Below are 132,929 nucleotides of genomic sequence, written 5' to 3'. Positions count from 1 at the left end.
ATATGTAAATGTGACCGAAGAGGAAGTCATTCCAATGGACACTGGGGCAAAGCAGAGTATCTGGACCTTCGGGGGTCTTCAAAGAATCACAGCAAGTCACTGTACAAAACCAGAGGCAGAAACTAAGCAGCTACAAACTCTGTGGGGAGCTCAGGCACCTAAACCTGCCTGCTCAGTTGGCTGCCAGACACCCACTGCTCTGAGAAACAAGAACTCCTCAAATACCGGTATAAGGAGCCTCTTATGAGTAATATACTCCTTTCACCTACTGCCAATCTAGGGAAGGGGAGAGAAAGAGGCTGAGGTCTTTTCAAATCAATTCCAGTGTTCTTATCATGTTCTTTGATTATTATTTTTTGGTAAGTTCTCTTTTTGGGTGCCCCCCTTTTGACTTCTCTCTTTTTTTAAAAAAAACAATTTTATTAAATTTTCAAATAAACAACATTCAACAACAACTAAACAATAAACAACAAACACAACAAAAAACAACATTATCTCATTTTATCATCTATTCAACTATTCTACTTCTCTTGCCCTGCCGAGCTTTGACTTCCCTCCCTCCTATCATTCGGTTTTCTTTCCCACTTCTATCTCGCAGTTCCTTTTAGTCCACCTACTTAAAGTAAATTCGTAGGATTTATTTCAGTCCTGCAAGTGTTTTCAGTTTTCTACAGTTTTTCTCCATATAGTCCACAAATTTACTCCATTCCTTTTGGAACCTTGTCTCTCCCTGGTTTCGGATCCCGCAGGTCAACTAAGCTAATTCTGCATAGTCAATCATTTTCATCTGCCACTCCTCGATCATCAGTATCTCCTGTACTTACCATTTTGGGGCTAATAAAGTCCTAGTCGTGGTTGTAGCATACATAAATAATTTTTGATCTCCCTTTGCAATTTCCTCTCCTATGAGTCCTAATAGAAAAGCCTCCGGTTTTTTGGGAAAGGTATACTTAAAAATCTTTTTCAGTTCATTATATAACATTTCCCCTTTGACTTCTCTGTAAAGTAGGGATGGGGTAAAATGGGTCCCAAGGATGTGGCTGAACTGCAATTCTCATCAATCCCAACAAACATAGCTGATAGCCAAGGGTAGTTGGCTTTTTAGTTTCAAAACCTCTGGAGGTCTGAAGGCTCTCCAACATTGCTGGAGAGGCTGCAAAGAGGAATGAAACATAGCTGGTCTCCCTTCCCCTCCCAATTCATACCTGGGGCATTTTGTAGATTCCCAACATGCCGGAAATTTGGCTGGAGATTGCAGAAGTGGTTTCTTCAAAAACACCCAACACGTTACCCTGTCTTCCACATCTGTAGCTTGGAATATTATCTAGCATGGCATCGGTAGTCGTTCTGGCATCATAAGCAGCCTCATAGATGCTGTAGCCCAGGGTGACATTGGGTAAGTGTGTGGGATGCTGGTTAATCTCCTGGATGGCAAACAAGAAGGACAGGATCCTTGTGGTGTCCATCGATGACAAGCTGAAAATAAATTAATAAAAAACCCGTCATTTCAGCCCCTCATCTTCCTGTCAATAAAAACAATACACCATGTTCTATAGGAACGTCGGTTCATACAAATGGTTCATACCAGTGGCCCTTTCAATCTAATGGGTCAAACTCAGCATGCAAGAAAGAACAGAATTTTCTCCAGGTGCCTCCTGGAAAATGGGAGGCACGTTCACAACCTGCAGAGAGGCAAATTAAAGACACTATTAGAAATGTATTGAATACCTGGAAGTGAGAAATGAGAAGAAAGCAGTGCTGATGTTTATAGATGCAGATAAAGCACTTGACGATGTTTCTTGGGACTTCATGGAGAGGGTGATGGAGCAAATGGGTTTTGGAGTAAACTTTAGCAGGGGGATGCAATCTGTCAACTCAGAGCAGCATGCAAAAATAATCATAAATTCGGTAATAACAAATAAATGTAATATACAAAAAGGAACCAGACAAGGTTGCCCATTATCAGCATTGTTGTTTATTCTGGTCCTGGAAGTGCTGGAAAGAAACATAAGAGAAGACAAGGAAATAGTAGGAATAAGAGTAAAGAAGAGTGAAGATAAACTGAAGGCCTTTGCAGATGATTTGGGAATTACTGTAGAGGACCCCAAAAGCTCTCTCCCTATAGTAATGGACAAAATCCAAGAGTTTGGTGAGGTGGCAGGATGTAAATTAAAAGTAAGACCAAGTTGCTATTAAAAAATCTTAAAGAATTGGAAAAGAAAGAAATAACAGAAAGGATAGGAATAGAAGTACATAAAAAAGTAAAGTATCTGGGTATATGGTTAACGGCAAAAAATAGAACATATATAAAGGATCACAGCAATAAAAATGAATGTACTCCCAAGAATGTTACTTCTTTTTCAGACAATACCAATAATAGTAAGGAATGCTTGCTTCCAAGAATGGCAAAGAGAAATTTGAAGATTTATCTGGAATGGGGGAAAACCGAGGATAAAAAATGAGATACAGATGTGAACGAAAGAGGTGGTTTCTTACTTCCAGATTTAAAATTGTATTATGAAGCTGCATCCCTAATATGGATCCGGGATTGGATCAAACTTGACGAAGAAGAGACTCGGAAGGAGATGATAATAAGCATGCCATCCTATTATCATCTCAGAGTTTGGTCAAACTCATGTTCGTAGCTTCGAGAACACTGTCCAACCATCTCATCCTCTGTCGTCCCCTTCTCCTTGTGCCCTCCATCTTTCCCAACATCAGGGTCTTTTCCAGGGAGTCGTCTCTTCTCATGAGGTGGCCAAAGTATCGGAGCCTCAGCTTCACGATCTGTCCTTCCAGTGAGCACTCAGGGCTGATTTCCTTCAGAATGGAGAGGTTTGATCTTCTCGCAGTCCATGGGACTCTCAAGAGTCTCCTCCAACACCAGAATTCAAAAGCATCAATTCTTCGGCGAACAGCCTTCTTTATGGTCCAGCTCTCCATACGGACCTTTGTCGGCAAGGTGATGTCTCTGCTTTTTAAGATGCTGTCTAGGTTTGTCATTGCTTTTCTCTCAAGAAGCAGGCATCTTTTAATTTCATGACTGCTGTCACCATCTGCAGTGATCAAGGAGCCCAAGAAAGTAAAATCTCTCACTGCCTCCATTTCTTCCCCTTCTATTTGCCAAGAGGTGATGGGACCAGTGGCCATGATCTTGGTGTGTTTTTTTTATGTTGAGCTTCAGACCAACATCAAATAGCTCAACAAATAGCTTGGCTAAATATGGAAAACCCAAATGAACAGAATTCGATAAGAGGGGTCCTATTTTGGCAACTTAATATTTTTTTTTTTTACTGAGATAGAAAAGCCCTTTTTATTATCTAAACTAAAAGTTTATAAGAAATGGTTCCCACGGATGGCCTCTCAGCCTTCCCCCGTAATACCATTGGCATTTCACCCTACTTTCTATAATAGAGACAGAACATTCCCCTTTGAAAAATGGGAAAATGTGGGCCTGTTTTGGCTTAAAGACTTTTACAAAGAAAACAACCCTTTGTCTGGATTAATACTACAAGAAAAGGTTCAAAACTTTTCCCACAATTGGATGGTAATCCATCAAGTCATCCATTTTATAAGTAGCACAAAAATCCACAAACAAGGGACAAAGTCACTAACTGCATTTGAAAATATTTTATATACCACAGACCCTAGAGGTAAAGGTCTAATTGCTTTAATCTATAAAGCGATTGCAAATTTATCAACCTCAAAGCCCTCCAGGTTGAAGACTAGATGGGAAAGAGACTTGGGAGAAGGGATTGATGATGGTTTGTGGGAAGGAATGTGGCAAAAAGCCCCCTTTCGAGCTATTTCTGCCCGAATAAGAGAAAACACCTTAAAGCTAACCCACAGATGGTACCCGCACCCCACATTGCTAAGCAAAATAGACAAAAATATTTCTCCACAATGTTGGAGAAATTGTGGGAATGAAGGAACGTTTATACACATGTGGTGGAAATGCCCATTGATTAAAAACTTCTGGTTAAAAATATTTCAGGAAATGGAACAAATTACATCTCAATCGATCAATTTAGATCCCAAAATAGCACTGCTTTCTATATTTGAGATGAAGCACAAAGTCTTAGAGACAAAGACTTAATTGTACATCTTATAACTGCAGCACGTCTTGCTGTTGCTAGACACTGGAGAACATTAAACGTGAACCTATATGAAGTTTGGTATGCTTTGTCTGGGAATTAATTTTGATGGAAAAGTTAACAGAAAGAAAACAATGTGAGAAACTATATAACTTTTACAAAATATGGTCCTCCTTTATTACATATGCATCAAAGAAAGAACATGCATTTAAACCACCTAAAACACGTGGGAGCATGTGGAATGATATTTTTTAAACCAGCAACTGTAGAATTTTTTTTTAAAAGTCGATTATATGACTAATGTAATTACCTGGATGTAGTTGGGGCTGTTTTTGGGGAGGGGTAGGGTGAAACTGTATTTGTTTGCTAGTATTTGATGATATGTTGCTCTTATGTTCAATAAATAAAAAATATTTTTTTAAAAAAAAATCAAAGGGCAGGGTAAGTAAGTGTGTCTTCTGAGTGCACGGAAAACTGTGCGGTGAAGATGGCAGTGACACGTCTGTGAGGAGGGAATTCCACAATTTAGGAACTGCCACAGAGAACGCCCTCAGTTGGGCCACCCTCCCTTAACTTCTTAGGGTGGTGGAACTACCTAGTAGGGCCCCTATCCTGATTTTAACATTCAATAGAGTTTGCAGGGAAGGAAGTTGTCCCCTTACATCAGGCATCCTCAAACTTCGGCCCTCCAGATGTTTTGGACTACAATTCCCATCATCCCTGACCACTGGTCCTGTTAGCTAGGGATCGTGGGAGTTGTAGGCCAAAACATCTGGAGGGCCGCAGTTTGGGGGCATAGCTGCCAAGTTATCCCTTTTTTACAGGGATTTTCCCTTATGCTGAATAGGCTTCCTCGCGAGAAAAGCGAAAACTTGGCAGCTATGTTTGGGGGTGCCTGCCTTACATGCTGAGTTTCACACTGCCATCAATCCCTGAATGTTAGCACTTATTTAAGAAACCATGTAACCCAAAAACATTCAACAGCACTTGGAACATTTAGGTTAGGCAGTCCTGCCGGGAATAGGTGGGGGAAGCTGTGCAATGGCATTTAATTGTAGACCAGGAGGAAAAACCTTTTTTTGCATAAAACTATGTTTAAAAAACCTAGTATATAATCATCATCATATTGAGCTGTTCAGAATGAATCTACCTCAGATTAGTACATGTGCTCTAGATGCTGCCTTTGTACTAATTAAACTCAGGCTCAAAACAAGGAAAGTGCTCAGAATCAACCTCCCTGTTTGCAGGATACCAAGGGGCTAGTATGCTCTTGGATGCTGACTCCAGATCACCAAATATTCCTCCGGGGTTGAATTTGGTATTAAGGCACCCTGAGCAAGGATAAAATTTGACCCATCCCCAAGATTCCTTATTTCCACAACAATACCTTTTTGGTACAGTTTTTAAATTTAATCTTCTCAGTAGATAACTGTACAAATACAGGATTCAGAATTGCTGCTTGGCACCCTCAGTGGGGGAACCCTCCTGCACAACTTTTAATATGGCAATGCCTCCTCCAAAGGCAATAGGGGAAGAAAGGAGGGAGAAGGTTTTATCAGGGATGACCAGAAATTAGGGGATGTCCCTGATAAACAGAAATTCTTCGGAATGCAGGTTGGGTAGCATAAAGTCACTTACTGCAGGATTGTGTTTCTGGGGGGTTGGGAAAAGTCGTATGGAAAATCCTTCCAAGCTTGTGGACAGATGACCCCACTAATGAGGTGGTCTCCTGGTCGGTAATAATTTAGCGGATCATTTTCCTGTTCCAGATTCAAGGGGCATTTTGCTTTCAGCATCCCACTAGTCCCATGGAACCTTAGCAGTAGACGTAGTAGCAGCAATATCACCCTGGCTATGCTTGCAAGAGTCTTCCTGTATTGTGACAGCAGTGACATTAGTAGCACAGCTGGACTCCTACAGTAGCTTCAGAAAAAAAAAGTAACAAAATGAAGACTCCAACAAAAAGGAGTCCTCTGCCCCCAATGTCTGAGACCAGGATCTCAGTAGTATTGGGGATATTTATGTCCCAGTTCTTCTTTCAGGCTTATTACATAGAATCATAGAATCATAGAGTTGGAAGAGACCACAAGGGCCATCCAGTCCAACCCCCTGCCAAGCAGGAAACACCATCAAAGCATTCCTGACAGATGGCTGTCAAGCCTCTGCTTAAAGACCTCCAAAGAAGGAGACTCCACCACACTCCTTGGCAGCAAATTCCACTGCCGAACAGCTCTTACTGTCAGGAAGTTCTTCCTAATGTTTAGGTGGAATCTTCTTTCTTGAAGTTTGAATCCATTGCTCCGTGTCCGCTTCTCTGGAGCAGCAGAAAACAACCTTTCTCCCTCCTCTATATGACATCCTTTTATATATTTGAACATGGTTATCATATCACCCCTTAACCTTCTCTTCTCCAGGCTAAACATACCCAGCTCCCTAAGCCGTTCCTCATAAGGCATCATTTCCAGGGAGAGAGGGAGAGGGAGGGGAGGGAGAAGGGAGGAAGGAGGGAAAGAGGGGAGAGAAAGAAGAGTAGGAAATAAGGAAGGGAATAAAGAAGGAAAGAAAAAGAAAGAGGGAGAGAAGACGGAAAGGGAGAAAGAAGGAAGGAAGTAGAGAGGGAAAGAAAAAATAAGAATGAGGAAGAGGAAGAAAGATGGGAAGGAAGGAAGGAAGGAAGGAAGGAAGGAAGGAAGGAAGGAAGGAAGGAAGGAAGAAAGGAAGGAAGGAAGGAAGGAAGGAAGAAAGAAAGAAAGAAAGAAAGAAAGAAAGAAAGAAAGAAAGAAAGAAAGAAAGAAAGAAAGAAAAGAGGGAGCAGGAGGGGAGAGAAAGAAGAGTAGGAAAGAAGGAAGGGAATAAAGAAGGAAAGAAAAAGAAAGAGGGATAGAAGACAGAGATAAAGAAGGAAGGAAGGAGAGGCTGAGCTGCGGCAGGAGGAGGAGGAGGTGAGGCAAGAGGAGGAGGAGGAGGCGGCTTGCCGGGTCGGTGCCCGGCAGCGCCATACGGAGAGTCCCGAGCCTCTGGGACGCAGCAGTGCTCTGTAGCACTTTGAATCATCCTCCTCCTCCACGCGGCGCAGCTGGGTGCTTTGTCTGTGCTGCTGCAGCAGCAGCAACAGCCGTTTCCAGGCGCCGAGCCGTGGCAGGAGGAGGAGGAGGATTCAAAGTGCTACAGAGCACTGCTGCGTCGCAGAGGCTCGGGACTCTCCGTGCGGCGCTGCTGGGCGCTGACCCGGCAAGCTGCCTCCTCCTTCTCCTGCTGTGGCTCGGGGCGCTCCACGCTCCACGCGCTACCCCCCCAGGCCCCAGCTGTTTGTCGGCGCTTTGTCGGCGCGGCGCTTCAGCAGCAAGGTCCCGTTGCTGGGTCCCGCTGACTGGGGCGCTCGGCGGGCCACATGACGAGGTCTGGCGGGCCGGATTTGGCCCCCGGGCCTTGTGTTTGACACCCGTGATCTAGATGCTATACTCCTATTGATGCAGCCCAGAATTGCATTGGCTTTTTTAGCTGCTGCATCACACTGCTGACTCATGTCAAGTTTGTGGTCTACCAAGACTCCTAGATCCTTTTCACATGTACTGCTCTCAAGCCAGGTGTCTCCCATCCTGTATTTGTGCCTTTCATTTTTTTTGCCCAAGTGTAGTACTTTACATTTCTCCTTGTTAAAATTCATCTTGTTTGCTTTGGCCCAGTTGTCTAATCTGTTAAGGTCATTCTGAAGTGTGATCCTGTCCTCTGGGGTGTTAGCCACCCCTCCCAATTTGGTGTCATCTGCAAACTTGCTCAGGATGCCCTCAAGCCCATCATCCACGTCATTGATAAAGATGTTGAACAAGACTGGGCCCAAGACAGAACCCTGTGGCACCCCACTAGTCACTACTCTCCAGGATGAGGACGAGCCATTGATGAGCACCCTTTGGGTTCGGTCAGTAAGCCAGTTACAAATCCACTGAATGGTAGCATTGTCTAGCCCACATTTTACCAGCTTCTTTACAAGAATATCATGGGGCACCTTGTCAAAGGCCTTGCTGAAATCAAGATAGGCTACATCCACAGCGTTCCCTTCATCTACCAGGCTTGTAATTCTGTCAAAAAATGAAATCAGATTAGTCTGACATGACTTATTTTTCAGGAACCCATGCTGACTTTTAGTGATCACAGAGTTTCTTTCTAGGTGCTCACAGACTGTTTGCTTAATGATCTGCTCTAGAATCTTTCCTGGTATTGATGTCAGGCTGACTGGGCGGTAATTGTTTGGGTCCTCTCTTTTCCCCTTTTTGAAAATAGGGACAACATTTGCCCTCCTCCAGTCTGCTGGAACTTCGCCTGTTCTCCAGGAATTTTCAAAGATTATTGCCAGTGGTTCTGAAATCACCTCTGCCAGTTCTTTTAATACTCTTGGATGTAGTTCATCTGGCCCTGGAGACTTGAATACATCTAAACTAGCCAAGTATTCTTGTACTACCTCCTTACTTATTCTGGGCTGTGTTTCCCCTGCTGAATCATCTGCTCCATATTCTTCAGGTTGGGCGTTGTTTTCTTTCTTGGAGAAGACTGAGGCAAAGAAGGCATTGAGGAGTTCTGCCCTTTCTCTGTCCCCTGTTTGCATTTCACCATCTTCTCCTCTGAGTGACCCCACTGTTTCCTTGTTCTTCCTTTTGCTACGGACATACCCATAAAAGCCCTTTTTGTTGCTTTTAACCTCTCTAGCGAGCCTGAGTTCATTCTGTGCTTTAGCTTTTCTGACTTTGTCTCTACACGTGCTGGCTATATGTTTGAATTCCTCTCTGGAGATTTCCCCCCTTTTCCATTTTTTGTACATATCCCTTTTAAATCTTAACTCAGTCAAAAGTTCTTTAGATAGCCAGCCTGGCTTCTTTAGGCACCTTCCATGTTTCCGTCTCATTGGTATTGCCTGAAGTTGTGCTTTTAATATCTCCCTTTTAACAAACTCCCAACCATCATGAACTCCCTTCCCTTTTAGTATTACTGTCCATGGGATTTCACCCAGCGTTTCCCTAAGTTTTCTGAAGTTGGCTTTCTTAAAGTCTAGAATTTGGACCTTAGTATGCTTGGTTGCTCCTTTCCGCTGGATAATAAACTCCAGAAGAGCATGGTCACTCCCACCTAATGATCCTGCCACTTCTACCCCACTAACCAAGTCATCACTATTGGTTAGGACCAGATCTAAAATGGCTGATCCTCTTGTTGCTTCTCCCACTTTCTGGACAATGAAGTTGTCTGCAAGGCCAGTGAGGAATCTGTTCGACCTTATGCTCTTGGCTGAGTTTGACATCCAACAAATATCAGGATAGTTGAAATCCCCCATTACTACTATCTCACTTCCTTTGGAATGCTTGGCCATCTGTTCCAGGAAGGCATCATCTGTGTCCTCAGTTTGGCTTGGGGATCTATAGTAAACTCCCACAATGAGATCACTGTTGTTTTTCTCTCCCTTAATTTTGACCCAGATACTCTCAATTTGGCTTTGAAGTTTTAAATCCTGGATCTCTTCACAGGTATACATATCCCTAACATATAAAGCTACTCCTCCTCCTTTCCTGTTTGGTCTATTTCTCTTAAATAGATTGTATCCCTCTATTACTACATTCCAGTCATGAGACTCATCCCACCAGGTTTCAGTGATGCCTATTATGTCATATTTAGTTTGCTGTACCAAGAGCTCAAGTTCATCTTGTTTATTTCCCATGCTCTGTGCATTAGTATACAGACATTGAAGACCGTTGATCATTCCCCCATGTCTCTTATTTAAGGATATTTTCGTCCCACCACTAGGTCTGCATGCTGCTTGCTCCATTTGGTCCTTGACATTTGGATGATCATCTTCAGCATTTGATAGACTCCTACCTTCAGGACCACTGTCTCCCTCCCCCACATAAGTCAGTTTAAAGCCCTCCTGATGAGGTTTTTGAGTTTTGTGGCAAAAACATTCCTCCCAACTTTTGTGAGGTGCAGTCCATCACTTGCCAGAAGTCCATCTTCAAGAAACTGCAGACCGTGATCTAGGAATCCAAACCGTTCCTGTTTGCACCATTTGCGAAGCCAGTTGTTCACTTCCCCTATTTTTCCCTCTCTCCCTGGGCCATGTCGTTCAACTGGGAGGACAGAAGAGATGACAATTTGTGCATCTAATTGCTTCAACTTCCTGCCCAGAGCCTCATAATCATTTTTGATCTTCTGTAAGCTATGGCTTGCAGTGTCATTGGTTCCCACATGCACCAAAAGGAAGGGGTATTTGTCGGTGGGTTTTATGATTCCTTGCAGCCGTTCTGTTACATCTTTGATCTTGGCCCCAGGTAGACAGCACACCTCTCGAGACATCTTGTCAGGCCCACAGATCACTGCTTCTGTACCCCTCAGTAGGGAATCCCCTATCACCACTACACGCCTCTTCATAGGCTTGGTTGGGATTCTTCCATGTGCTGTCCCTTCCAAGGTTACCTGCATATTCCCGGAGGACTGACTTTGCTGCTCGTCTTCATATTCCTCATCAACTGTGATGAGGGAGAGATCCTCAGGTGGAGTCTGTTCCTCGTCTTCCATCAGCACTTCAAAACGGTTGTGTAATTCTAAGCACTCAGAGCGATCCCTGGGCCTTCTACTTCTATGAGTCACGTTCCTCCATACATCTGGCTGCTGTGTTGGGGAACTGACCTCCTCCTCAGGGAGATCCCCTGTCTCCTCCTTGGTGCAGACAGTGTTTTCTGCTGCATCCAAGAAAAGCTCCAGCTCCTTAATTCTCTGGAGCGTAGATACACGCCCCTGAAGCTGCTGCACCTTCTCTTCCAGAAGTGCAACCTTGTTTTCTAGTAGGGCAACCAACTTGCAATTGTTGCACGTGTAGCTACCCAGATCCTTTGGCAAGAAAACAAACATTGCACAGGAATTGCAGGTGACAACGGTTGTTCCCTCCACCTCCATATTGAAAACCTTGAAGTCAAGGGGGAAAGAGGAAGAGGCCTAGGTCCCCCCTAACAAACGTGTCAGACTTGCTGCCCTAGATCAAAAAGATGGGTCAAACTGCGGCGCGCGCCGCTGCACTCCAAGCTCTGACTAGCTCCGCCCACAGCTAATCACCTGAACTTCCTGACTCACACTTCTAGGTGAAAGGTCACAGCCAGAAACAAACAAGGTCACAGCCAGAAACAAACACCCACACAAGCCTGAACAGTCACCCAAATCCAAGAGGCAGCAACCCTTCTGCTCCTTCCTCAGTCGCTGCACTCCAAGCTCAGACTTTGAACTCATACTGCCTTCGAGTCTGATGTTTATGACTCAAAGGCCACCTTTGGGGAAATCCCTGGACTAGAGGGGGGGGGAATCAGCATGATTTTGTTAATGAGAAGGTTGAGAAGGTCCCACCTCCTCTGCAACCAGAGTTGTAGCCAGAGAAAAACAGCTTTGAGAGAACTCACAGATGGGGCTGCCAATCTGGGACCTGCTAGGTCTGATGAAACCAGCAAAGTTCAACTATCAGTAGAGAAGCCATGATGGATAAAGGCTAGTAAGGCAGGAGAGGATAGTGTTTTATAATCTGAATTATATTATCCTTACAACAAACCTCTGAGGTAGGTTAGGCTGAGAGACTTGCCCAAGTGAGCCTAATAAGTGAGCAGGGATTTGAACCTTGGTCTCCCAGGTCCAAGGCATAAAACGAAGCTGGATGTTGCATAATTTAGGACAGTCACAAGGAAGTACCATACCTTCCAATATTTCTCTGATGAAAATAGGGACACCCTATTCCATCATAATTTTATTATTTATATTCCCCCCCCCAATATGACTGGGTTACCCCAGCCACTCTGGGTGGCTTCCAGTATATATAAAACCATAATAAAACATGAAACATTAAAAAAAAAACTTCCCAAACAGGTTTGTCTTCTAAAGGTTGTATCCACTTGGCTCAGGGGTCACATAACTCCATACCCTCTAACATTTCTCTGATGAAAATAGGGACATCCTACTGCCTAACAGCAACCACAGCATCCAGGAGACCACGGCTTCAGAGATTAGAAAAGATGAGTCGTTCCATTGTCTGAAGAGGTCACTTCCTGGTTCGCATAGAGAAGCCATTTTAAACAGATCCCAGTGATGGAAGCACCCACCTGTATTGAGGCAGCACCGGGTGCTGGCATTTTGCACCCCTAGCAATTGTGTACCAGGGGCAGCCACCAGGGCCGGCTCTAAAGCAAGGTTGGGTGGCGCAAGGCGCCAGACAGCCGGGCCGCCAGGGGGGTGCTGCGCTGCTGTGCCTGCAGCAGCCGCGCTGCACCCGCCAGACAGCCGCGCTGTGCAATGGGGCGGGGGGAGGGCGCCGGAGGGATCTTCGCACCACTGTGCCAGGACGCCAGATACGCTTAAGACGGCCCTGGCAGCCACCCCTGTGACCCACCCACCCCCGCCATGCTAAGGCACTGCCAGTTGAAGTGGGGAAAGAACATGACCAGATAAAGTACCTGCTAGTTCCTGCTAGTGGGCTTCCCTTGTTTGTTTGCTTATTATCCAGCTTTCTGGCAGCTAACAACAATACAATATACCAGGAAATGATACATAATGAATTGAAAAGGATGTTTAAAATAACTTTTGTAAAAACAAACAAACCCAGAAGCTTTTCTTTTGAGATTTATAGGGACAGAACTACCTAAATTGTATAGACATTTATTTATGTATGCTACTACAGCAGCAAGAATGTTACTTGCCCCAAAATGGAATGAAGCAGAAGTTCCAGCAAAGCAAGAATGGATACAAAAACTTATGGAATATGCAGAAATGGCAAACCTTGCTGGAAGAATAAGAAATCAAGGGAACAAACTTTTTATTTAAAAAAATGGAAATGGTTTATTGAATATTTACAGATGAATTGCAAACAGATAAAAACATTGGGAGGGTTATTGTAATAACCTGCAATTTCATACGAGTATATATTTAAAGTAGATAAATAAATGAGCAAATTAAATGAATTTGGATACGCAGAAGATATTAAAAAATAAATTTAAGGAACCGCAGAAAGAGAGAGAAGGAAGTCAAGTTTTGAAATGTATAAACCTGAAAAGTATAAATTTTTTTTTTAAAAAACCACAGTGCAATATACCATTATAAAAACAGGTGACTCTATTACAATTATTAAACAGGCCAAACTATTCCAAATGGAACAGAACAGTACCTTACAAGCAAAAGTGGTGGGTCTCAGAAAACAGAACAGCTCAACTGTTAGAGGCCAAGGTAAAGAGATGCAGGATAACTTTAAAAGGAGTTCAGAAAATTTCATATAAGATAAGGCTATCAGTAGCTACTAGCCGTAATGTCTATGTAATCACTCCATTATCGAAAACATCTGCCTCTGAAGACCAGCTACTGGGCATCAGAGGAGGGGAGACAGCTGTTGTGCTCAGGCCCTGTTTGTCGGCTTCTAGTTTGCCCTGATTCTGCAGCTCTTCCAACATTCTTCTGACTGCACTGTTAATACAAAAAAAAAAAAAAAACCACAACATCGACTAAGAGATTTCTCCCCTGGGTGCAAGTCTTAGCAGGGCCGGCTCTAGGTAGACTTCCGGTGGCGAGGAAACCATGCTGCGCCCTGCGAGGGCGGGGGCACTGGAGCGATCTCCGCCCCTCAGCGCCAGGGCGCCCGACCTGCTCAAGACTGCCCTGAGTCTTAGAATTATTTCTCCAGGCGCAAGTATGTCTTAGGGCTATCCAGAAGCACTTCATCTCAAGCCAAGGCCTGCATCATTAAAAAAGAGAAAGATCCAAAGTATATCTGGGTCCCATCAAAGCTCAAGGAATCCCCGGAGGACAAAATTGAGTTCAGAGCATGGATGAGCTCATTCTCCCTCTCTCTCTCGTTGTCCCAGAATCACATCCCCATTGTTGGTCATACTACAAGGAGAGAGATAAAACAGGGAGTGTTTTCTGTGCATGGAGCCAAACAGATGAAACCAAAATATTTCTCTTGGCAGAGAAGAAGAAGAAGAAGAAGAAGAAGAAGAAGAAGAAGAAGAAGAAGAAGAAGAAGAAGAAGAAGAAGAAGAAGAAGAAGAAGAAGAGGAGGAGGAGGAGAAGAGTTTAAATTTGATATCCTGCTTTATCACTACCCGAAGGAGTCTCAAAGCGGCTAACAATCTCCTTTCCTTTCCTCCCCCACAACAAACACTGTGAGATGAGTGTGGCTGAGAGACTTCAGAGAAGTGTGACTAGCCCAAGGTCACCCAGCAGCTGCATGTGGAAGAGTGGGGACACGAAATCCGGTTCACCAGATTACGAGTCTACCACTCTTAACCACTACACCACACTGGCTCTCAGGTGAGAGGTGGGGGATTTATCCTCAAATGACAGAGAATCCTACAGAATCTGCAATGTGGTCCTGCTTGAGGGCTCTCCGTTAAGACACCCAGTTGGCCACTTTGAGGACAGGATGGGGGCAGGATAGATGTGGCTGTTTCTTGCTACAAGTGCCATATTTTTCTGATGTAAAACTTTTTTAAAAAAATTAATACACAATCTTTTAAGATTGGCTCATTAAGTCCTTGCATGGGCCAGACTCAAGGGGAGACTTCCTGCTCATATTCTGTGGTTCTGTGGGCCTAGATAATTTGGTTTCAAAATGGTGGGGGTAGAGGCGGATTTAGGGGAGCACGTCCCCTTCTACATCATAGTTGCAGAACCTCGGGGGCACTGCAGGGGGTGCCACAATTATGGAAGGTGAGAGGTGGGGTGTGTGCCAAACTTTGGCATTGCACAGGGAGCCACTGAAGTTTGAGACCCCAAGGTCCATCACGTGGGGACGGACGGACGTGAATTTGATTGAGGAAACATGTAGCTGTGGCATAGCACCTCATCAAATTCTGGGGTGTGCTCCATTCATTCATTGTTTGGCAGCTGCGGCAGCACCACCAAAACCACAACCCAGCAGGAGGAAGTAGTGAAAGCCAAAGACTGGATGTGCTGATATTCTTCTCTCCCACTGGGACTTCCCTGAGTTCCTATTTTTAAACAGTTTTGGGTCAACCTTAGTTCCAAACTAAACATCTGTACCTTAGCTGCCAAGTACCCCGTTTTTCGCAGGAAACCCTCCGGATTTTAATCCGTTTCCCGCTCTTCTCCCGAATGGAGAAAAATCCCGGAAATCCCCCGGGTTTCCTACCTGCCAGGGAGCCTCCATTTTGGGTGCTTCTCTGACCATGTGTGGGCACCGGAAATAGGGCAGAGCGGCACCGGAAGTCGCTTCTACGCATGCCCGGTGGCCATCTTGGTGGGGGCCGCATGGCGGTAGCCATCACCAAGATGGCCTCCGCCATGTGGCCACCACCACGATGGCCGCCAGGCATGTGTAGAAGCAACTTCCGGCGCTGCTCTGCCCTATTTCCGGTGCCCACACATGGTCACAGTGGCCCCGGAAGTTGATGATCCAGGCCGGCCGGAGGGCGAGCGCCGCATGCTTTCTCCTGCTTCCCCCCCCCCGCACTGCGCTCGCCCTCGAGCTGACCCAGGAGCGGCTGTTTCAGCGCCGCCACCGCTGAGGTGAGTGGGAGAAAGCACATGGTGCTCGCCCTTGGGCCGGCCCGGATCAGCCTCCTCAGCACCGCCTCCTCCTATCGGGAAAGCGCCCTCTCTCCCTGCCTCCCTCTACCCACCGTACCTGCTGCCCGCCGTATATCGCCTGCTTGGAGTCGTTGGCGATCCGGCAGTAGCAGCAGTGGGGCTCGCCAGGCAGCCCTTGGCGGCAACAGCGCCGCCGCCACAGCCTTAAAAACTCCCTGAGCAGTCGTGGCAGGTGAGTAGGCGCCTTTTTGTGCTTTTTTGACCATAGGAACGCATTAATTAAGTTTCAATGCATTCCTATGGGAAACCGCGATTCGCAGGACAAATTTTTCGTAAAACAAATTGACCCGTGGAACGAATTAAATTCGCCTTGCGAAGTACCACTGTATTAATATGTGAGTAACAGAACCCTTAGAGGGTTTTGCAAAGATAATTTCACTTGAGCAGCCTCAGTGAAAGACAGAATTGCTCTTCCTCACACACTTGCCCCCACTTATCCACACACACTTACCCCCACTGGAGCTGCCAGACCCTTGTTTCTTAGCTGCAAAAGAGGGAAAGGAGAAGGGGGTTAGTGTCTTTGGCTAGGTGAGCAAGGATGGGGGACGCTTACACACCTCTCTCTCTCTCTCTCTCTCTCTGACACATGCATGTCCTTCTCTGATCAGCTGTCTAACTGTTTTAAGTAAAGGACCCCTGACAGTTAAGTCCAGTCGCGAACGACTCTGGGGTTACGGTACTCATCTCACTTTACTGGCCGACGGAGCCAACATTTGTCCGCAGACAGTTTTTCCGGGTCATGTGGCTAATATGACTAAGTCACTTCTGGCTAAACCAGAGCAGCGCACGGAAATGCCGTTTACCTTCCCGCCGCAGCAGTACCTATTTATCTACTTGCACTTGTCTTACTGTTTTAGCCAGAGACAAAACCCATGAGAAATACACATACCATATATACTTGAGTATAAGCCTACTTTTTCAGCACATTTTTTGTGTTGAAAACCCCCCCCCCCCGGCTTATGTGTGAGGCGGGCAGCAGCTGCACCGCGCCTCTCCGAACCGTGGCTCCTATGCCTGCTCTTGTGAGCGGCAGTGGGGGCGGGGGAGGAACGAGCAGCCTGAAAGGGCTGCTTTCGGGCTGCTCCTTCCTCCTCTTGTGGTTTGTGGTGTGGTGAACCGGCTTATACTCAAGTCAAAAAAAGTTTCCCCCGTTTTTTGGGGTAAAATTAGGTCCCTCAACTTATTTTCGGGTCGGCTTATACTCGAGTATATACAGTATATGCTAAGAGAGAGAAACCTTTAAATTAATGCATCAGTGGCGGGGGAGATAAGCTGGGGAGGGTCAGCAAAGGGGAACAGCAAAACTGCCCCCCCCCAACTGTAAACCAAACGGATGCATCCTTCTCAGAATGGAGAGCCTCAGTAGGAAAGGGAATCAGAACTGGGCTGCCACTCGGTAGCAAATGCAGCCACAAACATACTTACTGATGTACACATAGATCCCAGCACTCACAGCCGCCAGGAAGAAGATTCCGCCCAGGATGCAGCCAATAATGATCCCCATGTGGGAGCCTAAAGTTGAATGATTGGGAGGGGAGGAAGAGGAGAATAATTGAAGGGAAACCAAGAAGAGTCTTTCCCTTTCATGGGGGAAACCAAAGATGGCCACAGGACTCAGGAGCTCATGAAATTCAGAGAGGTTCAAAGGTACAAAGGGGGAATAGTGGAGAGTGGGCCACCCCATCCCTCATCACTTGCCCAGTTTTGCAAGAGTCTAGCTTTGCAGAGCTGGAGTGAAAGGTCATTCTCTCCCTATAGAGGGGATGCATTAATAAGGTTTTACTCATCAACATCTGGCTGACACGTTCACCTTCAATATACTTCAATATACATAAAATATTTGTGAACATTCCAGGACATCGCAACCACTCAGGCTTACCAGGGGAAAGATGGCAGCAGTTGGAGTAATAGTTTAGTTTTATTACAGCAAAAGCCAGTAATACAAAATACCATAATTCCAAACAAAGAATCTGCAATAACATCACCAGAAGCAAAACAATTACACAGAAGGAATTTGCCATACAGTGGTACCTCGACTTACGAATGACTCGACCTACGAATGTTTCGAGTTACGAACAGAGTTCCGTTCGCCATTTTGGATGCGGTTTAGATAGGATTTTTTCGACTTACGAATTTTTTAATCCCCCCCCGATTGGCTTCGACTTACGAAGGTCCGTTTGGAACGGATTAAATACGTAAGTCGAGATACGACTGTAAATTATTCAATAGGAGAGATTTATGTTTCTTAATAGCTAAAGTGCAGAATTTGGCCACATCATATGATACTGGACGTGAGGAATCTTCCAGAAGGAATTTTTGTAAAATTTCGGGGGAGAATTCCAAATAATAATTTAAGGGTTTAAATTTTGACAAAAGGGGTAAAATAAGTCGAGCTCGTTCTTCACTGTAAAATTCTCAAAATAAAAGAATGTTAGTGACAGATTCTACCTTATTGGACATGCAAGGGCAAAGGTGTTCATGGATTGGTACCCGCATAAATTTGCCGTACAGCACAGCTGAGGGCATTGCCTCAAATCGGGCTCTAGAAAAGGCCCATCTATAGGCTTCATTAGTGATGTTAGATAAGTAAGGGGCAGCTGCAAAGTTAGGCCAAGATTTTAGACATCTGTAATTCTCCGGGAGTAAGGCATCTTCTTGCTGTAATTCAACATTGTAAAGTCTCTGAGTAATAATTATTTTTGCCTTATTCAGAGTTCCATTAAAAAGATATTCAGGGTTTAGGCCAATTTGTTTGATCTTAATAGTTATTTGCGTAAGCCAGGGTGGATGGGGAACTGCGGCCAGGAAGTGAGGTAACATTCCCTTTGGATTGTAATGAATTTTCAGCCAGAGGGATATTGCTTGCTCCCAGACTTTTAATTCGACTCTGGGGAGTCCTGAAAGATGGCAGCCAACTTTTGGCAGAACTGTATACTTGAAGGAGCGGCTCCACCCCCATCGCTCAGCCCAGACACTGAGGTTCAGCTCCAAGGGCCTTCTGGAAGTTCCCTCACTATGAGAAGTGAAGTTACAGGGAGCCAGGCAAAGGGTCTTCTTGGTAATGGCACTCTCTCTATGGAATGCTCTCCTATCAGATGTCAAGGAGATAAAGAACTACACAACTTTTAAAGACATCTGAAGGCAGCCCTGTACTGAGACGTTTTGGATGTTTGACATATTATTATGCTTGAATATGTGCTGGAAGCCGCCCAGAGTGGCTGGGGAAACCCAGCCAGATGGGCAGGGTATAAATGATAAAAGTATTATTATTTAGAATATCTAATTTGAGTACAGAGCAGATTGGGCATACTTCCATCCCATTCCCCTCCCTGCAATCTCTCACCAGGTTCTTCGGAGGGCACGTCCATAGGCTTCTGTAGGCCAATATGCTCCACATGGCACCAATAGTGGTTCCTGTCTTTGGGGTTGATCTTAATGCTGAGCCAGTTGTAGTAGGTTCCATCTGAGTTGGGGAGAACACCCCCATGAACTGTATCCTGCCCAGAAGCCTCCCCATCCTTTCTCCAGGTAGAGTTGATCTCCTTGGGATAGAAGCTGTGGGCCCGGCAGATGAGAGTTTCCATGCCATCATTGTTTGGCTTCCTAGTTACCTTGACTACTGGGGGCTCTGCAAAAATGGCAGCACTTTAGTTAACACATGAGGCTCTCCAGCGGCTGACAGGACAAACACTGAACTATGCCCTACCCCAGAGATTTACGATCTCAGGCCTACAGCACCCCCAAGAGACATTTTTTTTCCATAGCAGCTATTGTACAAAGTAGCTTCCTTGCAATAAACACATGAGTACCTAAACACATGAGTAACTAAACAACTAAATGAAATATTGAAATATGTCATTTCCCCCCCCCACCTCTGTTGTCCTCCTCACCTTTCCGCAGCAGAGCCTCCTTGGCGTAGGCTTCATATTTCTGCAGCCATTCAATGAAAACCACCTCTACTAAGAACTTGAAACGTGGGATCATGGAACTGTCAGCCTCCCACATCCTCTCAATCACTTGGGCCACTGCATCTGCTCCAATCCAGGTATCAGTCTCCTTGTCAAGGCTGAGAAAGTCCCTCCCATCATAGCCAAACGTCCAATATGCTTCATTGCTCCCATACGGACTCACCTCAGAGCCAACCATCATCTGCCAGGTATGAAACCCTGAAAGAGATACCCATGATGACTGATGAGGTCACAATGGAGGCATTAGAACAGGTGCAAACCAGCCCCTCCAACAGCAGCAGCAGCAGCAGCAACAACAACAACAACAACAACAACCACTTTTCACCATCAGATCTCAAGCCCTATTTGGTTCTTCTAGATAGATTGAATTTCTCTGACAGTGCTCCATTCATCACTATTTGTGTTTCTGGGTATTGATACCAAAGTCAGATCCAGTTGATAAATTCCACACCCAAATTGAAATATTCTAATACTTTAAAAAAATTCCTTCCAGCAGCACCTTAAAGACCAACTAAGTTTTTATTTTGGTATGAGCTTTCATGTGCATGCACACTTCTTCAGATACCTATCTGATGAAGTGTGCATGCACACGAAAGCTCATACCAAAATAAAAACTTAGTTGGTCTTTAAGGTGCTGCTGGAAGGAATTTTTTTATTTTGTTTCGACTACGTCAGACCAACACGGCTACCTACCTGTAACTAATCCTTTGAGCAACTAAATCAATTCTACTCTATCAAATGCTTTTCCTGTAGAAACAGAAAAGCATATGGTTGTTTGCTCCTATTTATGATCTGTATTCCATTTCTCAGTCTTCTAATACTTGTTGCAAGTTTCCTACCTTTCAACCTGCTTGATCTAAATTTATATATTTTACAATGATATCATTCAGCCTTATTGAATCAAAACTATCTTTGCTTAAATCATGGAAGGAATCAATCTGTTAATGCGCGTGACTTCTGTTATTATTTGCAATGAGGGTTTTTCTATGTCATGAAGAAAGACCATCTGTATCCATTGATTCACAATTTTTAAAATAGATTATTTCATCACTTTTCCAGCATCTTCTAATTTAATTTGTGCTTGCAATTTTCCTAAATCAAATTTGTCAACTTTGGGATTCTTTTTTAAAAAGAACTTTTCAATATTTTGTATTACAGGGTTATCTGATTTATATAATTCACAATAAGATATCTTAAATTGCTTTACTGTTGCCTTTGTCATGCTAGCTGCTACATTTTTATAGACAATTGATGAAATTATTTTCTTTTTGCTCTTTGCTTAGTAATTTTGCTAAGACTTTGGATGGTTTGTTACCAAATCCAGAAAATTTTTATCTAAGAAAGAATACAGATCTCTCCGAGGTCTGAACAACTGATTGGTTCAAAATTGTCATCCTGTACTTAACAGAAAGATAACATAATCATAAAATTGTAGAGTTGGAAGGAACCTCAAGGCTCATCTGATCCAAGGACCTACAATACAGGAATCTCAGCTAAAGTATCCCTGAGTGGTGGCCATCAAACCTCTGCTTAAAAACCGCCAAGGAGGAAGTCCATTCCACTTTCAAACAGCTCTCACCACTAGTAAGTTCTTCCTAATGTTTAGTCAGAATCTCCTTTATTCTCATCTGAATCCTTTGGTTCGTGCCCTACCTTCCCGAGCAGCAGAAAACAAGCTTGCCCTCTTCATGTGACAGCCCTTTAGATATTTGAAGCTGGTTATTGCATTATTGGATTATGGAGAAAGCTAGAGAGTTCCAGAAAAACATCTACTTCTGCTTCATTGACAATGCAAAAGCATTTGATTGTGTCGACCACAGCAAACTATGGCAAGCTCTTAAAGAAATGGGAGTGCCTGATCACCTCATCTGTCACCTGAGAAATCTGTATGTGGGACAAGAAGCTACAGTTAGAACTGGATACAGAATAACTGATTGGTTTAAAATTGGGAAAGGAGTACGACAAGGCTGTATATTGTCTCCCTGCTTATTTAACTTATATGCAGAATTCATCATGCGAAAGGCTGGGCTGGATGTATCCCAAGCCGGAATTAAGATTGCCGGAAGAAATATCAACAACCTCAGATATGCAGATGACACAACCTTGATGGCAGAAAGTGAGGAGGAATTAAAGAACCTCTTAATGAGGGTGAAAGAGGAGAGTGCAAAATATGGTCTGAAGCTCAACATCAAAAAAACCTAAGATCATGGCGACTGGTCCCATCACCTCCTGGCAAATAGAAGGGGAAGAAATGGAGGCAGTGAGAGATTTTACTTTCTTGGGCTCCTTGGTCACTGCAGATGGTGACAGCAGTCACGAAATTAAAAGACGCCTGCTTCTTGGGAGAAAAGCAATGACAAACCTAGACAGCATCTTAAAAAGCAGAAACATCACCTTGCCGGCAAAGGTCCATATAGTTAAAGCTATGGTTTTCCCAGTAGTGATGTATGGAAGTGAGAGCTGGACCATAAAGAAGGCTGATCGCCGAAGAATTGATGCTTTTGAATTATGGTGCTGGAGGAGACTCTTGAGAGTCCCATGGACTGCAAGAAGATCAAACCCATCAATTCTGAAGGAAATCAGCCCTGAGTGCTCACTGGAAGGACAGATCCTGAAGCTGAGGCTCCAATACTTTGGCCACCTCATGAGAAGAGAAGACTCCCTGGAAAAGATGTTGGGAAAGATGGAGGGCACAAGGAGAAGGGGACGACAGAGGATGAGATGGTTGGACAGTGTTCTGGAAGCTACCAACATGAGTTTGACCAAACTGTGGGAGGCAGTGGAAGACAGGAGTGCCTGGCGATGGGGTCACGAAGAGTCAGACATGACTAAACGACTAAACAACAACAACAACCGACGTCTGAACTTGCATTAGCTCAAGCTGTTGTCTAGCACCCTTTCATTGGTCATATATTTGTGAATCTCTATTTTGCTTATGTAGTCACTCCAAAGTGCTAACCTTATTTCTTAGAAGAGTCCCTTGTTGAAATATTCTTTTTAGGAATCCCTTGCCTGCATCCTATATAGGCCAAATGGCCTTCAGTCACAAGATCTACCAGGAATGATAGAAATGTTCTCTAGTTATGCATATTATCCAATATAGTTGGATTGTTTATCTTTCCCACCTCCCCAGAAAAAAATCTTTCTGAAGCCCACCTCTCTCTCCACCCTCCCAACCAGCATTCATTGTGCATCGTGTGGGGTGAATTCAAATCCCTCTCACCACCAGGGAGGGGGAGTCCACTTCTATAGGTGAACCTACTTAAACTGCACTGTATATGAGGGTCGCAACAGACTCATCCTTCAATTTTGCAGTTCTCCTAATATTGCTATGGAGTTCTCCAGCCAAGGAAAGTGAATAAAACTACAACACCTGGGCAAAGTGTGCATAAAAATGCATAAATTCGTGAAATGGTCATATATTTGGAGAAACGACAAAAAGGTGCATTGTTTGGGTGTGTGTGTTGATGTATTAGGAGAAATTCACACTAAAATGTTAATGAGGACTTCCTTTTAAAATGCAAACTTACATAGAAACAAGAATGGAATTTAAGATTGGAAAAATAAGAAACAGAGGGAGCATGAAATTGACAGATTTGCCCCTTTCTTACTCACCCTTGCTGTGGTTGTAGTATTGCCTTATGATACTGTGGTAATTTTCAAACCACCGCTCACTGACCTCCAAGACCTTGATGTACCTTTCCCAGTACTCATGAATATCCTCCTTCAGTTTTTTTGCCCAGGAGACTTGAGGCACTCCCTCTTCTGTGTTGCTATCATAGCGAGTGACGAGCTGGTCGTCTGCATACCCCAAAGTGGTGAACTTGGGCATTCTCTGATCAGGCTCCGACACAGATATGTAGATAAGCCGGAACTCATGGAAGGAGGAGCCTGGAGAGGAGAGAGAGGGTCAGATTTCAAGTGATCTGCAAAGGGACAGTGCCATTGGCTCCACCACCAACCCTGGAGAATAATAATAATAATAATATATTATTTATACCCCACCCATCTGACTGGGTTTCCCCAAACACTCTGGGCGGCTTCCAACAGAACATTAAAATACAGAAATCCATCAAACATTAAAAGCTATTAAATATTAAAAGCTGCCTTCAGAGGTCTCCTAAAAGTCTGGTAGCTGTTTTTCTCTTTGACATCTGGTGGGGGGTGTTCCACAGGGCGGGTGCCACTACCGAGAAGGCCCTGAGAAGGCCTGGTTCCCTGTAAGTTCACTTCTCGTAGCGAGGGAACTGCCAGAAGGCCCTCGGCACTGGACCTCAGTGTCCAGGCAGAACGATGGGGGTGGAGACGCTACTGCAGGTATACTGGACCGAGGCCGTTTAGGGCTTTAAAGGTCAGCACCAACACTTTGAATTGTGCTCGGAAACATACTGGGAGCCAATGTAGGTCTTTCAAGACCGGTGTTTTGTGGTCTTGGTGGCCGCTCTCAGTCACCAGTGAGGAGAAGTGGTGGCAGTGGCTTCCACGTTCCAGCAAGAGCTCAGAGAGACCCTGTGAAATCTTGCCAGAGCCCAGAAGCCAGAGCCCAGCCACACAACCCCAGTAAGTAAGGCCTCAGTAAGTAAGCCCAGCCACACAACCCCAGTAAGTAAGGTGCGGAGGGAGCGGTCTGCCCCAGGTGTCATAGAAGCATAGAATCATAGAGTTGGAAGAGACCACAAGGGCCATCCAGTCCAACCCCCTGCCAAGCAGGAAACACCATCAAAGCATTCCTGACAGATGGCTGTCAAGCCTCCGCTTAAAGACCTCCAAAGAAGGGGACTCCACCATACTCCTTGGTAGCAAATTCCACTGCCGAACAGCTCTTATTGTCAGGAAGTTCTTCCTAATGTTTAGGTGGAATCTTCTTTCTTGTAGTTTGAATCCATTGCTCCGTGTCCGCTTCTCTGGAGCAGCAGAAAACAACCTTTCTCCCTCCTCTAGATAACACCCTTTTATATATTTGAACATGGCTATCATATCACCCCTTAACCTTCTCTTCTCCAGGCTAAACATACCCAGCTCCCTAAGCCGTTCCTCATAAGGCATCGTTTCCAGGCCTTTGACCATTTTGGTTGCCCTCCTCTGGACACGTTCCAGCTTGTCAGTATCCCTCTTGAACTGTGGTGCCCAGAACTGGACACAGTATTCCAAATGAGGTCTGACCAGAGTACAATACAGTGGTACAATACAGTGGTACTATTACTTCCCTTGACCACTGAGTGTCACCACTGAGCAGGGTGACAAAATTCCGGGGGGGGGGCACTCACCTCGGGACCTGCAGCGCACCCGAGCCACGCGTCTCTCCTGGGAGTGACATGGTGGCTTGGGCACCTGCAGGCTCCGTGCTGCCCCAAATGGTCCGCCCACCACTTCCCCATCAGCTGTAGGGCAGCGCCCTGCCCCGGCTCGCCCCTCACCCGTGGGAGGCTGCCCGGTCCCTGGGCACAGGGCACACGCGCCGCCCCAGGCACCCGATGGGCCTGCTTCACTGCTGGCCAGTGGCAAAATATTTACAGCAGTGGGGGGGGGACAGAAGTTTTGGCTATCTAGACCAGGCACCCCCAAACTTCGGCCCTCCAGATGTTTTGGACTACATTTCCCATCTTCCCCGACCATTGGTCCTGTTAGCTAGGGATGATGGGAGTTGTAGGCCAAAACATCTGGAGGGCTGCAGTTTGGGGATGCCTAATCTAGACATTGTGTGGCATTTTGTTTGTTGACAGCTCTTTCTGGTTTACAGGAATAAAAAACTGTATGAACACAGAAATCTGCTTCTCTGGGGCCGTTTTATTGGGGTTCAGTTGCAACTCCCCCCCCCCCAATCTCAGACACTTTTTGAAACAAAACCATACTGATTAAAACAATTGTAAATGACAAGTGGCAGAAATTTGGGGGCACCACCTACTATCGTGCAGTTGACAGAGGGACATAGTTGTAGGTCTACATCTGTGTAAATTCTGCAATGAAAAGTGCACTAGGTGGGGTGGATTTTACCCCAAGTGGCTGGGAGGAAACCGCAGGAGATTCGGCTGTGAACTGCACACACCTGGGGAGCTTCTGTGACTTCCTATGTCATTGTCCCCCTCCCATTCAGCTTCCTTTCAGGGTGCAACTGCAGTTGGGTTCGGCCAGCCTGCGGAACATCTGCCACTTTTATTTTGAGAGAAAAACAGCCTCTCAGAAGCTGCAGGTGTTGCAAGGCGGCGGACGCAGTATGCAGCAACTTCTCCTCCCCTCCCCTCCTTCTACCTGAAGCCGAAGCTGAAAAAGAGCAACGAGGGGGGATTTTCCACCCCCCCAGGTTGAGAAGCCCTGAAACTCACCCAACCCTCCTCACCAGCAGTACTCTGTCTGTGCTGCTCTTTGTGGTGTGTGGCAGAGGGAACACGCAGGAAGGAAAAGAGAATAACTGCTTATACTTCCTCTTTCTGGTGTCTTAAATGTGTGGTTATTTATGCATCAACACACACACACACACCCAGTCCCAAGGAAAATCAAAAGTCAGTACTGGCACAGTTATGTAAAAACATAAAAGAGCCCAAATGGAAGCTGAAACCCACAGCCATCAGATTACAGAATTGTACCATTGTCACCCAAGGGTCAATGAGTCCACCCCCCCTGAAATGTAGGAATCACAGCTAAAGAATCCTTAACAGATGGCCATTACGGTGATGAGTTTTTCCATTTCCACCCCTCAAAAATTATTTCCTGTAGCACAAATGGATGAACTTTTGCCTATTAATGACTAAAATGAGGTATATTCCATTGAAAGATTTAAAACGAACCGCTTTTAATTTTTTTGTATGCCGTTTTACCATTTCATAAAATTGTATTAACAATTCTATATATATATTTCACATCAAATTTGGACACAACGCCACATTCCACAATGGGGAGTGTTCTTAGCAACATAGGGTATACAAATGTCACACCTGCGCAAGGTAAAAGCCCCTTTTTGGGACCTCAGAACTCAGCCAGCAGACCCTGCCGGACATGCTGGGAAAAGAACCTACAGGAGAGGTAGCAAAACATCCCCCTCTAGCGGCGTCTATACTGTTATTGAAGCTTCCTTGTGTGTTTGATGACCCTATATAATGTGGTATATATGTGACTCTAAAGCTTGGGTTCAATTTTATATCTGCTTACAGTGACTTCAAAAATGGTCAAAAAACTGATAAATAAAAATTTTAAAATCATTTTGTGCATGAGGTTTTTTTCCAAATCAAATCTCTTTGAAAGTCAGATTTTATCTAATCTTTAATGAAAGCTCATCAAATTATGATGCAGGGAAATGAGGTTGTAAAAATGTCATCGCCCTAATGGCCTCCAACCTCTGCTCAAAACATCCAAGAGAGGAGAGTTTACCAACTTCCAAGTTTGCTCCATAAATGTTAAATTAAACCTTAATAGTTCAGATCCAAAGCTGGGCAACCCCTTTAACAAATAAAAAATACGTTTTTCATCAGGAAAGATGCTATACGAACTTAATTCGTTCCGGAGGTCCGTTCTTAACCTGAAACTGTTCTTAACTAGAGGCATCCTTTCGCTCATGGGGCCTCTTGCCGCCGCTGTGCCGCCGGCACACTATTTCCGTTCTCATCCTGGGGCAAAGTTCTCAACTCGAGGTAACTCTTCTAGGTTAGCGGAGTTTGCAACCTGAAGCGATTGTAACCTGAGGCGTTTGTAACTCGAGGTACCACTTTACAAAGCAGGGGTGAAGTTTCAAGGGGAAGGAGTCCTGCTTTATATACTATTGCTGAACCACAAGCTTCTAAGGAGCGGTTAGCAATGACCACAGAGTCTGTTATGATGGACCTCCTCCCCATCCCATCTCTCTCTCTCTCTCTCTCTTACACACACACAAACACAAAACTGGTCCTGCTAGTTAGGGATGATGGGAGTTGTAGTCCAAAAACAGCTGGAGACCCAAGTTTGGGAAACACTGCAGTTTGAAGGCACATTCTGAGCCCAGCCAAATAGGCAGAGATTGCCCCACAACAACTACTAGAGGGACCTGCAAAAGCAAAACTCCCCAGAGACAGTTTCAAGGGAAACACAAAACTTAAAACCTCCTGGGCAATTACATTTTTGCATACTCTGAAAAGCTGTCAGGGCTCATCGTTTACCACTACTCTGAAATATTTAAATGCCTTGGCAAGAGCTCAGCCAGATGTGTGGAAGGTGGTGTGTGTGTGTGTGTGTGTGTGTGTGTGTGTGTGTGTGAGAGAGAGAGAGAGAGAGAGAATGATGTTCAGTCCAGGACCAGAATCCAATCAACACCAGTTGAATGGAGCAATGTGCATTTGTGTTTGCAGAGATAAAAGTATTGTGGGGTGGGAAACTCCTGTTTGTCAGAAGTTCTGTATGCGCCCTTTCCTATGGCAAAGCCTAAGACTGGTGCTTCTTCTATACTTCTCCTGGCAGCATTCACGACTTTACAGCGCAAGGGATTATTATTATTATTATTATTTATATCTAAAAGACAGTGGAATGGACTCGCTCTGGAAGAGGTGGACTCTCCTTCCTTGGAGGTTTTTAAGGCTTAAAATTTAAGCAGAGGTTTGAAAGCCATCTGTCATGGATGCTTCAGCTGAGATTCCTGCGTTGCAGGGGGTTGGACTAGATGACCCTTGAGGTCCCTTCCAACTCTGCCATTCTATTATTCTATGACACAAAGGTAAAGTTGATCAACTGAAGATTTGGAGGCGGGAAAATCCCCCAAACACGTTCCCCAAAGAGACACCTCGAGGCTTCCCCCCTGCAAGGCTAGCTTTTGGTGGGAGGTGGGGAGTATGGGGCTCCAGAACAAGGAGATTTTTCCCGTGATGGCAACAGCAGGAACTGATCGGGAAGGGAGACTTGTGTTTGGGATACGAGGTGATCAAATCCGCCTGCCCTTCGCCTCCAGTAAATGCGTTGAGCAGAGGAAATTACCCGCTCGCAATTCCTGTTGCGTGCGAGGCAGCTTAGCCCGCAAAGTCACTCACCGGCGCAGCCGCGCAGCAAAAAGTCAACAGTCGCCACTAGGATGAAAACGCATCGCTGATGCAGCCGCAACTCCATCCCTTCCTCGCCCTCTGCTCTCCTCCTCTGAAACCCGCTGAGTTGCGGCCGCTGGAATCCGTGGCAAGAGCAACGATTGGGCGAGGGGGAAAACATTTCTGCCAATCAGGAAAGTGCGTGCAGGTTCCGGGCAGGGGTTGCCGTGCCTTCGCGGCCGGAGAGCGCGGAAAACGAAATGAAAGTTTTTAACGCTGAGCTCCTGTCTGGATTTGGAGGCGCAAGAACGTGAGGACAGGAGCTTGGCTCCTGAATCAAAACAAAAGCCCTTCTCAGGACAGTATTAAACCTTTAGAGCTCCTAAGCACTTAAAAGATTTTGGTGCCCCCATATGTACCTAATTCAAAATTAATAATAATAATAATATTGTTCACCTGCAGCATGTGGACTCTGCTTTGCTAGAAGTTTTCAAACAGGTGATGGATGGCCATTGCAGGGGGTTGGACTAGATGACCCTTGGGGTCCCTTCCAATTCTATGATTTTATGAGTCTCTAAGTGACATTTTGCTCTCCCCATATTTATTTACCTCCTTAATTTACATAGCTGCACCATAGCAGAAGTATTCCAAGAAGCCAGTGTGGTGGAGTGGTTAGAGCAGGCACCCCCAAACTTCGGCCCTCCAGATGTTTTGGCCTACAACTCCCATGATCCCTAACTAACAGGACCAATGGTCGGGGAAGATGGGAATTGTAGTCCAAAACATCTGGAGGGCCGAAGTTTGGGGGTGCCTGGGTTAGAGTGTTGGACTAGGAACTGGGAGTTCCAGGTTCAAATCCCCACTCAGCCATGAAGCTCACTGAGTGACTTTGGAGTCAGTCGCAGCCTCATAACCAAGCTAGCAGGGTTGTTGGAGGGTATAACTGAGGAGCGGGGTGAACCATGCACTTCTTGTAGAAAAAGGTGGGCTATAAATGCAACAAATAAGCTCTTCCCCTTACTGGAGGGGCCAGCCAGGTGGAGATGTCAGTCACCAACCCAGCATCTAGAGAGCTCTACATGGTCTCAATTAGGCCCACACCAGTTGCAAAATGCCCCTGTCACCTAGCTAATTTCTAACACTGAGGGATAGATCAAGGACCATTTTGGGTACGGGGAGCTGTTGGGGGTGGATGACCAGCAGAGCCCAAAACTTATGATGGGTGAAGTCAGAGTTGAAACGGTTTTGGATTAACCTGATACAGAAACCTGTTTGCTCCCATTTGAACATGCCTACCTTGGATTAGAATCATAGAATTGTAGAGTTGAAAGGGACCCAACCCTCTGCAGTGCAGAAATATGCAGCTGCCTCATACAAGGATGGAACCTGAAACCTTGGCATTATCAGCACCATGCTCTAACCAACTGAGCTATCCGAGCACAATCTAGAATTCCCAATTCTGCATAGGATTGCTAGACACCACTTGCTAACAGATGACTTTGTTCTCTGCTTTTTATATGTGTGGTTGCTATTATTACATTTCTATTCCACCTTTTGGGACCCAGGTGGCGCTGTGGGTTAAACCACTGAACCTAGGGCTTGCTGATCAGAAGGTCGGCGGTTCGAATCCCTGTGACGGGGTGAGCTCCCGTTGCTTGGTCCCAGCTCCTGCCAACCTAGCAGTTCGAAAGCATGTCAAAGTGCAAGTAGATAAATAGGTAGCGCTACAGCGGGAAGGTAAACGGCGTTTCTGTGTGCTGCTCTGGTTTGCCAGAAGCGGCTTTGTCATGCTGGCCACATGACCTGGAAGCTGTACGCCGGCTCCCTTGGCCAATAATGCGAGATGAGCGTGCAACCCCAGAGTCGGTCACGACTGGACCTAATGGTCAGGGGTCCTATTGATGCAGCCCAGAATTGCATTGGCATTTTTAGCTGCTGCATCACACTGTTGACTGATGTCAAGTTTGTGGTCTACCAAGACTCCTAGATCCTTTTCACATGTACTGCTCTCAAGCCAGGTGTCTCCCATCCTGTATTTGTGCCTTTCGTTGTTGTTTTTGCCCAAGTGTAGTACTTTACATTTTTCCTTGTTAAAATTCATCTTGTTTGCTTTGGCCCAGTTGTCTAATCTGTTAAGGTCATTCTGAAGTGTGATCCTGTCCTCTGGGGTGTTAGCCACCCCTCCCAATTTGGTGTCATCTGCAAACTTGCTCAGGATGCCCTCAAGCCCATCATCCAAGTCATTGATAAAGATGTTGAACAAGACTGGGCCCAAGACAGAACCCTGTGGCACCCCACTAGTCACTACTCTCCAGGATGAGGAGAACCCTTTGGGTTCGGTCAGCCAGCCAGTTACAAATCCACTGAATGGTAGCATTGTCTAGCCTGCATTTTACCAGCTTCTTTTCAAGAATATCACGGGGCACCTTGTCAAAGGCCTTGCTGAAATCAAGATAGGCTACATCCACAGCGTTCCCTTCATCTACCAGATCAGATTAGTCTGACATGACCTATTTTTCAGAAACCCATGCTAACTTTTCGTGATCACAGCGTTTCTTTCTAGGTGCTCACAGACCATTTGCTTAATGATCTGCTCTAGAATCTTTATCACTGAGTGAATCTGGGACTGGCAAGTATAAGTCCTACACAGATACAGGATCCCAAGAATTGGAAGGGACTCAGGGCATCATCCAGACTAGCACCCCTAACTCATACCAATATTTTGGAATCTCACTTTTCCTGGTTATCTCCTGATTCTGGCTTTTGTGAAGCTCTTAGATCAGTAAAGGTCGGGCCAATGTCACCTTTCTCCTCACTGGCTCTGTTGAGGTTTCTTTAACTGCTGTTAGGGGGAAAGTATGTGTTTTCCTAATCTTGTACCTACAGGTCTCGTGGTCAGTGTTTGATGGTCACTGTGACCTGGCAACCAGCCAAGATAGATAGATAAACTTTATTTCAGCCATAGGCCCTTAATACACAGCAAACAAGGATAAAACAGTATAAAACCGTCATACATACTTATCTACAACATATTTAAACATTTCAAGTAATTTTGTGGGGCTTTTAAAGGTAAAGGTAAAGGGACCCCTGACCATTAGGTCCAGTCGTGACTGACTCTGGGGTTGCGCGCTCATCTCGCATTATTGGCCGAGGGAACCGGTGTATAGCTTCCAGGTCGTGTGGCCAGCATGACTAAGCCGCTTCTGGCGAACCAGAGCAGCACACGGAAACGCCGTTTACCTTCCCGCTGTAGCGGTTCCTATTTATCTACTTGCATTTTGACATGCTTTCGAACTGCTAGGTTGGCAGGAGCTTTTAGCTCCTTTTAAAGGTTGGCAGGAGCTTTTAGCTCCTGCCAACCTAGCAGTTTGTGGGGCTTTTAGCTATGGTTAAAACGTTAGTACATTGCAGGCCTTCATTGTTCATTCATCTGATCTGAAGGTTACTCGAATGATGTGACTTGATATCAGTAATCATAAAGTAAATCATGCTGCTTTTCGTAAGATAGAACTGAAATCAAATATCTTGCTACAAGTAGTGTTCTGGTTGAATCATCATCTTGCAGCAGGAATGTTCATTGGGACTCTGGCTGCTTGTCCATGATTTCCAGAATTAGAGGATACAAGATTCTAGCCCGAGCGGGCATGAGCAGGGGGCAACAGAACAGTATGTGGTAGAGGGATTCTATTGTTCTGTTGTCACATGTGCATAAAACTGAAATTTGACCTTTCGAAAACCTCTGCCCCAGGACATTGGATGGGTAGACATTAAATCTTGCTTTAATGAAGGCGAATCTGTGGGCTGTGACAGAAAGAAAAGACAGATAAGATGGAATCTGAGGCGTGGGCTGTATGCCTCGATTCAATGGGGAACATGTACCACCACCCGTTATAATATTTTGATGGAAATCAAAGTTATCTAGTTTTTGAATGATAGTTCTTTTGGCTGAGGGAACGTCTAATTTCAATAGGTCCGATAGGAACAATCCGTAGGACATGATTTAGGTATGAATTTTTTGCCCAGGGTCTCTCCAAAGACATTGAATGAGACGGTGTTTGGGCAATCTATGCCACAAGGACAGCCAATAGCAGAAAATACGCTTCCATAAGGAGTTTTCTAATGAGGGCAATTTTAAGTTCAAGGCGAATAGCTGCATTGCTCACACACTGGGGCAATTTCAAAAGGCGTCTCAGAAATTGATTCTGAATTGTTTCTAAAGGCGCCAGATTTACTGAAGCTCCCCCCTAGCGGGGCAGCATAAGCCATTGTTGCCACCACTTTAGCATTAAATACCTTTAAGGCAGATGGAACATGTAAGAAGCGCAGTAATGCGTTCAAAAGGGCTCTGGCCTTATTTTGGAGGTAAGCAATATGTGCTTTCCAGCCCATGTTGTATTGAAAATGCGCACTCAGGTACTGAAATTTTTGAACTTGTTCGATAGGTTTCCCATCCAACATCCATTTGTACAATTTCCGACTTCTGAAAAAAAAATAAGCACTTTCGATTTAGATTGATTAGCAACCAGCCAAGAATAAGATAACCCTTGGGTATGTTAAGAGGGGCTGTACATTGCCTTTTGCTTTGCTGCCTGCTAACTCTGCCAGATTGGTATTGAACTCTGTGTTGAATGTATGCAGGGAGTTGATGTTCTTGCTTTGCATTTGAAGCTTACATTGGGTGGAAGCCTGTACTTTTATGTACAGTATATAGTGAAACTGCCTTAATGCTCTGGACCTGTCAGTAAAGAATTGAACTGACTGAAAAGTTGCAGTCTGAAGAAATTCAAAATTTATTTAAAGAATAAGCATATAATAGATTAGAACTAGTGGAAGTGAGGGAGATGAAATAGAGGTTGTAGATAATACAATGGTGTAAAATAAGTATTGTTAGAAGTTGATGATAAATTAAGTAAGAAGAAAGATTTGGAGAGAATGTAAAAGGTTAAGATGTAAAAGATATAGAAATAAGGTAATATTAAGTAATAACTAGAATTATATAAGATTTAGAGTTTACTACTGAAGAAATGTAAAGAATCGCAGGAGGAGGAGGAATGAGGAAGTCAATAGATTAGCAACAAGGGTTATAAGCTTGAATTTTTGTTTTTACATTTTTTTGTATTGTTGTATTTTTTGCGTTTTGTGTGTTTTTTAAATGTTTTTTTAAATTGTTTGAAAAAATCTTAATAAATATATTACAAAAAAAGAAAAAGATAAGTTGCAGTCTGACTAAGTTTCTTCCACCACAAACGTACCCGCTTTGGGAGGCGCACATGCTTGGCACAAGCCCTATGGCAACAGGCTCATGTAAGAACATGGAACTGTGAGTTGTAGAAAACATGTTTTCTGTTAACTGTGCTCTTGTTCCTCAAGCCACACAAGAGAGTCCATGAATTTGCAGGTATCCTGCTTTCCTTTATAATTACCAAAATAACAGTGATTTGTTCCTCCTCTTCTTGGAGGAAGTTCAATGGACTAACCCACCCCACCCCCGCCCACCCTGATCGTTTGCATTTCAGTCCAACAAATATCAGAGGGAACAGCATCATGAGGCAACTTCTTGCACAGAAGAAGTTAAAAACCTCCAGTTCTGCTGAAACCGTGGCCTGAGATTTAGGATTGTTGACAGGGAGTATGTCTATTTGAGGTGTCATAGAATCCCCCTTTGGCTCTGAAGCCCTGTCTGGGTTTCTCTTGAATTTGAAAAGCCACGGTAGCTTTGATCTTGCAAAAGGCGATTTAGTTTCTTCTCATTAGCTGGAACTGCAGTGGAGAGCAGTGCATGGTAGCTTGTGGCACTGTGGTGAAAGCAGAGAGGTGACCGTAGCAAGCATAGCCAGAATGTCTCCCCACATTCTCTTGCTGCTGCTGTTTCAAACACTCCCTGCAGCCTGTCGCAAGCTGAAGGCGAAATGCTCTTTAGGTTTTGCATTGACTCGAACTGACAAATTTAATTATTACAGCCCAGGGGACCACCTCATCAGCGGGGTCATATCTTCAACGAATGCTCTGCGTTTTTCGCACAAATTCCACAATTCTCCTTTTATCTCACTTACCCGGTAAGGAAATATCTCGCAACATATTTAAAGCTCCTTTTCCTGGTTTTGACTCCGTAGGGTCCCCCAATCCTCCTGAAACTCTAACCACCAGACCACACTGTCGCTGCTGCTGAATTTGGTTGTGCTACAGCTCTACCGTAGTAAGTAGAAGCATGTTCATTGTGGAAAATTTAGGTTCCTCCAGAGCATATTTATCAGGTATGGGATGTGGTGGTGGAGGAGAGCCAATATCTTATTTAAATGCATCTTAAATGAAAATAGATCTTAAATTAAAAGAACAGCATGCCTTAAGAGACACAGAATGCTGGTGCTAAAGTTCATGCACCCTTTTTTCCTACAGCAAAGCTCTGGTTGATACCAGCAATGCTTTGATAGCCACGCCACCAACTTCCCCCTTCCTTGGAAGCTATAGCGCTCTCTCTCTACTGCCCCCCCAAGGCATATTACGCCACAACTCCCACCAATACTTTGGGGGGTGTCTGGCAGGAAAAAACTAACATATGTACTGCACAGCCATGAGTTTGCTGCCCTAGACTTTTTTTAAAAAAAACACCCATAAGGAGAAAGCAGGGAAATACTACTTGCTATTATTTTTTGCTGCAATGTGGCTGCCATGTAATGCAATGTTGTTGTTTAGTCGTTTAGTCGTATCTGACTCTTCGTGACCCCATGGACACGCCAGGCACCCCTGTCTTGCACTGCCTCCCACAGTTTGGTCAAACTCATGTTCGTAGCTTCAAGAACACTGTCTAACCATCTCGTCCTCTGTTGTCCCCTTCTCCTTGTGCCCTCAATCTTTCCCAACATCAGGGTCTTTTCCAGGGAGTCTTCTCTTCTCATGAGGTGGCCAAAGTATTGGAGCCTCAGCTTCACGATCTGTCCTTCCAGTGAGCACTCAGGGCTGATTTCCTTCAGAATGGATAGGTTTGATCTTCTTGCAGTCCATGGGACTGTCAAGAGTCTCCTCCAGCACCATAATTCAAAAGCATCAATTCTTCGGCGATCAGCCTTCTTTATGGTCCAGCTCTCCACTTCCATACATCACTACTGGGAAAACCATAGCTTTAACTATACGGACCTTTGTTGGCAAGGTGGTGTCTCTGCTTTTTAAGATGCTGTCTAGGTTTGCCATTGCTTTTCTCCCAAGAAGCAGGTGTCTTTTAATTTCATGACTGCTGTCACCATCTGCAGTGATCATGGAACCCAAGAAAGTAAAATCTCTCACTGCCTCCATTTCTTCCCCTTCTATTTGCCAGGAGGTGATGGGACTAGTGGCCATGATCTTAGTTTTTTTGATGTTGAGCTTCAGACCATATTTTGCACTCTCCTCTTTCACCCTCATTAAAAGGTTCTTTAATTCCTTCTCACTTTCTGCCATCAAGGTTGTGTCATCTGCATATCTGAGGTTGTTGATATTTCTTCCGGCAATCTTAATTCCGGTTTGGGATTCATCCAGCCCCACCTTTTGCATGATGAATTCTGCATATAAGTTAAATAAGCAGGGAGACAATATACAACCTTGCCGTACTCCTTTCCCAATTTTGAACCAATCAGTTGTTCCATATCCAGTTCTAACTGTAGCTTATTGTCTCAAATAGAGATTCATCAGGAGACAGATGAGGTTATCAGGCACTCCCATTTCTTTAAGAGCTTGCCATAGTTTGCTGTGGTTGACACAGTCAAATGCTTTTGCATAGTCAATGAAGCAGAAGTAGATGTTTTTCTGGAACTCTCTAGCTTTCTCCATAATCCAATAATGCAATAACCAGCTTCAAATATCTAAAGGGCTGTCACATGGAGAGAGCAAGCTTGTTTTCTGCTGCTCGGGAGGGTAGGGCATGGACCAAATGATTCAGATGAGAAGAAAGGAGATTCTGACTAAACATCAGGAAGAACTTACTAGTGGTGAGAACTATTTGATAGTTGTGGCAAAACCACATGGACATAAAGACAAAGGACACAGAGATTCAACCAGCAAATCTCTGGGAGGGAAAGTGCGTGCCTCTTCCCCTTCGCCAGATCTTTTTATTACAATATCAAAAGGTTACAAAGATTCAAATCATCCAATAGAATTCATCCTAAATTCTAAAACCCCTCCCAGGTTTCCTCCCACCTTGAATCTGATACTGTTGGGAAGATCTGGAACTAACACCAAGATGCTAAAAAGACTTCCTGAACTTCAAAGAGACTACATCTAAAGACAGGAAAGGGGCCAGGAATTCTTGTAGAGATTAGCACTGTCGTGGTAAAAAAACAGGTTTCACAGGTTTCCAAAGGCAAGCAGGAAGGAAGATTTGCAATTGACCTTTTCTCCCATACAAACACCAAATGGCTATGGCAGCTAGAAGACAAACAGGCACAGATGCCTGATCTTTTGAACTCAGCTTGGAAACGTGATTCCAGCACCAAGAGAAATGGATTTTAGCAAGGAATTTAATTCTCAGAAATCAGAATCCCTCAACCCAGGCAGAAAAAGTCTGTCCGAAGAACCCTTGGTTCTAGACCTCCTTCTCAACCACCACTTGGTTAAGTTTTCCTGGTTTCATACACTAAATTCCTAAAAGAGAACACTACAATAGTGGAATGGACTCCCTCCTTGGAGGTTTTTAAGCAGAGGTTGGATGGCCACCAGTCAGGGATACTTTAGCTGAGATTCCTGAATTGCAGGTCCTTGGATCAGATGAGCCTTGAGGTTCCTTCCAACTCTACAATTTTATGATTATGTTATCTCCAGATGTTTCTGTTAAGTACAGGATGACAATGTGATGCATTTGTTTTGTTGCAGGATGGGAGATGTTAAATACTCGGATATCCTGTCCTTCCTGTTTGCCGTTCATGAGGTCAATCAGAATCCCAGGCTCTTACCCAATATCAGCCTTGGATGCAACATCTATGAGAACTATTTTGATGCTCGAATTACTTATGATGCCATGATAGACATGCTCTCTACTGGGCAGAAGAATGTTCCAAACTACATCTGTGGAAGGGAGAGTAAGCTGGCGGCTGTTATCGAAGGCGTTGACTCTGAAGTCTCTACCCAGATTTCAGACATGTCAAAAAACTATAAAATTCCACAGGTAAATGGGATGGGGGGCGGTTCTGAAATACTGAGGATACAGTGGTAAAGATTAACTGAGTTTCTGAAACAGTTTTCATTTCACTGTATCTGAAGAAGTGTGCATGCACACGAAAGCTCATACCAAAATAAAAACTTAGTTGGTCTTTAAGGTGCTACTGAAGGAATTTTTTTTATTGAGTTTCTGAAAGACTGAGGATACAGTGGTAAAGATTAACTGAGACCAGGGGGGTGGGGCATTGAATTTGGGTATTGTCCATCCAGGCCTGCTGATAGGACTTGTTAGGTGAATCCCCCTGTATTGCTACAGCATGGGAATTAATGGCAGGACAGCAAAGGTGGAATCTGTGAATGTATGTGGTTGCCAAGAAAGTTATAATCATACATCGTGTTGTGTCCGCTTCAGGTTACGTCTTTTCATGTTGCGTCCCGCGGCAACCCGGAAGTACTGGAACGGGTTACTTCCGGGTTTCGCCACTCTTCGGCGCTAGCGCATGCGCGGAAGTGCTAAATTGCGTCGTGTGCATGTGCAAACACGTCGCTTCTAGATGCGAAAGCTTTGAGTTGCGGACGTGCCTCCAGGGTGGATTATGTCTGCAACTCGAGGTTCCATTGTACTTTGAGCAGTTTCAGCTCCTTGGTCTCACGGTGGCTGGCAAGATGTCTGTGAGGAACTTATAAGCAGGGCTAAAGCACAAAAGCATTATTGTGCTGCCATTTCCAGCAACTGGTGTCCAGAAGCATTGCTGCTTCCAGCTGTGGAGCATCGTCATCGTGGCTAGTAGCCACCAATAGCCCTCTCCTCCATGGCTTTGTCTAATTCTCTTCTGAAATATTACAAATTATTATTATTATTATTATTAATTTATTATTTATACCCTGCCCATCTGACTGGGTTTCCCCAGCCACTCTGGGCGGCTTCCAACAGAAATATTAGAATACACTAATTTATTAAAGATTAAAAGCTTCCCTAAACAGGGCTGCCTTCAGATGTCCTCTAAAAGTCTGGTAGTTGTTTTTCTCTTCGACATCTGGTGGGAGGGCGTTCCACAGGTAGAGGGTGCCACTACTGAGAAGGTTCCCTCCCTCCATAAGGTTGACAAGCATTTTCTGGATTAATGTTATGAGTTTGGGGGGGGGGTGGTCTGGATGGTGCCCCGAGTCCCTTCCAATTCTTGGGATCCAGTATCTATGTATGAGAGCAAGCATGTTCAACCAGTCCCTTTGTCTGGGTAATAGCTCTGGCTGTTGAGTTAAGCACCTCAATGAGCAAAACCAAATTTAATTCCCCTGCCCCAACAAAAGCCAGAGAGCTGTGCATGAGCGGAGCTGGAAGCCGGCTGGAAGCATGCTTGATCCTTGCTAGATCCAAAGCTGCGACTCGTGGAGAGGCAAAATTTTTTTTTGGGGGGGGCTAATGCTGTGAGTCCCTCCCTAGTAACATCAGGTGGTTGTTGTTTAGTTGTTTAGTCGTGTCCGAATCTTCGTGACCCCATGGACCATTGCACGCCAGGCACTCCTGTCTTCCACTGCCTCCCGCAGTTTGGTCAGACTCATGTTGGTAGCTTCGAGAACACTGTCCAACCATCTCGTCCTCTGTCATCCCCTTCTCCTTGTGCCCTCAATCTTTCCCAACATCAGGGTCTTTTCCAAGGATTCATCTCTTCTCATGAGTTGGCCAAAGCCTTCTCCATAATCCAGCGCATTTTTGCTATTTGGTCTCTGGTTCCTCTGCCCCTTCGAAATCCAGCTTGCACTTCTGGGAGTTCTCGGTCCACATACTGCCTAAGCCTGCCTTGTAGAATTTTGAGCATAACCTTGCTAGCGTGTGAAATGAGCGCAATTGTGCGGTAGTTGGAGCATTCTTTGGCACTGCCCTTCTTTGGAATTGGGATGTAGACTGATCTTCTCCAATCCTCTGGCCATTGCTGAGTTTTCCAAACTTGCTGGCATATTGGATGTAGCACCTTAACAGCATCATCTTTTAAAATTTTAAATAGTTCAGCTGGAATATCATCACTTCCACTGGCCTTGTTATTAGCAGTGCTTTCTAAGGCCCATTTGACTTCACTCTCCAAGATGTCTGGCTCAAGGTCAGCAACCACACTACCTGGGGTGTACGAGACCTCCATATCTTTCTGGTATAATTCCTCTGTGTATTCTTGCCACCTCTTCTTGATGTCTTCTGCTTCTCTTAGGTCCTTACCACTTTTGTCCTTTATTATGGTAATCTTTGTACGAAATGTTCCTTTCATATCTCCAATTTTCTTGAACAGATCTCTGGTTTTCCCCATTCTATTGTTTTCCTCTATTTCTTTGCATTGCTCATTTAAGAAGGCCCTCTTGTCTCTCCTTGCTGTTTTTTTGAAATCTGCATTCAGTTTCCTGTATCTTTCACTATCTCCCTCGCATTTTGCTTGCCTCCTCTCCCCCACTATTTGTAAGGCCTCGTTGGACAGCCATTTTGCTTTCTTGCATTTCCTTTTCCTTGGGATGGTTTTCGTTGCTGCCTCCTGTATAATGTTACGAGCCTCCATCCATAGTTCTTCAGGCACTCTGTCCACCAAATCTAAATCCTTAAACCTGTTCCTCACTTCCACTGTGTATTCATAAGGGATTTGATTTAGATTGAATCTTACTGGCCCAGTGGTTTTCCCCACTTACTTCAGTTTAAGCTGGAATTTTGCTATTAGAAGCTGATGATCTGAGCCACAGTCAGCTCCAGGTTTTGTTTTTGCTGACTGTATAGAGCTTCTCCATCTTTGGCTGCATAGAATATAATCAATTGATCCCCTTCATGGATCAATGCCTTGTCGTGGCGAAGGGCCTTGAATAACTCAGAGAAGCTATGAGCTATGCCATGCAGGGCCACCCAAGATGGACAGGTCATAGTGGAGAGTTTTGACTAAACATGGTCCACCTGGAGAAGGAACTGGGAAGCCACTCCAGTATCCCTGCCAAGAAAACTCCATGGACAAAGACAACAGGCATATAAAAGTTATGACGCTGGAAGATGAGCCCCTCAGGTCAGTAGGCGTCCAACATGCTACTGAGGAAGAGCAGAGAACAAGTACAAGTAGATTCAGAACTGATGAAGCAGCTGGGCCAAAGCCGAAAGGTCGCTCAGTTGCGGATATGCCTGGAAGCGAAAGGAAAGTCCGATGCTGTAAAGAAAAATATTGCATAGGAACCTGGAATGTAAGAACCATGGATGAAGGTAAGCTGGATGTGGTCAAAAATGAGATGGCAAGAATAAATATTGACATCCTGGGCAACATCAGACTGTATACATGTGTAAAAAAACACTAACCCATATATCCTGAAGACCCCACATTCTTCACTGATCTTCATTCTAAGGAAACCAAGTTCTCAGCAAGTATAGGAACCCCTGGACTCTCTCACCACTCAGAGATTGGGGTAGCGTGTAAAAACAATGTTAATTTTAGCTGAACAAATAATGTTTTTGGGGGGTTTAAAAATGTAAAAAGTTTGCCATGAAAACTGAACACCCACCTCCTCCATTTCTCACTAGGTCAGCTATGGCTTTTTTGGTGGTGTTTTAAATGATAAAACACTGTTCCCTTTTGTCTACCGGGAGGTCCCAAAAGAAAAGTATCAATATCTGGCAATTGTCAAATTGCTCCTGCATTTCAGATGGACATGGGTCGGTCTTTTTGCTCCAGACTCTGACAGTGGAGAAAGGTTTGTGAAGGCCTTGACCGCAGCGTTCAGCATGAGCGCGATATGTGTTTCTTTCTCAGTCAAAATCACATCGCTGACAACTTTCATGTATAATGTTACAGCAAAGTGGTCACGCCTGCTTTCTGGCTTTCTGGCAGGAAAAGCCAATGTATTTGTTCACTATGCAGATTATGACTCCATGTCGTGCCTAGCCCTCTGGGTTCAACTATCTGCAAAGTCAGTCAAATCAGTTGAAGGGAAAGTTTGGATCTCTACAGTTCTGCTAGACACAACCTTGCGCTTTTCCTACAACATTATCAACCTGCAGTTCATCCATGGTTCTTTGACCTTCGCAATCCAGGCACACAAAAGGCCCAAACATGATGCTCTCCAACCACTTCTCTCTGCTGTCTATCTGTTTGGGGAGAAAGCATTTGCCTGTTTGGATTCAAAGCGCACATTCTCTGTCAAAGGTCGGAAAAGATGTACACAGAAGGACATGTTGATTCCCCGGGAAATGCTTCAAAGAGTCGTATCTCTAGCTGGCTATAGTATTTACAGAACTGTCCAGGCTGTGGCACATGCCTTGAACACTGCATATTCATCCCGATCCAGGAGGCTGGTGATGAAAGGTGGAGGCAGGTGGAAACATCAGAGGGTTCAGCCATGGCAGGTACCCCTTTTCCATTGCAGACATCTCTGCTGAATACTGCAGCGAATCGAGTAATTCTTATAGCCCTCCTCTGGCACCGTGAGGAAAAAAGTGGGATATAGAAATGAAACATATACCGTAAATAATAAAAAGCTGGGTTGGGGGCAACTTGTGGCCCTTCAGATATTGTTGGAATGCAGCTCCCATATTGGATTAGTTTGATGAGATCCAGCAGGGGCAGATCTACTAAGGATAAGGATAATCTTGGAAGGATAAGCTTCCAAGCCCCTCATCCCAGAGGGGTCCCAGAAGTGACTTTAGTCCACATTGTTTAATTGCATCTTGTAGACCCAATTTGATTTGGAATTTGCTACCAAGGAGTGTGGTGGAGTCTCCTCCTTTGGAGGTCTTTAAGCAGAGGCTTGACAGGCATATGTCAAGAATGCTTTGATGGTGTTTCCTGCTTGGCAGGGGGTTGGACTGGATGGCCCTTGTGGTCTCTTCCAACTCTATGATTCTATGATTTGCGTGACTCAAATTGATTAATTTGTTGTTGTGTGTTTTTCAACAATCCCAAAGTTTCAAAGGCGGTAGCACAGCTGTTGTAAAGATGTGGTGATCTGTCGTGGAACCAGTCCATTGAAGAAGAGAACAGTGGTTACCCAGACTTCATTGCTGGTTGCGAAGGGGCTCCCATGACTGTTTAAGGGTCCCCAATAGGGTGATGACTTTTTTACAACCTCATTTCCCTGTATCATAATTTGATGAGCTTTCATTAAAGATTAGATAAAATCTTACTTTCAAAAAACCTCTTGCACAAAATGATTTAAAAATTTCTATTCATCAGTTTTTTTGACCATTTTTGAAGTCACTGTAAGCAGATATAAAATTGAACCCAAGCTTTAGAGTCACATATATACAACATTATATAGGGTCGTCAAACACACAAGGAAGCTTTTTTAAAGCTGCAGTAACAGTATAGACGCCGCTAGAGGGCGATGTTTTGCTACCTCTCCTGTATGTTCTTTTCCCAGGGTCTGCTGGCTGAGTTTTGAGGTCCCAAAAAGGGGCTTTTACCTTGCGCAGGTGACATTTGTATACTCTATGTTGCTAAGAACACTCCCCATTGTGGAATGTTGTGTCCAAATTTGATACAAAATATATAGAGAATTGCTAATACAATTTTATGAAATGGTAAAACGGCATACAAAAAAATTTTAAAACGGTTTGTGCGTAACCTTTTTAAATATTTCAATGGAATATACCTCATTTTAGTCATTAATAGGCAAAAGTTCATCTATTTGTGCTACAGAAAATAATTTTTGAGAAAAAAAAGAAAAAGTCATCTCCCCTAGTCCCCAAAATTTCAGTCAAGCACTGTTCTCCAGCCTGCCTCAGAGGCTGCTGGGAATATCTCCACAGGCTTTCCACTTCCACCTGGACTGAAAGCTGAAATGAGGTGCCCAGAATTTGAAGCCAGAGATGGTCCACCTTCTGCTTACAGAATTCTCTCAAACCAAGCTTATATATTTCAAGGACTCTAATGCTAGTTACTCTTTCTTGAGAAAGAGCTAGAGCGGACCAGTCAGAGCAATTTGTGAATATAGCAGGGGAAATGCGCAGCCTTTGTGAGTCCTGGATCAAAGGAGAATGAGAGCTCAAACTGGGCAGGGCTGGAATATCCAACCTTCTTTTCCTGCTTCCTAAAAGTTGGTGTTTTCTCCATCATTCTAGCTTCACCTTTTCCTGGCAGATGTCCAGCTCTACAATACTTCCGTGGATGGGGCATATTTGGATGAGAATGGGGCCCTGGCAGCTGACTTTGATATTGTGAATGTATTGGCTTTTCCCAATAAAACCACCGTTCAAATGAAGGTTGGCAATATAAAGAGACAAGCATCCGGTCCAGATGTAAATCTCACCATTGACCAGGATGACATTGCGTGGCCCAGGCAATTTCACCAGGTGGGGGAAACCATTTTTAAAATTATCTGTGAGGCTTTCATAATGGGTTGGGATATGGACTCTGATGCAAAAAGGGGCACAGTTCCTACCAAATTTGGTTCCGCTACAGCAACATGCTGACTAGGAATGGAGGAAAGGGAGGACCCACATGCAAGAGATGAAGGCCACACTAGCTCTTGATTCTGATAATTTCACAATATCCAAGGACAACTCAAGGCCTCACAGATGAATGGAGTGAGTAAGCCGTAAGCAGAAGATCCTTCTCTTTTGAACAGGCGAAGGCAGAAAGTCAGTCCTCCAGAATTTATACCAGGGCTGGATCTAGACACATAAAAGAAGCGATTCAGTTGAACACATTGTTAACTTCCTACAGGGAAATCCCGTTGGTGATAAATGGGACTCCACAGTGCCATCTGGTGTCACAATGCTATAACACATATAAAGCATTTTACCTTTATGAACGTAGCTGAGTCCCAGGCCTTACTTGGCTAACTCACTGTTTGCCAAGTACACACAGTCTATGGTAGGGTGCTAGGCCAAGTGTTCGCCTAAGGCTGGGAGATTGTTTGCCCAAATCAAGGAGTTCCCAATAAGAAGTGGCTGGGAATAGCTCTTGAAAGAAACAACCCAGTGGAATTTGCTACCATGGAGTGTGGTGGAGTCTCCTTCTTTGGAGGTCTTTAAGCAGAGGCTTGACAGCCATCTGTCAGGAATGCTTTGATGGTGTTTCCTGCTTGGCAGGGGGTTGGACTGGATGGCCCTTGTGGTCTCTTCCAACTCTATGATTCTATGATTCCTGAGCTGCCATGTCCCCTGCAGCTCTCATCGCATCCCTCACTTTGCGACCTGCTCATTTCCAGTCTCCTTTTTTCTCGCCTGCCACCTTCAGCACACCAGGACTTCTGTGGGCTGCCTCCAGGTGGCATCGGAACACCCAGGGCAGCAATATTCAAGCTGACCCTCTTGATACGCACAGCAGAAAATAAAGAGGTACCAATGGAATATGTTTCTTTTCATTTTGAAAAAACAATGCATAAGTAATTTATTTGTAATACTATCTAAAAAACTTTTTTTCCAACAACAACAATCTTTATTACGGTCCATGTACCCATCAATTCATTTCAAAGCGATACCCAATAAGGACATCCTGCTTTCAGGTTTCAGAAGCATTTTGTTCAGAGTTGGGATCATTGATTCTTGCAACCACCGATCTTTTTTTCTCTTAATGAGCAGCATTCATTATTATTGGATTTTGATAACGATTTCTTATCAGGCAAAACATATAAACAGTATATATCAGGGGTCCCCAAACTAAGGCCCGGGGGCCGGATGTGGCCCAATCGCCTTCTCAATGCGGCCCCCGGACGATCCGGGAATCAGCATGTTTTTACATGAGTAGAATGTGTCCTTTTATTTAAAATGCATCTCTGGGTTATTTGTGGGGCATAGGAATTCGTTCATATTTTATTTCAAAATATAGTCCGGCCCCCCACAAGGTCTGAGGGACAGTGGACCGGCCCCCTGCTGAAAAAGTTTGCTGACCCCTGGTATATATAAACAGTATTCAGAAAAGGTAAATAAACGAACAGTAGTAAGGCTGGAATATGATTCAAATGTTTATTTTGTGTTCTGATTTCCGAAACAATAGCTTCTAAGGAGATACATTCCCAACTCATGTGTCCTGGCTTTATTGCTACCTTGCTGGCTATCAATTGCAAAAAACCAAAAACATATTCTAGGAATCAGGTGCTATATTAAGTCTTTGTAGTCAGGTGCTCCTTTGTATTCAGACTTGGCCTGAGTATGATAATGTAGCACTTGGGAAGGAAGATGCAGCCCAGAAGCCCAGCACTGGAGGCCAACATAGAGAAGATCTGCACGGCCACCATGTACTTCCCCTTGGTGCTCAGATAGGTGTGCACAAAGGACACCCAAACACTGCAGAAGACCAGCATGCTGAAGGTGATCAGCTTGGCTTCATTGAAGGCTGCAGGCAGATTCCTTGCTAGGAAAGCCACCATGAAGCAGATGACAGACAGGAAGCCCATGTAGCCAAGGACAGTGTAGAACATGGCAACAGATCCTTCATTGCACTGCAGGATGATCTCTCCAGCCTGGGAGTGCATGTCAGAGTCTGAGAATGGAGGAGAGGTACCCAGCCAGATGACACAGATGAGAATTTGGATACCGGAACAGGAAATGACAATGGAATTAGCCAGACTCTTTCCCAGCCATCTCCTCACCCGGTTTCCTGGCTTAGTGGCCAGGAAGGCCATCACAACGGTAATAGTTTTGGCCAACAAAGAAGAGACAGCAACTGAGAAGATGATGCCAAAGGCGGTCTGCCTGAGAAGGCAGGTCACTTTCCTTGGCCGGCCTATAAACAGAAAGGAGGACAAAAAGGAAAGGAGGAGGGAGACAAGGAGGATGTAGGAAAGGTCCCTGTTGTTGGCTTTGACTATGGGAGTGTCAAGATATTTAATGAATATTCCTAAAACAAGGCCTGTGATTAAGGACAAAAACAGGACAGTGGAAGCCAAGAGGGTCCCCAGATATTCATCATAGGACAGGAAGGTGATAATTTTGGGGATGCATTGATCTCTGTCCTTGTTAGGGTGTTGATCTTCTGGACATTTGGTGCAGTGGTCTGCATCTGGAAAAAGAAGAGCATCTGCATGAACATATTCATGTACACTAGGGGGGGGGAAGCACGTCAATTTTGGATCCAGCCATCCCCTACAAATGGAAACAGTGATGGGACTTGCTGTTTCTGCTAATCAACACAGAGTTGGTCCTTTCCATGCAGTTCCCTATTGTAGATACCCCCTTATTCCCCTCCCAAGGAAGAGCTTGGAGTGATCTAGAAGCTCCAAGTTATTAATTGCAGCTACATCTGCTCTCAACCCCAAACCAGGTGTTCTCAGATGGGTGTAATTTACAGAAAAAGGTTCCTTGGAGGAACATGGACTGGAACTCTGGTCTTCCCAGTACAAACCAAACATCCTAGCTACTTTGCCACAATGACTGGTTCAAGGGAGCCTACCAGATGCAGCAACCCTGCCTAATTCTTACAAACTCAAGCCTGTCTCGTTGGTACCTGGAAAGCTTTATTAAGACTATGTAAATCACTGTTGAAACTTTATTAAGATTATGCTTGAATATTCCTCAACCAAGGACATATATTATTGCACTTTTTGCTGCACATTCCTCTGAAGTCTCCTACCTTCCTGAGTGGAGATCATCCCTTCCGCACATGGAGCACATGCATGGCAGCAAATGGGTTTCCCTTCCTGAACCTTCTTGGCATATCCAGGGCGACAGCTTTTGGTACACCTGCCATGAGGATGGGTCTGGCCAGAAAGACAGAAAAGGATCAATGAAGGACTGTTAGCAAGTAACTTCTGGGCCAGTGTACAGTCTCGGTCTATGTGGAGTGCTTCGATGGTGTTTCCTGCTTGGGGGTTAGACTGGATGGCCCTTGTGGTCTCTTTCAACTCTATGATTCTATGATTCTTCATGGAAGAAACTCTAGCTCCAAGAAGCTCTGAGTTTCAGCCCTCTTGAGAGCTGGGCTGGTGTCTTATTCCCTTTTCTTGAGAGGCTTGAGGGCATTGGGCAGCAAAGACAAGCATAACACTAAGGTTCCACTCAGTTTCTATGGCTGCTGCTGCTGCTGCTGCTACTACTACTAATTTATTTATCTGCCCCTTTGCAGAATGTCAAGGGCTTTAGATGTGCTTTATATATGTGGTATGTGGTATGTGGTATGTACCTATCCGAAGACTTGCTCCCACGGGCAAAAAAGCCTCCAATACTTTGTGTTTGATGGTCTTTATCTTTGTGGTTAGGCTGTGCCTCGCTCGAGATGTACCAATAGCTGTCTCCCTGGATATGCCCAGGAGGTTCAAGAAGGCAAGCCCTTTTGTTGTTACAGCTGCTCTCCTTGCCCAGAAGGGACCATCTCTGCTCAGGAAGGTAGGTGACTGACTGCTGAGGAAAGGGCCTCTTTCTGGAGAAAGTGTGAAAGTTTCTTAGTAGACCACAAACTTAACATGAGTCAACAGTGTGATGCTGCAGCAGCAGGAAAAAATACATACCAGTAAATAAAACAACTAATGTTATTCTAGGCTAATGATATTCTGGTGTCCAGGTCAAAGGAAGTAATAGCACCTCTCTATTCAGCCTTGGTCAGACGCCACCTGGAGTACTGTTTCCAGTTCTGGGTACCAAAATTTAAGAAGGATATTGGCACGCTGGAACATGTGCAGAGGAGGATAACCAAGTTGTTCAAGGGTCTGGAAACCAAGCCTTATGAGGAACAGGTGAAGGAGTTGGGTATGTTTAGCCCAGAAAAGAGAAAATTAAGAGGAGATATTTTAGTCATGGGGTTGGACTGGGTGACCTTCAGGGTTCCTTCCACCAATTATACAAATCTATGATTCTATGATGGATAAAGTGGGAGGAGACAGGATTAGTTGGGAAAGTTTTCCACTACTAGACCATGTGGTGGTCCATAAGAGATCCTGATTCCAAACCACTTGGATCAAATTAGACCTAATGCTCAGAAGTGGAGGGAAGATACAATACCAAGGGAAGAATGGCAGATGATGTTAATAGAATAAATAGAAATGGCAAGACTGGCAAATAGAATAAGAGATCAGGATAAAAAACTATTTGAGAAAGATTGAAAATGCTTATAGATTATCTGGAGACATACTGTAAACATATTAAAAAGTTAAGAGTAATAGAAAAATACTGAGATATAAAGATGGTGGAAAATACAGGTGAAAATACAGGTGAAAATTAGAATATCGTCGAAAAGTGCATTTATTTCAGTAATGCAGCTTATTCTTTTTTTATTTTTCTTTAATTTTTACAAATGCTTTCTTTTGGAAATTCCACAGTAATAAAACAAATAGTTACAATAATACAAAAATAAACATCGCTATTACATTTCATTAGTTACATTCCATTTATAATTGACCCGCCTAACGACAAATAATTACAATTACAACAAAGAAAGGGTTGACATATCTGGCTTTGCATGTCATGCATCTATCTCATGTATTGGTTTCACCTTTTAAGTTGCATTACTGAAATAAATGCACTTTTCAACGATATTCTAATTTTCCGAGTTACACCTGTAAGATATAGGTAGAAATCAGAATATGGAGTCAAAAAAGAATGTAATAAAATGCACCATGGGAGGAGAGTCAATATTTATTGTGTGGTTTTGTTTTTTTATTTCAAATATTGTAATTGTTTCAAGTGAAAAAGAAAAGAAAAGAAAAGAAAAGAAAGGGCAGGGATCTGATAGGCATAAAAAAAGAAAAAGAAACTTCATGATTAAGAAAATAATTCTGAGGTATAGCCAGCGCTGAAATGAGTCTTCAGTGCCAGCTGAAGACATACTTGCTTCCTCTTGTTTTGTTTTTCCTTGGCAGGCGAATATTTGCTTAAATATTGTTTGCTGGTTTATTAGACTGTAAAGAGTACTATTTTTCCTTCTAATATTTTAAGCATTGTGTTTTTAAAAATCAATTATCTAGCCCACTTTGGGATCGTTGTTAAAATGAAGAGCAGGTAACATACATTTTAAAAATATTTACTAATTCTTTTTAGATGCAGAGCTTTGCACCAAATGTTCTGAAGATCAGCATCCAATTAAAGCCCAAGATCAATGTGTCCCCAAAAATATCACCTTCCTGTCCATTGAAGAATCTTTGGGAATACTCTTGGTTTCCTTGGCCCTATTCTTGTTTTCCATTACAGGCTTTGTGTGAGGCATCTTTGATAAATTTCTTGACACTCCCATAGTCAAAGCCAACAACAGGGACCTCTCCTACATTGCCCTTATCTCCCTCCTGCTTTCCCTTTTGTCCTCCTCCCTCTTCATTGGGAGGCCAAGGGAAAGTGACCTGCCTTCTCCAGATAACGACCTTCAGCATCATCTTCTCAGTTGCCGTCTCTTCTGTGTTGGCAGAAACCATCACTGTGGTGCTGGCCTTCTTGGCCACAAAGCCAGGGAACAGGGTGAGAAGATAGCTGGGGAAAAGTCTGGCCAACTCCATTGTCATTTGCTGCTCCGGTCTTCAAGTGGTCATCTGCACCCATCTGACAACACCTGGTGTTGGGGTGAGAGCAGATGTAGCTGCAATTAACAACTTGGAGCTTCTAGATCACTCTAAGCTCTTCCTTGGGAGGGGAATAAGGGGGTATCTGCACTAGGGACCTACACGGAAAGGACCAACTCTGTGTTGATTAGCAGACACTGCAAGTCCCATCACTATTTCCATTTGTAGGGGGTAGCTGGATTCAAAATGGACCTGCTTTTTTTGCTAGTGTACAGGAATATGTTCATGCAGACACTCTTTTTTTCCAGATGCAGACCACTGCACCAAATGTCCAGAAGATCAACACCCTAACAAGGACAGAGATCAATGCACCCCCAAAATTATCACCTTCCTGTCCTATGATGAATATCTGGGGACCCTCTTGGCTTCCACTGCCCTGTTTTTGTCCTTAATCACAGGCCTTGTTTTAGGAATATTCATTAAATATATTGACACTCCCATTGTCAAAGCCAACAACAGGGACCTTTCCTACATCCTCCTTGTCTCCCTCCTCCTTTCCTTTTTGTCCTCCTTTCTGTTTATAGGCCGGCCAAGGAAAGTGACCTGCCTTCTCAGGCAGACCGCCTTTGGCATCATCTTCTCAGTTGCTGTCTCTTCTTTGTTGGCAAAAACTATTACCGTTGTGATGGCCTTCCTGGCCACTAAGCCAGGAAACCGGGTGAGGAGATGGCTAGGAAAGAGTCTGGCTAATTCCATTGTTATTTCCTGTTCCGGTATCCAAATTCTCATCTGTGTCATCTGGCTGGGTACCTCTCCTCCATACACAGCCTCTGACATGCACTCCCAGGCTGGAGAGATCATCCTGCAATGCAATGAAGGATCTGTTGTCATGTTTTACACTGTCCTCGGCTACATGGGCTTCCTGGCGGCCATCTGCTTTACGGTGGCTTTCCTAGCTAGAAAGCTTCCAGGGTCCTTCAATGAAGCCAAGCTGATCACCTTCAGCATGCTGGTATTCTGCAGTGTTTGGGTGTCTTTTGTGCCCACCTATCTGAGCACCAAGGGGAAGTACATGGTGGCTGTGCAGATCTTCTCTATGTTGGCCTCCAGTGCTGGGCTTCTGGGCTGCATCTTCCTTCTCAAGTGCTACATTATTGTGCTGAGGCCTGATCTGAATACAAAAGAGCATCTCATGATGAAGACAAATGAAGGTGTTTGAAGCTTGTTGTATACTTTTCTGATTTGACTGTGACGAAAACCAGAGCCACAGAAAAGCTGTTTACCTTCCCGCTGCAGCCGTACCTATTTATCTACTTGCACTGGCATGCTTTCAAACTGCTAGTTTGGCAGGAGCTGGTGGTGCTGTGGTCTAAACCACTGAGCCTCTTGGGCTTGCCAATCAGAAGGTTGGCAGTTCGAATCCCCGCGACGGGGTGAGTTCCCGTTGCTCTGTCACAGTTCAGCACAATAATTATGAAACCGGCATACCTGTCTTCAGAAAGTCGCTTTTTTCTCTCTCTCAATTTTATGAAGTGTATTCCGGTACTACATTCACAATTGGGTGATTTACAAAAAAATAGAGTAATATAAAAACATAATTCTGTTAAATGACACCCCCAACTATACCTGCCAAGATGCTGTCAGAGAAATAAGGGACCAGGCCGGAAATTGCAGACCGGAAGTCGCACTGCAGCCATTTTTTTTTTTTTACAAATACTTTTTTATTAAATTTTCCAATTAAAAAAAACAATTCAATTATTTCAATTATATCCAATTATACATATACATATCAATTAAGCCAAATATTATGCCAAATCCTTAAAACAATTTTTTTTCGACTCCCCATGCTCCAAAGTCCTGGGATTTTAAGCAGCTGTTAACATTGCCATCCTAATCCTATTGTCAAAATCTTGCTGTTATCCATCATAGTCCCAATCTTTTCAATAATCCTTCTAGATGTTTTCCTCTCTCTTTTATCTTTCGTCGCAGCTTCTGAGATAAGCATCAAACAAGATTTAACACTGTCCATTTTTCCTGTGTGGGTTTTTTATCCAGTCCAACCTCCCCATAAATCTCTCTTAGTCCAGTATGCCTTTCTTGCCACATCAACAGTCCGACACAAACCAGCGCCATTTTAGGAATCTCGGATTCTATGCACTCTTCTTCCAAACTTCTTATAGATTTTGCACGAGTCCAGCTTTTGGCGTGGAACAGCTGTTTCACATTATGTATAACCTCTTATGATTGACTTACAGCCTTCCTCGTCCTTCAGCTGGTCCCCGCACTCCGAGACTCCCGTTTGGCTGCTACTATCCATCAATTTTCACATACGCCACAACTCAGCGCCATCTTGAGTGCCTCGGGATATACCTTCTTCTTCCAAACTGATTATGAACTTAGCGAGAGAACAGCTTTTTAGCGAGGGGCCGTAATTGATTTATAGCTTTCCTCACCTTTCTGCTGAACCCTGCAGTCCGAGACTCCGATTAAACCACAATTAGCTCTCAGATTCCAAAGACGCCACAGCTCGTAAATCCCACTCGTCAGCGGCATTCAGGCAGTACTGATAAACGTTCCGGGGAGGGAGGGTTTCCAGTTAAAAAAAAACATTTTCTAAAATCATACCAGATGATAATCCTCTATTTAAATAAGATCCAATGCCACACAGTTCATTTCCATTTCTCATTTGTCTAAAATAGTCAGGCAGTCCGTCCAGGAAAGTTATATGTACGTCTTAAAATATGAAAATAGAAAGTTCACTTCCCTTTTCGTTCCGCCCCAGTCATTCTTTTCTCTTGATGAAATACTCTCTCGGCTCTTCTCATTCAGAAGCTGATAAAGTCCTGGCAGTATCTTCCTCCCTTTCCTTTGAAGCATGTCCATGGTTTTAAATCTAATTATTCTTCTTACTCATGGCGTTCGTGCTCGCATGGGGGGCCTTCAGGAGTGCCGGCTCCCATGAGTGCTTAGCCCAGTCCCCCCCACCCCTTCAGGAATCGGGGTGGGTTAAGGGGCACCTGCGGGCCAGCGGCCCCCCCCGTCACCCCCGGGGGAGTCAGGGGACTGCCTTACTCCCCTGGCAGCCGCCAAAATTCCTCATGGGAGTCGGGAGCGATGGTACGGGTCAGCCATAACTCCCACGAGCACGAGCGGAAGTCAACCCGCACTGCAGCCATTTTGGAACTGGGCAGAGCAGCATCAAAAGTAGCTTCTGAGCATGCGCCACCCTGTTCGAAAATGGCCGCCGCGCCAGAATAAACCAGGGGGGAAACAAAAAAATCCGTTTTTTCAGCTAGGAACAGCTGGAAAAATGGGGATTTCCTGGGGAAAACAGGAGACTTGGCAGCTATGCCCCCAACTCTGAGGTGTGAGATATTCCAGGGTTCCAGCACTTGCCCAGAGTCCAGTTTTCCTGGAATGAAGGACAGAGAAGACTGTGGCTTTTTTAGGATATGTGGTTTTATTTACACATACATAGACCCTGAGCATAGCACTGAGGGACTCACAGCATTAGCACTTCATTAGTCACAGAGAGGGCTTTTTCAGGGGGAACTCACAAGAACTCAGTTCCAGCACCTGTCAGGTGGGTTCTGACACCTCTCATGTGGGTGTCATTGCCATTATAAGACAACAAGATAAGTGTTCATGGTGAGCTCTCTGTCACTTCTTTTTCTAGAAAAATTGTACTGGTCACAGCTATGAATCCAGTACAGAGCAAGCATGGAACTATTTGTATTTGGCTTCCGGTGCAACTCACATATGTTGTTTGCTTCTAACAAAAACTACAATTTGGCATTTCCTTAAGCACCTCAAACTTGCTTGTATTTTTGGTAATACAGAATCCAGTTATTTCATTGGTTGAATTGTAGTTTAGGGGTGCTTTCTTTAAATATCATTTGACTATTAAAAAAATGCAAATACTAGTTTTTATGTAGCCACTAACTCCACAGCTATATGTTAAAAGTCCAAGATTTTCTGCATTTACAGTTTCTCAGTTGCTTCCCCCCCCCCACTTTGTTAGCTGAACATTTTGAGACTGACTTTCACATTTTATATGTTGCCCAGGAGACATCAACTGACAGTAAGAGCTGTTCGACAGTGGAATTTGCTGCCAAGGAGTGTGACGGAGTGTCCTTCTTTGGAGGTCTTTAAGCAGAGGCTTGACAGCCATCTGTCAGGAATGCTTTGATGGTGTTTCCTGCTTGGCAGGGGGTTGGACTGGGATGGCCCTTGTGGTCTCTTCCAACTCTATGATTCTATGATTCTACTGCTCTGTCCATTGCTCTCCTTCCTAGCAACTGTGTGAGTGTGGGGAGCGGGGAAGGTCCGCTTATTTTTTTCTGTGGCGGGGCAGCTTCTTTCACTATGCTTGTGGTGCTTCGCTTCAGGTCTGGGAGGGGAACCCAGTATGGTATCTGGAAGAGCCATTGCATGTCAGTGAGAAGCTGGATGAAGTAGGTGAACCAAGAATCTGGCTCGGCGTAAGGAAGCTTCCGACTTTCCTACCACCATAATGCTTCACCATTTACCTGCATCCCATCATGCCAACATTTCCCTTTGCCCACCTGATAGCCCCTGAACCGATTGGGTGGGGATCAGTTTTGTTACTGTCGTTGTTGCATCATGTTGCAACCACATCAAAGTTTGTTTGTTTGTTTTTTAAATCAAGTAGTGTATAAATAAATATATAAATTAAAAAAATGTTTGGCCGCAGCAACTTGTTTGTCGTCGGTTGTTGTTGTTTTTAGTGCTATTTATTGATGGCAAATTTTGTTTTTGTTTTTCTTTTATACTGTGTTCATTGTGGCAGTGATACTACTAGATACATTCATTGTATTATTATTTTCCCTCCCCCACGGAATATGGTATACTTTATTTTTATATATATATATATATATATATATATATATATATATATATATATATATATATAAAACAATGAACTCACAAAAATCTGTGAAGACTTGATTTCTAGGATGGCGCAAAAATGAGCTAGACTGTTGCACCACGCAATTCCTGTTTTATTTCTAATTTCACAAGCCTGCTTTGAATAGTTTAATTACAAAAAGTAACTACTAACTTAAAGGTAAAGGTAAAGGGGCCCCTGACCATCAGGTCCAGTCGTGTCTGACTCTGGGGTTGTGGCGCTCATCTCGCTCTATAGGTCGAGGGAGCCGGCGTTTGTCCGCAGAAAGCTTCCGGGTCATGTGGCCAGCATGACAAAGCTGCTTCTGGCAAACCAGAGCAGCGCACGGAAACGCCGTTTACCTTCCTGCCGGAGCGGTCCCTATTTATCTACTTGCACTTTGATGTGCTTTCGAACTGCTAGGTGGGCAGGAGCTGGGACTGAGCAACGGGAGCTCACCCCGTTGCAGGGATTCGAACCGCCGACCTTCTGATCAGCAAGCCCTAGACTCTGTGGTTTATCCCACAGCGCCACCTGGGTCCCTTAACTACTAACTTACTTGTCAATTAATGTTGGTTTTTATTAAATACAAAAAACAACTGAATGTCTGCCCATGCCTGTATTTTTGTTAGAGAACTTCTGAAGGCAGCCCTGTTTAGGGAAGCTTTTAATCTTTAAGAAATTAGTGTATTTTAATATTTCTTTTGGAAGCCGCCCAGAGTGGCTGGGGAAACCACAATAATGTATTGTTTTTATTAAAGATTTTCTTGGGTTACAAAAGACCATACATTGTCTTTATTTTCATATCATCATAAAGTCCTTTCTATAGATCGCTTATATTTGATGTAAGGTTTTAATGTTGTATATTGTATAAGGTTGGGGGAGAAGAGAGGTAGGGGGAGAAAGAAAGAGAGAGAAAGAAGGAAGGAAGGAGAGAAGGGGAGAGTAAACCTTCATTTTTCTACATAGTGTATGTGTGAGGTTTTGTTTCAGCATCACATGGGTAGATTTTTTTTCTATTTATTTACTAGTTTTCATTGACAGTGAGGGAGATGGGTGTTATTTTCAAGCAATTTTTATCTTGTGATTAGGAAGGGACAATGCAATGTTAACACTTATACATTCTAATATTTAGAAAGGGAACATAAAATTCATCTGAGTTCTCTTCCTGCTGTGAGCTCTGCTCTTTCCTGAGGTTCCTGTGGGAGCAGACAGGGCCGGCTCATCATAGACCCCCGGTGGCGCAGGGCACCATGGCGCCGGCCTGCCAGGAGGGCGCAGCTCGCGGCGCCCACCCACTGGCCCGCCAGTCCGCTGCGCAGCTGCGCGCGGCGCCCACCTGCCCACCGCGCTGGGAAACAAGGCGGGAGGGCGCCGTAGAGATCGCGCTGTGTCTGCCCGCCCGCCCGCCACGCAGCAGCGCTGCGCCCACCCGCCCACCGCGCTGGGAAACGGGGCGGAAGGGCGCCGGAGAGATCCGGCGCGCCATGGCGACATGGGCGCCAGAGAGATCCGCCGCACCATGGCGACAGGGGCGCTTAAGATGGCGCTGGGTGCAGAGGAGCCCCCCATGAGAAACAGTGAGACATTTGCCTTGGGTGGGGACATCTGGGAGGGGCAGAAGATCTGGGTCCAAGGATCATGGTGCTCCCTGCCTCGTGTTCTTGCCACCCTCCTCCTCCTTGCTAAGTATAATTGATTTAATTCACACTGAAATGAAAATGTAGCTTTAAAATGGGAAATGGCTGAATGTGTATTAATAAAGCGTTGCTAATGTTGGGGCTTTTCCAAAGCTATTTTCTAAAGCACTCTGAGCTCCTTAATTTGTTAACGAATCACTGTTGGTTTTTTTCTGCTCTGTCCTGGGAGTCAACCTTTGATCATGTGATGAAGGAATTCAGTTGCAAACCTCCATTTCCAAAGGGAGTTGCCTTTAGTCATTCTCTCCCAAGCTCCATGGAGTGAGGATGCAAATGAAGGGAGAGTAAACAGGCTAAGGCCAACGGCAGCTGGAAAGCAGGCTGTGGGGGGAGAGACAGACTCTGCTTCTAGGTCTGCATGGATTATCCCATATTTTCCTAAGATGCTGATCCTGTGCTGGACCGCACAAGCTAGGACCCTCATACTTTCGGGACCATCTCTCCCAGTATGCCCCGCAGAGGACCTTAAGGTCCATAAACAGTGACACCTTAGACGTCCTGGGCCCGAAGGAAATCAGATTAGCCTCAACTAGAACCAGGGCCTTCTCAGTATTGGCTCCGACCTGGTGGAATGCTCTGTCATCTGAGACCAGGGCCCTGCAGAACCTGATATCATTCCGCAGGGCCTGTAAGACAGATCTGTTCCACCTGGCTTTTGGCCTGGAGCCAACCTGATCCCCTCCCCTATCTTTCCCTTTCGTTTTCCGTCCGTATGAGGCTGCGTTTTAATTTTAATTTCATCTTAATTATAATGTATTTAATTTTGTTCTTAAGTTGTATTTTAATCAGTTGTTTATATCTAGGGTTAGCCGCCCTGAGCCCGGCCTAGGCTGGGGAGGGCAGGGTATAAATAATTTTTATTATTATTATTATTATTGTATGGATATTTGGGTTGTATCTTTGATTATTTTGCTCTGTTTTTGAAGAGTTCTACCACTAAAACTTTTAATAATATTTTTTATGGGCCTGCACAATGATTTCTTCCAGAAGGGGTCAGTTCTTGTGCTTCCAGTCGCTTCAAACTGTGCAATATTAATATCTGCAACACTCCTTTTGATGCAGCAGCTAAAAAAGCCAATGCAATTCCGGGGTGCATCAATAGGAGTATAGCGTCTAGATCAAGGGAAGTAATAGTACCACTGTATTCTGCTCTGGTCAGACCTCACCTGGAGTACTGTGTCCAGTTCTGGGCACCACAGTTCAAGAAGGATACTGACAAGCTGGAACGTGTCCAGAGGAGGGCAACCAAAATGGTCAAAGGCCTGGAAAGAATGCCTTATGAGGAACGGCTTAGGGAGCTGGGTATGTTTAGCCTGGAGAAGAGAAGATTAAGGGGTGATATGATAGCCATGTTCAAATATATAAAAGGATGTCATATAGAGGAGGGTGAAAGGTTGTTTTCTGCTGCTCCAGAGAAGCAGACACGGAGCAATGGATTCAAGCTACAAGAAAGAAGATTCCACCTAAACATTAGGAAGAACTTCCTGACAGTAAGAGCTGTTCGACAGTGGAATTTGCTGCCAAGAAGTGTGGTGGAGTCTCCTTCTTTGGAGGTCTTTAAGCAGAGGCTTGACAGCCATCTGTCAGGAATGCTTTGATGGTGTTTCCTGCTTGGCAGGGGGTTGGACTGGATGGCCCTTGTGGTCTCTTCCAACTCTATGATTCTATGATTCCTGAGCTGCCATGTCCCCTGCAGCTCTCATCGCATCCCTCACTTTGCGACCTGCTCATTTCCAGTCTCCTTTTTTCTCGCCTGCCACCTTCAGCACACCAGGACTTCTGTGGGCTGCCTCCAGGTGGCATCGGAACACCCAGGGCAGCAATATTCAAGCTGACCCTCTTGATACGCACAGCAGAAAATAAAGAGGTACCAATGGAATATGTTTCTTTTCATTTTGAAAAAACAATGCATAAGTAATTTATTTGTAATACTATCTAAAAAACTTTTTTTCCAACAACAACAATCTTTATTACGGTCCATGTACCCATCAATTCATTTCAAAGCGATACCCAATAAGGACATCCTGCTTTCAGGTTTCAGAAGCATTTTGTTCAGAGTTGGGATCATTGATTCTTGCAACCACCGATCTTTTTTTCTCTTAATGAGCAGCATTCATTATTATTGGATTTTGATAACGATTTCTTATCAGGCAAAACATATAAACAGTATATATCAGGGGTCCCCAAACTAAGGCCCGGGGGCCGGATGTGGCCCAATCGCCTTCTCAATGCGGCCCCCGGACGATCCGGGAATCAGCATGTTTTTACATGAGTAGAATGTGTCCTTTTATTTAAAATGCATCTCTGGGTTATTTGTGGGGCATAGGAATTCGTTCATATTTTATTTCAAAATATAGTCCGGCCCCCCACAAGGTCTGAGGGACAGTGGACCGACCCCCTGCTGAAAAAGTTTGCTGACCCCTGGTATATATAAACAGTATTCAGAAAAGGTAAATAAACGAACAGTAGTAAGGCTGGAATATGATTCAAATGTTTATTTTGTGTTCTGATTTCCGAAACAATAGCTTCTAAGGAGATACATTCCCAACTCATGTGTCCTGGCTTTATTGCTACCTTGCTGGCTATCAATTGCAAAAAACCAAAAACATATTCTAGGAATCAGGTGCTATATTAAGTCTTTGTAGTCAGGTGCTCCTTTGTATTCAGACTTGGCCTGAGTACAATAATGTAGCACTTGGGAAGGAAGATGCAGCCCAGAAGCCCAGCACTGGAGGCCAACATAGAGAAGATCTGCACAGCCACCATGTACTTCCCCTTGGTGCTCAGATAGGTGGGCACAAAGGACACCCAAACACTGCAGAAGACCAGCATGCTGAAGGTGATCAGCTTGGCTTCATTGAAGGCTGCAGGCAGATTCCTTGCTAGGAAAGCCACCATGAAGCAGATGACAGACAGGAAGCCCATGTAGCCAAGGACAGTGTAGAACATGGCAACAGATCCTTCATTGCACTGCAGGATGATCTCTCCAGCCTGGGAGTGCATGTCAGAGTCTGAGAATGGAGGAGAGGTACCCAGCCAGATGACACAGATGAGAATTTGGATACCGGAACAGGAAATGACAATGGAATTAGCCAGACTCTTTCCCAGCCATCTCCTCACCCGGTTTCCTGGCTTAGTGGCCAGGAAGGCCATCACAACGGTAATAGTTTTGGCCAACAAAGAAGAGACAGCAACTGAGAAGATGATGCCAAAGGCGGTCTGCCTGAGAAGGCAGGTCACTTTCCTTGGCCGGCCTATAAACAGAAAGGAGGACAAAAAGGAAAGGAGGAGGGAGACAAGGAGGATGTAGGAAAGGTCCCTGTTGTTGGCTTTGACTATGGGAGTGTCAAGATATTTAATGAATATTCCTAAAACAAGGCCTGTGATTAAGGACAAAAACAGGACAGTGGAAGCCAAGAGGGTCCCCAGATATTCATCATAGGACAGGAAGGTGATAATTTTGGGGATGCATTGATCTCTGTCCTTGTTAGGGTGTTGATCTTCTGGACATTTGGTGCAGTGGTCTGCATCTGGAAAAAGAAGAGCATCTGCATGAACATATTCATGTACACTAGGGGGGGGGAGCAGGTCAATTTTGGATCCAGCCATCCCCTACAAATGGAAACAGTGATGGGACTTGCTGTTTCTGCTAATCAACACAGAGTTGGTCCTTTCCATGCAGTTCCCTATTGTAGATACCCCCTTATTCCCCTCCCAAGGAAGAGCTTGGAGTGATCTAGAAGCTCCAAGTTGTTAATTGCAGCTACATCTGATCTCAACCCAAAACCAGGTGTTCTCAGATGGGTGTAATTTACAGAAAAAGGTTCCTTGGAGGAACATGGACTGGAACTCTGGTCTTCCCAGTACAAACCAAACATCCTAGCTACTTTGCCACAATGACTGGTTCAAGGGAGCCTACCAGATGCAGCAACCCTGCCTAATTCTTACAAACTCAAGCCTGTCTCGTTGGTACCTGGAAAGCTTTATTAAGACTATGTAAATCACTGTTGAAACTTTATTAAGATTATGCTTGAATATTCCTCAACCAAGGACATATATTATTGCACTTTTTGCTGCACATTCCTCTGAAGTCTCCTACCTTCCTGAGTGGAGATCATCCCTTCCGCACATGGAGCACATGCATGGCAGCAAATGGGTTTCCCTTCCTGAACCTTCTTGGCATATCCAGGGCGACAGCTTTTGGTACACCTGCCATGAGGATGGGTCTGGCCAGAAAGACAGAAAAGGATCAATGAAGGACTGTTAGCAAGTAACTTCTGGGCCAGTGTACAGTCTCGGTCTATGTGGAATAGACAAGGCTTTGTTGTGGGTGCTTTTTTTTTTTAATCCATTGGGCAAAACAGAGGGTCATAGTCATTGGAACACAGTTGGCGCAGAAAGAGATAATCAATAAGAAAGAATTACGTGGAGACTGCATTGCCCTTGGATTTAGGAATCAGCTGTCTGTCATTATTACAAAGGTCTAGTAAACACAGTACAAATCTGCAATAATGGAAACCATTTACAAATATCAAAATTCAGAGAAACAAACAAGCTGAAACAGAAAGGTATTTGGAGCAGCTGTGTTGTGCTCAATTCTGAAGTCTGGCATGCTTTGTGACCACTGCAAATGCCATGCCTCAGCCATAAGCCAACCTGCTCCTCCATTTTCATGTTAATTATTTTGACTTTCCTCCCTTCATCGCCTCCCCCATATACTTGGATAGGCATAAGTTATGTTGTTGTGTTCCCCAACAGAATTTCAGAGGTTAACATATCTCTAAAATAATAATAATAAGAAGAATAAGAAGAATAAGAATAAGAATAAGAATAAGAATAATATTTATACCCCGCCCATCTGGCTGAGTTTTCCCCGCCACTCTGGGTGGCTTCCAACAGAAAAATAAAATGCAATAATCTTTTAACATTAAAAGCCTCCCTAAACAGGGCTGCCTTCAGATGTCTTCTAAAAATCAGGTAGCTGTTTTTCTCTTTGACATCTGATGGGAGGGCGTTCCACAGGGCGGGTGTCACTAGCGAGAAGGCCCTCTGCCTGTTTCCCTGCAACTTGGCTTCTCGCAACGAGGGAACCGCCAGAAGGCCCTCGGAGCTGGACCTCAGTGTTCGGGCAGAACGATGGGGGTGGAGACGCTCCTTCAGGTATACTGGACCGAGGCCATTTAGGGCTTTAAAGGTCAGCACCAACACTTTGAATTGTGCTCAGAAACGTACTGGGAGCCAATGTAGTTCTTTCAAGACGGTGTTATATGGTCTCGGCGGCCACCCCCAGTCACCAGTCTAGCTGCCGCATTTTGTATTAGTTGTAGTTTCCGGGTCACCTTCAAAGGTAGCCCCACGTAAAAGGGAATACAATACAATGAATAGGTTTTCCAAACCTGGTTGAACAGCTTGGACCACACAAGAGCCTCTTGTTCAATGGTGAATTTTGTGCCTGAGGATCCCTGCCTGCTTATGCTCCCAAATTTCACGGCACGAAAGGATTCGTTGGGAAATGGCACCCAGTTCACAACATCAGATTCGACTGTCAACTGCCCATTCTCATCCAAATAAACTCCTTCCATGGAAGTATTGTAAAATTGGGAGCTTCCCAGGAAAGGGTGAAACTAGAACAGGAAAGAAAGCATGGACATTTAGAAAAGAAGAAAATTATCTAGATAACATAGCCTAATTGCTGAAGATCTTTGTACAGACTGGCACTGTATGTGTGTTTGGGCAATGGAACTTTAGCCCATTGTTTCTGCATCCGCCTTTTGGGACAGACTAAAACCATGTTATCCATAAGCTTTATTCCGCACCCATGTAAAAATTCTGCAAGCATAAGCTTCCTTGGCTAACAATAGCAGGAAGCCTTGCTGAGGCATCGGGTGGTAAAGTGGAGGCATATGCCTGTTCTGCCTGTGAGGGAATACCTGCCAGGACTGTATCCTTTGATATTTCAGCCTCTTTTTACCCTTCGCCACCATCTGATTGGATTTGGAGGAAAGCGCAGCCCTTAAGGCCCGGGCCAGAGCAAGGACAAGGTTGTAAATACTGTAGTTATCCAGAGACAGGGTTTTCTCAATCACTTTGTCAGGCAGGGACTCCAGAGAGTTATCTTCCCTACACCTTTCCCTTCCTTTCACAGATAACACGTGCTTTGAATATGAACAATTATATGATTTCTCTGCAAACCGAAACATAGAATAGAGAAATGTTTGATAGTCGTCATAGTTTGGCCTTCTTTTAATACGAGTTAAGAAAGAAAAAAACCCATGAATATTCAAGGAAGAAAGAATATCAAAAGACAAATTCAAGGTGAGGTCCCACAAAGTTGTTGTGATCCAGACTTTCCCCACAATGGGTCTTAGATGCCTTTCAACAAAAATTTGTAAAAGACCTATTGAACTATAGAAGAAGCGCATCTCTCCATAGTAGACTAATACATTGACTTTGTTCCATGTGAAAGATATTTTAGAAATGGAAGGATATTCCGTATGCTGTATTGGGATGCTATGTGAGAAGGCAGCACAAATTGTGTTCCTGGTTAGCAGAGGCATCAAGGTCCTCATGAATCTATCCCCGTTCTCGGTGTCTGGAGCAACGAGACCAATCCAAGTCCAGTTGAAGTGCAGGAGGAGTTGGACTATTCCCAGATACTGATGCTCTTCTTTCGGGACCATTCGGTAGACAAACGGGAACTGAGTTTTGTCCATAAGAGCATCAGAAACAAAACCATAGCTGACCTAGTAAAGAACAGAAGAGATTAGTGTTGTCACCTTCAACAAAATCCCAAATCTAGAACTTTGCACTTGCCTGAATGACAACTCTTCTCTGACCTGGGAAACAGAGAAAAAACAAAGTTTCATGGGGGCTAAGGAGCTTTACTCCAGGGAACTTAACAACATATTTAGGTGTTTGCTTTCAAAAAACGGTGACAGAGTCTTTGGAATGTGTGGTGTTTGCTTTATGTTATGCCCTGATTGCATTTTGTTACTGCTTTTTTGCAGCAGTTTTATTACAGTTTTATCTAAGCAAAATACCGTATAAAAAAAATCTTCCAGCAGCACCTTAGAGACCAACTAAGTTGTCATTGGTATGAGCTTTCGTGTGCATGCACACTTCTTCAGATACACTGTGTGAAGAAGTATGCATGCACACAAAAGCTCATACCAATGACAACTTAGTTGGTCTCTAAGATGCTGTTGGAAGGATTTTTTTATTTTGTTTCGACTATGTCAGACCAACACAGCTACCTACCTGTAACTAGTTTTATCTAAGGTTTGCTTAGCCTGAGCTCATAGAGTTTGTTTCAGTGGATGACATTCCATTGCCTTGTCATGCATTTTTTTTGTTTTCTGCCTCTTGTTTCTTTAATGTTTCCTTTTGTATATTTGTTCATTTGCATCTCACATGGCACTAGCTTTCATTACCTATTCCATTCTTCTGCCTTAACTTTGAGAATTTCCTCAAATATCCATAAAACAAACCATTTACACCTGTGCGATCTTGCAGATTTACTGGTAGCTAAGGGCTTATTGACATATCCCTTATCTTGTTGCTTTTCCAATTCAGAGTGGGTTTTCTGTGGGAAAGGAGTAGGGTGAGGGAGAAATGGCTTGGACCCATGCCTTCAAAGCAGAGGGCAAATGGAAAGCCACTCAGACCCAGGCTTTCTAGCCATGGGATGGGAGAAAGTGTGGACAAACCGAGAATCTCCTTAGTCATCTTCGTTAAGAGGGGGTTTGAGGGCAATCTCTCCTTCTGCCTTAGAAGCAGGAATTACATTTTCACATCTCTCCAAAGAAATTGCAATAACATTCTGGGATTTTTCCTTCCCTCCTGACATTCATACCTGTGGGGTTTTGTAGATGCTTGACATGGTGGAAATATCTTTGGATTTCTCAGAGTCAGCCCCTTCAATAACAGCCAATACTTTATTCCATGGTCCACAGGAATAGTTGGGGATGTTTGCCTGCCCAGGGCAGAGCAGGTCCACCATGGCACCATAAGTCTTTCTGGGGTCGTAAAAGTTGTCATAGATGTCATAGCCCAGGGTGAGGTTGGGGGAAAGCCTGTGGTTCTGATTGACTTCACGAACAGCAAACAAGAAGGAAATGGTATGCCAGTAGACCAGGTCTCCTATCCTGGAAAAAAGTGTGTGTCACCTTGACATTCTTTACACACAGAGACCAGATTGTGTCATTATTACGTGTGATGGGGAGCAAAAATCATGAAATAGGTCTGCAGCATCTGTACACCTGAGATCCATCAACTCCTTCCTCTCAAAATCTTAGGAGAATGGGCTATTCTAATGCAAATGTCTCACTAGTGTGGGTGAAAACACACAATTTGCAGTACAATAGATGACTTTCCCATGGACTGCAAGAAGATCAAACCTATCCATTCTGAAGGAAATCAGCCCTGAGTGCTCACTGGAAGGACAGATCCTGAAGCTGAGGCTCCAATACTTTGGCCACCTCATGAGAAGAGAAGACTCCCTGGAAAAGACACTGATGTTCAATTTTACTACCTTCAAACTAATCAAACAAAACTCAAATTTTGCATGGAGCCCGATGCCCTAATGCCAATAAGCTTACAAATGTGTAACTGAATGGAGCATGTCTTCCCCCTTTATTTAACATCAATATGCAAAAACATCATGTACTAGGGTGTTTCCAAGACTTAAAAGCCAAGCTTAGAAAAAGCTCACCCCTACGCCAAAGGATAAATGGACATAAATCTGACATCAGGAACCACAAGACAGAGAAACCAGTAGGAGAACACTTCAATCTCCCAGGACATTCTATACAAAATCTCAAAGCAGCTGTTTTATTACAGAAAAAATTCAGAAACAGACTGGAAAGAGAAGTTGCTGAATTGCAACTCATTAGCAAGCTTAAAACCATGGAGCCACCTGGAATGAACAAAGACATAGGTTTCTTATCTCATTATACATGATCAAGCTTTCCTTAGCACCTCAGCCCTTGCTGAGGAGAAGGGGACGACAGAGGACAAGATGGTTGGACCAACATGAGTCTGACCAAACTGTGGGAGGCAGTGGAAGACAGGAGTGCCTGGCGTGCTCTGGTCCATGGGGTCATGAAGAGTCGGACACAACTAAACGACTAAACGACAACAACAAGATGACTTCCTGACATTCAGAATGAACCTGACCCATTTCCCTCCAAAGGGAGGAAAATAGAAGACATGATTTACCAAGCAAAAGTATCAGAAATTAGGAGACGTGCCCGGCAGACAAAAACATTTGGTCTCCATGAGGTCAGATTCACTTTGCATAAAGCTTTTTCAACAGTATGCACATAAGGACTTACCCATAAACTCTGGTAAAGGGAGGCTCATTGAAGACGTTTGGTTTGAACACAACAGGTGCTGCGGATATGACCCCACTAATGTGGTAGTCTCCTGGCCTGTACCAATTCAAGGGTGCATTGGGATCCCTTATCAAAGTCAGTGGGCATTTGGGGTTCAGCATCTCTGGTGTTGCTTCAGGTTGTAGCAAAAGCAACAGCATAAGGTGACTTATTAGGTGCCTGCCTTTTACTCCAACGTCCTTCTTGAGTCCTATCAGCAACAGAGCTAGCAAATCACCAGCAGCTAAAATCTGCTTGGAAGACCCAGGCTGCGGTGACTTTATCACAGAGAACATGCCTGGCGTACATGGCCTGAGAGCCAAAGAGGATTAAATTCAGCCCCACATGGGCAGCATAACCCCACCCCACCCTCAGTGGCACAGTGGAGAAGTATTTATGTACCAGTCTCTTCTGGCTGAGTTTGATGAAGTTACATCATGCTGTTGTTCAATGTTGAATGCAACTATGATTTCATTCCTCTTGAGCCTTGGGAAGACGATGACAAAGAAACCACCATTATTTTTAATAATTGCATTTGCCTTTGCACCATGTTGAATTCCCTTTATGACACCAGGTGCAGAGCTGAAGAAATACATGTTTCATAGAACCATAGAACCATTGAATCACAGAGTTGGAAGGAACCCTGTGGGACCCTGCAGGAATCACAGCGAAAGCATCCACGACAGGTGGCCACCAAACCTCCACTTAAAAGGAAGTAGAGTCCACCACCTGCTGAGGGAGTAATTTACATTGTTGAACAGCTGTCAGAAAGTTCTTCCTAAAGTTTAGTCTGAATCTCTTTTCTTGTAACTTCAATCCATTGTTTCAGGTCCTACTCCCCAGAGCCGAAGAAAACAAGCTTGCTTCATATTTTTTGAGACAGCTCTTAAGATATCTGAAGAACTTGTTACTGCATTGTGACATGGGTCAGAGAGGGGCACAGGAAGTTGGCATGACCTTCCCTAGCACTTCTGAAAGACTGGGCCATGGTCCAGCAGTGGGCCTCAGTGCCACAGCCCATCCAGTGCCTCCTAATTCACCCGTCCTGCCCCTGGACCACACATAGCTCTTTGGTTGGACCAAAGGCATTACTGACAGTTAACAGCAACATAAGAAGAAGAAGAAGAGTTCGGATTTGATATCCCACTTTATCACTACCCGAAGGAGTCTCAAAGCGGCTAACAATCTCCTTTCCCCTCCTCCCCCACAACAGACACCCTGTGAGGTGGGTGGGGCTGAGAGACTTCAGAGAAGTGTGACTAGCCCAAGGTCACCCAGCAGCTGCATGTGGAGGAGCGGAGGTGCGAACCCGGTCCCCCAGATTACGAGTCTACCGCTCTTAACCACTACACCACACTGGCTCTCAGTGGACATAAAAGTGTCCAGGAGATAAACAGGCTGAAGGAGGGCAGGGGCTTAAAGAAGGAACGGAGATCTCTCTGCTCTGAGGGAAAAGGGGGAAAGGATGTGTTGTGGGAAAGTAGGATGAGTGATAAAGGGTTAATACCTAAAATTACAACAACTCAGGGAAAGAGAGTAAAGGAATAAGAGAGGGGGAAAGGAAGAAAAAAGTGAATATAAAATGAGCAGGAAAGAAAGATGAGTTTTTGGAGGAATATGATACAAGCCGTGACAAGAAGAAGGAAGACGAAACAAGAGTAGACAAGTTAAATGTGAGGCATGCCAGGTGATATGAAATAAAAAGCCTTTTTCCACTTAGTGCTTTGGAATGCAGAGATTCTGCTTATCAGGGGGAAGCTGAATCAAAATACTAGTCCCAGAGTCATTAATTGCTGCTTGATTATGCCAAAATCAGCCTTCATCTGCCACAGTTTTCTCCCTGGCTCCTCCTGTGGACTGCCATTTTGTGACTGGTGGGCCTCATTAAGTTCCAGCCCTGTGATTTGGCCCCTACATGAAAGTCAGGAAGGATGACTGTTTCTGGAGCTAAACTGTGGAATGTCCCCCACCCACCCACCCCCGGAAATGTGCTTGGTGCCATCATTCTTCATTTTAGGTGGCCAGCTAAGACACTTCCATCTATACATGCCTTTGGTGGTTAAGCTGGTGGTGTGACAAATTGGAGACTGTTCTGTTATACAGTATTTTTCTTTCACAACTGACCTATCAAAGGGTTAACCCAGACTCCTGGTTAACTGACAGCAACATTCCATGGGAGGCGTGGTCTGCCTGGGGTTTAAATAGAAAGGGCAACAGTTATGTCAGTTGGAGAGGGATTTGGTGTGGGAGTTGGGAGGTTAGATCAGAGTAGGTGTGGTATTTGTTAGGTTATCTGATATGTGCTTATTAGGAACAATATCAATGAAACTAAGTTTGTACTAATAAAACCCGAAAGCAACCATCAAGAAATAATACAATAAATGTGCATAGTTGAAGTGTTATACAAACCATCGTCTGTGATTTTTTTTCCAGCAAAGGTATCCTGATACTCATTTGGTGGGAATACTCTTATTAAAAGACAAAACAGCCTTCAGGACTTAGAAGGGTTAGTTTGTGTCTGAGAGTGCACCAGGAGGAGGGGACAGGAAGGAGACAGGTTCTGGGATGTGACAAAGTTACCTCAGGGAGGAGGAAAGCTTTTCAGTAGGGGAGTTTCTAGTGGAGTGAACTCCTTATCTGTGTACACAAGGAACTCTCTCACTTATAGCCCTGGGTTCATTAAGGTACCTGGCCACGTACGTGCTGGAAATACTACTCTCAAATTATTCTAAAACCCCAAGAGTTATAGGGGTGTTTTGTAAGGCTAAAGGGAAGCGTGGGAGGTTTTTATTTTACCTCATAAACCCCTGTTAGTACTTCTTTTAATTTGAGAGGTTTGAAGAAGTAAAGGTGAAAGGCAGAGGCCTATCGTCGCAGAAGTAAAGTCCACCCACCACCCCCTGAGAGTCATTTACATTGTCGAACAGCTGTCAGAAAGTTCTTCCTAAAGTTTAGTCTGAATCTCTTTTCTTGTAACTTGAATCCATTGTTTCAGGTCCTACCCTCCAGAGCAGAAGAAAACAAGCTTGCTTCATATTCTATGTGACAGCCCTTTAGATATCTGAAGAACTTGCTACTGCATTGTGGTTCTACATTGTGACATGGGTCAGAGAGGGGCACAGGAGGTTGGCATGACCTTCCCTAGCACTTCTGAAAGACTGGGCCATGGACCAGGGACATAAAGGTGTCCAGGAGACAGAGAGGCTTAAGGAGGGCAAGGGTTTAAAGAAGGAAGGGAGATCTCTCTGCTCTGAGGGGAAAGGGCAAGAGGATGTGTTGTGGGAGATTAGGATGAGTGATAAAGGGTTAATATCTAAAATTGCAACAACTTGGGGAAAGAGAGTAAAAGAATAAGAGAGTGGGGAAAGGAAGAAAAAGTGTATATAAAATGAGCAGGGAAGAAAGATGACAGTTTTTGGAGGAATATGATACAAGCTGTGACAAGAAGAAGGAAGACGAAACAAGAGTAGACAGGTTAAATGTGAGGGATGCCGGGTGATATGAAATTATGCCAAACTCTGCCTTCATCTGCCACAGTTTTCTCCCTGGCTCCTCCTGTAGACTGCCATTTTGTGACTGGTGGGCCTCATTAAGTTCCAGCCCTGTGATTTGGCACCTACATGGAAGTTAGGAAGGATGACTGTTTCTGGAGCTAAACTGTGGAATGCTCCCCCAACACACACCCCCCAAATGTGCTTGGTGCCATCATTCTTCATTTTAGGTGGCCGGCTAAGACACTTCCATCTATAAATGCCTTTGGTGGTTAAGCTGGCCTGATCTTTTAGTGGGATTGGGTAGGATTTCTTATTATTATTACAGTGGTACCTCGGGATACAGATGCTTCAGGTTACAGACGCTTCAGGTTATAGACTCTGCTAACCCAGAAATAGTACCTCAGGTTAAGAACTTCGCTTCACGATGAGAACAGAAATCATGCTCCAGCAGCGGGAGGCCGCACTAGCTAAAGTGGTGTCTCAGGTTAAGAACAGTTTCAGGTTAAGAACGGACCTCCAGAACGAATTAAGTTCTTAACCCGAGGTACCACTGTTGGTTGAGCATTTTAGGATTTTTTTTTTTTGTCACTGGCTTCACCCCTACAGTGCCATTTTGTGACTGGCGAGCCTCAGTCATTTCCCACCCTTTCTAGAGTTCTCAACCTGAGCTCTGCTATACCTTCATGTGAGTCAAAAATCAAGATTTTTCTAGCTAGCCTTGAAGTTGTTGTTTTTTATTAAAAAAAACAGTTTTCCACTGAGAGAGAAGTGGGGTGTGAATGTTTCATAGCAAAGTGGAGAGAAAACAAGTAGTCTTTCCTGGCACTTGGGGTCCCCCACCATTTTTGGGCTTGGTTGGGTGCACATGTGGAAAAGGAAGACACTGTTGTGGGCACCACAAAATAGCTATTTCATGGAGGAAAAACTGGCAATGTTCGCCCACAAAGGCAAAATAAGTACAACAAAATAAAAAACAAGACCAAAAAGGAGACACAACCTCGTGCAAGAACAAATAACTCCTCCAACCAAATGATGCAGAACCTTGCAGGACCCCAAACCACAACTGCAAAAGCTCAACTTCTCCTCTTGGTTGGACTACTGCAATGAGTTAAATATTGGGGTGCCTTTGAGGATGGAAACTGCAGGTTAAGTCCAGTCAAATTTGACCTGGGGTGTGTTGCTCATGTCGGCTTTCAGACTGAGGGAGCCGAGCCAGCGTTTATTCACAGACAGTTTTCTGGGTCATGTGGCCAGCATGACTAAACCGCTTCTGATGCAACAGGACACCACGACAAGGGCCAGAGTGCACAGAAATGCTGGACCCTATTGGCCTTTGGCCTTGAAGCAGAGCACATCTGGTGAGTTCTTGAAAAGATACCTTTTTTTGTTTGGGCCTTGGTTCTGACTTTACGTTACCTGTTGCAAAGGCAATCTTTATGGAGAAATCCCTGGAGATTTGGCGAGAAGACTATAATTACACAATTAGGCACATAATTAAACATCACCTCCTGCAACCTCCTGGATTGATCAAGGAACAGGTGGAGAACTTGAGGAAAAACATGTTTGTGAGAAATCCCCACTGCGTCCCATAGCCCGACACTTGACAAAACTCACGAAATAAACACCTTTTTAGAGAATCCGTAGATATTTATTAATGAATATATTTGAACTATCACATATCTGCACAGCATGGATGACCAGATGGGGGCTGTCCATCCTCCTCTTCTTTGTTTGTAGGTGACCCCACCTTCTCTGCCCTACCAGTGAACCTAAGATCACCAACTTTGATATTAGGGAGGGGCAGACTAGGATTAACAGTCACAAAATATGGATTTGTTACACCTGTACACTTGAACATTTAGGAAAGGTCTGCAGTACAGCATTTTCTTTTTGCATGGATCAGGTCCCAGGTTCAATCATACACGGTTCTTCTCCTCCCCAGTTTATTTTCATGGCAACCCTGTTACACTGAGAGGCAGTGACTGCTCAAGGTTACCCAATGGGCTTCATGGCTAAGTGGGGGTGTGAACTCTGGTCTACCAGGTCCTAGTCCAACAGTCTAACCACTACACCACAGTGGCTCATACATAAACAAACAGCCAGATGGATGGGGTATAAATATTATTATTATTATTTATTGCCCTTTCATGACACTCAAAACCAGTTGTTTGAGGTGCCCAGTGCTTTCTGTCTAATGGCAGGGTTGGTTTCCCCCCCCCTTCATGAATCACTTCCAGGACTTTGAGACAGAAGCTGGGCTTGTCTTGCTCCCTTCCTAACCCCCATGGGAGCCTCTAGCAGAAATCTCACGCCTACTGTGCTTCTTGCCTGGGAATACAATTGTGTCTCATGCTGCTGCTTGACATGGAGTGTACTTCCTGATGAGGTTGTGGACTCTCCTTTCTCCTTTCTTGGGGGTTTTTAAGCAGAGGTTGGATGGCCATCTGTCATGGGTGCTATAGCTGAGATCCCTCCACCGCAGGGGGTTGGACTAGATGACCCTTGAGGGCCCTTTCAACTCTACAGTTCTATGGTGCTTGAGCCATTCTCCAAGGAAATGCTCTGGGTACAACATGTTACATGCCATGGAAGCAGAAAGGTGGATTTTAAAGGCAGGAGTGGATGATAGTGCCAAGTGACTGGGGCTTTTGCTTGCAAGGAAGGCAGAATAATGTTAGGAATTGGGGAGAAACTGCAGGTTGGCAGTGTTTGGGGAAGGGGAGGGCAGTGGCAGGAGGGTGGGGCAGCTGGGTTCAGAGACCAAAGTCTTCCCCTGGTTGATCTCCACTCTATGCAGTCCTTCTACCTGCCATTGCTCTGCCCCTAAAAACCTCCTCATACCCCATACATTTAAAGCACATGGTTTTGCTCTCCCAAAGAATCCTGGGAACTGGAGTTTACCTCTCCACATCCTTAGCAATCTAGTTCCCAGGATTCTCTGGGGGCAGGTCATGCAGCTTAAATGTAGGGTTACCATATTTCAAAAAGTAAAAAACCAGGACACCCCAAAATTATTGAACTTCTTTTAGGAAGATCCCAAAAAATTTGAGCTTTTTTCTTCTCCCCAGTGTGGTGCAGTGGTTAAGAGCGGTAGACTCGTAATCTGGGGAAATGGGTTCGCTTCCCCACTCCTCCACATGCAGCTGCTGGGTGACCTTGGGCTAGTCACACTTCTCTGAAGTCTCTCAGCCCACTAACCTCACAGAGTGTTTGTTGTGGGGGAGGAAGGGAAAGGAGAATGTTAGCTGCTTTGAGACTCCTTCGGGTAGTGATAAAGCGGGATATCAAATACAAACTCTTCTTCTTCTTGGACAAAGCACCACCTTTCAGTAATTCCCCTTGGATGTCAATTCCTTTGAAAACCTGGTAATGTCTGGCAGACAAATGGCAGCCCTATTAAATGTACTGTCTGTATAGTTAAAGCTATGGTTTTCCCAGTAGTGATGTATGGAAGTGAGAGCTGGACCATAAAGAAGGCTGATCGCCGAAGAATCGATGCTTTTGAATTGTGGTGCTGGAGGAGACTCTTGAGAGTCCCATGGACTGCAAGAAGATCAAACCTATCCATTCTTAAGGAAATCAGCCCTGAGTGCTCCCTGGAAGGACAGATCGTGAAGCTGAGGCTCCAATACTTTGGCCACCTCATGAGAAGAGAAGAATCCTTGGAAAAGACCCTGATGTTGGGAAAGATTGAGGGCACTAGGAGAAGGGGACGTCAGAGGACAAGATGGTTGGACAGTGTTCTCGAAGCTACGAACATGAGTTTGACCAAACTGCGGGAGGCAGTGGAAGACAGGAGTGCCTGGCGTGCTATGGTCCATGGGGTCACGAAGAGTCGGACACGACTAAACGACTAAACAACAACAACAACAAATCTACATCAGGTGGAGTCCCCCAAAGCCCCCAGGCAGCCCCTATGGCAGCCCTGTTAAATGCACTGTAAATCTACATTGTGTGTACGTAGTCACAGCACAAGACTCTACTACAGCTGTTGCCCCCAAGAGGCCCTCTCCACACTCCTCTTCCTACCTGCTCCTGCATCACAGTTTAGAACCAGAAAGGGGCTCCCCTGCATCCCAACTCAAAGGGAGGGGTGTGCAGTGCTAGGTCAAGGCTCTCCCAGCACAGCAAAGAGAAGGGAAGATGTACCGCAGGGGGGTGTCATGGGAGAACCCTGTGTACTTCTTGATGTATAACAATGCCAACAGGAGGCCACCAACTTGAAAGTCCCATCGACTGGGATTCAGAGGCATACTGCCATCCTCTCCTCCATGAATTTGTCTATTCTTCTCTTAGAGGATGGCAGTATAGCCCAAGTGTAGTACTTTACATTTCTCCCTGTTAAAATTCATCTTGTTTGCTTTGGGCCCAGTTGTCTAATCTGTTAATGTCATTTTGATGTGTGATCCTGTCCTCTGGGGTATTAGCCACACCTCCTAATTTCGTATCATCTGCAAGCTTGCCCAGGATGCCCTCAAGCCCATCATCAAAGTCATTGTGACACCTGGCTTGAGAGCAGTACATGTGAAAAGGACCTAGGATTCTTGGATCTAGGAGACCACAAACTTGACGTGAGTCAACAGTGTGATGCAGCAGCTTAAAAAGCCAATGCAATTCTGGGCTGCATCAATAGGAGTATAGCGTCTAGATCTAGGGAAGTAATAGTACCACTGTATTCTGCTCTGGTCAGACCTCACCTGGAGTACTGTGTCCAGTTCTGGGCACCACAGTTCAAGAAGGATACTGACAAGCTGGAACATGTCCTGTATACCTGAAGGAGCGTCTCCACCCCCACCATTCAACCCAGACACTGAGATCCAGCACCGAGAGCCTTCTGGCGGTTCCCTCATTGCGAGAAGTGAGGTTACAGGGAACCAGACAGAGGGCCTTCTCGGTAGTGGCACCCGTCCTGTGGAACGCCCTCCCAGCAGATGTCAAGGCAATAAGTAACTATTTTACTTTTAGAAGACAACTGAAGGCGGCCCTGTTTAGGGAAGTTTTTAATGTTTAATGCTGTACTGTTTTAATATTCGGTTGGAAGCTGCCCAGAGTGGCTGGGGAAACCCAGGCAGATGGGTGGGGTATAAATAATAATATGGTCAAAGGCCTGGAAACAATACCTTATGAGGAGCGGCTTAGGGAACTGGGTATATTTAGCCTGGAGAAGAGAAGGTTAAGGGGTGATATGATTTTGTTTTGTTGTTATTTAGTTGTTAAGCCGTGTCCGACTCTTCGTGACCTCATGGACCACAACACGCCAGGCACTCCTGTCTTCCACTGCCTCCCGCAGTTTGGTCAAACTCATGTTCGTAGCTACGAGAACACTGTCCAACCATCTCACCCTCTGTCGTCCCCTTCTCCTTGTGCCCTCCATCTTTCCTAACATCAGAGTCTTTTCCAGGGAGTCTGCTCTTCTCATGAGGTGGCCAAAGTAGAGCACTCAGGGCTGATTTCCTTAAGAATGGATAGGTTTGATCTTCTTGCAGTCCATGGGACTCTCAAGAGTCTCCTCCAGCATCATAATTCAAAAGCATCCATTCTTCGGCGATCAGCCTTCTTTATGGTCCAGCTCTCACTTCCATACAACACTACTGGGAAAACCATAGCTTTAACTATACGGACCTTTGTAGGCAAGGTGATGTCTCTGCTTTTTAAGATGCTGTCTAGGTTTGTCATTGCTTTTCTCCCAAGAAGCAGGTGTCTTTTAATTTCATGACTGCTGTCACCATCTGCAGTGATCAAGGAGCCCAAGAAAGTAAAATCTCTCACTGCCTCCATTTCTTCCCCTTTTATTTGCCAGGAGGTGATGGGACCAGTGGCCATGATCTTGGTTTTTTTGATGTTGAGCTTCAGACCATATTTTGCGCTCTCCTCTTTCACCCTCATTAAAAGGTTCTTTAATTCCTCCTCACTTTCTGCCATCAAGGTTGTGTCATCTGCATATCTGAGGTTGTTGATATTTCTTCCGGCAATCTTAATTCCGGCTTGGGATTCATCTAGCCCAGCCTTTCTCATAATGAATTCTGCATATAAGTTAAACAAGCAGGGAGACGATATATAACCTTGTCGTACTCCTTTCCCAATTTTAAACCAATCAGTTGTTCCATATCCAGTTCTAACTGTAGCTTCTTGTCCCACATAGAGATTTCTCAGGAGACAGATGAGGTGATCAGGCACTCCCATTTCTTTAAGAACTTGCCATAGTTTGCTGTGGTCGACACAGTCAAAGGCTTTTGCATAGTCAATGAAGCAGAAGTAGACATTTTTCTGGAACTCTCTAGCTTTCTCTATAATCCAGTGCATGTTTGCTATTTGGTCTCTGGTTCCTCTGCCCCTTCGAAATCCAGCTTGCACTTCTGGGAGTTCTCGGTCCACATACTGTCTAAGCCTGCCTTGTAGAATCCTATATAATAATGTCCAAGTTGTCCCTGCGTCCAAGCTGTCCCGTGTGTCCCTGGGTCACTGCGCATGTGCCCCAGGGATACAGGGATTGGACAGCAGAGACTGCGCGCGCGCACTCTCCCCCCCTCCGCCTCCTCCAACCGCCGCTCCCGCCGGACACCGCCTCACTGCAGGGCACGTCAGGGAAGCGAGGGTGGAGGCCGGCGAAAGCCTCCTCACAACCCTCCCTGGCCGTGAGGAGCGGCGGTTGGAGGAGGCAGGGGGGGAGAGTGCGCGCGTCCTTCCTGTCGGCGGCTGGGGGAAAGGAACGGAGGAGGAGAACGCAGCGCTTTCTCCTCCTCCGTTCCTGTCCCCCTGCCGCCGACAGCAAGGACAGGTCCCAGGGTTCAGAGAAGCACTGCGCAAGCGCTTCTCCGAACCCCAGGATGTTCTAGCGCCCTGAAATGTACTTGGAGTCGAGAGTGAATTTCATGCTCTTTATTCAGCTCATAGTCATCAAGGAGAAGAGGAGAAGAAGAATGGCTCTTTTCCCCAAACCATCTGCTTATATACATTATTTACACAATGGGCCTTGCGTGATTGGCTACTTCAGGGCTACACCTGTGGGCCAATTATATTGTGGATTGACTTCTGCCTGCAGCCTGATTGGCTGCTCCTACAGGCCAATCAGGTAGCAGATTCACTTCTGCCAGCCGCCTGATTGGCTGCTCCAGCAGGCCAATCAGGTTGCGGATTCACTTCCACCTGGAGTTGGATTGGGTAGCTCCCGCTGATTCTGAATCCTATTGTTCTAGGATTCAGCTCAGTACATAACACGCCCGTTATTAAACGGGCTGAAACACACTAGTTTTGAACATAACCTTGCTAGCGTGTGAAATGAACGCAATTGTGCAGTAGTTGGAGCATTCTTTGGCACTGCCTTTCTTTGGGATTGGGATGTAGACTGATCTTCTCCAGCTAACAGGACCAGTGGTCGGGGAATATGGGAATTGTAGTCCCAAACATCTGGAGGGCCAAAGTTTGGGGATGCCTGATCTTAAAAGCGTGGAGAACTGGGCCCAAGCTAACAAAATGAATTTCAGTAGGAGGTGGGACACCTGGCTTACCAGCAGTACATGTGAAAAGGAGTTAGGGATCTTAGCGGGCCCCAAGTTTAACATAACTCAACAGTGTGATGCATCAGCAGCAAAAAAAGAAAAAGAAAGAAAGAAAGGTAATGCTATTTTAGGCTGCATCAACAGAAGTACAGTGTCCAGATCAAGGGAAGTAATAGCACCACTCTATTCTGACTTTGTCGGACCACACCTGGAATACTGTGTTCATTTCTGGGCATCACAATTTAAGAAGCATGTTGACAAGCTGGAACGTGGGCAGAAGAGGTCAACTAGGATGAACAAGGGTCTGGAAACCAAGCCTTATGAAGAATGGTGGAGAGAGTTGAGTATCTTTAGCCAGGAAAAGAGGAGACTGAGAGAAGATATGATAGTCATCTTCAAATATCTCAAGGGCTGCCACATGGAAGAGGGAACAAACTACTTTTCTCCTGCTCTGGAGGCTAGGCCTTGAAGCAATGGCTTCAAGTTACAAGAACTGCCAGCCTAGCAGTTCGAAAGCACACAGTGCAAGCAGATAAATAGATACCGCTCCAGTAGGAAGGTAAACAGTGTTTCCGTGCACTGTTCTGGTTTTGCTTAGTCATGCTGGCCACAAGACCTGGAAAAACTGTCTGCAGAAGCTGACGAATGGCGACTCCCTCGGCCTTTAAAGTGACATGCGCGCCACAACCCTAGAGTCGTTCGCGACTGGACTTAATTGTCAGGGATCCCTTTACCTAGACTAGATGACCCTTGAAGTCCCTTCCCATTCTACAATTCTATGGCTCTATGGTTCTATGAAACATGTTTTTCTTCAGCTCTACACCTGGAGCCATGAAGGGAATTCAACATGGTGCAAAGGCAAATGTAATTATTAAAAATAATGGTGATTTCTTTGTCACCGTCTTGCCAAAGCTCAAGAGGAATGAAATCATATTTGCGTTCAACATTGAACAACAACATGATGTAACTTCATCAAACTCAGCCAGAAGAGACTGGTACATAAATACTTCTCCACTGTGCCACTGAGGGTGGGGTGGGGTTAGGCTGCCCATGTGGGGCTGAATTGAATCCTCTTTGGCTCTCAAGCCATGTACGCCAGGCATGTTCTCTGTGATTAAGTCACCGCAGCCTGGGTCTTCCAATCAGATTTTAGCTGCTGGAGATTTGCTAGCTCTGTTGCTGATAGGACTCAAGAAGGAGGTGGGAGTAAAAGGCAGGCACATAATAAGTCACCTTCTGCTGTTGCTATTGCTACAACCTGAAGCAACACCAGAGATGCTGAACCCCAAATGCCCACTGACTTTGATAAGGGATCCCAATGCACCCTTGAATTGGTACAGGCCAGGAGACTACCACATTAGTGGGGTCATATCCGCAGTATCTGCTGTGTTGAAGCCAAGCGTCTTCAATGAGCCTCCCTTTACCAGAGTTTATGGGTAAGTCCTTATGTGCCTACTGTTGTAGAAGCTTTATGCAAAGTGAATCTGACCTCATGGAGACCAGATGTTTTTGTCTGCCGGGCATGTTTCCTAATTTCTGATACTTTTGGTTGGTAAATCATGTCTTCTATTTTCCTCCCTTTGGAGGGAAATGGGTCAGGTTCATTCTGAATGTCAGAAAGTCAACTTGTTGTTGTTGCTTAGTCGTCTAGTCGTGTCCGACTCTTCGTGACCCCATGGACCAGAGCACGCCAGGCACTCTTGTCTTCCCACAGTTTGGTCAGACTCATGTTGGTCCAACCATTCCGTCCTGGTACTTTTGTTTGGTAAATCATGTCTTCTGTTTTCGTCCCTTTGGATACCAGAAAGTCATCTATTGCTTTCTATGTGCTTTCACCGACTCTAGTGAGACATTCTCATCCAAATACACTCCTTCCATGGAAGTGTTGTAAAACTGGGAGTTTTCCAGCATTAGAATAGCTCATTCTTCTAGGATTTGGACAGGAGGGGGTTGATGGATCTCAGGTGTACAGGTGCTGCAGACGAGATCCATTTCATGATTTTTGCCCCCACCCCATCACAGGAAAGGATGACACAATCTGGTCTCTGTGTGAAAAGAATGTCAAGGTGACACACACTTTTTTCCAGGAAAACAGGGGCGGTCTTCTGGCATATCTTGTCCTTCCTGTTTGCTGTTCGGGAGGTCAATCAGAACCACAGGCTTTTCCCCAACCTCACCCTGGGCTATGACATCTATGACAACTTTTACGATGCCAGAAAGACTTATGGTGCCATGGTGGACCTGCTCTGCCCTGGGCAAGCAAACATCCCAAACTATTACTGTGGACCACAGAATAAAGTACTGGCTGTTATTGAAGGGGCTGACTCTGACAAATCCAGAGATATTTCAATCATGTCAAGCATCTACAAAACCCCACAGGTATGAATGTCAGGAGGGAAGAAAAAATCCTGAATATTCTTTGCAGTTTCTTTGGAGAGATGTGAAAATGTCATTCCTGCTTCTAAGGCAGAAGGAGAGTTTGCCTTCAACCCCCTCTTAACATAGATGAGTCAGGGGATTCTGGAGTCATCCAGATATTCATCCCATCCCATGGCTAGAAAGCCTGGGTCTGAGTGGCTTTCCATTTGTCATGTGGTTTTTAGGCATGGGTCCAAGCCATTTCTCCCTCACCCTACTCCTTTCCCACAGAAAACCTATGAGATCCCACAGTTGTAAATCATGTGTGTTATGGAGAAATATCTTTGAGGAAATTGTCGAAATTAATGCAGAAGAATGGGATAGGTAATGAAAGCTAGTGCCGTGTGAGATACAAATGAACAAATATGCAAAAGGAAACATTAAAGAAACAAAATACAAAAAAAATGCATGGCATTTCTGAAACAAACTCCGTGAGCTCAGGCTAAGCAAACCCTAGATAAACCTGCAAAAGTAAGAGCAATTTACAGTAAAGGAAAGACATGAGATTTACATTCCTAATGTGGTCCTGCTTAATATCTTCATATTTATATGCTACCTTGACCTGTGAAAGATCATTAGTTTCATGAAAAATAACTGGCTCACTAAGCTTTAATGGCATAGAAGGGTATTATCTCTCCATGCCTCCCCTCTATGGCCCCCTTTAATCAAACATAGAAGACATGGTAACTCTTAGAATCAGAGAATGATAGAATATTAGAGTTGAAAGAAATCCATGGTCATCTAGTCCAACCCCCTGCAATGCAGGGATCTCAGCTAAAGCATCCATGTCAGATGGCCATCCAACTTCTGCCTAAAAACCTCTGAGGAAGGAGAGTCCACAACCTCCGAGTGTGACCATTCCACTGTCAAACAGTGCTTACAGTCAAAAGGTTTTTCCGAATCTCCTTTCCTGCAACTTGAAGCCATTGGTTCGAGTCCTACCGTCCAGAGCAGTAGAAAACAAACATGTTCCCTCTTCTATGTAACAGTCCTTAAGATATTTGAATATAGCTACCCTATCTACTCTCAGTCTCCTCTTTTCCAGGCTAAACAAAGGTCCTTCAACCATTCCTTATAAGGCTTGGTTCCTAGACCCTTGATCATCCTAGTTGAACTCTTCTGCCCACGTTCCAGCTTGCCAAAAAGCTTCTTAAATTGTGGTGCCCAGAACTGGACACAGTATTCCAGATGTGGTCTGATGAAGCCAGAATAGTGTGGTACTATTATTTCACTTGATCTGGAAACTAATACAACATATGTTTATGGGCATATATGTTTGGAAAGCATTCATAAATAATAAACAATTGTATATATATATATTAGAATAATCATTTATATACCACTGCATTATATAAGCATGTATAGAATATTTAAGAATAATAGTTTCCCACTTGTTTTTATGAACCTTCCCCCCCTTGTTTTTCTTGGTTTAAATGAAATATTTTCAATAAAAAATAAAATTTAAAATGTAAGATTTTTTTTTAAAAAATGTGGCCTCTACCTATATGAACTGACTCTTCTATAATTTTCCCTTCCTTATGTTTTGCCTCTGCTTCCTTCACAGTTAGTATTTGTGATTGGATTTTTTAAAAAACCATTTCCGAAGGTGAGGTTTTGATGAGTACAGGGAGGAGAGCAATTCTTAAACGTCTTCACACATTTTGGCACCCAGGAGTGGGAGCTTTGTTCTAAGTATTTCTGTCTGGCCACACACACCCTGAAATGAGAAATTCTTGTTATATGCTTTCAGTCTTAATCAGAACTCTAGGCACATAAGATCCCTGCATTTCAGGAGGTTGGACTAGATGGCCCTTGTGGTCCCTTCCAATTTGACGATTCTGTGATTCACTAGTATTGTATCTAGTGTTGATGAAATACAGGGGAGGCCGTATAAAAATGAAGAACCACACTTTGGTGGCTCTGTGGAAAGCATTTAAATGTTCATATTCAAAGCACAGTAATCAGCTCTTGATAGTGAATGGAGGAAGGATTTGTCTACCTCCACAGAAGCTCAATGCAGTGTCATCTAGAGGAGAAACAACCGGGAGGAGAACCCAAATGAATTCTAATATTTAAAAATGGAACATATAAATAAGGCAGGAAAAAGTTATGGTTTTGCATTGTGCCTTTGTAAACACAAAATGAATATTTATTCTTCAAAGATTAGTTGTGCACTTGGTACATTTATTTGGGATAAATCTGCACTCACTTCTCACTTAAGAAAAGTGAGCTGATGATATCAGGAGAAGGATTGCATCTTCCAGGTAGGAGTTTATGCCACAAAGTATATCTTTTATCATGTACAAGCAACAGGAAAGTTTGTTCTACTACAAAAAGCTCAGCAATCTTGTATAGATACCCATTTACACATCTGTCGGGTTTATAGCAGTAAATAGTTAAGGCAGTACAGTGGAACCTCTACTTACGAATTTTATGCATTCCAAACGCACATTCATTCGTAAGTTGAAAAAAATTGTAAGTTGAATCCTATAGGGATGCATTGGGAGAAAAAATTCGTAAGCCGTAGCAACCCTATCTAAAAATCCGTAAGTAGAAAAAATCCTATCTAAACCGCATCCAGGATGGCGAACGGAGCTCCGTTCGTAAGTCGAAACATTCGTAGGTCGAGTTATTCATAAGTAGAGGTTCCACTGTAAATAGTTATGATTTTGCAATGTGCCATTGTAAACACAAAAATGAAATGTGTTGTTGTTGTCAAATTATATTTATTCTCCAAAGATTGTACATTTATTTGGGATAAATCTGTACACATTTCTCACTTAAGAAAGGTGAGCTGATGATATTAGGAGGAGGATTACAGTTTAAAGTATGCCACAAGGCGTATCTTTTATCATGGACAAGCAACAGGCAAGTTTCTTCTACTACAAATACGTCAGCAATCTATTTAGACATCGGTAGGGTTTATAGCAACTAAATTTAGAGCTTAATCTTATATAGAAGAACTGGTAGCTATTATATGTATAATGTGAGCTAAAAATGTTCGTTGCAATTGCTTGTGTCCTTTTCCTTTTTTAAAAAAAAATCTGTTCTTTTTTCTTAAATGTGACACTTTAATGCAGAAATAATTAAGAGATCATACAATTAAATAAAACTGCTACAAGAAACATGTTCTAAAAGTAGTAACAAAATGTGATCAGGGCATAACATAAAGCAAACACAACACACTTCAAAGACTCTGTCACCTTTTTTTGAAAGCAAACAACTAAATATGGGGTGTTGTTATGTTCCCTGGAGTAAAGCTCCTTAGCCTCTATGAAACTGTGTCTTTTCTCTGTTTCCCAGGTCAGAGAAAGTTGTCATTCAGGCAAGTACAAAGTACTAGATTTCGGGGGGGGGGGTTGTGTGTGTGTGACAACACTAATCCATAGCTGCCAAGTCTCCCGTTTTCCCCGGGAAAACCCCTTTTTTCTTACCTTTTCCGGTGGTCCCCCGTATCACTTCGTCTCCCGTTTTTCTCCATTATTTTCTCCTGCCGGTGGCCATTTTTTTTCTTTCCGATTTGCCCTTCTATGGGCACAAAAAATGGCCGCCGCCAGCTTCAAAAGTCGCATCTACGCATGTCCGGAAGTGCATAGACGTGACTTCCGGTGTTGGCGGCGGCCATTTTGGTGCCCATAGATGGGCAAAGCGACATCGGAAGTTGCGTCGGCACACTTCCTGACATGTGTACAAGCGACTTCTGAAGCCGCCGGCGGCCATTTTGGGTGCCCATAGAAGGGCAAAGCAACACCGGAAGTTACATCGACGCAACTTCCGGTGTAAAATGGCCCAAGCAGTAAAATGCAGTCCGGAACTTGGAAGGTAAGCTAATCTCTTCTGTTCTTTACTAGGTCAGTTATGGTTTTGTTTCTGATGCTCTTAATGACAAAACTCAGTTCCCGTTTGTCTACCGAATGGTCCCCAAAGAAGAGCATCAGTATCTGGGGATAGTCCAACTCCTCCTGCACTTCAACTGGACTTGGATTGGCCTCATTGCTCCAGACACCGAGAATGGAGATAGATTCATGAGGACCTTGATGCCTCTGCTAACCAGGAACACAATTTGTGCTGTCTTCTCACATAGCATCCCAGTACAGAATACGGAACCACCGTCGGTTTTTAAAATAATTAAAATATTGTCCACGTGGAACAAAGTCAATGTATTGGTCTACTATGGGGAGAATCGTTACTTCTATGGTTCAATATTTTTTCTGCAAAGCACTGAAAAGAATGTAAAGACCATTTTGGGGAAAATCTGGATCACAACAGCTTTGTGGGACCTCACCACGAACTTGTCTTATGATCTGCTTTCTCCCCTGTACATTCATGGGTTCTTTTCTTTCTTAACTCGTATTAAAAGAAGGCCAAACTATGACGACTATGAAACATTTCTCTTTTCTATATTTCCGTTTTGGGCGAATTCATTTAATTGTTCATATTCAAAACACATGTTGTCTGTGAAAGGAAGGGAAAGGTGCAGGGAAGTTGACACTCTGGAGTCCCTGACTGACGAAGTGATTGAGAAAACCCTGTCTCCGGATAACTACAGTATTTACAACCTTGTCCTTGCTCTGGCACGGGCCTTAAGGGCTGCCCTTTCCTCCACATCCAATCAGATGGTGGCGAAGGGTCAAAAGAGGCTGAAATATCAAAGGATACAATCTTGGCAGGTATTCCTGTTTCCCTCTCAGATATCCTTGCTGAACCGGAATCGGTGCTGTGAATTCAATTCTCAGTTGAAATCAGGCTTTCCTCAACACTGGCTTAGCTTTGCCTCCATTTACTGTACATTGTTACCCACATCCTAATTTAGCTGCTGAGAAGACAATCTACCTCCACTTTACCACCTGATTCCTCAGCAAACACACACACACAAAGTGTCAGTCTGTACAAAGTTCTTCAGAGATTAGGCCAAGTTATCCAGATGGTTTTCTTCTTTTCTAAATGTCCACGTTTTCTTTCCTGTTCTAGCTTCACCCTTTCCTGGGAAGTTCCCAGTTTTACAATACTTCCATGGAAGGAGTTTATTTGGATGAGAATGGGCAGTTGACAGTCGAATCTGATGTTGTGAACTGGGTGCCATTTCCCAACAAATCCTTTGGTGCAGTGAAATTTGGAAGCATAAGCAGACAGGGATCCTCAGGCACAAAATTCACCATTGACCAAGAGGCCCTTGCGTTGTCCAGGCTGTTCAACCAGGTTTGGAAAACCCATTCATTGCATTGTTTTCCCTTTTAGAGGTATGTTAACCTCTGAGACTTTGTTGGGGAACACAACGATAAAACTTATGCCTATCCGATTAATGGGTAGGATGGAGGAAAGTCAAAATAAGAAACATGAAAATGGAGGAGCAGGTTGGCTTATGGCTGAGGCATGGCATTTGCAGTACCTTTCTGTTTCAGCTTGTTTGTTTCTCTGGATTTTGATATTTCTAAATGATTTCAATGATTGCAGATTTGTAATGTTTTTACTAGACTTTTGTAATCATGGCAGACAGCATAGCTGCCAAGCTATCCCTTTTTTTAAGGGATTTTCCCTTATGCTGAATAGGCTTCCTCATGAGAAAAGGGAAAACTTGGCAGCTATGGCAAACAGCTCCATCTGCTAAACCCAAGGCCAATACAGTCTCCATGTAATTCTCTCTTCTTGATTATCTCTTTCTGCCCCAACTGTGTCCCAAGGAATTTGACCCATGGGTCAAACACCACCTACGGGTTCCCGCAGCATGGCGGTTGGACCACAGATCTTATAGCTCTGTAAGATATGGCTTCACTGAGCTTCTGGGGAAGGTGCAAGGGTGACGCATCTCCCCCGAAAACCCCAAGAGGAGCTTTGGGGTGTCTCGGGGTCCTGCGGTTTCACGGACGGCAGCTTGGCATTGCCGGTCTCCGCTCTCCATCCCGAGAGGTGCCACAGGGTTCTGTCTTGGGCCCAGTCTTATTCAACATCTTTATCAATGACTTGGATGACGAGCTTAAGGGCAAGTTTGCAGATGACACCAAATTGGGAGGGGTGGCTAATACCCCAAAGGACAGGATCACACTTCAAAATGACCTTAACAGATTAGACAACTGGGCCAAAGCAAACAAGATGAATTTTAACAGGGAGAAATGTAAAGTACTACACTTGGGTAAATAAAATGAAAGGCACAAATACAGGATGGGAGACACCTGGCTTGAGAGCAGTACATGTGAAAAGGATCTAGAAGTCTTGGTAGACCACAAACTTGACATGAGTAAACAGTGTGATGCAGCAGCTAAAAAAGCCAATGCAATTCTGGGCTGCATCAATAGTATAGCATCTAGATCAAGGGAAGTATTAGTATCACTGTATTCTGCTCTGGTCAGACCTCACCTGGAGTACTGTGTCCAGTTCTAGGCACCACAGTTCAAGAAGGATACAGACAAGCTGGAACGTGTCCAGAAGAGGGCAACCAAAATGGTCAAAGGCCTGGAAACAATGCCTTATGAGGAATGGCTTAGGGAGCTGGGTATGTTTAGCCTGGGGAAGAGAAGGTTAAGGGGTGATATGATAGCCATGTTCAAATATATGAAAGGATGTCATATGGAGGAGGGAGAAAGATTGATTTCTGCTGCTCCAGAGAAGCGGATGCGGAGCAATGGATTCAAACTTCAAGAAAGAAGATTCCACCTAAACATTAGGAAGAACTTCCTGCCAGTAAGAGCTGTTCGGCAGTGGAATTTGCTACCAAGGAGTGTGGTGGAGTCTCCTTCTTTGGAGTCTTTAAGCAGCGGTTTGACAGGCATATGTCAGGAATGCTTTGATGGTGTTTCCTGCTTTTGGCAGGGGGTTGGACTGGATGGCCCTTGTGGTCTCTTCCAACTCTATGATTCTATGATTCTAGGTGTGGAGAATTGGGGGGGGGGAGCCAAGTGAAAGCTCCGGGGAACTACCGTAGGTAGCAATGCAGCTCTGCGAAGCAAAGCCTCAGATCCAGCCAGAAACAGGTAGCATTCCAAAATATTGAAGCTGATTGTAAAGCTGAGGACTGTCTAATTTCATTGAGTCTGCCAAAATGGGACTGTTAAAAGGAAGTCTGCTCCCGCTGCTGGTGCTATGAGCACGAAAAACATACAAGTGAAGTTCTGATGAAGTTTTCTTTGGGAGGTAGGTCAACTCATGAACATTAAGGATTAAAAGATTACACCCAGCTTTTCTAATACCAATCTCAATATTTTTCAAAGCATTGAACTTGACATGAACTTGAAGTTATACTACTTTGTGCTTGAACTTGGCTTAAAATGGAGGCTAAACTGGAGAAGGAATGCAATGTTATTTAATGGAAGATACTATAAGATGGGGACTGATTCCCTGATCTTGTGTTATTTTTTGGGAAAGAAATATTTGACTTTTCAGAGTATTGAAGATATCTAATTAAAAAGAATTAAAATTCATTAAAAGATACCAGCTGGTTAAAAATCAAGATTAAAAACAGGGGAAAGAAGAGGACTAAATGAGACTTAAAAAAATATTAGTATTATGTTGTTGTTGTTTAGTCGTTTAGTCGTGTCCGACTCTTTGTGACCCCATGGACCATAGCACGCCAGGCACTCCTGTCTTGCACTGCCTCCCGCAGTTTGCTCAAACTCATGTTCGTAGCTTCGAGAACACTGTCCAACCATCTTGTCCTCTGTCGTCCCCTTCTCCTAGTGCCCTCAATCTTTCCCAACATCAGGGTCTTTTCCAGGGAGTCTTCTCTTCTCATGAGGTGGCCAAAGTATTGGAGCCTCAGCTTCACGATCTGTCCTTCCAGTGAGCACTCAGGGCTGATTTCCTTAAGAATGGATAGGTTTGATATTCTTGCAGTCCATGGGACTCTCAAGAAGATCAAACCAATAATTAGTATTATAGTTTTATTCATATTGGTAATGCAAAATTATTTTGTTGTGAATGGATGTAAAGATGGGAATATATAACTGTTAAAATTTGTTTTTGTGATTAAAATGGAAGGGGGGGGAGAGAAGAGGCTGGAAGTTTTGGTTTCTTTCCTGTGTTTAGTGAAATGGCCTTGACAAAGTACTGACCAAGCCAAAACAATACATTCCCTGGTAGAAAAGGACTTTTTGTTTTGGAATTTAATCTCAGAGAGGAAGCTAGGAAATGGGGAGAGATAAAGGAAAATGTTGATAAGGCAGCTTCTCAAATACGGGAAAAGACTAACTTACTTTCAGAGGCTGTGGGACAATTTAAAGAGGTGAACATACCAACCACCGAGGTGGGAAAGGTTGAGGTGGGAGGTTAGAGGGAAATGCAAGGGAAAGTAAAGGTGGTCGATGGTAAAAATGGCACTTTGTGTGAACTGATTTGGGAGGCTTTGACTTGGATGGAGACAAAACAGGAAGGGAGGGGAAAAGGTATATGTGGTGGCAATGTAAAGTTATTAAGAAGGCCTGGGAGGTAGCATAAAGAGACGTGAGAGTGGGCACCAGGCCAAGACCAGCCCATCCCCATAGAAGGAAGAAGCCACCACCAAAGAAGATAAAGAAGATTCGTAATAATAATAATAATAATAATAATAATAATAATAATAATAATAATAATTTATTATCTTTACCCCCACCCATCTGGCTGGGTTTCCCCAGCCACTCTGGGCGGCTTCCAACAGAAGAATAAAATAATTGATTAAAGATTAAAAGCCTCCCTGAACAGGGCTGCCTTCAGATGTCTTCTAAAAATCTGGTAGCTGTTTTTCTCTTTGACATCTGATGGGAGGGCATTCCACAGGGCGGGCACCACTACCAAGAAGGCCCTCTGCCTATTTCCCTGCAACTTGGCTTCTCGCAACAAGGGAACCGCCAGAAGGCCCACAGCACTGGACCTCAGTGTCTGGGCAGAATGATGGGGGTGGAGACACTCCTTCAGGTATACTGGACCAAGGCCATTTAGGTTTTTAAAGGTCAGCACCCACACTTTGAATTGTGCTCAGAAACGTACTGGGAGCCAATGTAGATCTTTCAAGACCGGTGTTATGTGGTCTCGGCGGCCGCTCCCAGTCACCACTCTAGCTGCCGCATTCTGGATTACTTGTAGTTTCCGGGTCACCTTCAAAGGTAGCCCCACGTATAGCTCATTGCAGTAGTCCCTGCGGGAGATAACTAGAGCATACAGCACTCTGGCGAGACAGTCCGCAGGCAGGTAGGGTCTCAGCCTGCGTACCAGATGGAGCTGATAGACAGCTGCCCTGGACACAGAATTGACCTGCGCCTCCATGGACAGCTGTGAGACCAAAATGACTCCCAGGCTGCGCACCTGGTCCTTCAGGGGCACAGTTATTCAGGACCAGGGAGTCCTCCACACCTGCCCGCCTCCTGTCCCCCACAAACAGTACTTCTTTTTTTTAACATAATTTTTATTAGTTTTACAAATTACAAAAATGGTACATACATTAACACCTTTTCCACCGTCTTCCCACCCTCCTCCATGGGTCCTCCCCTGCCACAGAAGCATCCCACGCAGGTGAGCATTCAGAGGTGGTCCATTTTATGGTTGGGTTTCTGTCCTCCTCCCCCTCCCCTGCCCCCAAAGTCCCCCCCTGCCACCAGAGGGCTCCAGGAAGTCAGGGCAGTACGCAGGAAGGCATCCATCCAGCCATCTATTCTCATACCAAAAGAATAAAAAAGAAAAAGAAAAAAGAAAAAAGACAAAAAAGGAAAAAACAAGAACAAAACAAAAATAATCTTTTTTCATTCATAGTTAATAAACCATATTTTGTGGGCTTCCCCAACCTCCCCCCTTCCCCGGTTCTCGTCCCTCTTTTATCCTCTTCAACAGTTTCTTTAATCTATAAAATAATTACCTTTATACCTTATACTATTTTAAAACTTGACTATTATCATTTTCACCAAATATCTAAATCATTAAAAAATCAAACTCCAATTTTTCTTCCCGTGCCTAATTTCCCCCCCCTCTATAAGCCTCCATATTTTCACCTTTTTCCAAAATCAATTCACTTTTAAACTATAACTATTCCTAATCTAACCTTTCATCCCCAATTTCCGGCTCCAACCCTCCAATCCAGCAGATTCCGTAGTCAGCAGTCCAGTTTTAAACCTAGTAATCCATCCTATTAATCACAACCCCACTCTCCCTTCACCCCACCCCCTTTTTACAGTATTTTGCCCTCCATGTCTCCACACAGCACCCCTGAGTTTCTTCTCTTCTCTGATTATTTTTTTCCTCTTCCCTGTGGGTTTTCTGGAGTTCCAGTGAGTCCAATCGTGCCCCCCTCAAAGGAGGGGCACTCCACCTGACTTTTTGCAGAGTAGAATCGTCTTTTCTTTCATGGTGAGCTTCATTTTGCATTATGTTATCACAGCCATCGTCTTCATCTTTTCGTTCCAAATCATAGTCCCCGTCATTGTCCAAATCCTCCAAATCACTGTCACTTTCAGTCGCTTCATCCTCTAAAAAATCATATTCCGCCATCACCATCTGGAATTGTTGCTTTAACTCTTGCTGTTGTGTCTCATCTTGACATAGTTCTATTCTTACTTCCCACATGATGGTCAAAACAGTCCGCTGAAACTCAGGCGAATACTTTTTTGTTGATATAGTTCAATCCTGTCAAGGTCAAAACTTATCCCCCACAAACAGTACTTCTGTCTTGTCAGGATTCAACCTCAATCTGTTAGCCGCCATCCATCCTCCAACTGCCTCCAGGCACTCACACAGGACCTTCACCACCTTCACTGGTTCTGATTTGAAACAGAGGTAGAGCTGGGTATCATCCACATACTGATGAACACCCAGCCCAGACCCCCTGATGATCTCTCCCATCGGCTGCATGTAGATGTTAAAAAGCATGGGGGAGAGGACAGAACCCTGAGGGACCCCACAAGTGAGAGCCCAGGGGTCTGAGCAGGGGTAAAATAACTTAGTGAACTATGCAGGACGTTTTAGACAATTTGAAACCCAAAAGGACATTGTTTTTTTCTTTTATTTATTTCTTTTTAAAAATAATGGAAATGTTTAAAGCATAACCTTGTAAGCTTTGTGTTTAGGTTTTTACATTAGTTGAACTTTTAAACGTCATTTGTAATAAGATGAATAAGGTTTAAAAATTAGATTGTCAAGAGTATAAGATTTCAAGGACGTGCATGAATAAGAGCAAAATAATGGAACCAAAAGGGGGAGTGGGGGGAAGACAATTAAGATTTATGGTTTAAATTGTTAAATGTGCGTTATTATTATTATTATTATTATTATTATTATTATTATTATGGAAAATTAATAAAATGTTATCAAAAATTAAAAAAGCATCAAACACCAAAGACGTGTCCATTCCACATAAACTGAGACTGTACACTGGCAGAGAAATTGCTTTCATTGATGCTTTCTGTCTTTTTGGTCAGACCCTTCCTCATGCCAGGTGTACCAAAAGCTGTCGCCCTGGATATGCCAAGAAGGTTCAGGAAGGGAAACCCATTTGCTGCCACGCTTGTGCTCCATGTGCGGAAGGAATGATCTCCTCTCAGGAAGGTAGGAGACTTCAGAGGAAGATGCCACAAAATAAGCAATAAAATATGTCCTTGGTTGAGAAATATTCAAGTATAATCTAAGGGTTGAATTTAATAAATTCAATACTGTCGTGATCTACACAGTTTTAATAAATAAAGCTTTCAAGGTACCACTGCGACAGCCTTGAGCAGGCACCCCCAAACTGCGGCCCTCCAGATATTTTGGCCTACAACTCCCATGATCTCTAGCTAACAGGACCAGTGGTCTGGGATGATGGGAATTGTAGTCCAAAACATCTGGAGGGCCGAAGTTTGGGGGTGCCTGGCCTTGAGTATGTAAGAATTAGGCAGTGTTGCTGCATCTGCTAGGCTCCCTTGAACCAGTCAGTGTGGTAAAGTAGCTAGAGTGATTGGTTTGTACTGGGAAGACCAGAATTCCAATCCATGCTCCCCCAAGGAACTTTTTCCTGTAAGTTACACCCATCTGAGAACACCTGGTGTTGGGGTGAGAGTAGATGTAGCTGCAATTAATAACTTGGAACTTCTAGAACACTCCAAGCTCTTCCTTGGGAGGTAAATAAGGGGGTATCTGCACTAGGCACCTACACGGAAAGGACCAACTCTCTGTGTAGATTAGCAGAAATAGCAAGTCTGAGACTGTTTCCAATTGTGGCTGGATTCAAAAATGACCTTCTTTTTTTGCTAGTTTGCAGGAATATGTTCATGCAGATGCTCTTCTTTTTCCAGATGCAGACCACTGCACCAAATGTCCAGAAGATCAACACCCTAACAAGGACAGAGATCAATGCATCCCCAAGATTATCACCTTCCTGTCCTATGATGAATATCTGGGGACCCTCTTGGCTTCCACTGCCCTGTTTTTGTCCTTAATCACAGGCCTTGTTTTAGGAATATTCATTAAATATCTTGACACTCCCATAGTCAAAGCCAACAACAGGGACCTTTCCTACATCCTCCTTGTCTCCCTCCTCCTTTCCTTTTTGTCCTCCTTTCTGTTTATAGGCCGGCCAAGGAAAGTGACCTGCCTTCTCAGGCAGACGGCCTTTGGGATCATCTTCTCAGTTGCTGTCTCTTCTTTGTTGGCAAAAACTATTACCGTTGTGCTGGCCTTCCTGGCCACTAAGCCAGGAAACAGGGTGAGGAGATGGCTGGGAAAGAGTCTGGCTAATTCCATTGTCATTTCCTGTTCCGGTATCCAAATTCTTATCTGTGTCATCTGGCTGGGTAGCTCTCCTCCATTCCCATACTCTGACATGCACTCCCAGGCTGGAGAGATCATCCTGCAATGCAATGAAGGATCGGTTGTCATGTTTTACACAGTCCTTGGCTACATGGGATTCCTGGCTGCCATCTGCTTCACAGTGGCTTTCTTAGCCAGGAAGCTGCCTGGGTCCTTCAATGAAGCCAAGCTGATCACCTTCAGCATGCTGGTCTTCTGCAGTGTTTGGGTGTCTTTTGTGCCCACCTACCTGAGCACCAAGGGGAAGTACATGGTGGCCGTGCAGATCTTCTCTATGTTGGCCTCCAGTGCTGGGCTTCTGGGCTGCATCTTCCTTCCCAAGTGCTACATTATTGTACTCAGGCCTAGTTTGAATACAAAGGAGCACCTGACTACAAAGACTTAATATGGCACCTGATTCCTAAAATATGTTTTTGGTTTTTGCAAATGATAGCCAGCATGGTAGCAATAAAGCAAGGACACATGAGTTTGGAATGTAGGTCTTTAAAAGCATTTGTTTTGGAAATCAGAACACAAAATAATCATTTGAGTCATATTCCATCCTTTCCACTGTTCATTTTTCTCCTGCTAAACCTTCTTTATGAATTTTTTTTCCTGAGGAGTCTCTATATTTTGCCTAATAAGAAATCCTTATTGAAATTCAAGACAGGAGTGCCTGGCGTGCTCTGGTCCATGGGGTCACGAAGAGTTGGACACGACTAAATGACTAAACAACAACATTGCAATTCAATAATAATGAATGCTGTTCATTAAGAAAATAAAAAAAAATTCTTAGTTATTATTGCAGACAAATTGCTTATGCATTGTTTATCAAAATGAAAAGAAGCATATTCCATTGGTATGCATATCAAGAGGGATATCATATCATGCTCTGCATATCAAGAGGGTCACCTTGAATATTGATCCCATGGGTGTTCTTCATGTGGTACAAGGTGCAAAACATTTTTAAAACAGTTGACACAGAATAGGCGTGAGTCATGCCCAAGATATGCTGGATAATTTCAAAATATGGAAAGAGATATTAGGAAGTTATTAAAATAAGTTTGTACCTTTCAAATCAGTTCGTCTAGTACTTTTTTTTTTTTTTGCTTTGCCGGCTGTCCATGGATACCCCTGTTAGAACATTTTTGCACAACATTATCCTTGCAGTTCGAGCAAAACTAAGCATTATATCCTCTCTAGACTGGATCTAGGTAAAGGTAAAGGGGCCCCTGACCATTAGGTCCAGTCGTGACCGACTCTGGGGTTGCGCGCTCATCTCGCTCTATAGGCCGGGGGAGCCGGCGTATAGCTTCCAGGTCATGTGGCCAGCATGACAAAGCCACTTCTGGCGAACCAGAGCAGCACACGGAAACGCCGTTTACCTTCCCACTGTAGCGGTTCCTATTTATCTACTTGCATTTTGATGTGCTTTCGAACTGCTAGGTTGGCAGGAATACTGGATCTAGAAACAGCAAAAAAGTGTTTTAGTAAGACATGTTGTAAACATCACAATGCGAAATCACCTTGGCAAAAGATGGAACTCTACAGTGCCATCTAGTGTTACCATGTTGTTGTTGTGGTTGTTGTTGTTGTTTAGTCGTTTAGTCGTGTCCGACTCTTCGTGACCCCATGGACCATAGCTCGCCAGGCACTCCTGTCTTGCACTGCCTCCCGCAGTTTGGTCAGACTCATGTTCGTAGCTTCGAGAACACTGTCCAACCATCTCGTCCTCTGTCGTCCCCTTCTCCTTGTGCCCTCCATCTTTCCCAACATCAGGGTCTTTTCCAGGGAGTCTTCTCTTCTCATGAGGTGGCCAAAGTATTGGAGCCTCAGCTTCAGGATCTGTCCTTCCAGTGAGCACTCAGGGCTGATTTCCTTCAGAATGGATAGGTTTGATCTTCTTGCAGTCCATGGGACTCTCAAGAAGTCTCCTCTAGCACCATAATTCAAAAGCATCCATTCTTCGGCGATCAGCCTTCTTTATGGTCCAGCTCTCTCATGGTAACCCACGTTACCATGTTATAACACATTTAAAATGTCCGACAACAGGGACATCCAGCCCTTGTAGTCCAGCAGTGCCCACAGCAGCTTCCTCTTGTACTGGTCCTTTATGAACCAATCATGCTGAGAAGGAAGCAATCCAGATTTGTGTGGGTTCCTATTGAGGTTATCTGGCGAGTCAACAAGTGAAATGGTATTGAGGATTGGAGTGATCATTCTGTGCTATTTTGGCAGTGGAGAGAACTGTATTGTAACTTTTGAGTAATACATATATGATAATAGTAATAAGAAAATAAGAAAAAAACAGCAAAAGAAGGGAGTAATTATGTATATAATGATATTCAATTTTACAATGAACTGATGAAACATTAGGGCATTTCTTTGGACCATTAACACACAAAGTGTGGGAAATGTTGGGTCTCTGCACCCAAGTCCAAAAACATCATGAGCATTGGAGATCCCTGGTCCACAATGATTGGGAGTGGCTCTCCAGACTTCCAGGCAGGAGCCCTTTTCCAGCCATACCTGGAAATTATGGGGATAAAACATGGAGTGTTCTGCATGCAAATCATGATTCTAAGCCCAGAGCTATGGTCCCTCCCCAAATGTTCATTCAGTACTTCGTATCTCTTCATTTCTCCTTTCAAATACCTTGAATGCAGAGATTGTTATCCCGCTTTTTATCCAATATACCCCCAACTTCTCATTTTACTTGTCTTCTCTCATTTCATCTTCCCTCTTCCCTTCACAGCTTCTATCATATTACTCAAAAAACTGCCATCCTTCCTCCCCACTCCTTTTACATTCACTTCCTCCTCCCTTAACAGTTCTCCTCTCTTATCTCTTTCCTCTCTATTGCCAGGTTATTAGGATGGTGATTTAAGATATTAACCTTACATCACTCAACCTAATTTCACGCAGCACATTCTTTTGCCCTTGATCTTCAGAAGACTGTAACATCCCTTCCTTCTCTCTCCCTCCCCCTTGAGCATCCTTATCTCCTAGAAACCTGTATTCAGAGTCGGACACGACTAAACGACTAAACAACAACAACAACAACAACAACAAACCGGCAGTACTGCCATTGGTCTAGGCAAAGGTCACAGATGGGGAGTCCGGAGGTACTGGTTGGGCTGTGGAACTGATGTCCACTGATGGTCCTTGGCTTTCAGAGATGCTGGGATAGGTCGTGCCAAGCTCCACTGCCCCATTTCTGACCCACGTCACAATGCAGAACTACAAGTTCACAGAAACATGTTTTTCTCCCGCGCTGCACCTGGAGCCATCAGGAGAGTCCAGGAGGCTGCAGAAGCAATCCTCTCCTTCACAATTATTTGAAATAATGGTGATTTACTCGTCTTCTTACCAAAGCTCAAGAGACTTTGGTAAGCTTTTCTGACTTTGTCTCTACACGTGCTGGCTATTTGTTTGAATTCCTCTCTGGTGATTTCCCACTTTTTCCATTTTTGGTACATATCCCTTTTAAATCTTAACTCAGTTAAAAGTTCTTTAGATAGCCACCCGGGCTTCTTTAGGCACCTTCCATGTTTCCATCTCATTGGTATTGCCTGAAGTTGTGCTCTGAAGTTGTGCTTTTAATATCTCCTTTTTAGCAAACTCCCAACCATCATGAACTCCCTTCCCTTTTAGTATTACTGTCCATGGGATTTCACCCAGCGTTTCCCTAACTTTTCTGAAGTCTGCTTTCTTAAAGTCTAGAATTTGAGTCTTAGTATGCTTGGTTGCTCCTTTCGGCTGTATAATAAACTCCAGAAGAGCATGGTCACTCCCACCTAATGATCCTGCCACTTCTACCCCACTAACCAGGTCATCACTATTGGTTAGGACCAGATCTAAAATGGCTGATCCTCTTGTTGCTTCTCCCACTTTCTGGACAATGAAATTGTCTGCAAGGCCAGTGAACAATCTATTCGACCTTATGCTCTTGGCTGAGTTTGACATCCAACAAATATCAGGATAGTTAAAATCCCCCATTACTACTATCTCACTTCCTTTTGAATGCTTGGCCATTAGTTCCAGGAAGGCATCATCTGTGTCCTCAGTTTGGCTTGGGGATCTATAGTAAACTCCCACAATGAGATCACTGTTATTTTTCTCTCCCTTACTTTTGACGCAGATACTCTCAACTTGGCTTTGAAGTTTTAAATCCTGGATCTCTTCACAGGTATACACATCCCTGACATATAACACTCCTCCTCCTCCTTTCCTGTTTGGTCTATTTCTCTGAAATAGATTGTATCCCTCTATTACTACATTCCAATCATGAGACTCATCCCACCAGGTTTCAGTGATGCTATTATGTCGTATTTAGTTTGCTGTACCAAGAGCTCAAGTTCATCTTGTTTATTTCCCATGCTCTGTGCATTAGTATACAGACATTGAAGACCATTGATCATTCCCCCATGTCTCTTATTTAAGGATATTTTCCTCCCACCACTAGGTCTGCGTGCTGTTTGCTCCATTTGGTGCTTGACATTTGGATGATCATCTTTGCAATTTAGCGAAACCACCTGCTCCATCCGGGCCTAGTATGGGCCACATGATCTCCCGCAATGATTTTGCAAAGTTTTTTTGCAGATAAAGTGGCTCAGATTCGGGAAGAGGTAGACTCCACCGTGGGAGCAGGGCCGGGGCGGGGGAGTGCTAGAGTCCTGTCTAGTCAAGTTGTGTGGGATCAATTCCAATCTGTTACCTCCGAGGATGTGGACAGGCTGCTTGGACGAGTAAAACCAACCACCTGTCTCCTTGACCCTTGCCCATCCTGGCTTATAAAAGCTAGCCGGGAAGGGCTGGGCGATGGGCTTCGCGGGTTGGTGAATGCTTCTCTCTGTGAGGGAGCCTTCCCAGACCCGCTGAAATAGGCGGTTATTAAACCACTTCTTAAAAAACCGTCTTTAGATGCGGCCAATATGGCCAACTATCGCCCAGTCTCAAATCTTCCATTCCTGGGCAAGGTGATTGAGTGAGTGGTTGCTGAACAACTCCAGGCACGCCTGGAAGAAGCGGACCATTTGGATCCCTTCCAGTCGGGATTCAGGCCTCATCATGGGATTGAAACTGCCTTGGTCGCACTGGTTGATGATCTCCGGCGGGCTAGGGACAAAGGTGAGAGCTGTTTCCTAGTTCTGCTGGCTCTCTCAGCGGCTTTTGACACCATCGACCATAACATCCTTCTGGACCGTCTAAAGGGCTTGGGAGCTAGGGGCACTGTGGTGGGGGGTGAGTGTTCAGACCCCTGGGCTTTCACTTGTGGGGTGCCTCAGGGTTCTGTCCTCTCCCCCATGCTTTTTAACATCTATATGCAGCCGCTGGGAGAGATCATCAGGGGGTTTGGGCTGGGTGTTCATCAGTATGCGGATGATACCCAGCTCTACCTCTCTTTCAAATCAGAACCAGTGAAGGCGGTGAAGGTCCTGTGTGAGTGTCTGGAGGCGGTTGGAGGATGGATGGCGGCTAACAGATTGAGATTGAATTCTGACAAGACAGAGGTACTGTTCGTGGGGGACAGGAGGAGGGTGGGTGTGGAGGACTCCCTGGTCCTGAATGGGGTAACTGTGCCCCTGAAGGACCAGGTGCGCAGCCTGGGAGTCATTTTGGACTCTCAGCTGTCCATGGAGGCACAGGTCAATTCTGTGTCCAGGGCAACTGTTTATCAGCTCCATCTGGTATGCAGGCTGAGTCCCTACCTGCCCGCGGTCTGTCTTGCCAGAGTGTTGCATGATCTAGTTATCTCTCGCTTGGACTACTGCAAGCAGTCTACGTGGGGCTACCTTTGAAGGTGACCCGGAAACTACAACTAACCCAGAATGCTGCAGCTAGACTGGTAACTGGGAGCGGCCGCCGTGACCACATAACACCAGTCCTGAAAGACCTACATTGGCTCCCAGTACGTTTCCGAGCACAATTCAAAGTGTTGGTGTTGACCTTTAAAGCCCTAAACGGCCTCGGTCCAGTATACCTGAAGGAGCGTCTCCACCCCCATCATTCTGCCCGGACACTGAGGTCCAGCGCCGAGGGTCTTCTGGCGGTTCCCTCGCTACGAGAAGCCAAGTTACAGGGAACCAGGCAGAGGGCCTTCTCGGTAGTGGCACCCACCCTGTGGAATGCCCTCCCACCAGAGGTCAAAGAGAACAACAATTACCAGAACTTTAGAAGGCATCTCAAGGCAGTCCTATTTAGGGAAGCTTTTAATGTTTGATTTCTGTATTTTAATGTTTTGTTGGAAGCCTCCCAGAGTGGCTGGGGGAACCCGGCCAGATGGGTGGGGTATAAATAATAAATTATTATTATTATTATTATTATTATTATTATTATTATTTGATAGACTCCTACCTTCAGGACCACTGTCTCCCTCCCCCACATAAGTCAGAAGAGTGGAATGTCCCTTCCTTCTCTATCCCTCCCCCTTGAGCTTTCTTATCTCCTATAAACCTGTATTCAGCATACTTTAAACTGGCAGTACTGTCATTGACAAAGGGACTATGCATGGTGAGAGATAGGGGAGTCCGGAGGTACTGGTTGGGCTGTGGAACTGGTGTCCACTGATGTCCTTGGCTGACTCTTTCATAGATGCTGGGATAGGTCATGCCAAGCTCCACTGCCCCATTTCTGACCCATGTCACAATGCAGAACTACAATGACAAGTTCACAGAAACATGTTTTTCTCCCGCGCTGCACCTGGAGCCATCAGGAGAGTCCAGGAGGCTGCAGAGGGAATCCTCTCCTTCACAATCATTTAGAATAATGGTGGTTTACTCCTCTTCTTACCAAAGCTCAAGAGACTCCCACCACCACCCCAGAAATAAGGTCATATTTGAGTCCAATCACAAGGAACAGCAACATAATGTAACTTCTACAAAATGGGCCTCGAAGAACATGGACATAAATACCTCTCTCCTGGGCCCCCAGTGGTGTGTAACCTATGCTGCCTTTGTGAGGCTGAAATGAACCCCTGTTGTCTCCCAAGCCATGCATACTCTCAAGCCATGGCAGCTGGGCTTTTGGCTGCTAGTCCTTTGATAGATCTGTTGCTGATAGCAGCCAATAGGAAGGGAGGGGCAGCAGGCAGACCCAGAATGTGTCAACTTCTTCCGCTTCTGCTGTGGTTGCAGTTGCTACTACCTGACGTAAAATCTGGGGTGTCAAAAGCAAAATGCCCATTGACTTTGATAAGGGATCGCAATGCACCCTTGAATTGGTTCAGGCCAGGAGATTACCACATCAGCGGGGTTGTATCTGCAGCACATGTTGTGTTCAAGCCAAGCGTCTTCAATGAGCCTCCCTTTACCAGGATTTACGGGTAAGTCCTTTTATGCTAACTGATGTAAAAGCTTTATGCAAACTGAATCTGACCTCATAGACTCCAAATGTCCTTTTCTAGCAGGCACCCATATTGAGACCATATTTTTCCTTTCTTTTTAAATTATTCTTTATTGATTAAGAATTTCATATTAATACAAACATTGTGTAATATCACATAATACACAAGGAAAAGGAAAAGAATAATATATAAAGAAAAGAGAAATTTTGAAGAAGAGAAAGAATAGATAGAGAGATAATGAAGTAAAAAAAGACAGAAAAAATACAAACACATTTACATATTAAAAGTGCTCCGTCCTTCCAATTGTTCTCATTATACTGTTTGATATTTCATTCTTTCTTACACAGATTCATATTATATAATTGCATTTCTTTCTGCTTTGTGTACATTCCGTTGAGCTTTTTCTTTACAAATATCACTCTATTTCTGCTGATATGAGACCATATTTTTCTAAGATTTGGAGAGGAAGGGGTTCATGGATCTCAGGTGTACAGATGCTGGAGACCCATTTCATGATTTTTGCCCACCATCACAGGTAAGAATGACACAGTGTGGTCTGTGTGTTGAAAGGATGTCAACGTGACATACATTTCTTTTCCAGGATGGGACCCCTGACATGCTGGCATATCCTGTCCTTCTTGTTTGCTGTTCGGGAGGTCAATCAGAACCACAGGCTTCCCCCCAACTTCACCCTGGGCTATGACATCTATGACAACTTTTACGACGCCAGAATGACTTGTGGTGCCATGATGGACCTGCTCTGCCCTGGGCAGGCAAACATCCCAAACTATTACTGTGGACCATGGAATAAAGTATTGGCTGTTATTGAAGGGGCTGACTCGGACATATCCAAAGACATTTCCACCATGTCAAGCATCTACAAAACCCCACAGGTATGAATGTCAGGAGGGAAGGAAAAATCCCAGAATGTTATTGCAATTTATTTGGAAAGATGTGAAAATGTTGTCCATGATTCTAAGGCAGAAGGAGCATTTGCCCTCAACCACCTCTTAGCAAAAAGATGACTCAGAAAATTCTGGACTCATCTACACTTATCCCATAGTTAGGAAGCAAAGGTCTGAGTGGCTTTCCATTTGCCCTGTGGTTTTTAGGCATGGATCCGAGCAATTTCCCCCTTAACCTACTCCTTTCCCACAGAAAATCTGTTCTTTCAGTCTAAACCAGAAAAAACAGCAATCTGTGGTTTTGCCCAAGGAAAGCAATGGGACAATGAGAAGTATGGAAAAGCCCTTAGGTGAGTCTTCAGGATCCTACAGGTATAAATGGTGTGAATCATGGAGAAGGGTCTTTGAGGAAATTGTCAAAATTCATGCAGGAAAATGGAATCTTTAAGTTACGTGGATTCCTAGCCATCAAAACTGAAATAACAATAAATAAGGAATAAAAGCTAGTGCCATGTGTGATATACATGAACAAATATGCAAAGGGAAGCATTCAATAAACAAGAGGCAAACTACTTTGTTTCTAATTTGCTACATATTGTGTCTATACAAGTTAAGCAGAACCAGTCCTGGGGTCATGAGTACTGTCTGCCTTAGAATAAAGGATAATTCTGTAAACACATTTTCCCACAACTTTTTATTTTGGGACACTCCAAACACACGTGTTGATATGTTCATGTAGTGGAACATCCTTCCAACAAATGGGATAACTGTTAAGTTTTGCAATACATCAAGGAATGCCTAGAAAGATCTGAAATATCATGTCTTCTAGTAAAAGTAAATTTGACCAATTTTTGAACACTAAACTGACTCCTGAGGAGAATCGATACTTTAGCTATTATAGGTCTAATGTGAGCTAAAAATGTTCATTGTGATTGTGTGTGAGCTTTTTTCTTTTTAACAGTATTATTTGTTCATAAATTTTGATAATTTAATGAATAAATAATGATTAAATCGTATAATACAATTCAATAAATTTGCTACAAGAAACGTGTTGTAAAAGCAATAACAAAAACACAATAAGGGCATGTTGTTGTTGTTTAGTCGTTTAGTCGTGTCCGACTCTTCGTCCATGGACCAGAGCACGCCAGGCACTCCTGTCTTCCACTGCCTCCCGCAGTTTGGTCAAACTCGTGTTGGTAGCTTCGAGAACACTGTCCAACCATCTCGTCCTCTGTCGTCCCCTTCTCCTTGTGCCCTCCATCTTTCCTAACATCAGGGTCTTTTCCAGGGCGTCTTCTCTTCTCATGAAGTGGCCAAAGTATTGGAGCCTCAGCTTCATGATCTGTCCTTCCAGTGAGCACTCAGGGCTGATTTCCTTCAGAATGGATAGGTTTGATCTTCTTGCAGTCCATGGGACTCTCAAGAGTCTCCTCCAGCGCCATAATTCAAAAGCATCCATTCTTCGGCGATCAGCCTTCTTTATGGTCCAGCTCTCACTTCCATACATCACTACTGGGAAAACCATAGCTTTAACTATAGAGACATAACATAAAGCAAACACAACCCATTCCAACGATTCTGTCACCTTTTTTTGAAAGCAAACAATGTTAAGTTCCCCTGGGATATAGTTTCCCCCCATAAATATGTCTTTTCTTGCTTCCCTGTCAGAGAAAAGTTGTCATTCAGGCAAGTACAAAGTACTAGATTTCGGATTTTGTTGGGGGTGACACCACTAATCTCTTCTGTTCTTTTCTAGGTCAGTTATGGTTTTGTTTCTGATGCTCTTAATGACAAAACTCAGTTCCCGTTTGTCTACCGAATGGTCCCCAAAGAAGAGCATCAGTATCTGGGGATAGTCCAACTGCTCCTGCACTTCAACTGGACTTGGATTGGCCTTGTTGCTCCAGACACCAACAGTGGAGATAGATTCATGAGGACCTTGAAGCCTCTACTAACCAGGAACACAATTTGTGCTGCCTTCTCACTTAGCATCCAAATACAAGATACAGAAATACTGCCACCTTCTAAAACATTCTTCAAGTGGAACGAAGTCAATGTATTGGTCTACTATGGGGAGAATCGTTACTTCCATAGTTCAATATCTATTTTACAATTCATAGTTGAAAAGTATGTAAATCCCATTTTGGGGAAAATCTGGATCACAACAGCTTTGTGGGACCTCACCCTGAACTTGTCTTACGATCTGCTTTCTCCCCTGCACATTCATGGGTTTTTTTCTTTCTTAACTCGTATTAAAAGAAGGCCAAACTATGACGATTATGAAACATTTTTCAATCCTATGATGCAGTTTGGGGAGAAATCATTTAAGTGTTCCTATTCACAGCACATATTGTCTGTGAAAGGAAAGGAAAGGTGCAGGGAAGATGACACTCTGGAGTCCCTGACTGACGAAGTAATTGAGAAAACCCTGTCTCTGGACAGCTTCAGTATTTACAACCTTGTCCTTGCTCTGGCACGGGCCTTAAGGGCTGCGCTTTCCTCCAAATCCATTCAGATGGTGGCGAAGGGTAAAAAGAGGCTGAAATATCAAAGGATACAATCTTGGCAGGTATTCCTGTTTCCCTCACAGATATCTTTGTTGAACAGGAATTGGTGCTGTGAATTCCATTCTCAGTTGAAATCAGGCTTGCCTCAACACTGGCTTAGCTTTGCCTCCATTTACTGTACTGTTGCCCACATCCTAATTTAGCTGCAAGGCTTCCTGCTATTACTAGCCAAGGAAGCTAATGTCTACACACCACTCCCAACAACCTCACTTGACAAATAGGAAGCCTGTACTTGCAGAATTCTTCCAAGGGTGCAGAATGAAGCTTATGAATCTCATGGCTTTAATCTGTCCCAAATGTCTGAAGCAGAAACAAACAATGGGCTACAGATCCATTGCCCAAACACAGACCCTGTACAAAGATCTTCAGCAATTCGGCTATTTTATGTAGATGATTTTATTCTTTTCTAAATGTGCATGCTTACTTTCCTGTTCTAGCTTCACCCTTTCCTGGGAAGTTCCCAGTTTTACAATACTTCCATGGAAGGAGTGTATTTGGAGGAGAATGGGCAGTTGACAGTCGAATCTGACGTTGTAAACTGGGTGCCATTTCCCAACAAATCCTTTGGTGCAGTGAAATTTGGGAGCATAAGCAGACAGGGATCCTCAGGCCCAAAATTCACCATTGACCAAGAGGCTCTTGCGTGGTCCAGGATGTTCAACCAGGTTTGGAAAACCATTCATTGCATTGTGTTCCCTTTTAGAGGTATGTTAAGCTCTGAGACTCTGTTGGGGAACACAGCAATAAAACTTATGGCTATCCAACATAAGAATGGTCCAAGGATTAGGGAAAGCCTAAGGTAAAGGTAAAGGGGCCCCTGACCATCAGGTCCAGTTGTGTCCGACTCTGAGGTTGCGGCGCTCATCTCGCTCTATAGGCCAAGGGAGCCGGCGTTTGTCCGCAGACGCCCAATGCCTGAGCCAAGGTCTTCCTACTTCTGAATTTTAATAAAGTTGTGGCCAATTTTAATCCCATAAAACGTGGTCTTGTGTCATTATTCCGCTCGGGGGCTGCCCTGGGGACTGGGGGGGACTCCGCCTGACTGCGCAATGCCGCTTCTGGCGAACCAGAGCAGCGCACGGAAATGCCGTTTACCTTCCCGCTGGAACAGTAACTACGGTATATATCTACTTGCACTTTGATGTGCTTTCGAACTGCTAGATGGGCAGGGGCTGGGACAGAGAAACGGGAGCTCACCCCGTTGCAGGGATTCGAACCGCCGACCTTCTGATCAGCAAGCCCTAGACTCTGTGGGTTAACCCACAGCGCCACCTTGGTCCCTAGCTTTTCCTTTTTCTGTAACTATAACTTGTGTTTAAATGTAAACCTAACAAACAAAAAACAAAAAAAGAAACATGAAAATGGAGAAGCAGATTGGACTATGACTGAGGCAAGGCTTTTGCAGTGGTCAGGAATGAGGCTAGACTTCAGATTTGAGCACAACACGGCTGCTCCAAATACCTTTCTGTTTCAACTTGTTTCTTTCTCTGAATTTATTTGGGAGCATAAATTTGGGAGCATAAGAAGACAGGGATCCTCAGGCGCAAAATTCAAAATTGACCAAGAGGTTCTTGTGTGGTCCAGACTGTTCAACCAGATTTGGTTGCATTATATTCCCTTTTTAGAGATATGCTGAGCTCTGATTCTCTGTTAGGGGAAACAACAATATAACTTATGCCTATCCAATTAATGGGCTAAAACTATATGGAGGTGATGAATGGAGGAACGTCAAAATAAGAAACATGAAAATGGAGAAGCAGGTTGGAATACGATTGGGGCATGGCTTTTGCAGTGGGGAGGAAGCATGCCAGACTTCAGAATGGAGCACAACATGGCTGCTCCAAATACCTCTCTGTTTCAGCTTGTTTGTTTCTCTGGATTTTGATATTTGTAATTGGTTTCCATGACTGCAGATTTGTACTGTGTTCACTAGACCTTTGTAATAATGACAGACAGCTCCATCTCCTAAACCCAAGGCCCATACAGTCTCCATGAAATTCTCTATTATTGTTTACAGCAGGCATGTCCAATAGGTAGATCGTGATCTACTGGTAGATCACTGGACATCTGTGGTAGATCACTGGTAGATCACTTGCTCTCCCCAAAGCAGCTCAGCAACTTTGGCTCCCCTAAAAAAGCTCTTCATCTTTGCCCTGAAGCCCCCAAAACAGGGCTTTCCTTCCTAAAAAATGCTCAACTTTAACCCGAACCCGCCAAAACATGGATGGCTTTCCTTCCTAAAAAAAGCTCAACAACATCAACCTGAACCCCCCAAAAGGGGGGTAGATCACTGCCAGTTTTTAACTCTGTGAGTAGATAAAAGTCTCTTGGAAGTTGGCCACCCCTGGTTTACAGTATTTCTGCTTCAACTGTGCCCCAAGGACTATGACCCTCTGTTTTGTGCCATCGGTCAAAAAACGCATATACACCAAAGCCGTGTCTATTCCACATCGACTGAAACTGTACACTTGCCCAGAAGTTACTTGGCAACAGTCTTTCATTGATGCTTTCTGTCTTTCTGGTCAGACCCTTCCTCATGGCAGGTGTACTAAAAGCTGTCACCCTGGATATGCCAAGAAGGTTCAGGAAGGGAAACCCATTTGCTGCCATGCATGTGCTCCATGTGCGGAAGGGATGATCTCCACTCAGGAAGGTAGGAGACTTCAGAGGAATGTGCAGCAAAAAGTGCAATAATATATGTCCTTGGTTGAGGAATATTCAAGTATAATCTTAATAAAGTTTCAACAGTGATTTACATAGTCTTAAAAAGCTTTCCAGGTACCGCTGAGACAGGCTTGAGTATGTAAGAATTAGGCAGTGTTGCTGCATCTGGTAGGCTCCCTTGAACCAGTCAGTGTGGCAAAGTAGCTAGAGTGATTGGTTTGCACTGGGAAGACCAGAGTTCCAGTCCATGCTCCCCCAAGGAACCTTTTTCTGTAAATTACACCCATCTGAGAACACCTGGTTTGGGGTTGAGAGCAGATGTAGCTGCAATTAATAACTTGGAGCTTCTAGATCACTCCAAGCTCTTCCTTGGGAGGGGAATAAGGGGGTATCTACAATAGGGAACTGCATGGAAAGGACCAACTCTGTCTAGATTAGCAGAAACAGGTCCTATCCCTGTTTCCATTTGTAGGGGTGGCTGGATTCAAAATTGACTTCCTTTTTCTTTTTTTGCTAGTGTACATGAATATGTTCAAGCAGACACTCTTCTTTTTCCAGATGCAGACCACTGCACCAAATGTCCAGAAGATCAACACCCTAACAAGGACAGAGATCAATGCATCCCCAAAATTATCACCTTCCTGTCCTATGATGAATATCTGGGGACCCTCTTGGCTTCCACTGCCCTGTTTTTGTCCTTAATCACAGGCCTTGTTTTAGGAATATTCATTAAATATATTGACACTCCCATTGTCAAAGCCAACAACAGGGACCTTTCCTACATCCTCCTTGTCTCCCTCCTCCTTTCCTTTTTGTCCTCCTTTCTGTTTATAGGCCGGCCAAGGAAAGTGACCTGCCTTCTCAGGCAGACAGCCTTTGGGATCATCTTCTCAGTTGCTGTCTCTTCTTTGTTGGCAAAAACTATTACCGTTGTGCTGGCCTTCCTGGCCACTAAGCCAGGAAACCGGGTGAGGAGATGGCTGGGAAAGAGTCTGGCTAATTCCATTGTCATTTCCTGTTCCGGTATCCAAATTCTCATCTGTGTCATCTGGCTGGGTACCTCTCCTCCATACACAGCCTCTGACATGCACTCCCAGGCTGGAGAGATCATCCTGCAATGCAATGAAGGATCTGTTGTCATGTTTTACACAGTCCTTGGCTACATGGGCTTCTTGGCTGCCATCTGCTTCACGGTGGCTTTCCTAGCCAGGAAGCTGCCTGGGTCCTTCAATGAAGCCAAGCTGATCACCTTCAGCATGCTGGTCTTCTGCAGTGTTTGGGTGTCCTTTGTGCCCACCTACCTGAGCACCAAGGGGAAGTACATGGTGGCTGTGCAGATCTTCTCTATGTTGGCCTCCAGTGCTGGGCTCCTGGGCTGCATCTTCCTTCCCAAGTGCTACATTATTGTACTCAGGCCTAGTCTGAATACAAAGGAGCACCTGACTACAAAGACTTAATATGGCACCTGATTCCCAAAATATGTTTTTGGTTTTTGCAAATGATAGCCAGCATGGTAGCAATAAAGCGAGGACAAATGAGTTTGGAATGTAGGTCTTTGAAAGTTTTTGTTTTGGAAATCAGAACACAAAATAATCATTTGAATCATATTCCATCCTTTCCACTGTTCATTTTTCTCTTGCTAAACCTTATTTATGAATTGTTTTCTGAAGACACTGCAATATTTTGCCTAATAAGAAATATCACAATATCACAATTGAATAATAATGAATCTGTTTATTAAGAAAATGAAAAAAATTCTTAGATAATATTACCAATAAATTACTTATGCAATGTTTTTCAACATGAAAAGAAGCATTCAGTTGGTATCTCTATTTCCTGCTGTGCATATAAAGAGAGTCACATTGAATACTGGTGCTATGGGTATTCTTCATATGGTACAAGCTGCAAAACATTTTTAAAGTAGTTGACACACAATAGGCATGAGTCATGCCCAGAATATACTGGATAATTTCAAAATATGCAAATATTTGCACCTTTCAAATCAATTTGTCTAGTCCTTATTTTGCTTATGCCGGATTATTTGGAAACAATCCAAAGAAGGAGGGTCACTTGGTCTATTGTCCATCCTCCCATCACATGCCACAAGCCTGACCATTCGAATGTAAATCAGGGAAATGGATAACACTTGGGCCTCTTTTACAACCAGAGGCAATTAACACATTCTCTACAGACAGCTGTATGGGGGGAGTAGAGAAGGCACTGGCTGGTGTTTAAAGGGCCAGTCTGCATTGCTTTCTCCCAACATGCATTGCTACAGAACCAAGGAACCAAAATTGTCTATTCTATAGGTCCTATTCTATAATTCCCATATCGTTTATCACGACTACCATCTTCTCCTCTAGGTGACCCCACTGTTTCCTTGGTCTTCCTTTTGCTACGGACATACCCATAAAAGCCCTTTTTGTTGCTTTAAACCTCTCCAGCAAGCCTGAGTTCATTCTGTGCTTTAGCTTTTCTGACTTTGTTTCTACACGTGCTGGCTATTTGTTTGAATTCCTCCCTGGCGGTTTCCCCCTTTTTCCATTTTTTTGTACATATCCCTTTTAAATCTTAACTCGGTTAAAAGTTCTTTAGATAGCCACCCTGGCTTCTTTAGGCATAGTAGGCATTCATTGGAGGCATTCATTGCAGACCCAGGTGGCGCTGTGGGTTAAACCACAGTGTCTAGGACTTGCTGATCAGAAGGTCGGCGGTTCGAATCCCTGCAACGGGGTGAGATCCTGTTGTTCGGTCCCAGCTCCTGCCCACCTAGCAGTTCGAAAGCACATCAAAGTGCAAGTAGATAAATAGGGACCGCTCCGGCGGGAAGGTAAACAGTGTTTCCGTGCACTGCTCTGGTTCGCCAGAAGCGGCTTAGTCATGCTGGCCACATGACCCGGAAGCTGTCTGCGGACAAATGCTGGCTCCCTTGGCCTATAGAGCGAGATGGGAGCCACAACCCCAGAGTCGGACACGACTGGACCTGATGATCAGGGGCCCCTTTACCTTTTAGGCATTCATTTAATTGGTGTACTGTGAGGTAGGTCTGCTATATTTAATTGGACAACTCTGGGCAATCCCCCCCCAAAAAAGCTTAACAACTCCGGGCAATGCAGGTTCACCATCATGGTGAGCACGGTTTGCAGTGGGGGCTTAGCAAACCACTCCTGAGTTCCAAAGGTGGGGGCATGAGTGGTCACTGAGGAAGAGGTCCCTGGCTGTTGTTGGGCAAATTTGTATGTTGCAATTTGTTGGGTCAGCCCCCTGGGTATGAAAGCCAAGGAGAAAGGTTTCTCTTTCTCTTTGGCTGCGTTTTTGGATTCCCCCCCCCTCCGCTGTTTTTAGGCCCCTGTGTTGACACTGCTGTGCCTCTCATGGGGTCGCCTGTATTCAGGGGCCTGGTAGGAATTTTTCCATTTGCCTGATTGGCTGGTGCCATCTGGTTTTTGCCTACTACATAGCAAATAGTCACAACTTGTAAGGTTGGCAGTTAGGCATTGGTTATTGGTTGTATTTGGGGTGTGTTGACTGTGTTCGCCCCATGAGTTAATGCCTGAGTTAGAGGAAATGCCGGTCAGGAATACAGGGACTCTATGCATGTCCATAACCCCGGTCGGGGGCCAGCAACACACATGAGCCTGAGGGGAGAGGGAAGAGCCAATTGGACCCAACTCCCTGTCTCTCCCTGTAGGGTTTCCTCTTGTTGACAAGGCGAGTTATTTCTGTCTTAGGTGACAGTTGGAGAACCAATACCTACGCAACCACTCACTTGTTTGATATTTGTATTTCAATAAAAGTTGTGGCCAAATTCATGCCAAAAACCATTCAACAAAAATTCTGTCTATGGTGTGAGTTATTGAGGGGTGGTTTTGGGGACCTCCACATGCAATCTCCCCCCATTTCCTCAATTTGGAGTCCAAAAAAATAGGGGGCGTGTTACACAGGCGCGTGTTATACATGGAAAAATACAGTACCTCTGCTGCTATTTCTGCTGCTAATGCCCCATGGAGTCAGTGGGATGCTGAAAGCAAAATGTCCATTAAATATGAAAAAGGATCATGATCCACTGAATTATTACAGGCCAGGAGACCACCTCATTAGTGGGGTCATATATCAAGGAGGTGTTGTTATTTACAAACTCAACTTTTCCCAGTGCCCAATAAACAATGGTATGCGGTAAGTGACTGTACATTACTCACCCTACATTCACAATCACTGCTATTATCTAAAGAAAGCACCTAATTTCTGGCCATCCCTAAAAATCCTTTCTCCCTCCTTTGCCCATCTCTTGACTTTGAAATAAGTTTTGGGAATAGGAACTCATCATCTGAGTGCCCACTGACGTCTTGGTAGCCATGTTGGTCTGACACAGTCTAAATAAATAAATAAATAAATAAATACAAACAAACACTAGCACCTTAGAGACCAACTAAGTTTGTTCTTGGTATAAGCTATTGTGTGTCATACAATCATAGAGTTGGAAAAGACCACAAGGGCCATCCAGTCCAACCCCCTGCCAAGCAGGAAACACCATCCAAGCATTCCTGACATACGGCCGTCAAGCCTCTGCTTAAAGACCTCCAAAGAAGGAGACTCCACCACACTCCTTGGTAGCAAATTCCACTGCCAAACAGCTCTTACTGTCAGGAAGTTCTTCCTAATGTTTAGGTGGAATCTTCTTTCTTGTAGTTTGAATCCATTGCTCCATGTCCGCTTCTCTGGAGCAGCAGAAAACAACTTTTCTGCCTCCTTTATATGGAATCCTCATATATTTGAACATGGCTATCATATCACCCCTTAACCTTCTCTTCTCTTCTCCAGGCTAAACATACGCAGCTCCCTAAGCCGTTCCTCATAAGGCATCGTTTCCAGGCCTTTGACCATTTTGGTTGCCCTCCTCTGGACACATTCCAGCTTGTCAGTATCCTTCTTGAACTGTGGTGCCCAGAACTGGACACAGTACTCCAGGTGAGGTCTGACCAGAGCAGAATACAGTGGTACTATTACTTCCCTGGATCTAGATGCTATACTCCTATTGATGCAGCCCAGAATTGCATTGGCTTTTTTAGCTGCTGCATCACACTGCTGACTCATGTCAAGTTTGTGGTCTACTGCTTTAAAAATGTTTTGCACCTTGTACCATATAAAGAACACCCATGGCAACAATATTCAAGGTGATCCTCTTGATATGCACAGCAGGAAATAAAGAGAACCAATGGAATGTGTTTCTTTTTATTTTGAAAAATGATGCACAAGCAATTTATTTCTAATAATATCAAAAAAAAATTTTTATTTTCTTAATGAACAGCATTCATTATTATTAAATGGGGGCAAGGATTTCTTATTAGGCAAAATATACAAACAGTCTTCAGAAAAGAATTCATAAAGAAGGTTTAGCAGGAGAAAAATGAACAGTGGAAAGGATGGAATATGATTCAAATGATTATTTTGAGTTCTGATTTCCAAAACAAAAGCTTTCAAAGACCTACATTCCAAACTCATTTGTCCTCGCTTTATTGCTACCATGCAGGCTATCATTTGCAAAAACCAAAAACATATTTTGGGAATCAGGTGCCATATTAAGTCTTTGTAGTCAGGTGCTCCTTTGTATTCAAACTAGGCCTGAGTACAATAATGTAGCACTTGGGAAGGAAGATGCAGCCCAGGAGCCCAGCACTGGAGGCCAACATAGAGAAGATCTGCACAGCCACCATGTACTTCCCCTTGGTGCTCAGGTAGGTGGGCACAAAGGACACCCAAACACTGCAGAAGACCAGCATGCTGAAGGTGATCAGCTTGGCTTCATTGAAGGACCCAGGCAGCTTCCTGGCTAGGAAAGCCACCGTGAAGCAGATGGCAGCCAAGAAGCCCATGTAGCCAAGGACTGTGTAAAACATGACAACAGATCCTTCATTGCATTGCAGGATGATCTCTCCAGCCTGGGAGTGCATGTCAGAGGCTGTGTATGGAGGAGAGCTACCCAGCCAGATGACACAGATGAGAATTTGGATACCGGAACAGGAAATGACAATGGAATTAGCCAGACTCTTTCCCAGCCATCTCCTCACCCGGTTTCCTGGCTTAGTGGCCAGGAAGGCCAGCACAACGGTAATAGTTTTTGCCAACAAAGAAGAGACAGCAACTGAGAAGATGATCCCAAAGGCTGTCTGCCTGAGAAGGCAGGTCACTTTCCTTGGCCGGCCTATAAACAGAAAGGAGGACAAAAAGGAAAGGAGGAGGGAGACAAGGAGGATGTAGGAAAGGTCCCTGTTGTTGGCTTTGACAATGGGAGTGTCAATATATTTAATGAATATTCCTAAAACAAGGCCTGTGATTAAGGACAAAAACAGGGCAGTGGAAGCCAAGAGGGTCCCCAGATATTCATCATAGGACAGGAAGGTGATAATTTTGGGGATGCATTGATCTCTGTCTTTGTTAGGGTGTTGATCTTCTGGACATTTGGTGCAGTGGTCTGCATCTGGAAAAAGAAGAGCATCTGCATGAACACATTCATGTACACTAGGGGGGGGGGAAGCAAGTCAATTTTGCATCCAGCCACCCCTACAAATGGAAACAGGGATAGGACCTGTTTCTGCTAATCTACACAGAGAGTTGGTCCTTTCCGTGAATTCATGAATTTAGCACGAATGACGGCGGGAATTAGGAGGGTCCCAAAAAAAGCAGGTCAATTTTGAATCCAGCACACCCCCCCCAAAAAAATTGGAAACAGGGATGAGACTTGCTATTTCTGATAATGTAGGTCCCTAGGGTAGATACCCCCTTATTCACCTCCCAAGGAAGAGCTTGGAGTGATCTAGAAGCTCCAAGTTATTAATTGTAGCTATATCTGATCTTACCCCAACACCAGGTGTTCTCATATGGGTGTAATTTACATTAAAAAAATTCCTTGGGGAAGCATGGATTGGAACTCCGGTCTTCCCAGTACAAACCAAACACCCTAGCTACTTTGCCACACTGACTGGTTCAAGGGAGCCTACCAGATGCTGCAACACTGCCTAATTCTTACATACTCAAGGCTGTCTCAGTAGTACCTGGAAAGCTTTATTAAGATTATGTACATTACTATTGAACCTTTATTAAATTCAACCAGAAGATTATACTTAAATATTCATCAACAAATGGCATGTTTTATTGTACTTTTCGCTACACATTCCTCTGAAGTCTCCTACCTTCCTGAGTGGAGATCATCCCTTCTGCACATGGAGCACATGCATGGCAGCAAATGGGTTTCCCTTCCTGAACCTTCTTGGCATATCCAGGGCGACAGCTTTTGGTACACCTGGCATAAGGAAGGGTCTGACCAAAAAGAGAGAAAGCATCAATGAAAATAATTTCTCCGCCAGTGTACAGTCTCAGTTTATGTGGAATGGACAAGGCTTTGGTGTTTGATGCTTTTTTATTTTTGATAACATTTAATTAATTTTCAAAATAATAATAATTCACATTTAACAATTTCAAACATAAATCTTAATTGACTTCCCCCCACTGCCCCTCCACCTTCCCTGGAAGCTCTGTGAAGCCATATCTGACAGATCTGTGGTCCATCCGCCATGCCACGGGAACCCGTAAGTGGTGCTTGATTTATTTATTTTTTGACCCATGGGACAAATTCCTTGGGACACAGTTGGGGCAGAAAGAGATAATCAAGAAGAGAGAATTACATGGACACTGTATTGGCCTTGGGTTTAGGAGATGGAGCTGCCTGCCATGATTACAAAGGTCTAGTAAACACAGTACAAATCTGCAATCATTGTAATCATTTAAAAATATCAAAAATCGAGAAAAACAAAGAAGCTGAAACAGAAAGGTATTTGGAGCAGCTGTGTCAGAGCTTAACGCATCTCTAAAAAGGAAAACAATGCAATGAATGGGTTTTCCAAACCTGGTTGAACAGCCTGGGCCATTCAAGAGCATCTTGGTCAATGGTGAATTTTGTGCCTGAGGATCCCTGTCTGCTTTTGCTCCCAAATTTCACTGCGCCAAAAGATTTGTTGGGAAATGGCACCCAGTTCACAATGTCAGATTCGACTGTCAACTGCCCATTCTCATCCAAATACACTCCTTCCATGGAATTATTGTAAAACTGGGAATCACCTAGGAAAGGGTGAAGCTAGAACAGGAAAGAAAGCATGTACATTCAGAAAAGAAGAAAACCATCTGGATAACTTGGCCTAATCTCTGAAGGAATTTGTACAGACTGACACTTTGTGAGTGTGTTTGGGCAATGGATCTGTGACCCAGCCTTTCTGCTTCAGCCTTTTGGGACAGATTAAAGCCATGAGCTCCATAAACTTCATTCCACTCCCTTGGAAGAATTCTGCAAGCATCAACTGGTTATTTGTCAAATTAAGGTAGCTAGTAATAGCAGGAAGCCTTGCTGAAGAATCAGGTGGTAAAGCGGAGGTAGATTGTCTTCTCAGCAGCTAAATTAGGATGTGGGTAACAGTACAGTAAATGGAGGCAAAGTAAAGCCAGTGTTGAGGAAAGCCTGATTTCACCTGAGCATGGAATTCATGGCACCAATTCCTGTTTAGCAAAGATATCTGTGAGGGAAACAGAATACCTGCCAAGATTGTATCCTTTGATATTTCATCCTCTTTTGACCCTTCGCCACCATCTGATTGGATTTGGAGGAAAGCGCAGCCCTTAAGGCCCGTGCCAGAGCAAGGACAAGGTTGTAAATACTGTAGTTGTCCAGAGACAGGGTTTTCTCAATCACTTCGTCAGTCAGGGACTCCAGAGTGTCATCTTCCTTGCACCTTTCCTTTCCTTTCACAGATAACACGTGCTGTGAATATGAACACTTAAAAGATTTCTCCCCAAACTGCATCATAGGATTGAAAAATGTTTCATAATCGTCATAGTTTGGCCTTCTTTTAATATGAGTAAAGAAAGAAAAAAAACCATGAATGTGCAGGGGAGAAAGCAGATCATAAGACAAGTTCAGGGTGAGGTCCCACAAAGCTGTTGTGATCCAGATTTTCCCCAAAATGGGCCTTATAATCATTTTAACTGTCTCTTGCAAATTATATATTGAACTATAGAAGAAGCGTATCTCTCCATAGTAGACTAATACATTGACTTTGTTCCACGTGAAAAATGTTTTTAAAGGCAACATTACTCTCGTTCTCTGTACTGGCATGCTAAGTGAGAAAGCAGCACAAATTGTGTTCCTGGTTAGCAGAGGCATCAAGGTCCTCATGAATCTATCCCCATTCTCATTGTCTGGTGCAACGAGGCCAATCCAAGTCCAGTTGAAGTGCAGGAGGAGTTGGACTATCCCCAGATACTGATGCTCTTCTTTGGGGACCATTCGGTAGACAAAAGGGAACTGAGTTTTGTCCATAAGAGCATCAGAAACAAAACCATAACTGACCTAGTAAAGAACAGAAGAGATTAGTGTTGTCACCCTCAACCAAATCCCAAATACTTTCAGGAAATGGGGACAGAGTCTTTGGAATGGGCTGATTGCATTTTTTTTACAACTTTTAAAACAGGTACCAGTATCTTGTAGCAGTATTATTTAATTGTATATAGAATCATAGAATCATAGAGTTGGAAGAGACCACAAGGGCCATCCAGTCCAACCCCCTGCCAAGCAGGAAACACCATCAAAGCATTCTTGACAGATGGCTGTCAAGCCTCTGCTTAAAGACCTCCAAAGAAGGAGACTCCACCACACTCCTTGGCAGCAAATTCCACTGTCAAACAGCTCTTACTGTCAGGAAGTTCTTCCTAATGTTTAGGTGGAACCTTGTTTCTTGTAGCTTGAATCCATTGCTCCATGTCCACTTCTCTGGAGCAGCAGAAAACAACCTTTCTCCCTCCTCTATATGACATCCTTTTCTATATTTGAACATGGCTATCATATCACCCATTAACCTTCTCTTCTCCAGGCTAAACATACCCAGCTCCCTAAGCCATTCCTCATAAGGCATCTTTTCCAGGCCTTTGACCATTTTGGTTGCCCTCTTCTGGACACGTTCCAGCTTGTCAGTATCCTTCTTGAACTGTGGTGCCCAGAACTGGACACAGTATTCCAGGTGTGGTACTATTACTTCCCTTGATCTAGATGCTATACTCCTATTGATGCAGCCCAGAATCGCATTGGCTTTTTTAGCTGTGGCACCCCACTAATCACTTCTCTCCAGGATGAAGAGGAGCCATTGATGAGCACCCTTTGGGTGTCTATCTGACATGGATGCTTTAGTTGTGATTCCTGCATTGCAGGGGGTTGGACTAGATGACCCTTGGGTTTTTTTCCAACTCTAATATTCTAACATTCTATGATTCTAAGAGTTGCCATGCCTTCTGTCCTTTGATTATAGGGAGCCATAGGGGGGCAAAGGGAGACCCTTCTCTGATAATAAAACTAAGTGATTCAGTTATTTTTCATGAAACTAATTATATTTCATGAGTCAAGGTAGCATATAAATATGTAAAAAAATAAGCAGGACCACATTAGGAATGCAAATCTCAAGTATTTCCTTTACTGTAAATAGCTCTTACTTTAACAGGTTTATCTAAGGTTTGCTTAGCCTGAGCTCACGGAGTTTGTTTTAGAGATGATGACATTCCATTGCCTTGTCATGCACTTTTTGTATTTTACCTCTTGTTTCTTTAACGTTTCCTTTTGCATATTTGTTCATTTGTATCTCATAGGGCACTAGCTTAATAATAATAATAATAATAATAATAATAATAATAATAATAATAAGATATTATTTATACCCCGGCCACTCTGGGCGGCTTCCAGCAGAAATATTAGAATACACTAATTTCTTAAAGATTAAAAGCTTCCCCAAACAGGGCTGCCTTCAGATGTCCTCTAAAAGTCTGATAGTTGTTTTTCTTTTTGACATCTGGTGGGAGGGCGTTCCACAGGGCAGGCACCACCACCAAGAAGGCCCTCTGCCTGGTTCCCTGTAACTTGGCTTCTCGCAACGAGGGAACCGCCAGAAGGCCCTCGGCACTGGACCTCAGTGTCCGGGCAGAACGATGGTGGTGGAGACGCTCCTTCAGGTATACTGGACCGAGGCCATTTAGGGCTTTAAAGGTCAGCACCAACACTTTGAATTGTGCTCGGAAACGTACTGGGAGCCAATGCAGGTCTTTCAAGACTGGTGTTATGTGGTCTCGGCGGCTGCACCCAGTTACCAGTCTAGCTGCCACATTCTGAATTAATTGTAGTTTCTGGGTCACCTTCAAAGGTAGCCCCACATCGAGCGCATTTCAGTAGTCCAAGAGAGAGATAACTAAAGCATGCACCACTCTGGTGAGACAGTCCTCGGGCAGATAGGGTCACAGCCTGCGTACCAGATGGAGCTGATAGACAGCTGCACTGGACACAGAATTAACCTACACCTCCATGGACAGCTGTGAGTCCAAAATGACTCCCAGGCTGCACACCTGGTCCTTCAGGGGCACAGTTACCCCATTCAGGACCAGGGAGTCACCCACACCTGCTCGCCTCCTGTCCCCCACAAACAGTACTTCTGTCTTGTCAGGATTCAACCTCAATCTGTTAGCCGCCATCCAACCTCCAACCACCTCCAGACACTCACACAGGACCTTCACCGCCTTCACTGGGTTTGATTTGAAAGAGAGGTAGAGCTGGGTATCATCCGAATACTGATGAACACCCAGCCCAAACCCCCTGATGATCTCTCCCAGAGACTGCATGTAGATGTTAAAAAGCATGGGGGAGAGGACAGAACCCTGAGACATCCCACAAGTGAGAGCCCAGGGGTCTGAGCACTCATCCCCTACCACCACTTTCTGAACACGGCCCAGGAGGAAGGAGCGGAACCACTGTATGACAGTGCCCCCAGCTCCCAAGCCCTCTAGACCAGGGGTCCCCCGGGGCCCAGATGCGGCCCGATCGCCTTCTAAATCTGGCCCACGGACGGTCCGGGAATCAGCATGTTTTTACATGAGTAGAATGTATCATTTTATTGAAAATGCATCTCTGGATTATTTGTGGGGCATGGGAATTCGTTCATTTTTTAAAAAATTATATATAGTCTGGCCCCCCACAAGGTCTGAGGGACAGTGGACCGGCCCCTTGCTGAAAAAGTTTGCTGACCCCTGCTCTAGACAGTCCAGAAGGATGTTATGGTCGATGGTGTCAAAAGCCGCTGAGAGATCCAGCAGAACTAGGAAACAGCTCTCACCTTTGTCCCTAGCCTGCCGGAGATCATCAACCAGTGCGACCAAGGCAGTTTCAGTCCCATGATGAGGCCTGAATCCCGACTGGAAGGGATCCAAATGGCTTTCATTCTTCTGCATTAATTTTGACAATTTCCTCAAAGATCCATTGCCATAAAACACAGGGTTTTCCCTGGGAAAGGGAGAAATTGCTTGGACTCATGCCTAAAAAACAGAGGGCAAATGGAAAGCCGCTCAGACGCAGGCTTTCTAGCCATGGGATAGGAGGATATGTGGACAAACCCAGCATCTCCTAAGTCATCTTTGTTAAGAGGGGGTTGAAGGCGGACTCTCCTTCTGCCTTAGAAGCAGGAATGACATTTTCACATTTCTCCAAAGAAACTGCAAAGAATATTCAAGATTTTTCCTTCCCTCCTGACATTCATACCTGTGGGGTTTTGTAGATGCTTGACATGATTGAAATATCTTTGGATTTGTCAGAGTCCGCCCCCTCAATAACAGCCAATACTTCATTCCATGGTCCACAGTAATAGTTTGGGATGTTTGCCTGCCCAGGGCAGAGTAGGTCCACCATGGCACCGTAAGTCTTTCTGGCGTCGTAAAAGTTGTCATAGATGTCATAGCCCAGGGTGAGGTTGGGGAAAAGCCTGTGGTTCTGATTGACTTCCCGAATGGCAAACAAGAATGAAAGGATATGCCAGTATGTCAGGGGTCCCATCCTGGAAAAAAACTGTACGTCACCTTACAGGTAGGTAGCCGTGTTGGTCTGACACAGTCGAAACAAAAAATAAAAAAAATTCCTTCCAGTAGCACCTTAGAGACCAACTAAGTTTGTCATAGGTATGAGCTTTCGTATGCATGCACACTTCTTCAGATACACTGAAACAGAAGTCACCAGACCCTTGTGTATAGTCAGAGGGTGGGGAGGGGTATTACTCAGAAGGGTGGTGGGAATGGGTGATTGGCTGATAGGAGTGGTAATTTTGCCCTCACCCTTCCCCTCAGGTGGGAGGGGTTTGCGACATCGCACGAGGCATACCTGGAATGGGTGCCACCCACCTGCTCTGGTTGGCCTATGACCCGCCACCTGGCCAGGTAGGACAAAGCACGCCTGGCTGGGGTGGTGGTGGTGTTAAGGCCAAGGAAAGTAGGCTGAGCCTTCTGGTCAAGCTTCTTTGTTCACCATTGTTATTTTCTTTTTTGGTGATTACAGAACATACAGCTCCCAAGTTAAAACAGTACAGCACATCATCAGAGATCTACAACCTCTCCAAGACAATGACAGTTCTCTTTCTCAAGCTCTGGGAGGAAGACCTTTCATTGCCTACAGACAGCCACCCAATCTTAAACAACTCCTCACCCACAATAATACCACCACCAGACTTAACATGGACACTGGTACCAGAGCCTGCAATAAACCCAGATGCCAACTTTGCTGCCACATACACCCGGACAACACCATTACTGGCCCCAACAACATCCAACATACCATCTCAGGACTATTTAATTGCTCATCTTCTAACATTGTGTATGCCATCAAATGACAACAGTGCCCTTCAGCTCTCTATATTGGACAAACAGGCCAAAACCTACGCCAAAGGATGTTGTTGTTTAGTCGTTTAGTCATGTCCGACTCTTCGTGACCCCATGGACCAGAGCATGCCAGGCACTCCTGTCTTCCACTGCCTCCCGCAGTTTGGTCAGACTCATGTTGGTGGCTTCGAGAACACTGTCCAACCATCTCATCCTCTGTCGTCCCCTTCTCCTTGCGCCCTCAATCTTTCCCAACATTGGGGTCTTTCCAGGGAGTCTTCTCTTCTCATGAGGTGGCCAAAGTATTGGAGCCTCAGCTTCACAATCTGTCCTTCCAGTGAGCACTCAGAGTTGATTTCTTTCAGAATGGATAGGTTTGATCTTCTAGCAGTCCATGGGACTCTCAAGAGTTTCCTCCAGCACCATAATTCCAAAGAATCAATTCTTTGGCGATCAGCCTTCTTTATGGTCCAGCTCTCACTTCCATACATCACTACTGGGGAAACCATAGCTTTAACTATACGGACCTTTGTTGGCAAGGTAATGTCTCTGCTTTTTAAAATGCTATCTAGGTTTGTCATTGCTTTTCTCCCAAGAAAAGCAAAAGGATAAATGGACATAAATCTGACATCAGGAATCACAAGACAGAGAAACCAGTAGGAGAACACTTCAATCTCCCAGGACATTCTATACAATATCTCAAAGTAGCTGTCTTATTACAGAAAAAATTCAGAAACGGACTAAGTTGCTGAATTGCAACTCATTACCAAACTTAAAACCATGGAGAGACCTGGTCTGAACAAAGACACTGGATTCTTATCTCATTATACATGATAAAGCTATCTCTAGCCATCTCACCCCTTGCTTTTTCCTGCAAGACCAATTGCAGTTGTTAACAGTCGTCAACAGGTTTACCACTCCTATCAGCCAATCACCCATTCCCACCACCCTTCTGAGTAATACCCCTCCCCACCCTCTGACTATACATAGGGTCTGGTGACTTCTGTTTTAGTGTATCTGAAGAAGTGTGCATGCACACGAAAGCTCATACCAATGACAAACTTAGTTGGTCTCTAAGGTGCTACTGGAAGGATTTTATTTTTATTTTTTGTTTTGTGTATGTCACCTTGACATCCTGTTTCTTTCCACACAGAGACAATATTGTGTCATCCTTACCTGCGATGGGGGGCAGAAATCATGAAATGGGTCTGCACACCTGAGATCCATGAACCCCTTTCTGTCCAAATATCAGAAGAATAGGGTATTCTAATGCAAATGTCATTATAGTGTGGGTGGAAGCACACAGTTTGCAGTAGATGAGTATTTAATATTCAGAATGAATCTAAACATTTTCCTCCAAAGGGTTGAAAATAGAAGACATGATTTACCAAACAAAAGTATCAGAAATGAGGAGACGTGTCTGGTAGCATACCCTAGCCAAGGGGAGGCAGGAAGGGTAGCTGCCCCCCCAATCAATAAAAATAGTTTACACAAGTCTGTCCCCTCGATCAAAAGCCTACCTCCTCAAAGAAAAATCCTGGCTACACTCATGCCTCGTAGACAAGCGGTGTCCATGAGGTCTTATTTAGTTTGCATAAAGCTTTTACAACACTGGGTACATAAGGACTTACCCATGAACTCTGGTTAAGGGAGGCTCATTGAAGACGCTTGGCTTGAACACAGGAAATGCTGCGGATATGACCCCACTGATGTGGTAGTCTCCTGGCCTGTACCAATTCAAGGGTGCATTGGGATCCCTTATCAAAGTCAGTGGGCATTTGGGGTTCAGCATCTCTGGTGTTGCTTCAGGTTGTAGCAATAGCAACAGCAGAAGGTGAGTTATTAGGTGCCTGCCTTTTACTCCAACGTCCTTCTTGAGTCCTATCAGCAACAGAGCTAGCAAATTACCAGCAGCTAAAATCTGCTTGGAATACCCAGGCTGCGGTGACTTAATCACAGAGAACATGCCTGGCGTACATGGCTTGAGAGCCAAAGAGGATTCAATTCAGCCCCACATGGGCAGCATAACTCCACCCCACCCCACCCTCAGCGGCACAGTGGAGAAGTATTTATGTACCAGTCTCTTCTGGCTGAGTTTGATGAAGTTACATCATGTTGTTGTTCAATGTTGAACACAACTATGATTTCATTCCTCTTGAGCCTTGGGAAAACGATGACAAAGAAACCACCATTATTTTTAATAATTGCATTTGCCTTTGCACCATGTTGAATTCCCTTTATGACACCAGTGCAGAGCTGAAGAAATACGTGTTTCATAGAACCATAGAACCATTGAATCACAGAGTTGGAAGGAACCCTGTGGGACCCTGCAGGAATCACAGCGAAAGCATCCATGACAGGTGGCCACCCAACCTCCACTTAAAAACTTCCAAGGAAGTAGAGTCCACCACCTGCTGAGGGAGTAATTTACATTGTTGAACAGCTGTCAGAAAGTTCTTCCTAAAGTTTAATTTGAATCTCTTTTCTTGTAACTTCAATCCATTGTTTCAGGTCCTACCCTCCAGAGCAGAAGAAAACAAGCTTGCTTCATATTCTATGTGACAGCCCTTTAGATATATGAAGAACTTGCTACTGCATTGTGGTTCTACATTATGACATGGGTCAGAGAGGGGCACAGGAGGTTGGCATGACCTTTCCTAGCACTTCTGAAAGACTGGGCCATGTACCAGTGACATCAAGGTGTCCAGGAGACAGAGAGGCTGAAGGAGGGCAAGGGTTTAAAGAAGGAAGGGAGATCTCTCTGCTCTGAGGAGAAAGGGCAAGAGGATGTGTTGTGGGAAAGTAGGATGAGTGATAAAGGGTTAATATCTAAAATTGCAACAACTTGGGAAAAGAGAGTAAAGGAATAAGAGAGGGGGGAAGGAAGAAAAAGTGTATATAAAATGAGCAGGGAAGAAAGATGGCAGTTTTTGGAGGAATATGACACAAGCTGTGACAAGAAGAAGGAAGACAAAACAAGAGTAGACAAGTTAAATGTGAGGCATGCCGGGTGATATGAAATAAAAAGTCCTTTTCCTCTTGGTGCTTTGGAATGCAGAGATTCTGCTTAACATGGGGAAGCTGAATCAAAATACTAGTCCCAGAGTCATTAATTGCTGCTTGATTGTGCCAAACTCAGCCTTCATCTGCCACAGTTTTCTCCCTGGCTCCTCCTGTAGACTGCCATTTTGTGACTGGTGGACCTCATTAAGTCCCAGCCCTGTGATTTGACCCCTACATGGAAGTCAGGAAGGATGACTGTTTCTGGAGCTAAACTGTGGAATGATCCCCCAACCCCCAACCCCCCCCAAAAAACGTGCTTGGTGCCATCATTCTTCATTTTAGGTGGCCGGCTAAGACACTTCCATCAATACATGCCTTTGGTGGTTAAGCTGGCCTTGACCATGGTGCTGATCTTTTAGTGGGATGGGGTAGGATTTCTTATTATTATTACAGTGGTACCTCGGGTTACAGATGCTTCAGGTTACAGACGCTTCAGGTTATAGACTCTGCTAACCCAGAAATAGTACCTCAGGTTAAGAACTTCGCTTCACGATGAGAACAGAAATCGTGCTCCAGCAGCGCGACAGCAGCGGGAGGCCCCATTAGCTAAAGTGGTGTCTCAGGTTAAGAACAGTTTCAGATTAAGAACGGACCTCCAGAACGAATTAAGTTCTTAACCCGAGGGAACACTGTACTGTGCGGTTGGTTGAGCAGTTTAGGAATTCTTTTTTGTCACTGGCTTCACCCCTGCAGTGCCATTTTGTGACTGGTGAGCCTCAGTCATTTCCCACCCTTTCTAGAGTTCTCAACCTGAGCTCTGCTATACCTTCATGTGAGTCAAAAATCAAGATTCATCTAGCTAGCCTTGAAGTTGTTTTTGTTTGTTTTTTGAACAGTTTTCCACTGAGAGAGAAGTGGGATGTGAATGTTTCATAGCAACGTGGAGAGAAAACAAGTAGTCCTTCCTGGCGCTTGGGGTCCCCCACCATTTTTGGGCTTGGTTGGGTGCACATTTGGAAAAGGAAGACACTGTTGTGGGCACCACAAAATAGCTATTTCATGGAGGAAAAACTGGCAATGTTCGCCCACAAAGGCAAAATAAGTACCAAACAAAAAAAAAAAACCAAGACCAAAAAGGAAACACAACCTCGTGCAAGAACAAATAATTCCTCCAACCAAATGATGCAGAACCTTGCAGGACCCCAAACCACAACTGCAAAAGCTCAACTTCTCCTCTTGGTTGGACTACTGCAATGAGTTAAATATTGGGGTGCCTTTGAGGATGGAAACTGCAGGAAAAGGTAAAGCAGCGTTTCTCAACCGCTGTTCCATGGCACACTAGTGTGCCGCGAGGCGCTGGCTGGTGTGCCGCGACGTGCGGCGACGAGAAGGGCGATTTGCATTGTCACGTGCCTGGCGGCCGCCAATTAACAACACTGACCCGCCGAAAAGGAAGCCGGCCGGGTCACGACGTGGAGCGAGCACAGCTCTCAACAGCCACCACCACGGGAGGGTGGTTTTAGACAAACTTAAAGAAGCTGGCTGGATGAGCTCAACCTGAAACTTGCTGAGCAAAGGATTGTGCTGGCAGAGAAATCAGCGGCTTGTGAAGCCTTATTACAGGAGATTGCAACCAACACAGCAATTGGCAAGTGTTTCTTACAGTCAAAATTATATAGTCAATATAGGGCGGCACAGAGTTAAATTTTTTAACTTTTTTAATGGTGGTGTGCCTCGTGATTTTTTTCATGGAACAAGTGTGCCTTGGCCCAAAAAAGGTTGAGAAACACTGAGGTAAAGGACCCCTGGATAGTTAAGTCCAGTCAAATTTGACCTGGGGTGCGGTGCTCATCTTGGCTTTCAGACTGAGGGAGCTGGTGTTTATTCACAGACAGTTTTCTGGGTCATGTGGCCAGCATGACTGAACTGCTTCTGATGCAAGAGGACATCACGACTGTTGAGGTGGCAAACAGACGCAACACAAAGGTAGTATATTCCGGGGGTGACCCAGAGCAAAAGCAGGAGCCCCCTTTTATTGAGATTTTGTAACCAAGTAAATCATTAACAACCAGTGCAGTCTTCCTCCAATGACAGTCAGGACATCCCAGAAAAGGTGGAACTTCCCCATGTGTCACATCCTGCCAACACCCAGTTTTCCCTCCATAAGGGAAGTGCCTGATCCTCACGTATCCCTCAAACACCTCCTTGTCACATGTGTGCTCTTTACACATCCCCCTCCCCTCAATCTTGTGACTGCTGCTAGCCTCCCAAAACCTCCTCCCCATTCCATTGTTTTCCTCCTGACCTGGGTTCAACCTCTCTGGCTTGGACCTGCTTCCCTTGTTATAACTTGCCTAAACCAGTTCCATCCTGTTCTCCCCACCTCTGCCCAGTCCTGTGGTGACCTGCTGCCCTGCTCTGTCCCAATGACCTAACCTATAGATGCGTGTGTGCTAATACCGACGTACAATGTGGCTTGCCAGCATTGCACGCGATAAGAACCTTTAACATTTGACAGCTCCCCTGCCAGGCTTGATGCGGCTTGCCGACATCAACCCCAGAATCACTCCCACATCTCCCCTTTCTTAGTTTTATTAAAATGTACAACTGGGACTAATGTGGTGAGTGTGTGCTTGTGCATACTGTATCCACCTTTCCAAAGAATGAAACAGTTGCCGCTTTTATGGGCATGGGCTGTCAAAACCAAAACCTCTTAGCAGTAAACATTCCACACCGTGCAACATGTAAACCTCGGTATAAAATATAAATAACATTGTATCCAACCTTCCTAATATAGAAAAGATTACAAGTAACTTAAATAGAATACTGTAACAGTCTCTTAAATGTAGCAGCTGCAAGAAAGCTCAGTCTCTCGATTTGCGAGGGCTCAATAACATGAAAATCCTTTTCAAACGTTGAAACAAAATTAACTGCATCCTTCAATGGAAGGAAGACTCCTTATGCAAACTTTTAATCAGAGTTTTCACTGTCCTTATTGCGCCCTCGGATCGTTGCTAGCGCGCAGTCTCTCAGAGTTTGCAGCAAGACAGGAAAAGGCAGCGAGCAAAAGATTGTCTGGCGTAAGGTCCATGCCATGCGCCTGAAGCAGAATGACAGCTTGCGAGGACAGTGCTTTAATCGTCCCCCACGTCGGCTGGTGATGCTAGCGCGGAGCCCGGTCCCGATCCCTGTGCGCCTCCTGAATCTGGAGCGACGCCAAGTCCAGAACTGGATCCTGAAGGCTGGACAGCGGTGGATTCAGGCCTCGTCACCACGCCATCTCTCCAGGGCTTGACACACCTCGCAGGGACCCAAATCGCTTTTCCTGCGGAATCAAACACAGTTGCGAAACCCCTCCCCCATGCGTTTTTAAATATTCAAAATGATTGAAATTTAATGTGAAATGTGATTTAATATAAATAATACTGAAGACCCAAATAATACCGAAGACTCATAGGTATTCCTCCTTTTTTGTTTGTGTTTGGCAAGAGACTTACTCTCAGAGGCAAAGGCCCTGAGACTTTGCATAGCAACAATAATATGGAATCCTGCAATGCTCTTGTGTTTTGCAGTTCCCACAGAACCTTATGCTAAGATGTTGAGATACAGTTTGGGCTAGTGAATTCCTGCCTCTATAAACATAAAAAGCAGAGGGAAGTCTGGAAAGAGGCAATGAAAAATATAAGTATTCTTAAATGCTGAAAGACTCCAATTACAGGTTATCCTGGCTGCAGAATATCAAACTTTCTGTTGAGCAAATTCCTAAAAGCAGAACCAAAGAAATAAGCAATAAAGTACAAAAGATATTCAAATAAAGAGCATCCATGCTTTTGAATGGACTGATGTAGGTCAGAGAAACAAGAAAACCATCGTTGGAATGGTACATGCACTCTCTGTAGAAAAGTTAAACAGTGCTGTTTAATCTTCAATAGAATTTGAGGCCTGGAAGATCATAGGAAAGTCCAAGAATCTAACATTTAAGAGAAAAAGAAAACCCAAGCACTATTGCAGGACGAATCCCAAGAAAGTACACAAAAGAGAAATCAAAGCAAAGGTCCCATGCCTTTCAAAATGATGAGAGTATACAATTAAAATAAAATATGCAAAAAATGCTAAATTGAAGAAAAATGTTAATAGGTTGTTATGCATTCACATACCCTGCAGAAATGAACTGAAAAATACCTTATAAACTGTTTGGCTAAGCTGCATCTATATACTTCAGCAAATAAGGAAGAAATGAATACTGTCAAGTCAACACAGAAAATCCAACTATCTGCACCAATTTAACCCCAAACTACAACTGAATTAAGAATGTTCATGTAAAGGCCTAGAACCTGCTGTAGCTAAGAAAAATCCAACCATCTTAGAAAGAAGGAAACATAAAATAGTTAGGTGTTTGAACTTTACCCTATAGCTGATAAAAGAAAAATCATACAATCAAAAGAAATAAACATCATGAGACAAAAATACTTTAAATCAAGAGACAATGACTCCTGTGGGTAAGAAATATTATTAATCAAACAAGCTTGTTCCTGGAACTTCCTGCAGAGGAAAATCACAGTTAAATGGTACTCGCTTGAGCATGTGCAGAGGGCAAACCTGCGAAAGGAAAACAATGAGCCAACTCTTTAAGGATTAAAATTTTCTCTTTGGTAAGAGGACATTGTTCCACCCAAATTGGTTCTGTGGACTGCCATACTAAAGGCAAAGCAGTGGGCTTTGAATAGCTCATTATGAATTTCAATCATCTATCACCAATCTTGTATCAAATTGAATCATAAGATCCCTTCCCCACAGGTTTACATGGATAGGAAGGATCACTGGCTTGAGACGTGCTGTTTTGCCTCCCTCAAGGGAAGTTACTGTTAACCAATTTGTGCTGATTGGGCTCCTCCGACTCCCCACACTGCTGGAGACTCACTGCACGGCCAATCCTGAGGCCACTGGGAAGCTGCTATCACCGAAACATCCGCTCCCAGTCCAACACAGCCTCAAAGGATCTACCATTTAATAAATAAGTCCTGGTTGGCTTCTGTTCCTTAATAAATTCAGTGACAGCCAAAATATTAGGGTGCAAGGTGCGGTCAGTAGACCCAAAGCCCTTAGCTCCACGCACAACAGCCTGTCCCCCAGCCGGAAGGACATAAGGTAAAATCACTAGTTGTGCAAAAGAATCCCCTTTCTTTAATGTCATAGGAACATTGGTTTCAAACTGTATCTGTATCACACCCTCATAATCCCAATCTATAACTCCTGGTATGACAAAAACTCCCTTTTTCCCTGCAGAAGACCTTGGAAGAATTAAACCCACAGTTCCCTGTGGCAAGGGTCCCCTCAATTGAGAAGGCATGAGAACCACAATCCCTGGAAAAGAAACAAATCTATCCTCCTGATTAATCAAATCTATACCTGTTAATACCTAAGTGGGTATAGGGCAACCATGCATTAGAAAAGGAGGGGAAAGAATTTGTAGTACAGTACAACCAACAAGCAAGCAGAATGATTTGCACTGAACCCTTCAGAAAAGACAATAAAGGCTGGCATGGGGAGAGAAAACATAATCCTTCATTCACATTAGTGAGGAGAAAAAGGTATTTTCTTTAGAAACAATCGGCTGCAGACATTTTAGGTTTTCAGTCTGAACTGGCTACCTTAAGCAGACTGAAAAACTGCAAAATGACAATAGGCAGGCTCCTCTGTTTTTAAAGAGAGCCTTAAGCAATTTGAGAAGACACAGCCAGATATCTATTAACCATTTAAACTACCTCAAGGAAAGGAAAGCAGATCAAAGCTTCTCACCTTCCTGGATTAAAAGGAAACATTTGCTCAGGCATTGTGAGCTTAATGCTGTTGGCCTTCGCAAAGAGTGCCCTTTTCAGCTCACTCAAAATCACCCAGTCTCCAACATGCTCTACAGCACAGGAGCTGGCAACACAGTTTGAGGCACAGAAGACATTTAAATAAGCAGCGAGGAGGAAGGCAGCAAGTCCTGCCAACGTTCCTTTCTGCTGTTCCTTCCAGTCCTGGGGTATCAAGTCACAAGAACTTTCAAGCAACCCCAATGCAAAAGTGGAGCATAACCCAGTCTTTTCCAGACTCTTTCTAAGTGCCCTCATAATCTGATACGACAAAGAAGACCAATTGTACTGAGCTTGACCCTGGGCATTAACAACCTGAGTTACAGGGAAAGCTTGCATTCCCGCTTCTAACTCTTCACTAGACAACGCTCCCTTATCTCTTTCCATCTGAAATCCTTTACACACTGCGCTCACCATCGGCTTTTCAGGGGCCAAAGGAGAGCCCAAGGAATTAACATCCTGAACCCCTGCTGTCTCTGCATTAGCAGCTACTGTAGCTGTTTTTGCCTTAGGGGCTGAAACTGGAGAAGTTTTAACCTTCTCCCCTTGGAGCCGAGAATCGGGCAGGGACGGTCCCTGATTGCCTGTTTCTGATCTCTTTCGGTTAGATCCCAATGCAATCCCTACCTTTGCTATCGCATCTCTACACCTTTGCCACAACAACACAGTCGCTATGGGCGCACGGGGGGAGGTCAACAACACCATCCCTATTCTCTCCCAATCCTGCAGATTTAAAGAGCCCGCTTCCGGGTAGGATGGGCAATAGCTCTCTATATCCTCCAATAATTCCACTAGTGATTCCACACTATGCACTACCTGACCAGAGGCTTCTATAAGCCCCTTCAACTCTTCCGCGTGCTGCAGTCGCTGAGCTGATTCCTGTTGTCCCATACTCACGTTGAGCGCGCTGCGCTGAGGATCCAGACTATCTCAGTCTCTTATGAATAGGGCGATCACGTCCGGGTCGCCACCAATGTTGAGGTGGCAAACAGACGCAACACAAAGGTAGTATATTCCGGGGGTGACCCAGAGCAAAAGCAGGAGCCCCCTTTTATTGAGATTTTGTAACCAAGTAAATCATTAACAACCAGTGCAGTCTTCCTCCAATGACAGTCAGGACATCCCAGAAAAGGTGGAACTTCCCCATGTGTCACATCCTGCCAACACCCAGTTTTCCCTCCATAAGGGAAGTGCCTGATCCTCACGTATCCCTCAAACACCTCCTTGTCACATGTGTGCTCTTTACACATCCCCCTCCCCTCAATCTTGTGACTGCTGCTAGCCTCCCAAAACCTCCTCCCCATTCCATTGTTTTCCTCCTGACCTGGGTTCAACCTCTCTGGCTTGGACCTGCTTCCCTTGTTATAACTTGCCTAAACCAGTTCCATCCTGTTCTCCCCACCTCTGCCCAGTCCTGTGGTGACCTGCTGCCCTGCTCTGTCCCAATGACCTAACCTATAGATGCGTGTGTGCTAATACCGACGTACAATGTGGCTTGCCAGCATTGCACGCGATAAGAACCTTTAACATTTGACAGCTCCCCTGCCAGGCTTGATGCGGCTTGCCGACATCAACCCCAGAATCACTCCCACACACGACAAGGGCCAGAGTGCACAGAAATGCTGGACCCCATTGGCCTTTGGCCTTGAAGCAGAGTACATCTGGTGCGTTCTTGAGAAGTTACCTTTTCTTTTTCTTTTTTTGGCCTTGGTTCTGACTTTACGTTACCGGTTGCAAAGGCAATCTTTGCGGAGAAATCCCTGGAGATTTGGCGAGAAGACTATAATTACACAATTAGGCACATAATTAAACATCACCTCCTGCAACCTCCTGGATTGATCAAGGAACAGGTGGAGAACTTGAGGAAAAACATGTTTGTGAGAAATCCCCACTGCGTCCCATAGCCCGACACTTGACAAAACTCACTAAATAATCACCTTTTTAGAGAATCCGTAGATATTTATTAATGAATATATTTGAACTATCACATTTCTGCACACCATGGATGATCGGATGGGGGCTGTCCACCCTCCTCTCCTTTGTTTGTAGGTGACCCCACCTTCTATGCCCTACCAGTGAACCTAAGATCACCAACTTTGATATTTGGGAGGGGCAGACTAGGATTAACAGTCACAAAATATGGATTTGTTACACCTGTACACTTGAACATTTAGGAAAGGTCAGCAAATTTATCTAGACCAGGTGTGAGGAATCTGTGGCCCTCCACCTGTTGCTGCGTTACAGTTCCCATCACCCCCCAGGCCATTGGTCACGTTTTCTGGGGCTGATGGGAGTTGTAGTTCAGCAGCACCTGAACAGAAGAAGAGCCTGTTGGATCAATCAGGCCAATGGCCCATCAAGCACAGTAGCCTGTTTTCACAGTGGGCAACCAGATGCCTATGGGAAATGCATAATAATAATAATAATAATAATAATAATAATAATAATAATAATAATAATAATTTATTATTTATTATTTATACCCTGCCCATCTGGCTGGGCTTTCCCTACCACTCTGGGTGGCTTCCAACAAACATTACAATACATCAAATATCACAGATTAATAACTTCCCTAAACAGGGCTGCCTTTAGGTATTTTCTAAATGTCAGGTAGTTGTTTATCTCGCTGACCTCTGATGGGAGGGCGTTCCACAGGACGGGTGCCACTACCGAGAAGGCCCTCTGCCTGGTTCCCTGTAGCTTTGCTTCTCGCAGTGAGGGAACCGCCAGAAGGCCCTCGGCGCTGGATCTCAGTGTCCGGGCTGAACAATGGGGATGGAGACGCTTCTTCAGGTATACTGGACCGAGGCCCCCACAAGCAGGGCTCAAGCACAAGAGCCCTCAGACCCACCAACAGCCTTCCACAGCTTCTTCCTGCTAAGCACTGTCTGAATAAATATCTGTCCTGAATCTCCCAACATTCAGCTTAGACGGGAAGTTCAAAGGTTCCCCATCCCCAGTCTAGACCCATTGCAGTCTAGCACATTGGGGGAAACCTGGTCACTTTGATTGCAATTCTCTGGAGAGCGTTATGCCCTGTTCTTCCATTCCCCCTCTCTTATTCCTTTACTCTCTTTCCCCGAGTTGTTGTAATTTTAGGTATTAACCTTTATCACTCATCCTACTTTCCCACAACACATCCTCTTGCCCTTTTCCCTCAGAGCAGAGAGATCTCCCTTCCTGCTTTTTAAGCCCCTGCCCTCCTTCAGCATGTCTATCTCCTGGCCACCTTTATGTCGCTTTTAACTGTCAGTAATGCCCTTCGTCCAACCAAAGAGCTATGTGTGGCCCAGGGGCAAGACGGGTGAATTAGGAGGCACTGGGTGGGCTGTGGCACTGAGGCCCACTGCTGGACCATGGCCCAGTCTTTCAGAAGTGCTAGGAAAGGTCATGCCGACCCAGTGGTGTAGCACCGGGCGCAACATTTTGGGGGGGCGCTCGCACTCGCAGCTCTCTGCCCCTGCCTGCAGGGCCAGAGCATCCACAAAGGTGAGCTAGGCAACCGCCTAGAGCGCTGTCATGGAGGGGGCACTGCCAACCTGCCCCCTGCCCGCCGCCCTCCACTCGCCGCCCACCGCCCACCGCTTTCCCTCCTGTTTCCCTTGCTGCTGAGGCGCTTCCCTGCAATGCCCTGCAGGGGGCGCAGGGCCGCGCCGCACAGCAGGGAGGCGGGGGGATTTGAGCGTGCGCGCGCCCAGCGCATCAGCGACGGCACCGACCAGCTGGCCGAGCGCCATGAGCCCAGCGGGGGCAAGGCTTCAGCGCTCTCCAGCCAGCCAGCCGGCCACCGCCAGCACACCTCAGAGCCGATTCGAGGGGCTGCTTCGCTGCAGCTGCTCACACAAGCCAGAGGCGCAAAGCGAGGCACGCGCCTTCCTTCCCCTCAGTAGCGCCCACATGCCCTCATGCATAAAACATGGCGTGGGAGGAGGGGGAGGCGGTGGCGGCGCCCAGCAGAGCCACTTGCCCCGCGTCACCGGGCTTCCCCAGAGCCGCCGCCGCTGTTGCTGCTGCTGGTGGCCACACACCCCACTGGCCAGAGAGGAAACTGGGTGTCCTCGTTTCCTGCTGGGCCCGCATCATTTCGAGCTGCAGCCTCTCGTGGCCTTGGAGCTCCCTCCGCACTTGAACTGTCGCTGCCTGCTGAGGAACAAGGGCGTAGGCAGGGGGGGCAGGAGGGGGCAGCTGCCCCCCCTAGAAGCAAAAAAATTAATGTATTTTACAGACCATAACCAGCACTTTTCCCCTCCAAAAACTGAAGTGGAAAGGGCTTTGCTTTAGCAAGAGCAGCTAAGTCTCCGCTTGCTGGGGGGGGAACACAGCAGTAACAAAAACACATCAAATAAATATAACAAAGTGGCTACCAGTAGTTAAGCAGTTAAGACAATGGAGCATATATCCCCAGGCAAGATTCGATAGCTGACCATTTCACCCTATTGTTCTTAAGTGGGAGTTGTTAATGAGCATTCAGGAGCATTAAGAGTTCTATTGGCGATTTAATGAGGGTGCAGACTCAGAGGATTCAATTTGACTAAGGTGGCTCTGCAAGGCTAAAAAGAAGTGAATAAGAAAGGGGGGAGGCTGTAGCTTTGACAGACAC

At 44.6% G+C, this 132,929-nt stretch overlaps 6 protein-coding genes across 6 annotated transcripts; 3 read left to right on the top strand and 3 right to left on the bottom strand.

The window, feature by feature from the left end:
• Nucleotides 1-15,490: 15,490 nt before the first annotated feature.
• LOC118080166 (major histocompatibility complex class I-related gene protein-like) lies at nt 15,491-19,856 on the bottom strand. The gene is made up of 5 exons (XM_060270875.1): nt 19,601-19,856; nt 19,054-19,338; nt 17,136-17,222; nt 16,162-16,194; nt 15,491-15,624 (listed from the first exon to the last, which is right to left on the bottom strand). Exons 1-5 carry the CDS (start codon nt 19,854-19,856, stop codon nt 15,491-15,493), a joined length of 795 nt encoding a protein of 264 aa, XP_060126858.1.
• Nucleotides 19,857-37,498: 17,642 nt separating this feature from the next.
• Nucleotides 37,499-51,379, top strand: LOC132591594 (vomeronasal type-2 receptor 26-like). The gene is made up of 4 exons (XM_060270833.1): nt 37,499-37,789; nt 43,856-44,086; nt 47,935-48,061; nt 50,469-51,379. The coding sequence occupies exons 1-4, from the start codon at nt 37,499-37,501 to the stop codon at nt 51,377-51,379; spliced, it is 1,560 nt and encodes a 519-aa protein (XP_060126816.1).
• An 8,018-nt stretch (nt 51,380-59,397) lies between these two features.
• On the bottom strand, nt 59,398-63,446 carry LOC132591593 (vomeronasal type-2 receptor 26-like). Its single transcript, XM_060270832.1, has 3 exons — nt 62,697-63,446; nt 60,866-60,992; nt 59,398-60,296 (listed from the first exon to the last, which is right to left on the bottom strand). Exons 1-3 carry the CDS (start codon nt 63,444-63,446, stop codon nt 59,398-59,400), a joined length of 1,776 nt encoding a protein of 591 aa, XP_060126815.1.
• A 20,016-nt stretch (nt 63,447-83,462) lies between these two features.
• LOC118080165 (vomeronasal type-2 receptor 26-like) lies at nt 83,463-92,671 on the top strand. The gene is made up of 3 exons (XM_035105092.1): nt 83,463-84,218; nt 90,921-91,047; nt 91,773-92,671. Exons 1-3 carry the CDS (start codon nt 83,463-83,465, stop codon nt 92,669-92,671), a joined length of 1,782 nt encoding a protein of 593 aa, XP_034960983.1.
• A 9,663-nt stretch (nt 92,672-102,334) lies between these two features.
• Nucleotides 102,335-107,203, top strand: LOC118080164 (vomeronasal type-2 receptor 26-like). The gene is made up of 3 exons (XM_035105091.2): nt 102,335-103,084; nt 105,609-105,735; nt 106,305-107,203. Exons 1-3 carry the CDS (start codon nt 102,335-102,337, stop codon nt 107,201-107,203), a joined length of 1,776 nt encoding a protein of 591 aa, XP_034960982.2.
• A 4,122-nt stretch (nt 107,204-111,325) lies between these two features.
• Nucleotides 111,326-113,835, bottom strand: LOC118080163 (vomeronasal type-2 receptor 26-like). The gene is made up of 3 exons (XM_035105090.2): nt 113,650-113,835; nt 112,937-113,063; nt 111,326-112,224 (listed from the first exon to the last, which is right to left on the bottom strand). Exons 1-3 carry the CDS (start codon nt 113,833-113,835, stop codon nt 111,326-111,328), a joined length of 1,212 nt encoding a protein of 403 aa, XP_034960981.2.
• Between the last annotated feature and the right edge of the window lie 19,094 nt (nt 113,836-132,929).

Source organism: Zootoca vivipara, chromosome 2 (assembly GCF_963506605.1).
Source record: "Zootoca vivipara chromosome 2, rZooViv1.1, whole genome shotgun sequence".
NCBI lineage: Eukaryota > Metazoa > Chordata > Lepidosauria > Squamata > Lacertidae > Zootoca > Zootoca vivipara.
This window is presented reverse-complemented; position numbering and strand designations above follow the sequence as displayed.

Bases quoted from the DNA above. Each gene is read 5' to 3' on its own strand.
- LOC118080166 (XM_060270875.1), bottom strand. From the start codon at position 19,856: ATGGTTGGCTCTGAGGTGAGTCCGTATGGGAGCAATGAAGCATATTGG. The intron at 17,223-19,053 runs GTGAGAGATTGC...ATTCAACTTTAG, and splicing joins CGTGCCCTCCGAAGAACCTG to GCTCCCACATGGGGATCATT. The intron at 16,195-17,135 runs GTAAGTATGTTT...CCTCTTTTGCAG, and splicing joins TGGGATCTATGTGTACATCA to CTAAGAAACAAGGGTCTGGC.
- LOC132591594 (XM_060270833.1), top strand. From the start codon at position 37,499: ATGGGAGATGTTAAATACTCGGATATCCTGTCCTTCCTGTTTGCCGTT. The intron at 44,087-47,934 runs GTGGGGGAAACC...CTTTGTGGTTAG, and splicing joins GGCCCAGGCAATTTCACCAG to GCTGTGCCTCGCTCGAGATG. The intron at 48,062-50,468 runs GTAGGTGACTGA...CTTTTTTTCCAG, and splicing joins GACCATCTCTGCTCAGGAAG to ATGCAGACCACTGCACCAAA.
- LOC132591593 (XM_060270832.1), bottom strand. From the start codon at position 63,446: ATGGTCCCGAAAGAAGAGCATCAGTATCTGGGAATAGTCCAACTCCTC. The intron at 60,993-62,696 runs GTATTCCCTCAC...CTTTCTGGCCAG, and splicing joins AAAGGATACAGTCCTGGCAG to ACCCATCCTCATGGCAGGTG. The intron at 60,297-60,865 runs GTAGGAGACTTC...TTCTTTTTCCAG, and splicing joins GATGATCTCCACTCAGGAAG to ATGCAGACCACTGCACCAAA.
- LOC118080165 (XM_035105092.1), top strand. From the start codon at position 83,463: ATGGTCCCCAAAGAAGAGCATCAGTATCTGGGGATAGTCCAACTCCTC. The intron at 84,219-90,920 runs GTATTCCTGTTT...CTTTTTGGTCAG, and splicing joins AAAGGATACAATCTTGGCAG to ACCCTTCCTCATGCCAGGTG. The intron at 91,048-91,772 runs GTAGGAGACTTC...TTCTTTTTCCAG, and splicing joins AATGATCTCCTCTCAGGAAG to ATGCAGACCACTGCACCAAA.
- LOC118080164 (XM_035105091.2), top strand. From the start codon at position 102,335: ATGGTCCCCAAAGAAGAGCATCAGTATCTGGGGATAGTCCAACTGCTC. The intron at 103,085-105,608 runs GTATTCCTGTTT...CTTTCTGGTCAG, and splicing joins AAAGGATACAATCTTGGCAG to ACCCTTCCTCATGGCAGGTG. The intron at 105,736-106,304 runs GTAGGAGACTTC...TTCTTTTTCCAG, and splicing joins GATGATCTCCACTCAGGAAG to ATGCAGACCACTGCACCAAA.
- LOC118080163 (XM_035105090.2), bottom strand. From the start codon at position 113,835: ATGGAAGGAGTGTATTTGGATGAGAATGGGCAGTTGACAGTCGAATCT. The intron at 113,064-113,649 runs GTTTGGAAAACC...CTTTTTGGTCAG, and splicing joins GGCCCAGGCTGTTCAACCAG to ACCCTTCCTTATGCCAGGTG. The intron at 112,225-112,936 runs GTAGGAGACTTC...TTCTTTTTCCAG, and splicing joins GATGATCTCCACTCAGGAAG to ATGCAGACCACTGCACCAAA.